Raw genomic sequence first — 128,680 nt, 5'->3', positions numbered from 1 at the left:
CAGGTGACTCTTCGGCTGGGGAAGTCTCTGGTCCACTGCAGCTTCAGCAGTGACTGCGTTTCCATGCATCAATAACCCTTTTCTAACCGGAATATTAGCAATAATAGCAATTCAAGCAATTCATATGTCTAAAGATCGATTTTTTTTCATCATTACAACTTTTGGTATTTTTTTGTTTATGCCCAAAAAATTCATGTTTTGTTGGACACCAAAATAACTGGTGCCATGTTTTTGCCTTTAAATATGTTTAAAGGTATGAAAACATTAAAGTTTTCAGCTATAATTGCATACCGGTAAATTGGCTCAGATTAGGACAGGAGGAGACGGCAGGGATGGTCTGGGACATGCAAGACTGGGTTTGCTCCATTCTACTTCTGCGTTCAAAGAATCTGGAGGATTTCTGTGTAAAAAGGTCAAAGGTCTTATGTGGTCCAGACATCTCTGAGCTTGTTGGCCTCCGTGGTAAAGGTGTGGTGCGTTCACAGTAGGCCTGTGTTGAAAAAAAAATGTTTTTCCAATTCTAAATCAATTCTCATATTACGGTAATTCCTAAAATTCGATTCATATGTCTAAAGATCGATTTTTTTTCATCATTACATAAAAACTTTTCGTATTTTTTTGTTTATGCCCAAAAAAGGAATGTTTTGTTGGACACAAGAATAACTGGTGCCATGTTTTTGCCTTTAAATATGTTTAAAGGTGTGAAAACATTAATGTTTTCAGTTATAATTGCATAAATTGTCTATATTTCATTACTTTATATACTGTCTTGGGGTTACATTTGCATTAAATGCTAAAAACCAAATTCTCAAAAATTATAAGCCGAAAATGGAAAAAATAAAAACGGAATGTGGGAAAAAATAAAACAGATTTCCTCCGTCTCTGTTTCCTCCCTGGATCTGTTTGGTAATTCTGACCCACAATGTTTCTGAAAGCAGTTCTATCAGCATTCTGGGAGCTGATTGGTCCTTACAGCATCATTAGCTGCAAATACTTGCTGTTGAATCTCAATATAATACTAGTATTTTTTTTTTTTTTGAATACTAGTATTCATATGTTGCATAAGTACAGTCATATCATTCATGCAACAGCTCAAAAAACAGCTTTAATAACACTAACCCAAATCAATATCGGATCGAATCAAATCTTGATAATTGAATGGATCCCCAGCCCTGATCAGAGCGGCTGCAGGAACAGCTGACCCGGCTGACCCGTTGGGTTCCAGCCAGGTCGTCAAAGCTGAGCAGAACCACACGATCAGAGTTACGACACCACAGAAAACCACATCCATCTCACGTTCAAGAACAACTTTAATAGTGAAAAGTAGAGCGGGGGCCGGGCTCCTCTGCTCCTCCGGGCCGTCTCTCCCCATCATCCTCCCCAAACCTTTACAATCGTTTCCAGGAGCGATGAGTGTCTGTGAGTCGGCCCCGCGTCCCGACGTACATGCAACGTCCTTCCGCTGCTCGGGCTCCAGACCTGTCAGGCACCCGGGCCCCGGCGGGCCAGGGCCAGGGCGAGGGCGGGCTCGCCCCACACGGGCCGGGGCTGAAGGCTGCCCGACGCTCGCCGGCGGGTGACACAGATCAGGAGAAGAGAGTCCGCGGGAATCTGACAGGAACCAACACGTGAAGACAGTTTTCATGTTTTACAGTTTTGTCCATGAAAACGGAGCGTTGCGTTGATGAGCTGAGGCAGCGCAGCCCTCTCAGTGTGTGGGGGCCACGGGGGCCCGGGCCCTCAGATCCAGCTGCTGCTGCTGCTGCTTCCAGGGTGGGGGCCAACGGGGGCCCGGGCCCTCAGATCCAGCTGCTGCTCTGCAGCTCCTGACGCAGCCAGGACGGCAGCGGCTGGCCCAGCCGGTTGAGCAGCCGCAGCAGCTCCATGTTGTGGTCGTGGTAGAAATCTGTCAGGAAGGCACGGGACTGAACACAAACACAAACACACAGGTTAAATCCGGCACCAGCACATTCCAACTAGTGCTGTCGGGCCATTAAAAACATTAATCCAATGAATTACAGGATTTATAATTAATTAATCGCATTTTAATCTCATATCTGCTAAAGGTCCCCTAATAAAGAATTTAAATTCTAGGACATTGCAAAAATTGCAGTGCATGACTAATCAATTGAATACACTAAGAAGAGAACATTTGAAATCCACATTTTTATTGGTGAAGTGTGTTTCATAAATGAAAGTCAAAAGAAAAAGCTCAAGCACATCAGCAAACCAATTAGGCCAGGTGCATTATTCAAAAATGCAATACAAATACAGTTAAATAAAATTCAGAAAATAAGGGTGGAATTTTTGTAGGTGTAGCCTACCTCAGAAGTCATCTCGGGGTACTTCCTGCCTTTGCTCTTCCCCAGACACCTGGCCCGGCCTCCGTCCAGCCGCTGACACCAGAAGCCTTTGCTCTCGTCGTACCTGCAGAGATAACGGGGGCAGTTTGAAAGAGGCAGACACCGTGTACGCCGGTGCTGTGGAGCGCTGCAACAGCCTGAGGACAAACAGGTCGTCTACGATGATGGGAGGAGAAACTAAATGGAGGGAGGTAACATTTATATCGTTTATACAAATATACAGGTCAGTTTATGAATATTTGTGCCGTCTTAAAAACTCTTTATAAATAAAGATTGATCCATTTTAAAAATGGAGTTTCCATGTGGGTTGACAAGGATGGATAAGCTTCAGCCTGCCCCCCCCACACTGCTCTGCACCCACGCTGCCCCCCCACACTGCTCTGCACCCACGTTGCCCCCCCACAGAGCAGGGTGGAGGGGGCCTGCTTTACAACTCTGAGCTTCTCCTCCCTCCTCTTTGCTCCCTCGCTGCTCCACTGGCTCTATCCACTACAAGCAGCTCAGTTTCTTCTCAATCTCCATTTATCTTTCCCGAGCTTCAATAGAGGGAATGTGCATGACATCACAGATGAGACTTCACAGCGGGTTACGCCACTGAGAGTCAGAAAGACTGAGTGTCAGAAAGACTGAGTGTCAGAAAGACTGAGTGTCAGAAAGACCGAGTGTCAGAAAGACTGAGTGTCAGTGTAAACTTTCAGTTTGAGCAACTGGAAAACATCTAAAATGGGAAAGAGCTGTTGTGCGATCGACTGTACTCATAGATTTAGCAAGAAATCAGAGTTATCGTTTTACAGACTGCTGAAGAATAAGCTTAAGAGAGACAAATGAATCGCTGCAATTCACAGAAACAACTGGATTCCAGGCACCGAAACGTGGATTTGTGGTTCCCATTTTGTATCAGGTAATGTTGGATTTTTGGGTAGCTAACGTTAAACGGTCAAATCATAAGGTTTGGTGTCCTCATCACTTTAATTTCTACAACAAATCCTGCCTTGAAGTCGGACCAAGCGTCAAGACTTTTGTAAGCCTTCAAGCTTTGCTTCCTGTATTTCCCCGGCGTAGAAATTAAGTTCATAAGGGCTGCTCGGTGGTGTAGTGGGTTAAGCACGCGCTTATATACTGAGATCACTGTGGTTGCAGTTTTGAATCCTGGCCCGTGCACCTTTGCTGCATGTCATCCCCATTCTCTCTCTCTACCCCCTTCCTGTCTTCAACTTGAATAAAGGGCCACTAGAGCCACAAAAAATCTTTAAAAAAAAAGAAATTAAGTACATATACAGGACTGTCTCAGAAAATTTGAATATTGTGATAAAATTCTTTATTTTCTGCAATGCAATAAAAAAATTTAAAAAAGACATACATTCTGGATTCATTACAAATCAACTGAAATATTGCAAGCCTTTTATTATTTTAATATTGCTGATCATGGCTTACAGTTTAAGAAAACTCAAATATCCTATCTCAAAAAATTAGAATATTCTGGGAATCTTAATCTTAATATTTTTTTATTTCTTAATAATCTCAATATTTCAGTTGATTTGTAATGAATCCAGAATGTTTTTTTTGATTGCATTGCACAAAATAAAGAACTTTATCACAATATTCAAATTTTCTGAGACAGTCCTGTAAATATCAGGAAACTGGATTTGTGGCCAAATATTAATGTCCATGGACCACTGGTTCTTGGGGTAACTGTACGGGTCACTGTCAAGTCCAACTGCCTTTAATTTAAGCTGATAATCAGCTGTTATCCCGTCTTCTCCACCAGTTACAGCTGTTTTCACCACTCAGTGCCAGTAAGGGGGCTGGTCCAGTGGGGACGTGACGTCAATGCAGACCCTCTATTCCAGCGTCAGTGTGTCTGTCTGATCAGTGCTGCGGCCTGTGGAGGCGGCGTGTGCGAGTGTGGCTGCTGAGCTGTCAGTGAGAGTGCTACGAACATTAGCGCCTGGGTGTAGTTGAAGATGGGGGTGACGCCCAGGAATTTCTGGATCCCCTCCATCACCAGCGTGGGGTTGAGGCGCAGCATGGCTCCGTCCACCATGTGCAGCTGCAGACATGCAGAGAAGAGGGAGAAACATGCATCAGCAGAGGACACCAGAACACCAGAACAACCTCCACCCGTCCACGGGGCAGCTGGGGGAGCAGCTCCTCGTGGAAGGAGAAGCACCGCACTCAGTCAGTCCTCTCCTCTAATTCTCTACGCTCCTTGTTCCGGGCCATTGTACGGGGGGGCGGGTGAAACCTGTCCCTCCACCCGTGCGCAGGTTGCGTGGCCAGCAGGCGGCGCTGTGAGCCCTGCTCCAAACGGAGGAGCAACCAAAGAAAAAGGAGAGGTCTGCAGGAGTTCAGGTGGGTGATAACAGCTTAACAACACACAACAACACGCGGGTGGAGACGTGCCGAGTAGATACTTTTCTGTGACTATTCTGCCGAGGTTCTAAGCTGCTGAGTCGGCTGTATCTGACATCATCACAGTACAGGACACTGATTGGTCGGGGGGTTGGAGTCAGACGTCTGAGTCAGGAGGAGGAAATCAGAGAAAGAGACTCTGACGGATTCTGGTTCATTTTATTCAACAGGCAATGACAGCAAAAGTCTGTTTCATGATCCAACTCTGAGGGTCAGATGTTCATAAACCTGGTGCTGAGGAGAGAATTAAAAAGGGATCTAGACGGTGATAAGGAACGACCAGATCTACCAGGAACTCTGTCTCTTCATAGCTGCTCACGGCCCCACGAGGAGCTGTCAGCGGAGGCGTGCGTTACCTGGCCGGGCTGGTAGAACTGCAGCCAGCGCTCCAGGTGGGTGGCGTACACCCCCGGGTGCAGGCAGCGCTTCTGCAGGGTGAGCACGCCCCGGGGGGCGGAGGGGCCCGCCGTCACCACCGCCTGGAAGCTGTTGTTGAGGGCTGCCGGGTCCTGGTGGGCTCGCTGGTGCTGAACACACAAACACACGCATCAAAACCAGGGCTGGGATCCATTCACATATCAAGAATCCATTCAATTCCCATTCTTAAGATTCAGAATCGATTATCAAGATTTAATTCAATCCGATTCGATTCAATTCCGATATTGATTTGGGTTAGTGTTAAAACTGTTTTTTCAGCTGTTGCATGAATTATATGACTGTAGTTATGCAACATATTAATACTAGTATTATATTGAGATTCAACAGCAAGTATTGCAGCTAATGATGCTGTAAGGACCAATCAGCTCCCAGAATGCTGATAGAACTGCTTTAGGAAACATCATGTGGGTCAGAATTACCAAACGGATCCAGGGAGGAAACAGAGACGGATGAAATCTGTTTTATTTTTTCCCACATTCCGTTTAAATTTTTTCCATTTTCGGTCTATTTTGGTTTATAATTTTTGAGAATTTGGTTTTTAGCATTTTATGTAAATGTAACCCCAAGACAGTATATAAAGTAATGAAATATAGACAATTCATGCACTTATAACTGAAAACTTTAATGTTTTCATACCTTTAAAGATATTTAAAGGCAAAAACATGGCACCAGTTATTATCGTGTCCAACAAAACATTCCTTTTAAAACATAAACAAAAAAAATACCAAAAGTTGTAATGTAATGATGAAAAAAAAAATTGGATCTTTAGATATACCAATCGATTTTTAGGAATTAATATGAGAATCGATTTGGAATGGGAAAATAGATTTTTCCAACACAGGCCTAATGAAAACATCCAGGCTGTCCCGGCAGAGCGGAGCGCGGCGACCACGGCGGTTCTCACCTGGTACCAGGAGTACGCCCTGTCGGCCGGGTTGATGAGCACGGCCAGGATCCGGGCTCGGGGGAGCAGGGCGGCCGCTCTTTTGGGAGCCACTTCCGTATCAAAGTAGTTGGCACTCTTTTCAAACATGAAGTCTGTGCTGACGTTGGAAGGGAACGGGAAGAAGTCCATGTACCTGAGGAGAACACGGGCCTGAGTGAACAGCACTCCCACGGATGGATATGCTTCTACAGTACAATAATCCCTGGTTTTTGGCGGGGGTTACGCTCCAAAAAGAACCCGTGATAGGTGACATTTTTTATTTTTTTTACAATTATACAAGGCTTCAAATTGCGGAAATCAGCACCGCTCCACCGCGACCCGAGTAATTGGATCTGAACGGGAGAAAATGAAAAATTATGAAAAAACTTCAATAAGTACAGTAGGAGAGATTGTGACTGGTGCGTATTTCCCTGCTCTTCTGAAGCTGCTGCATCCTGACTCGCTCTGTAGCGTCTTTTTCTCCTAAAGCCGCGGTGCAGGTGTGTTTTTTCCAGAGAAGAACATAGTTATGGGTCGTTGTTGTTGCTCTTTGTTCTTCTGGGTAAAAAGATTCTTCTAAACCAACATGTCACCATGGATTATATTTGAGACTGTAATGAACGATTCATCAAAGGCTCCCGTTCTTGAGCTGCTGCTGAAGCTCATTGGTCGTTCTCAGCTTGTTGCTAAGCGACCAACGTTATTGACACAGGAAGTGAAGAAGCGGGGAGACTGTTTAGCCAATCAGAATGCAGAACACGCTGCACAATGTAAATCTGTGAAGCAGCGAGACTTGAAAGGTGAACCGCGTTGTAGCCAGGGATTACTGTACACCGGTGGAGTAGGAATGGTTGGACATGTAAACACTAGGGGTGTAACAATATATCGTGCCACCAAATTTTTGCGTTACAAAAACGTCACGATATGTGTCGTGGAGGTGACAAACTGTATCGCGATATTGGGTTATTAATATTAATCTATTGTGTTGACTAGTAACGCGTAGTGTATTTGTGACGACCGCTCCTCGACCCTCGGACCAAAATCCTCCTCCGCTCAGAAGAAACTAGTACCGTTTTGGTCCCGATCACGGGACTCTTGCAGGGTTTTGAGCTCTGAACTTTTACTGATGTAAGGCTGGTGTAGAGTTAAGCCTTACCTTATTAAATTAAACCTTTTTGGGGTGGTGAGTAGGATAAACACGGGGACAACTTCTGCTGAGTTCCAGTGTACTTTAATGTCCCTCAACAGTGTAGGATTTTAGAACATCAACACAGCACCTAGTGCCGTACTGTGGCGTATCACTCCGCCCAATCTAAACCAGACTAATCACTACAGATAAACTGACTAGTGTCATTATAGTCCCTGATTTACATCACAATATAAAGAATAGGGGGGGGCGCTAGTGAGCCGGCGATGGAGTAGGTTGTGTTGAACCGAGCTCCTGTCTAACTTCCCTAAAATTACTGCTTTAATGCGCTTTTTTTGACGAACTTTATAAAGTTATTGCTCCATAACTTATTCAAGACATCCGGGAGACAGTCTGAGCTGTTTACGTTGCTTTAATGGCGAATAATCTCCGTATATACAAATACAGCGGCTCTACCACCACGAGGCCCGACGCGTCCGCGGGACATGCTGCAACAGGTCGCGGGAACAAATCTCCCACTCCGCAGGCAAAACCAGTAATGGACGCCGCGGAGCTGAAAGAGGACATTCTATCCTCATTGAGAGTGGATATCTCCGCTGTCATCAGGTCAGAACTGAAGAGCGCTCTCTCTGAGGACTTCGACTTCATCCGAAGCGAGCTAAAGGAAGTTAAGTCCGAGATTGCTAACAACACGGCGGCTATTCGCACTGAAGTGGATCATATGAAGGCTGCTATCAAAGACATGGAGGGGGGCTTATCGACCTGGTCGGGTGAAGTTACTGCTTTGCAAACATCAGTCGCTGAAATTAAAACAGAGCTGGCCAACTTAAAAGAGAGGAACGAGGACCTAGAAGGGAGGCTGAGGAGGTGTAACATCCGTATCGTGGGGGTCGCGGAGGACCCCGGCTCCAGCTCCACTACCTCCGTCTCCAAACTACTGAAGGAGGCTTTGCATCTGGAGAAAGATATCCTGGTTGACCGGTCACACAGAGGCCTCGCACCGAGAAAGCCTGGTGGGAAACCCCGGGTTATTGTCGCAAAACTGCATTATTATCAGGACTGTGTGGATGTACTGCGCCGCGCCCGAGAACGAGGACCGCTTCGGTACATGGGAGAGCCGATATCCATCTTTCCGGATTACACAGCGAGCGTCGCCAAAGCCCGTGCTGCGTTCAATGGCGTCAGGAATCTTCTTCGGGGTCGGCGAGATGTACGCTATGGAATATTGTTCCCGGCCCGCCTCCGCATTTCATACGGCGGGGATACCAAGGAATTCCTGGATCCAGAAAAGGCTATGGCGTATGTGAAGCGCGCTATCAGTCCAGCTGAAGCGCCGGAGCATTAACTTTGATCTAACCCTGTATTGATCATGATTCTTTTTTTCCTTTGGGAGGAGGTTTCCTCGTGGAGGATGCGATGACTGATTATATACATTCCCACCTACAGGACTGGTTATTTACTTTAAGTTACTTAATTTGTATTTTGTTTGCGTCATCAAGATATCACGCCCCGCCCCCCCCCCCCCCCCCCATCGAAGGTGTGTGTGTGTGTGTGTGTGTGTGTGTGTGTGTGTGTGTGTGTGTGTGTGTGTGTGTGTGGGTGGGTGGGTGGGTGGGTGGGTGGGGTTGGGTGTGTGGGTGGGCCAGTGTATGGACTTCTCATGCTAGAACAGTACCATGTACAGACCCGGTTTAAAGGGGAGGGCGGGGGGAGAGGGAGGAAGAAGGGGAAAAAAGGAAAATGTATATTTTATGTACCTGGAGAACACCCACAAATGCAAATTTGTAGATGACTGCCTAGATGTGAGGGTGTTTATTTTATTTTATTATTTATTAATTTTTTTTATTTCTTTTAATCTAAATTATTTTATTTAATTATTTATTTTTTAATTTTTTTTTTTTTTTTTTTTTTTTTTAATTTTATGTATGTGTATATGTATATATATATATATATATATATATATATATATATGTATGTATGTATATATATATATATATATATATATATTTTTTTTTTTTTTTTTTTTTTTTTAAATTGTCGGTTTATTAGTTTTTATCCCCCCTTTTTTTTTTTTTTTTTTTTTTTCCCCCAGTTTACTTATGCACAGTTCCTGCTAATTCCACTGTGAAGTTCTGTTTGCCGTCCACTTATGCACAAATCGTGTGTGCTCCACTGGCAATATCGGCTGTTTTATTAGCTCAAAGCGCCTTTGATTTCGGCTTTTTTTCTGTTTAAGAATGGGGGGTTTGGCAGGAGCCGGCCACTTGGACACCTAGTTGTTCCCCACTGCTCACACTTAATGTGTGGTTTTGACTACCTAGGGTGTTTTAGTCACCATGTTCATGTTGGTGACAGGGGTTGGGGGCCTACCAGACCTATATTATTTGTCTATTTTTTTGAATGTGCTACTAGTTTTGAATTAATTTATGTTGATGTTTTGGGGTACACTTACGGTTTATTTTCTGCTATGATTCCCAATGACAGATGCAAGTAAGTTAGGAGGGATAATGGGCTGCCTAGTTAACTTCGTGAACTGGAATGTCAAGTCCTTAAATCACCCTGTGAAACGCAGAAAGGTACTTACGCATCTTAACCATCTCAAAGCTGATGTTGCATTTCTTCAGGAGACACATCTCCGCACAGTTGACCAACCTAGATTGCAAGGTGGATGGATAGGGCAATCATATCATTCCAATTTTGGCTCCAAGGCGAGGGGGACAGCAATCCTTATTGGTAAGAATGTTCCATTTGTTATGTCTAGCGTTGAATCTGATCCTATGGGACGTTATGTTATCGTAGTCGGCCAAATGTATGGATTTCCTGTCATTTTAGCAAACATCTACGCCCCAAATTGGGACGACGACGCCTTTTTCACTAATATATTTTCCCGACTCCCTAATATGAATACACACCACCTCATCCTTGGTGGCGATGTAAACTGTGTGCTCTCTCCAAAATTAGATCGTAGCTCTTCTAAGGCCGCATATGAGTCGAAATCAGCACAATCTATCAAACTTTTTCTTCTGGAATTTGGCGTAATTGATGTTTGGCGTTTCCATAACCCTACATCTAGGGCCTACTCCTTTTTTTCCCCGGTTCATAAAACATTTTCACGAATAGATTATTTCTTTATCGACAAAAACCTTCTTCCAATGGTAGCTGCCTGTGAGTATCAGTCCATCGTCATCTCCGATCACGGTCCCTTGACTATGGGGTTACGCATCCCTGGTGCAGATTCTGTATATCGGCCGTTGAGATTTAACCCCCTGCTTCTCTCAGAAGAGACATTTGTGAAGTTCATTAGATCTGAAATTGAGTTTTTTCTTTCCAAAAATCAGACCCCAGGAATGCCGTCCTCAACGGTCTGGGAAGCACTAAAGGCATACTTAAGGGGGCAGGTTATTTCCTTCAGTGCAATGCGAAAGAAAGCTAATACCGAGCGCCTCAAACAGCTTACGGATAGCATTTTAAAACTAGATATAGCATACAGTCATTCACCTTCAGACGACATACTTAAACAACGTCTGACGCTTAAAATGGAATTTGACCTCCTTTCGACACGTCAAGCTGAAAATCTTATTCTAAAGTCGCGGCATCGTTTCTATGAACATGGTGAGAAGGCGGGGAAAATTCTAGCCCATCAGCTGCGCCAGAAGACTGCGACCCAGTGCATACCTATAATTAGAGATGAACAAGGTTTAAAGCACACAGATCATTTGAAAATAAATTCCTGCTTTCACCGCTATTACTCCTGCCTCTACACTTCAGAGCCACCAGACGATAAGTCTGCTCTAGACGACTTTTTTCACGGTCTAGATGTTCCCAGAGTAGATCCAGTGCTGGCGGCAGAATTAGAAGATGATATCTCCACTAAAGAGGTTCTGGAGGCTGTTAGTAGTATGCAAAGCGGTAAGTCTCCAGGGCCCGACGGCTACCCGACCGAATTTTTTAAAGCGTTTTCATCATTACTCGCCCCACTTCTTCTTTCTGTTTTTACAGAATCGCTCTCTTCGAATTCTCTCCCCTCAACTATGCGCGAGGCAACCATTTCGCTTATTTTAAAGAAGGATAAAAATCCTCTTCAATGCAGCTCGTACCGCCCAATATCTCTCCTTAATACGGATGTCAAGATTCTCGCAAAGCTTTTGGCCCGGCGATTCGAAACTTCTCTCCCCTCAATTATCTCAATAGACCAAACAGGCTTCATGAAGAACCGGTACTCATTTTTTAATATTAGACAGCTCTTGAATATTCTTTATGGTCCCACTTCACCCGATACGCCGGAGATCTTGCTATCACTCGACGCTGAGAAGGCGTTTGATCGGGTGGAGTGGGATTATCTCTTTCATGCACTCGAAAAATTTGGTTTTGGCCCGAAGTTTCAATCCTGGATTAAAGTTCTCTATTCCTCTCCGATGGCCGCGGTGCGTACGAACAACAACCTCTCTGCCTACTTTAATTTACAGAGAGGCACGAGACAAGGGTGTCCGTTGTCTCCGCTCCTGTTTGCGGTTGCTATCGAACCGCTAGCACTGGCTTTACGGCAAAATGTTAATATTAAGGGAATCAGCCGAGGAGGTCAGGAATGTAAAGTTTCGCTTTATGCTGATGACTTATTATTGTACATGTCGGATCCCTTGTCAAGCCTTCCTGGATTATTAGACACACTGAAGAGGTTTGGCGAAATATCTGGCTATAAAACAAATCTTCAAAAAAGCGAACTTATACCAATTAACGCAGCGGCCAAGAACGTGCCCTTTAATTCAACCCCTTTTAAAGTTAACATAAACAAATTCAAATATCTGGGTATCTGGGTTACGTGCAACCACAAAGACCTCTACAAAGCCAACTTTCTGCCCCTGATAGACTGTTTGAAACAAGATATTAAACGTTGGGATTTGCTGTCCCTCTCCTTGAGCGGGAGGATTAATACTATTAAAATGAATGTATTACCTAGGTTCCTTTATTTATTTCAATGCCTTCCTGTTTTCCTGACCAAATTCTTCTTTAGTTCTGTAGATAACCTCATATCATCGTTCATCTGGAACAAAAAACCCCCACGTATTAAAAAATCTGTTTTGCAGAGGCCCCGTCTCCAAGGCGGTATGGCACTCCCAAACCTTCTATACTACTACTGGGCAGCAAATATTAGGGCCCTGATGTATTGGATGAGCGGCACAGGAGATTCTGACGCCCCTAAATGGCTCGTTCTGGAAAACATGTCCTGTAGTCATGCCTCCTTATCAGCCCTACTGTGCTCCGAACTCCCACTAGAAAAGCCCATTTTTCACTTTACCGCTAACCCCATTGTTGCACAGTCAATAAGAATTTGGAATCAGTTCAGGAGATCATTCGCTCTCCGTAATCTATCCTTTTCTGCCCCGATAGTCAAAAATCACATGTTTATTCCCTCAATGTTAGATGGGGCCTTTGGTATATGGCATAAGAAGGGAATTAAATCATTGCGAGACCTATATATAGACAACAATTTTGCATCGTTTGTTCAGCTGGTAAACCGTTTTGGTCTCCCCTGGTCCCACTCCTTTAGATATTTCCAACTACGCAATTTTATAACTTCACATTCCGACTGTTTTCCTTCATATCCTCCCGATTCCTTGGTAGATACTATTTTCAAATTGAGGACAAATCTAAAACAGGCTATAGGTAAGATCTATCATCTTCTCAATCATCATAACATGGCAGCTTTGGATAACCTTAAGAGTAAATGGGAAGAGGATCTAAGTGAGGAAATTTCAGGTGCAGTTTGGCAGAAGATTATTAGGAGGATTTACTCATCATCCATTTGTCAACGGCATACTGTCGTACAATTTAAGATTGTACACCGACTCCATTGGTCAAAGGTTAGGCTGTCCAAAATTAGACCAGAGCTGGACCCTACATGCGATAGATGTAAGCAAGCCCCCGCTAGCCTGTTTCACATGTTCTGGACATGTCCAAGTTTATATACATTCTGGAAGTCTATTTTTGATACCTTTTCTAAGGTGCTTGAGGAGCCGATCCATCCATCCCCTTTCATTGCCATTTTTGGTGTTACACCAGATGATGTACATCTGGACAGCTATGGGCGCAACATGCTGGCTTTTTGCACTTTGTTGGCCAGGCGACTTGTACTTTTCAAGTGGATAGATCCTCTCCCCCCTACACATTCCCAGTGGATCAAGGAGGTAATGCAACATCTCAAGTTAGAGAAGATAAGATACTCTCTTCAAGGATCTCTCTCGAAGTTCGATGCAACTTGGCAGCCTTTCATGACATTTGTCAACAATATGGAATCAAGGACTGTAACCCCATAATAAGTATCATTATTTATCTAATTTTACATGTATCTGTATACTTTTGCACTGTCTAATTGTTTCTCATCTCAAGAAACACTTACTCTTGAGAGGTTTAGGTCTGGTGGGCCGGGGTGGGTAGTGGGTTTCGTGTTCTACTTGTTTTGTCTTTGTTATGTGTGATATGCAAAACCTTTAATAAAAAGACTTTGATTAAAAAAAAAAACAATATAAAGAATAGATTTATAAAATAATGAACCCTCAATTACCAAAATAACCTTCTTAACAAAAATAAATCTTCTCTTACACTTATAAGGTGAGCATGAATCAATCTTTTTTATCATGAAAATTGTATGTATTTATTTACTTTGATTTATTTATTTAATTTTAGTTACATTTCTGGAAAAGAAAAAAGTAAAATCATACATGAGAGAAACTATTTAGTACTATTTAGAAACTACTAGTTTGTGGCAAAATATTTGTACTTGTATGAAACTGAAGATGCATAATGCAAACCTGACATTTACTTTTAGTTCAGTTTGTGGAAAATGGTTGGCCTGGCTTTCTCTTTAAAACTTAAACAATAAAGCATTACAAACTGTAACAATAGGGCAAACGTACAGTATTGTTTTGTATTTTGTGTCTTTCAAATAAAGACCATTTTTTCCAGTCATATGTTCCTCATTCAAGGTTGTTAAAAAAATACTGCTATAATATCGTATCGTTATCGTGACCTCAATATCCTGTATCGTACCGTATCGTGAGATTAGTGTTACACCGTTACACCCCTAATGGATTGGTTTATTTCTAGGACAGAACCTGCTCATCAAGCCTGGTTACTGAGGAGTGTGTGCTGCTTCCATCTTTACCAGTCGATCCCATTCTCGTAGTTGGGTCCACTGAAGAACTGGATCTCCTCGAAGGTGGTGGGGCTGGGGAAGGAGCTGGTGACGGCCGGGTGGAGGCTCAGGAATGAGTGAAGTGCTGTGGTACCTGAGAGAGAGGAACGCACGGCTCAGGTTGGAGACAGAAGGACTGGAGATGGGACATGGATGAAGGTTCAGGCGGGAGGGAGCACCTGTTTTCTGTGGACCGATGATGAGGAACCTGGGCAGTCGGTCACACGTCTTCTCTTTAGACCAGATGTCTTTGTGCCTCTTGTCATGACAAGGGTTCTGGAAACACCAAACGTCTGATGAGTTATTTTCTTTCATTCTTTATTTCATTCATTAAAAGAAAAACCAAACAGTTCAATATAATTACAAAGAAATCGCTTTCCTTGAATGAAAGGGATCATTATTTTATCTGTCCCTTTTTCCTAAGAAATCAAATTTCAATTAATGTAATAATAAAAAAACAAAAACAAATTACAATAAATGTATAAAATAAGACAAAATAGCTTTTGTCAAACACAGATAGTCGTATTCTTTTTTTGATTCAAAGAAAAAAAAAATATGACAATGGTGCTAAAAAGAGAGAAAAAAAGAAAACCCACCTAACTTAACAATTATCATGATATTTCTTCATCAAACTGGCTTTTTTTATTCTTTTAAATGTAATGTTTGATTTGCATTCTTTGGTTTCTGTATCCAGATTGTTCCATAAACTGATACCTTTTACAGAAACACAACGTTCCATTAAACTTTAAAGTTTAACCATTAAAGTTGATACATTAAATGTTCAAAATTAATGTTTTTGGTTTATTCGGTTCCAAAAGAACAGAGATGAACCTCCATTAACCCAGATTCAAATGTTGTACTGAGGAGTTCCACTGCAACAGGACGTCACCACCCTCCTCGCCACTGATTGGTCGGGGGGCGGGGCCGTCACACGTTTGAATCAGGAAGTGGGAGTCAGCGCGAGAACGACTGGCGGCTCGCTGCGATTTTATTATACAGCGCAAACGTCTGTTTGGTGATCCAACTCTGAGGTGCAGATGTTCATAAACCTGGTGCTGACGAGAAAATTAAAAAAGGATCTAGACGGGTGATAAGGAACGATTAGATCCACAGGCGCTGTTTTCTTCTCAGCTGCTCCAGCTGATTTCTCATCAGCACCAACACGAACAAAGGGGTTGCGCAACCGAGTACGTCACAGCAGCTTCACCCCAACCCCCCCACTTCTCACCTGGCTGTGGAAAAACAAACGGGGACAAAACGGGTGGAGCCGGGACGAGGCGTGACGAGCCGTCCCGAGGTGAGTCGGGCTGAGTAGGTACTAGTGGAAAAGCACCATATGAGACACCAGGTTCGGCAATATTCATCTTTGTAGACAACTTGTTGGTGTCTCATTATTTTCCTCTCTAAAGCTTTGATTCCTACTCTTGTAGAATCCCTGAACTGCTTTGAAACGGCAGTATAACCGTCCTCCTTCAGATGAACGTCCACCATCTTCTGCACTAAGCCCTGCTTATGGAGTCGTGACATGAGTTTCAAATGCTGATGGACTGATCAGGGGAGGTTTGAAGGGGAACATCCGAATTTGGTCTCACCTGCCAGAGCGGGTGTCTCTCCTCGGGGAAGGTCTGGAAGTATTTCTCAGCCAGCTGGACAGGAGGAAGGGTCTGCAGCTGGAGGTTGGTCCAGCACTGGACAAACTTCACCAAGGACTCAAAGGTGTACAGACCCAGACGGTCGTTGCCGTAGTTGGACAAGTGAGTCATGAAGATGCTTATCTGGTTTGGAGGAGGAACAGAACACCTGGCTGGTTAGTTTGGCCTCAGGATGAGCGATACTTAGCTATTTGAAAGATCAATAATACAAGTTCCAGGTCACCATGTTAAGCCACAAGTCTGAAGATTACACCACCATTTAGTGGCTGGTGAGCACAACGAGCACAAAAATATATCCCAGACTTAAAGATCTTACACAAATCCAATTAATTAAGACGGTGTGGCTCAGGAAAGGTTCAGGAGCACAAAGGCCTTTCACCTCACTCAATACTTGTTTAAAACACAAACATGAGTCATTTTTCTGATGTGGGAAGAAAAAAATAAACAAGTTAGCTTCAAATTCAGTTTGAAACAACTAATCAAAACCCCCAAAAGTGAACGTATGTGTTTGTATGTGAGACATCCCCGGCTCAAAACGGTCGTGCGGTAATAACGCGGCGTTCATGCCGCTCAGGCAGGTTCACAAAGCCAAGTGTGTAACCACACACTGACGCAGCGCGGAGCCGCCTCCGGTTACTCCGGGCCACCGGGGGCGGCCAAAAAGGATTTTCTGCATCGACGTGACACGACTGCTGTTTGAAAAAGCCTCTGGTTTGATGAGAGCATTCAAAAATGCTGCAATTGTGCAGTTAAATAAAGGTGAAGTAGGTAAGAATGCCAAGAAACATTTTATTTTTTTTGTATAAACCGTTGAGCGTGTGTGTGTTTGGCTGCTGCACGATTGAATTTCTCCTCTGGGAGATCAATAAAGTCTTCTATTCTATTCTATTTTTTGTATTTGTTAAATTCATGTTTACATTTTGATAAGAAAAAAGTGTTCTGGCATCACTTTCTCTCCTTTCTTTTTCTTTGTGGTTTTTCTGCTCGTGGTAGTTATGTGCACTCATCTGATGTTATGTGACCGGCGCCGCAGGCCAGACCTGACACCGTCAGCGGAACAAATACAGCAGCAGGAACAAGGTAAAAACAAGACCCCGTTTACACGTGACAAAAACTGTGGTGTTTTCATGCGTTTTGGCCGTTCGTTTACACAAAAACGAAGCTCAAAGTCACCAAAAATGATAATTTCTGAAAACTCCGGCCAAAGTGGAGATTTGCAAAAACTCCGTCTTCACGTTTGCTTTTAAAACAGAGAGAAACGGAGATTTAGGCTTCAGAACGTCACATTATGCGTCAGAAACGTCACCATCGTCATGAGTGCAGTGTTTCTCAATCCTGGTCCTCGAGTACCACTGTCCTGCATGTTTTAGATGTTACCCTGCTTCAGCACACCGTGATACAAGTACCTGTGTCATCAACAGAGCTGTGCAGACCTTGATGATAAGCTAATGAGGACCTTTAATTGGAATCAGGTGTGTTGGTGCAGGGAAACATCTAAAACATGCAGGACAGGGGCCCACGAGGACCAGGATTGAGAAGCACTGTCATGAGTGAGACCTGTGTTTACAATTTGTTTGGCCACAGTAGTTACTCGTGTCATTTGTTGATGTTTTTTTCCAGGATTCTGATTGGCTAGCATGACTTTATCTTCTCGTTACACTGCCCCCTGTAGGTTTGGCTGCTCATAGCACCTTAACAGCGTATTTATGCGGGTTCGTGTAAATGATGGTATTTTTCTAAACGTAGAGGGGGAAATATCCGTTTTTGTAAATACCTGGCTGTGTGTAAACGTGGCCAAAGTCTGCGCTTTGGACAGCGACAGCCACAAAACGTACAACAGTTAATATCGGTGTAACATGTCGTCAACGGTAACAGTGGAGGAAACAGAAGGCACTGAAGAACGATGCTCGCTGTGTGGGGTTTTGCACCAGGATATGATTTACATACCAAACACCAACGTTTTAGATTCAGGGTTAAGTATTAGTGGACAGATAACAGGCTTTCTAGCCTGTGTTCATGCTCTGAAGTGGTTTTGGATGGACTGAAGAGTTGTTCAAGAGCAGAGTTTGGTGGATTTGTAGGTTAACATTTCAGCCGATGACCAAGTGTTGCGATGTGTGTGGGTGCTGGTTTGCTCACGGGGTTCAGGAGAACGGTGAGGAAGAGTTCTCCTCCTCTGATGCTCCGGTCCAGCTCCTTAGAGCCTCCGGGGTATTCGTTGTAGAAGATGGTGTGGGTGAACAGACCACAAGTCTGTCTGGGCAACACCTAGGCAAGGCAAGGCAAGGTCATTTGTATAGCACATTTGAAAACATTTCATATAAACTTTTTTTAAATGCATTAAAAAGTAAGAGAGAAAAATTAAAGACAGACATAAATTAAGAACAATAAATCAAGTGAGATGCAAGGAATAAAGGTTGAACCGTAAAGGTTACTGAAATTTCATTTAAGTTAAAGGGGACCTATTATGGCATCTAATACCCATTTTAAACAGGCCTTGAATGTCTTAAAAACAAGCTTTTGATTTTTTTTGCTAAATAAATGAGAAATTCAGCCTCTGATCCATGTCTTTATCTTCCCAGTCTCTAATCTCATTATCTATGCAGGATTCTGAGTGGGCGGGGAGGCTATGATGATTATGTAATAAACATCTATTGTATTAGACGCTATACAAATAAAATTGAATTGAATTGAATATGATAATGAGGTTTTTAAAAAACCCAAATATGAGCAAATTCCGGTTATTCAAAGGGGTTATTGGTGTTTACATGGCCGTGCGCAACCAGGTTATTGCTAATATTCCGGTTAGAAAAGGGTTATTGATGCATGTAAACGTAGTCACTGTTGTTTCTGACAATGATAGACAAATATGACAACACAAAAGGAGAGGATTCACCATTCAATGCATGGTTGTGTGTACTTCAGAATACTCATGTTTTAGGTGTGAACAACCCTGGTCCTAGTTTGATCTGCAACATTACAGCTGGCGCCAACACAAGCATCGTTTCTTGATAATTGCTCAGAAATATCCTACTATTTAAAACTGGAAGTGAACCAAACTGATATTCAGTCGAGACGCCTAGTACAAACATTTGACGTCCATGACCGTCCTGACTAAAGGTTTGAAAATGTAGCAGCTGTCGTCCTTTTGCGTAAGAATTTAAACCCAGGCTTCAGAACCACAGATTACACTGCTGGTGTGTACTGATTTAGACGAAGAGCAGTGTGAAATAAGTGAATAAACTGCAGCATCTCCTAAAAATACGCAGATAGCATACTGCTTACGGGAAAACGTCTGTACTGAGCCACCGACTTCCCATAATGCATCACGTAGGCCAGAGGAGGCGGTCATGAGGCCGGTTTGTGGCCCGGACACTAACACCTCCCCACACTCCTCAGCGGCAGCTGCACTCAAGTGCTCCAACTGGAAGGTTGCTGGTTTAATCCCCAGCCCAACACATGTCCAGGCGTTCCTGGGAGAGACGTTTCAATACCCCCCCCCCCACCGGTGTGCTGTCGTGCAGCTGTGGTGAAAGAAAGCGTATCATGAGCTCATGTATGGACAAAGCTGCACTGTTTCAGTAAAGGTGCGAATTATAAACACATTAGTAAGCGATTAGTTGAGCATCCAAGGGTTTTTTTTAAAAAGCAAAGAGTGCACCACTTCTCTGCATGTTGTGCATTTTTTCATAATGTAGACCATGAAAACCTTCAACCTTCTGTGAAATAACCTCCACAAAAGAGATTAAAGTGTTGTGCTGGCCGGCATTTGACCCACACTTCCTCCCAGCGACTCTAGACCATAGATAAAGACGCACGGCGGAGCAACGCATCACCTCTATGTGTCGGATAGTAACAAACGGAGTCTTTGATGATGTTGAGGACATACAGGACTGTCTCAGAAAATTAGAATATTGTGATTTTCTGTAATGCAATTACAGAAAGAAAAATGTCATACATTCTGGATTCATTACAAATCAACTGAAATAATGCAAGCCTTTTATTATTTTAATATTGCTGATCATGGCTTACTTACAGCTTAAGAAAACTCAAATATCCTATCTCAAAAAATTAGAATATTCTGGGAATCTTAATCTTAAACTGTAAACCATAATTATAACCATAATTTTTCATTGAATACTTTATTATTATTATCACATTTATTATTACTTCTTATTTTTTTTAGGCCTTCTCTGAAGGCGTAGAAGGCCCTGGAGTTTCCCCACTGGGATACGGTAACTAAATAATGAAAACGGCCATTTCCTGCTTCTTTCACAGCAACCTTCAATTCTGACCAGAAGAAAAAGTGTTCTAGGGAAGAAAGATTGACTCCCAGCAGCATCACCAAAATGCCAATGGTGATGCGGGACTGACCTGGATGCCGTTGTGGATGAAGCCGCGGCGGTAGCGCGCCGGCCGCAGGTGGGGGTATTCCTCGGTGCTGGTCACCTTGATGCCCCACACAGACTTCCACGCCTCGTACAGCTGGCTGTGGACGGGGTAGACGCCGGAGTGGTGCGGAGCCACCGCGTAGCCCATGTCTGTGGGGATGCCGTGCTCCTGGAAAGGTGGCAGGGGGTCAAAGGAGGAGGAGACCCACAAAGACACATTTTTAAAATCCATGCACACACTTTCACCCATTTGAAAATAATCACATCACAGCTACAAGATGTTTGAGCTCCCATTCCTATTTTCTGTAGTTGAGCTCGGCCGCCGGCCATAATGTCAAAATATGCAAAAGAAATCGTGTCCAAGCAATCCCCCAACCGTAGACATCACTTCAATCCTTCTCTCTCACCCATGTGCCTTAAATGCAACATATACATTGGTACCCTAACTTGTTGTTTTTGGTCATGTTGTAAACTGCAAGTGTATTGGTCTGATGTGCTATATGAAATAGAAAAGATATTGGGTTTAAAACTGGAGATGGACCCGTATCTCTCGTATTGGGCTTCCCAAGACATCAACATCAAAACATAATAGGAAGCTGTATTGTATTCTTACTTACGCAGCGAGGGAGAATATTTTATTGCAGTGTATCAATGAAAAACAGGGGTGATAGTAAAAAAAAATCCTGAGCCTGAACTTTTTTTCCCTGGGAGGTAAGCGAGCCCCTAAGCCAAGATATATGCCCCGATCAACACAATTGTCATTTTTTGTCCTCTTAAAGTGTAAGTCTGGTGTAAATTGACCCATGGTCCTGTTGTTCAAGCTCACCACATGCAGCCCATAGAAAACAGAATGAGACAATTGAACAACATAGGCCAGGGGTGTGATTCCCTGGGACAACATTTTGATAAATAGTTCATTAAATTGAATATTCTGATGACTTTTGTAGATTTTCCATATTTTTGTAGATATGCCTCCACGCTGCCAAACACACACAAACACAACCGCATGTGAAGCAGTAAATTGGCTTAGAATGGCCTATTTTACTGTCATGAGGAGGAAATATTGTACAAAAACATTAATGTCCACACTAGTATAAATAAAGGTTTGCATGGCCTCAAAAAATGATGCCGTTTACAATGAGGTGGCGGCCCTTATGATTCTAATGTAGGACTGAACGATTTTTGAAAATAATCTAATTGCGATTTTTTTCCTCAATATTACGATTGCGATTTAATGTGTGATTATTTTTTTTCAAGGTCCTGTTCTCATGTATTTTTCAACTACACAAGCAATAAATCAGTCTGTTTCAAGTAGATTTTCACTTGAAATAAGTAGAAAAATCTGCCAGTGGAACAAGATGTTTTTGCTTGTAATAAGAAGATAAATCTTGTCCCACGGGCAGATTTTCCTACTTATTTCAAGTGAAAATTTACTTGAAAACAGGTGAAAATTGTCAAATGTTATTTTTCTGGTGATGACTCTAAATGTTGAAATAGCAGTAAAACCACATTCATTGATGAAATGACATAAGGGATGGAAAGGGGGGATGGCAGTTTTACAGGGGGGATGATTTGGACCGTTTTTATTTCAGGGGGGATGATTTGGACCGTTTTTATTTCAGGGGGGATGATTTGGACCGTTTTTATTTCAGGGGGGGATGATTTGGACCGTTTTTATTTCAGGGGGGATGATTCTGACCGTTTTTATTTCAGGGGGGATGATTTGGACCGTTTTTATTTCAGGGGGGGATGATTTGGACCGTTTTTATTTCAGGGGGGATGATTCTGACCGTTTTTATTTCAGGGGGGATGATTTGGACCGTTTTTATTTCAGGGGGGGATGATTTGGACCGTTTTTATTTCAGGGGGGATGATTCTGACCGTTTTTATTTCAGGGGGGGATGATTTGGACCGTTTTTATTTCAGGGGGGGATGATTTGGACCGTTTTTATTTCAGGGGGGATGATTTGGACCGTTTTTATTTCAGGGGGGGTGATTTGGACCGTTTTTATTTCAGGGGGGGTGCCATCACATCACCCCTCATCCCCCCTCAACTCGAATACTGCTCACACGGAACTCAGAACTTCTTCATAAATAACTCAAAAATCCCAGAGAGAAAAAAAACACCAGCAGCTAAAAAACAAACCAATAAAGCTCTCAGAGTTAACAAAACGAACCAGCAATGAACTCGCAGCCGCTCTCTAACCTCCTGATGAGCTCACGGGCTGCAGGTGTGGTTTAAGGCTGATATATGGTTCCGCGTTACACCAACGCAGACCATACGCCGTGGGTTAAGCCGGAAATATACTCTACGCACGTAACCTGCGTAGCCTGCGTAGCCTGCTTTGTGTCTGTTCATGCTCCACTGCGTACGTCGCGTACCACCCGAGTAGAGCCTGTCATACCGATGGTGACCGATAGGGGGCAGTAAGCAGAGCAACAGTTGGAAAAGCTACTTATATTAAGTAGCAGAAGTAGTAGCAGCAGCAGCGGTAGCAGATTAGAAAAACGAACACTTTTACAGGACAATATTGGATGATGTAGGAGATTATAACATCGTGTGAATGTGTATGAGTGTGTATGAATGTTTGTGGTGGTCGGAGGGGCCGTTTGGCGCGATATGGCAGCCACGCTCCCGTCAGTCTGCAGGGCAGCTGCGGCTACAGACGGAGCTACCACCGGGGAGAATGTGTGTGAATGAATAATGATCTCTGTAAAGCTCTGGGTGCCTAGAAGGAAGCTAAAGAAAACCATAACATTATTATTATTATTATTACTCTTTTTTTAATGTGTATTACTTATTTATATTACTGTTTTACCCCCTTCCCTGTGTGTGTGTGTGTGTACTTCTGCTACGTGAGTTTCCCCGTTGAGGGAGTAATAAAGGACTATTTTATCTTATCTTATTATTATTGCTTATTATCAAAAGTGGATAGTCTTTCCAGACTAATTTATCCAGCATTCTCCTCACCCATCTCAACAAGAATGACGAAACAATAAATCCAGTTAATTTTAGGTTCATATGGAGAAGTAGATGTCAATATATAAGAAAGATTAACATGGTCAAAAAATGTATTGTTCCTAATATGATTCCAAGTCATTCAATAGTATTTTTATTGAAAAACAGAGTATTTAAAATAAAATAAGTCCCGTCAATTGACTCCTGGCTCCCGGCTCCGCTTCCTCCCGGCTCCGGGAGGCACCGAGGCTCGGCGCGTACCTCCGCCGGGGCTCGGTCGCCGGGGCTCGGTCGCCGGGGCTCGGTCGCCGGGGCTCGGCGGCCGGGGCTCGGCGGCCGGGGCTCGGCGGCCGGGGCTCGCCATCCGCGGTACTCCCGGGGACTCTAGTCCCGCAGCACCAGTGAGTATTTTGACCGGAGAGATTATAAAATACCGGACTTCGGCATATTTTACCGGACAACGGAAACCCTGGGGGGAAGTTAAATATTGCATAAATATATGCACGGGGAGCTTTCTCCAGGGGAGAGCAGCATAGTCGTGCCAGCTGGGATCAGACCGGGAACAGCGATACTAGCGGCCAGAGCGAGAACTGCAGGTCGCGTACGCGTTCAGTGTCTTTTTGAGAACGTGCACGTCGACGCGTCAAATGTACGCAGGATACGCAGGATACGCGAGACGTGACGTCACGCGTATCCTGCGTCTCGCGTACGCGTTCTGAACTGCAAGTATAAACGCGGCTTTACGCGTATGGTCGTACTACGGCGAAAGCTCTGCGTCGATTTAACGCGGAACCATAAATCAGGCTTCACAGCGCCCGGCTGGTACTCCTCGCAGCGCGCAGCTCCTCGCCGACTCCGCGCTCATATATTTAATAAATTTATAAAGCCCATATATTTATAAAGCCTCACTTGGCCGAGCCCTAACGCTGAGACCATGGTAGATTTAGGTTACACGCGGCACTGTTGACTTTTCCCTGCCGGCTCTGCTCACTTGCTAAACAGTCCCCTAACAAACAGTGTCCAGCAGCGCTACGTTCCGCCGCGCGGCGTTCCCAACGTTGTGTACATACTCACCGGTATTACGGTATATGAAAAATTCATATCATAAGAAAAATAGACGGCAAACCTGATTTTATTTTATTTTTTTCTCGCAAACACCTCGGTATGCCGGAAATCCGGCGTGACGCCGGAGCGCTATCACCCCTGGAAAAAGTACCAACGGTTAAAGGCTGGCAAAGAGTGGTGTTTGATCTGGTGCCATTAGAGAAACTTACATTTATATTACATTCAAAAACAGAGCAATTCTATAAAGTTTGGGAGCCCTACTTGAACTATGTAGAGCCTGATGTCTCTAATATCATGTTGCAGGAATTTTCTTGACTGGTCATACTGTACATTTTTACTGTAACCAGGTATTATCTATATGGATATGGTGTTTTGTTTTTTTTTTGTTCTGTTTGTTTGTTTCCCTGTTTTGCTTGTTATTTCTGTGGATCATATTATGTATCCATTCTTTACTTGTAAAAGTGAAAAATTAATAAAAACATTGTTTAAATCCAAAAGAGGGGGCACGCTGGTAGGGCCTGTGGTGAAAAGAAGCTGCTCACTCCTCAAGTAAGGAGGAGACTAGAGCTCATTGTGGGCCCCCCGGGGTTGGTAGAGGGAGCACTGCCCAGGACTGACTAAGGTAGGAGCACTGGGGGATATAAATGGGGGGGAAAAAATAAAATATGCAATAGAAGAAAAATACTTGTGAAAAGACAAAGGGATTTCTAACAACCGTGGCCAAAGCTCCCGGAGCTGTTCCATGTTCCACCTGTTCCTCACCTGAGCAAAGATCTTGTTGAGCCTCATCTGCTCGGCCAGGACGCTGACGTTGTGGAAGAGGTGAGGCTGCATGTGGCTCCACATGTGGGGGAACCACCAGAAGTCCATGCGGTGCTGCAGCAGCATGTCGTCTCCCTGGTCCTCCTCGTCCGTCCCTGAACACAGCCAGACCCGCAGAGAGGAATCCTAGTGAACATCAGGGACCCCTCCTGCACAGCTATGTTCATGCAGTGATGCTGGTGCAAATACAATACAAATACTACCCAACTGCTCCATACCTGTGTGGTAGAACTTTCCTGAAAACCCCAAGTTGAAGGTGAAGTTAGGAACCAGTCCTCGCAGCTTATTTTGAGTGTTAAGCAATGCCTGCAAAAGAACAACGTCCACACTTTATCAATGACAAGATATCGTTTTTTTATGTCATATCCATCTGATGAATGTTGAAATTCCAGTATGAGTGAGTTTTCACGTCTGTGAACTAGGAATGGGCGATATTTTACCGTTCACGATATACCGTCAAAAAAATTCCCCACGGTAAGAATTTGTAAATTCACGGTAAAAAGGATAAATTCCCGTTGATGACGTTTTTTGTGTAACAAACATGGCGGAAGGCGGATCTGAGAACGAGGAGCTCGTTGTTAAACGAGGCTCCAGCTCCGTTATCTGGAACTGGTTTGGATTTATAAAGAGAGACGAGGAGCAAACATTATCTATTATATGCAGAGTCTGTAAAAACAGAAGGAAATGGTTGTTACATTTTGATATAACGTTTGACTAAAAAAAAATTGCAATAGTATCTAATTTGTGGCATGTTCCAACCACAGGTTAATTTGCACATTTTATTTATATTAGAAGAGGTCATCACTGATTGGATTTTATTTTCAGTGAATTTTTATTTATTTGTCCTGTTTCTTTATTTATCAGGTTGTATTTTTTCTACTTTGTGTTTTTATAAGCTAGGAAAACTTGAAGGACTATGGGACTTTTGCTGTTTGCACTGTTATCCCACTGTTTAAGCCATGCAGTTTGAATAAATGTTGAATCTGTTCTTACATTTCAAACTTGTTTCATTTGAGTCATTACAGTTTTGCAGTACAGGTGTACTAATTTAATTGTTTTTTATTAATTCAATGTAATTGGTGTAGTTTAGTAGCATTTAGTATTCTTTTAGAGCAGTGATTTGGGGGCTCCAAAGACTGAATGTGGTGATAGACTAATAGTTACAAAGGTGGAGTTGAATTGCTTTTTTTTTTTTTTTTTTTTTTTTTTTTTTTTTTAATCGTCATTTTTATCGTTATCAGGATAAATGCCAGAAATGATCGTGATACATTTTTTAGTCCATACCGCCCATCCCTACTGTGAACCATCTGACGTCCTTTTGAAAAGCAGGATCCCAAGAAGCCAACACAATAAGTTACCCAGCACGGCCTCCCAGGCAGTGCCTGGAAACTCCTGCGAGTCCTGGTAGGGCGGCACTTTTAACATTAAGCTACCGCTGTGGAGTCAATATGGACCAGTAGTGGAACATATCAGAGCTGGGCCGGGGGGTGGGGCATATGACCGGGCCCTTTGCAGCCTCTCGTCTCAGGACCTCCCGTCTGGGACCTCAAGGTCATGAGACGAGAAAATACCCGTCTCATTAACATAGCCTACACATGCCCAACAACGGAGCTTACAAGCATTACCAAACGTAAGAGTAGAACATAGCCCATTAGAGATTGTGTAAGATAATTCTCAAATTTGTTCAAATAATACCATTATTCTGAATAATTATGTGTACTTGCAGCAGGGTAACATATAATTTAATGTCCGCCCCTATGACTCAGGTGTGTGAACCTGTTGTCTCTCGCTTGTCTCTTTGGGGTTTCTTGCTGGCAGTGTGTGTTTGTGATTGTTCTAACTGTAGCTACCTGTAAACCTGTACACCTGCTCCCTGACGATGATGCAGTTTTGGGCGGCCTGGACCCGGGGATGAATCTCTGCTAACAACGTCAGCTTCATCTCCCACAGGAGGACGATTAGGGCCAACAACATATGTGTCTAGCTCGGGTAATTTGGCTTTTTCTTGCTCCCTTTTTTCTTTTTCTTTGCGTTTTATCGCTCCACTTTTGTGTTTCTAACTCCCGCTCATGTTTAGGCTGCAGGATTACTGCTCTGTTGACAAGTGATTGTATGACGTTGATGGACGGCTGTTGATGACCAACGATTTTACCCAGAATACATTTGGAGATTCACTTGCAATTTTTGTTTTAATGTTAACTATGAGTGTGAAAATCTCAGCACAACATATTATACAATGTTTTATACCTAATAAGAACCAAGTGGTGCTCGGGATGCAGAGCTGCAGGTTCCAGAGGAGGCTCGGACATTGATAACCCAAGTGGTGCTTACCAAGCACTTAAAGGTATTGTGACATGAAAAACACATTTTTCTTGATTTTTTGTGTTTTGTTGGGTGTCTTGACATCAATTACACCCAAAAAACAACAAACTTTTAACATTCAGTGTATTGTGTGCTTTCTGGGATTTTCCGCATAACTGTGCAAAAACGGCGCACCTGGTTTGGTGGCGGATCGTTACGTAACGATCCGCTAAATCACCGCCCCCTCCACCCAGCTCCCTGCCTCCTCTCCTCTCCAGCGCACCATAAAGGCTGATTTATGGTTCCGCGTTACACCGACGCAGAACCTACGGCGTAGGGTTACGCGGCGACGCGCACCGTACGCTGAACCCTGCGTCGATTTAACGCGGAACCATAAATCAGGCTTAACACGGAGCAGTTTAGAGCCTCTTCTGTTCTAATCACCGGAGGAGAACTGCTAAGAAGACCCGCGGCCACTGACTGGACTTAAGATAAGGAGACACTGCTGCTTGCATGCCTTTATTTTTATGATTGTTTGCTGTGGACTGTCTGCTTCGCCGTGCTGCTTTTCCGTGCATGCTTCGCCTGTCGCTCCCGGCTTAATGCCGCGTTCCATTTACCTCGGAAATCGGAACTGGGAACTGGGAACTCGGGGGTGGTGAAGATTCTCCCACTTTACCAGTAGGAGATCCCACTTCGAGGGGCGTTCCAGTTGAAAATTCCGACTGGGAACTGGGAAATTCCGACTTCCGAGGACAAATGGAACGCGGCATAACTCTCCGACGCCACTGTGAGCGTATTGCTCGCGGGGAGCTGCGGTCCCGGTCCTCTGGTCCCGGTTGGACTTCATCCCCGGGCTGTGGTCGCCCTGTCTGGGCTGTGTGTCGGTGTTTGTGGTCGGTGTGCGCGCGTGTGTGTGGAGATGGCAGAAGTGTGTAGCGGTTGGTTGGAGGAGGTTTGGAGGAGGAGCGGAGCAATGATTGACAGGAAAGGGGAAAAAGGACCCGTTTTTCACGGCGCAAAAAAACACTGTAATAAAAAGCCAGGAATGGAGTACTAGAATGAAGTTTTTCTTGTTACACTCTTTTAGACACATTTGAGGGATGTTGGCCAAGACTTTTAATAGTGTTAAAAGCATGTTAAAAATGATGTCACAATACCTTTAAGGAGCGCTCACGTGGAAAAAAGAACAAGTGAATGGAGAATTCCCCAAAGAAAGCCAGAAAACCGGGGTAAAGACGGATAAAACTGTAGAACTCATTGTCCTGCATTACCAGCCCCCGCTGCTGGATAAAAATGTTGGATTTCACGGTGTAATCGACCATCTGGAGGCCCGGTACAGTTTCCCAGCTCTCTCCCAACGCTGCGAGGCTGACGGGCTGCTTTAACTTCTGACAACTGGACCTCCAGGGTGTTCAAAGTTTCATCCCTGCATTTCTTTAGCTAATAAATCATCATTTATGTGATGTTAATTTAACACAATGTTATTTCAAAAAGATCAGATGAAGCAACACTGGTACAGAACCAGAACCTGGCTGATACTCAAATCTGGTACCGCAACATGCAAGCTTGTGGTGTCACATCAGGAGGTGATCCCCACTTGAAAGACTTTTCCTCCCCACATAAAACGGGAATGTGGTTTTATAATGACAAGAAAAAGAAACGGACCAACGTATTTATTTAACAAGTTCCCAGTGTGGATGAAACTGGAAAGCTGGTTGGTCGACCCATCTGCAAACTTTAAATACGGTGAAACCAGTGCAACACGGGTGTTCCGGAGCTGCAGCGTCTGCTTTCAGGCCTGATGGATCAGAAATGTTAAAGCCGTGGAGTAAAACAGGTTCAGTTGGCCATCCTGACATATTCAGGTCGTACTATTGTGTGTCAAGTATCTTCAAATCCTGTTAAGACATTACATAGACTGTATTATTCTAGAGAAAAGCTGCAGTTTCTATCCCGACGTTTCACCCATTTGCAACAGATGCAAGTCTGCGACTGGTAATTTAGTACATTCTTTTTGGTTATGCAGTAAACTTCATACATACTGGAGAGCTTCCCTAGGGCTTATGGGAGATGTTGGGAGCCGGATCCACTTGTAGCCATTCTCTACCCTTGTGTTTTGCCAACAAATATCAGAAAAAGACTGTTCTGTTTGGAACTGCGATTGCAAAAAAGCTTATCCTCCGGACTTGGAGGGCAAACACTACACTCACGTATGATTTATGGCTGAGAGAAATGGCAGGTATGTTTCACCTGGAGAGACTTTGTAACCAAGACAGGGAAGACGTGTTTAAGAAAATGTGGGACCCTGTATTGCAATGGTTTCAAAGAAAAGACTAATGTATCAATGGGAACCTCCTTGCTGTGTTTACTACTCATTTTACTTTTTACTTTGTGCAGTTTTCCTTAATTATAATTAGTTTATTGTAGTGATTGTGACTTTTACAATTTTCTTACGAGATGTGCTGAATCTGTTCAAGTTTTGTTTGTTTTGAGGGTGGGGGAGGGTTTTTATTTATCTTTTCTTTTTTCATTTGTCTGTTCTGTATCTGAAATTCTGAAAAGCAATAAACATATATATATATTTTTTTTAAAAAGGTATCTTCAAATCCTGCTTGTAGGATCGACAGCTCCAAGTTAAGCCTATTAAATATCCTCAGATGAACAACATTATTTATTTACCAAAATGAAGTCAAAAGGGAAAACCTCAGTGGAAAAGTCTGCCTGTTACTGTCTACATTGTATTAATTGCACAGTGTATTTTAATTTAATTGTTATGCAGGAAAGGGATATTTGTTTTATTTTATTCAAGAAGCATTTTTATTCTATATATGCAGGCAGTTTACTTTTTTTTCATTTGTTTTACACATTTTGATATTGTGCAGACCTCTGTTAATAAAAGGTACCTGTGTGACATTTGGCTCGTGGCTTTGTATTAAAACTTTTAAGGGTTTGCCTCAGAAAAAAATGATGCTAACAGAGATGCTATGCTATAATGCTTTAGGGGAAACCCCAATTATGTCAAAGAAAAAATATCGATATATATCGAGTATCGCCATTCAGCTAGAAAATATCGAGATATGACTTTTGGTCCATATTGCCCAGCCCTAAAGTCCAGGCTTCACACCCGGCACCGTCACCACGGCAGCAGAGGGGCGATGATCTATTGAGGGGGCCGTGAACGTCCGGCCTGAAAGCCTCGTGTAAACAGGATCCCCAGTACACCAGCCAGTCTGCATCGGCGTGCGTTGCGGAGTAACTTCCAGACCTCAACCCGCTTAAACCGCTGCGGCACAAACGTGAGACGTGCGTATGGGTGAGTACCACAAAACCTCTAGAACGTTGCTTCAATTCACAAAGAAAGTGAAGCCAAGTTCCTCTGCGACCGCGAGAGCTGCAGGCAGAACCATCTCTGCTGCTGCCAGAGCGGGACTCCCAAGCTCCTCGTCATCTGTCCTCCATTTTTGCTCTTGGCTTCATTCTTGTGAAGTAAATAAATAATAAACACTGTTTGATCTTGTTGTTCCTCTGGAGGTTGCTATTACCAAGACCCTGCACATTTAATGTGTTTTTCCCCCACAAATACACAAACAAAAAAGGATGGCGGTCATGAAGTAGAAGGGCTCCACATTCGTTCCTCGGTGACGCTGAATGACGGACAGCTGCAACACTGATGCTGCGTATAAATCTGTCCCAGGGTAAAAGTGCCATAACTGGCAGGTTCAAAGACAGACAACGTCAGGGGTCACAGACCGGATGGTTTCCAGAAGGCCGGTATCGTGCCGGGGAGAGCTTTCAGGTTCTGGGTTTTTCCATCTTTCTGGTGACATCTGTTCCATCATTTCCTCTCCACCAACGCGCCTTTCGGTTCAAACTCAACCGTTTATAAATGCCGTCCGGGTGACGCACTCACAGCGATGACGTCACAGGATCTCTAGTCCATATGAAATATATTTTCATGACTGATATTTCTGTTGCCACGCCCTCAGCCTCCTCCCCCGTCGTAGCCAAGACTCTGCACATGTACGCCCTACAGTGAGGTGATTTATGGCCCTTTTCCACTAGTACCACCTCAGCTCGCTTCTACCCGCCACGCCCCCGTCTTGCACTTTTCCACTACGGGCCGAGGTGGGTGGAGCCGTGCCAAGCAGATACTTTTTCTGTATCTTTTCTGCCGAGGTTCTAAGCGTGCTGAGCCGGCACTATATCTGACGTCATCACATTACAGGCCACTGATTGGTCAGGGGGCCGTCAGACGTTTGAATCAGGAAGCGGGAGTCAGCGCGACTCGCAGCGATTTTATTATACAGCGCAAACGTCTGTTTGGTGATCCAACTCTGAAGTGCAGATGTTCATAAACCTGTTGGCTGACGAGAGAATTAAAAAAGGGATGTAGACGGAGATAAGGAACGATCAGATCTACCAGGAGCTCTGTTTTACTCTCAGCCGCTCGCGGCTCCAGCTGATTTATCATCAGCGCCGACACGAACAAAGGAGTTGCGCAATCGAGTACGTCACAGCAGCTTCACCCCAACCTGCCCACTTCTGACCTGGCTGTGGAAAAACAAACGAGGACAAAGCGGGTGGAGCCGGGACGAGGCGTGACGAGCCGTCCCGAGGGCGAGTCGGGCTGAGTAGGTACTAGTGGAAAAGCGCCATTAGTGTTGCTAAGCTACTGTATTGATGCAGATCCACGGATCATACAACCCCCATCTCTAATAAACACTTTTTAAACAGTTGCCGATACAAACAATAGCTCCTAATGTTGGGCGACATCATTAAGAAAAGACGTAACTTAGCGACAACATAAACAACAGCATGGATTCATGTTCTCGTGTCACTGTTATGGAGTCAAACTCTGTTTTTAACAAAACTGTAACTGCCAACATTTATGAACCTGCAGAAAAAGTTACTTGCTGAAGAGTTTTCAACCCTTTCATTGCACGTGCTCAGTGATGCACACGCTGGTGTAATGTGGATGAGATCTGTTCTGAAGGAACCCCCCTACTGGTCTGCAGCGAGTGTGAACCCACCTCCACGTCGGACACCTTCATGCGGGTCCCCTCCTTCCCAACAAAGATGTCGTCCACGTCCACCAGGATGTGCCGGTCCAGGGACAGACACAGCCTCTTCCCGGTCAGGTAGGCGATGGCGTCCACAAATATCAGCTTATGAAGCCAAAAGTTCAGATTATTTCCAAAGAGAACTCTTTGAATTCCATCGTGTAGTCCCAGGTCCTGGACCACGGTGGCGTGGAGGGCCCGCAGGGGGCTGGGTCCGAACTGCAGCAGGGCCTCCGAGGACTTGGTGCTGGCCAGGAGCACCGGCTCGTACGTAGAGTGGTTGGACTGGAAGACGGTCCAATCGTCCCCCGGCAGCAGGCCCTGCTCCACCTGGTTGGGCTTGGTGATGTAGAGCAGGGGGGCGTTGGGGTTGATGCGGTAGTCCCTGAGGCCCAGGTGCGAGTGGAGGAACAGGGGGAAGCCTTTGAGCTGGGCGCTGAGGAGAGAGTTCTCGTTGGCCTTGAAGAAGCCGATGACGCCCACTCCGTACTCGGCGCAGTACTTGTCCAGCAAGTCCCGGTTCCACACGTCCAGGTTGACGTACTTCAGCACGTTCTCGTAGATGATGAGCGCGTAGCGGCCGCGGTTGTTCTCCGTCAGCGTGGGCATGTCGCCCTTGCCGGGAGCGATCTCCGTGCGGTAGCGGAAGCGGCTGGACTCCAGGATGGCGATGATCTCCTGCCCCAGCTGGGAGTAGATGCTCTCCACGAACACCAGCACCACCGGCTCCGTCCGGGAGTTGTCCACCGCCTTCACCTGGCGAGCTCTTCCCTGATACAGGGGATGGAAAAGAGGGGCCCTGTGGCCCCCCGGCCCCCCGCCGTCGGCCCCGGTGCTCAGTCCCACCGGCGCCCCCCCACCCCCGCCACAGTCACTCAGAGGTAGAGGCGGGGGCTCCTTGATTTTGGGGCTGTTGGAGACGTAGTAGGCGAGGAAGGCCATGGACACCAAGCAGAAGACGATGAGTGCCAGGATGAGGCGGTGCAGCTCCAGCTGCCGGACGCCCCGCAGCAGCTTCCAGACGCCGGAGCCGGCCCCCGCCATGATGCCGCGGGCGGGAGGCGGGGCCGCGGAGACGTGGGTGGGAGGGAGGAGAAGGCGGGAGAGGGAGAGCGAGCAGCAGGTACTGTCACTGAGCCGTGCTGGTGAACAGCCATTTACATCAGGTCACCATGGCCCACATCCTCGCCGCTCTGCTCCCAGTCTCTCAGCTGACCGATAGGAAGAGGGATGGGGCTCCACAGCACCCCCGGGTCCCTGCTGCGCCGTCACCTCTCCGGTTCAGGCAGCTCCACGCGTCTCGGAACACATGTCTGTGTCCATAGACGTCCAGGTGCTCCAGCAGACGGAGGGTCAATGCGACTGGTCTCCTGGTCGGGGCGCGCCGTCGGCTTGTCCGGCCATCACACCTCCACCAAACTTCAAAAGGTAAAGAAAAGAAGAGGGGAGTGGGTCAAGTGACCAAACACAAGAGAAACACCAATTGCTGTGATCAGTAGCCGTTCTGTATAATTACGACACAACTTCAACGACAGGACTGTCTCAGAAAATTTGAATATTGTGATTTTCTGTAATGCAATTACAAAAACAAAAATGCCATACATTCTGGATTCATTACAAATCAACTGAAATATTGCAAGCCTTTTATTATTTTAATATTGCTGATCATGGCTTACAGCTTAAAAAACTCAAATATCCTATCTAAAAAAATTAGAATATTCTGGGAATCTTAATCTTAAACTATAAACCATAATCAGCAATATTAAAATAATAAAAGGCTTGCAATATTTCAGTTGATTTGTAATGAATCCAGAATGTATGACATTTTTGTTTTTTTTATTGCATTACAGAAAATAAAGAACTTTATAACAATATTCTAATTTTCTGAGACAGTCCTGTATAATTATGACACAACTTCAACAACTAATGACACCAACAGGAAATATTTGGACCTCATGCAGTCGTGTGCAAATGTTGGTACCTACACTTTTTAATTTGTTTTAAAAAAACACAGTAATTATCTGATTGTTGAGGTTCTTTTGATTAAGAAAATACAACTGAAGACTAGTGTTGTTTTTGTCAGCCGGTTTCAATTCTAGTTTTAGTCTAGTCTTTGGGTCCAGCTATCATGTTAGTTTTTATTAGTTTTAGTCACGTTCATTCTCCTATTAGTCGTGTCAAGTTTCAGTCGACTAAAAGTCTGAGCATTTTAGTCTTATTTCAGTCAGAATTGTCCAGGACCATTTTAGTCTTGTTTTAGTCAAAGATTGTATTTAGCCAAACCCATTTTACAATTCAAACAAGGTTATCTTCTTATTATATTATTGTTACCTTATAGACTCAAGAATACAAGCATTCCAGATACAGAAGACTCTAATTTGAGTTTACAACATATTTATTTTTCTGCATTTCTCTCCATCTTTTCCTTTTTCCGCGACACATTGGGTTTTCTTTTCCACGTCTATGTAGGAAAGTGTATCCAAAGATGGTTCTTCTTCTCCTCCCAGCCCCAGAGCAGATCCCCACATTTCTCTATGCAACTTTGTTTTTAATTGACGTGAACCTAGATCTCTGCGTTAACGGCATCAGCCTCTAACTCTGCAGCTGCATCTTCTGGATCTGATTCCCCGCTGCAGCGACTGGGATTGAGGACTAACGTCATCCAGCAGAACTAAACCAGAGAAACTACTGAAAACATGGAGATTAAGGATCTTTGGTAGAACATTTCGTCTCGTTTTGTTTTGGTCAATGAAAATTAAGACACATTTTTATTTTTCTTATTTTTATTTTGTAATCTACATTTTAGTCTGGTTTTTATTCCTCTACGATATTGCATTATATGTTCAGTTAAGTTAATCGATTTTCAGTTTAGCATTTTTGTTGCGTCTCGTCTTCCTCAGGTGATAAAGGTTTTAGTCATAATTTTCGTTGACGAAAGCAACTTTACTGAAGACAAAATAAAACATTTGACTTTTTACCACCATGTCACTTTTTAAATTTGACAAAAAACAGCTCGGAAAAGTGGCTGAGGCTGATGATGAGTTCCCCCATGATTCAACAGTTCATACTATAATCAGTAACTTGAAGAAGTCATTGCGTTTAAGCCTTTCTCAACCTCTCATATGGTTGTGGAGGAATGTTGGTCCATTCTTCTTTAGTTTTGAAGGTTTGGGGTATTCACAGCTCTCCTCACGTTTAGCATTTCCATCGGACTGAAGTCTGGACTTTGACGAGCTCCTTCCTAACCGTGATGCCATCATCTTTCTGCCTACTGGGGTCGATTCCCTGCTGTACTTCAGATCACTGGTCTGTAGCCATGAGCCCATTCAGCCCAGCTTTAACCCCCACCCTGGAGTTCATAGCCGACTCAATGACTGCAAGCTGTCCGGGTCCTGTGGATCCCAAACACCCACATCATCAATCCTGCAACACCAGTGTTGAAATGTGAATACGAGGCGTCTCTGCTGCAGCGCTGCGTTTGGTTTCCTCCAAACATGGTGGTGGTGACGGAGGCCCAACAACTCGACCAGGGCTGGGGATCCATTCAAATGTCAGGAATCGATTCAATTCTTAAGATTCAGAATCGATTATCAAGATTTGACTAGCTCTGATTCGATTCCGATATTGATTTGGGTTAGTTTTATTAAAACTGTTTCTTGAGCTGTTGCATGGACTACATGACTGTGTAGTTATGCAACATATGAATACTAGTATTATATTGAGATTCAACAGCAAGTATTGCAGCTAATGATGCTGTAAGGACCAATCAGCTCCCAGAATGCTGATAGAACTGCTTTAGGAAACATTGTGTGGGTCAGAATTACCAAACAGATCCAGGGCAGCAAACGTATGAAAGTGGTTTTATTTTTTCCCACATTCCATTTTTATTTTTTCCATTTTCGGCCTATTTCGGTTTTTAATTTTTGAGAATTTGGTTTTAGCATTTTATGCAAATGTAACCCCAAGACAGTATATAAAGTAATGAAATATAGACAATTTATGCAATTATAACTGAAAACTTTAATGTTTTCATACCTTTAAACATATTTAAAGGCAAAAACATGGCACCAGTTATTTTCGTGTCCAACAAAACATTCCTTTTTTGGGCATAAACAAAAAAAATACCAAAAGTTGTAATGATGGGGAAAAATAAAACTTTTTTTTGTTTTTAAATCAATCTTTAGACATACGAATAGATTTTTAGGAATTGATATGAGAATCGATTTAGAATCGGAAAATCTATTTCTTCAACACAGGCCTAATCTGGACTCAGAAGCAGTTGTGTGAACCTCAGATATGCGCCCATGTGTTGTCCTTACAACCGACCAAACCAAATACTTGTTCAGTCCCAAACTACCTAAATTACTTGGAAATAGTATTCTGACCCGTTACTGATCTATGTGCTGTAGAACAAAAGTTATTACTCCAAACCTCGACTGACTTGATGTTAAACTACAAAGACTGCGTTTTCCATTCATTTTCGTGGGTAGTGTAGAAGCAGAGAGGGGGTACTTAGTATTGCCCACACGTTTTTTTAAAGTCTTTTTGGCTTCATTTTTGTTCAATACACATAATTGAAAACAAATTAAATGTCCGTCTGAGGTTGCCTAATACCGAGACCCACCATGATCAGAGGATTTTTATGACGTTTTAACGCGAGAAAAACAGAAGTGTGAGGACCAACTTCAGCACATGACAGCATGCAGTCAGTGACGCTTCAACCAAACCAGAAAGAAGCGGCCTCTCTTCCTGGAGAGCTGAAATTACTCGAGTAAATCTTCCTATAACAGCCATCGGTAATTCTCACCTTAACAGCATTGCAGTTGTAGAGGATGTTCTGATCCAAATCTGCAGGATGGAGAAAAACAGAGAGTAAGAAGGGAAAAGAGACCAACGAGGGCAACAGCCAGCCTTCCCGCATTACACAGCTTATTATTTACACATGAAGACTCAAACAAGCCTGAAATGAAGACAGCTGAGGGCCATTTCCTCACAAAACACTGGGACCGGATTCTGGAGCTCGGTTCTCTCGTCTGAAGAACAACACATGAACACCTGTCCAACAACTGCTCTGCTCCACATTTCTGTTGGAGTTGGAGAAACATGCTATTGATTACTTCTAATCCCGCTACAAGCTTGAGGAGCATTCTTATGGTTGCAGCATCTTCTTATAATTATTTAAGTCATATGATCCATTTCATCAAAAAAAGAGTTGCCTCCTCTGACACAGATGGTTATCGGTGATGTTATCTCATCCCAAAAACACGTCCTCGGTTCCTCTTTGGTACCGCGATCAGACCGGGAGGAGCTGGTTTGTTCTTCGTGTGCGAACAAACTTGCCTCCAGGACTGAGCTGAGTGACAACAGCATGTAGCACGGCCGCCTCTGCGCTCACAAACAAGACACAGATGTGCAGCATCGGTCCTGGCATGAGCAGGCGCTCCCAAGGAATGCACACAGCAATACTCGGACTAACTGGATTCTGACCCAGCGCTGAAGAAAACCATGGGAACACAACTTACTGATCACCGTGAAGTGAATCAGTCCACATTCAGGAGAAAAGCAGATTAATCTGTGTAGAGTTTTCTCTTTTTTAAAGTTCAAAACATTGCGCTGCAAATCTTTAAAAACCTATATTTCGGGTCGCTCGTGGCGCAGTTGGTTAAACAAGCGGCTCAAATACTGAGGCTACAGTCCTGCAGCGGTTGCAGGTTCCAATCCCTTTGCTGCATGTCAACCCCATCATCTCTCTACCCCCTTCCTGTCTGCAACGCCAATAATCATTCAATAGGGCCACTAGAGCCCTTTAAAAAAACAACCTATATTTCACACATCAGATGTTTACAGTGAAACAGTTTACCATCTGATGGCAGCAACATCCAAATAGTTAAGACACTGGCAACAAAAAGGCATCTACAACCATGTACAACTAATGAGGTCCAGTCACCAGCCGGGGACGTGACGGGACAACGGGAGGAGAGATGGGCAGATGTTTACAGATGTTTACCAGTCCCAGCAACAGGTTCAGCAGAATGAAGCTCAAAGCCTGAGTGAGTGTGTGAATAGTGTGTGGACGAGGCTGAACACCAGTGCTGGATCTGCAGGTTATCACTCAGCACCGGCTTACAAACAGACTGGAAAAAAACCCTGCATGCCCTTAGAAACACAGGTGACCCTGTGATTCCCAGCGCAGGCCGAGCTCCGTCACGCGGACGACAAACGGGACCAGAACACCGTCTTCTCGGGACCAGAACACAGACTACGTTTACATGCAGTCAATAACTCTTTTCTAACCGGAATATTAGCAATAACCCGGTTGCTCACGGCCATGTAAACAACAATAACCCCTTTGAATAACCCGAATTTGCTCATATTCCGGTTTTTAAAAACCTGAATATGAGCCCTGGGTTACTCCTTTTCTATTTGGTCATGTTTAGCTTAACAGGATTTCCCCATCAGAAGGAACAGGAATTAGTTTTCTGCGCATGTTCTTTTCACAAGGAATCCTGGTCTTTTGAGTCCAGGAAGTTCTTATAAACACGGAGAAACACAAGACCAGGAGGAGACTAATCACTTCATAAATGTAATGAGGGATATGAACATTTCTGCATTTGTAGACGGTAGAAAGTACAGGGATAGCGTCATTTACAAAAAGTTGCGTGAAGCAGCATTTGTACCAACGCCAGACCAGATCAAGCTCCGCTGGAAGACGCTGAAAAAGGCGAACTACAGGGACAAGAAACAAAACCACTTCTACTGGGCTGTTCATTATCCGCCGTGCTGTTGTTGTTGTTGTGGATTTGGATACAGGAAGAAGAAGCAGAAATGAGGGGAATGACGAGCGTCATCACGTTCTCCGTGCGTCGCTGGTTTGATCCAGATATCCAAATGATTAATCACCATGTAAACAGGGATAACCCTGTTTGCTCACGCATGGAAACAGATTATTCCCAATGTTTCAGTAACCGGAATATTGACCTTAACCCCAAATTTGAATGCATGTAAACGTAGTCACCGTCTTCTCTGGACCAACGCTCATTCAGTACGGACCGAGACAGAGTGGGACGACGGGGGGTCAGACGGGTCTAAATCCTGCCTGGATCTCCGGACCGGGGTCCCCGAGACAGAAGAGGAGCAGGACGGGGCTGGTGCTCAGCGCTGGGTCCAGAAGCCTGGGTCCAGAAGCCGGGTCCCTGCTGCCCCACCCCCGGTCTGGTGGCCCGTTTCAGCAGGACCACACCCCCCCCCCCCCCCCCCACACCCCGGTGACACAAAACCCCCTGCTGTGGGAGAAGGGTCTTCCTGCTCAGCTGAGCTGCCTGCAGTCCGGGTCAGAACACAGGTTCTTGCATCAGTAAGAGGCAGAACGTTGAGCTCAACGTTACCCCACACAGAACGGGCCTGAAACCCAGCAGCTGCTGGGCTCCAGAACCACGGGGGCCGCTGTTTCTCCCTCCAGCTGTGGCGGCGTGGTGGTGCGTGGACCCGGTTCTGCTCAGACCGGCCAGCCACCTCTCCCTCCCAGAGGCTCTGCCTGGAACCGGATCTCTGGTCCCATCAAGTCCGGACTTGTTGAGGCGATTAGCTGGAAATGTTCCTCCAGGTGTTTCTTTTGCTCTGCGCTCTCTCGTTGCTCGTAGCCCAACTTTCTGCTGCCGTCACGTTTCAAATCAGCTGAAACTTCAGGAAACGCTTCAATATCTGAAAATTGGAACGTTTTGTTTTTCCTATTCTGATGAAATTAGTTTTTGAGCTTTTTAAATCATTGTGTTCTGTTTTCATTTAGATTTTTACAGATTCCCAACTTCCTTATTTTCTTCTATAGTTGTACCGCTTCATTAACGTTGTGTCCTGTCAGAGTTCTGAAACCGCCCATGATCCTGGACCAGGATCCTCATCCAGGATCCTGGACCTGTGTTGAAAAAAAAAATCGATTTTCCAATTCTAAATCGATTCTCATATTCATTCCTAAAAATCGATTCGTATGTCTAAAGATCGATTTTTTTCATTATTACATTTTCGCCCGGTGAAGTTTAATCCCAGTAGTCGCCTCATTTAATTCACACATGCAATTTCTTTCTTTTTTTTGCACTTTAAATGGATATTGAAAGGCATATTTGAGTTATTTATTTCTTAGTTATTTATTTCATACAAATAACTTTTGGTATTTTTTTGTTTTTGCCCAAAAAATGAATGTTTTGTTGGACACAAGAATAACTACTGCCAAGTTTTTGCCTTTAAATATGTTTAAAAGTATGAAAACATTAAAGTTTTCAGTTATCATTGCTATATAGACTGTCTTGGGGTTAAATTTGCACAAAATGCTAAAAGCCAAATTCTCAAAAATAAAAACCTAAAAACACAGAAAATGGAAAAAATTCAAACGGAATGTGTTAAAAAATCAAACCGATTTCATCCGTCTCTGTTTCCTCCCTGGATCTGTTTGATAATTCTGCCCCACGATGTTTCCTAAAGCAGTTCTATCAGCATTCTGGGAGGTGATTGGTCCTTACAGCATCATTAGCTGCAATACTTGCTGTTGAATCTCAATATAATACTAGTATTAATATGTTGCATAACTACAGTCATATAATTCATGCAACAGCTCAAAAAACTGTTTTAATAACACTAACCCAAATCAATGTCGGAATCGAATCAAATCTTGATAATCGATTCTGAATCTTAAGAATCGGAATCGAATCAATTCTTGACATTTGAATGGATCCCCAGCCCTAGTTGTGGTCCATGATCCTCATCCAGTATCCTGGTCCAGGTGACCCCCCCCTGCCCCATTCAGACCGTACATGTTGATTTATGGTACCGCGTCACACCAACGCAGAGCCTACGGCGTAGGGTACGCGTCGATTTAACGCAGAACCATGAATCAGGTTTAACCAGGGTAAACACGGACCCCCACACTGCTGTTAGCCCCCGTCCCGCCGGAGCTCCGCGGCTCTCCTGAACCGCACCGGGACCGGGACCGAGCCCCCTCCCGTGCGCGGGCTCTGCCCCCCCGCGAGAATGAGCGGGTCCCGGTTCTGAACGGGCTGGTATTCCGACAGCTAGCCGGAGCCGCTAACGCCTGCCCCGTCAGCCGGAGCAGACACGTGACCGCCGCAGCGCAGCCGGGCCCGCGGGACTCACCGGGGCTGGCCCGGGGGACCGGGGCCGTGGCCGGCACCAGGGACCGGGACGCGGGGCTCCAAAGCTGGACTCACCACGGAACTTGGGGAAACCACGACTCAGGCCGCCATCTTGGTTGTGATGGAGCCCCGCCCCTCGTCTCCTTCAGGCCGCCCGTCTCCGCGGGGCCTGGCCCCGCCCAGAGCAGCTCTGGCCCCGCCCAGAGCAGCTCTGGCCCCGCCCGCTCCCGCCCAGGCCCCGCCCCTCGTCTCCTTCAGGCCGCCCGTCTCCGTGGGGCCTGGCCCCGCCCATAGCAGTTCTGGCCCCGCCCATGCCCCGCCTACGCCCCGCTCCCGGGAGACGCAAGGAGGATTCGACCAGGATTGGCAGAACACCGGTGTTCTCCTGTGTGGGATAAATAAAGTTCTTATTTTTGCCATCTGAGAAAATTAAATATATTATATTTGGTGCCTAACTGTTTCCCAAGTATATTAATGCGTGTGTGAATGAATAAATGAGACGTAAAACGTAAATTTATTTGTAGAAAGATGCTTTATGAAAATAAGTCCATTTACTTGTATTAGTTTGCAGCCCAGTCTTGCCACATCCAATATGGCGGCGACGTCAGTAGGCGATGCAATGATCTGATTGGCTCTCCAGAAACCCTTTGAAACCCGTGCCAAAGATCGCTGATTGGCTGTTAGTTTTGGCACGTCAAACCAGTGCCATAACTCGTAGTTGTAAAAAAAAGTTTGTAGCTTTTGAAAAAAAGTTTGTAGCTTTCGTAAAAAAAATATTTTTACAAGTACAAATATTTTTGCAAGTACAAATATTTTTTGCACACGCACAAAATATTTCTACAAGTACAAAGTTTATTTACAGATACAAAATACTTATGGCATTCATTTGAGCCCATAACGCTGCCGGAAAAAAACGAGAAAGTCTCGATCTGAACTGTTGATTTAGTTGCAGTTATAAAGTAATCCAGTAGGGGGCTCTGTGACGTCTAGAACTGCGGTTCAGATCTGCTGCTCAGATCTGCTGCCTCCGGGTCTGCAGCCATACCCTTCTCGTGTTCTCTGCTCCCTGCCGAGAAATGCTACTTTGTGGTTTTGCGCATGCGCACTGTCGATTTTCAGTTTGATTGCCACGCTAAATCGATAATATGGGATGTTGAGTATTTGATCCTTCAAAATACACTACCCATGACATGAATTGCATTACACTTTGTTAACATTATACAATAAAGAGAAAAAAACAACAATTCTATCACTTTATTTGATATTCATTCAGTCATTCGCCTTTATTTAACCAAGAACACATTCTTATTTACAATAAAGGCCTGGAAAGCAACAAGGACCACTTGGGGGGAAAGGAAATGGTTTAGGGAGTAAAACACAGTAAAATTGTAGCTCTACAAAAGGTAAAAAAAACCATTAGGTAGCATTTTTTGGCAAAGGAGCAAAAATTGGCAGAACACCGCGTCATTTGTTTGTTTATTTGAATCCACCGTTAGATACAGCAAATATGCAGTAGCTATTCTTCCAGGGGTCCTAATATTACATTTTCAAACAATATTTTCATCTTAGACACATATTACAGACAATATACGTCCATAACATTCATACTAACAATCCTTATACAGCAGCTCTATTATTTACTTCTTGGTTGAAGAAAAATAAATCAATACTTAAATAAAAATACAAGAAAAAAAAGTGGAGAGACAAAACAAAACTCTCCTTACCTTTTGGGATTTCAGATAAATCAACTCAATTCACCAGAGAGAAGCACTTAACATAATTGTCTTCAAAGTATCCCATATGTAAACAAATACATTTTCAATTTCTTGTTAAAGCAACAAATTATTATTTGAAATTAAAAAGCTTGGTAATAAATTCCATGCCACCATTGCTCTGTAGTGAACTGTTCCTTGTATTACATTTGTTCTGCATGAAGGCAGCAGAAATCGACCCTCTGATGCCTGTCGGGTACAGTACTGATGTTCATCAGAAAAGAATGTTCATTTATTATAGAGTACTTCTGGGATTTTATTTGTAATAATATTTTTTATGAAGGATACAAGTGAGTAATGTAACTCACTTTTAACATTTAACCAGATAAGTTGATTATGCATTGACGTGCCACTCGTTCTATATGGACAATTCAGAGCTTTACGAGCTGCTTTATTTTGGCCTACTTGTCTCTTGTCCTCGTCTCCTCCTTCGTCTGCCTTCAGACCTGACATTTTCCCTCCACCAGTGTTTATGCAAGTTCATACTTCTCATGAACTAGTACAAAGTTCAGTTCACATAGTTTAAAAATGAATAGTTCACGTTCATAGTTCACCATTTTCATTTTGAACTAGTTCAAATTCAGTTCATTTCAATATTTTTAGGTAAGAAGTACGAATGAAACGCCACCCTATCCTAAAACTGTTCACTGAATACAATCATGTTTTGTTCTAGTGGCTTTTCAACTTCACTCAGAGGCTGCAAATCTCCAACAATGTAGTCCATTATCAGTTTGTCTACCTGTTGCAGGTAAATCAACCCTGAAGGAGCAGCAGTGGGACTGAGGTCGTTTGGGGCTGTTGGGTCTTCTTGGCCTTTCCTGGTGACTTTTTTTGATTGACTTGATATTTTATCCCACTGGACTAATGCTTTAACTCTACATGACGTTTCAAATGTGAAGTTGCCGAGGCAGACGCTCAGACTTGTTTTCTCAGCGCAGGTGGACATAATTTGCACAGAAAGGTTAGATTTTTACCGTCAGACTCTTTGGGAGACGATGTGTAAAATTCCCGCAGATAATGATAACGATGATAATAATGACTCTCTCCATCCCTCCACCCATCGACTCTCTCCATCCCTCCACCCATCGACTCTCTCCATCCCTCCACCCATCGACTCTCTCCATCCCTCCACCCATCGACTTTCTCCATCCCTCCACCCATCGACTCTCTCCATCCCTCCACCCATCGATTATCTCCATCCCTCCACCCATCGACTCTCTCCATCCCTCCACCCAACGACTCTCTCCATCCCTCCACCCATCGACTTTCTCCATCCCTCCACCCATCGACTCTCTCCATCCCTCCACCCATCGATTATCTCCATCCCTCCACCCATCGATTATCTCCATCCCTCCACCCATCCATTATCTCCATCCCTCCACCCATGGGCTCTCTCACAGGGCAAACTGAAATCAATGCCATCTAATCAATATGTTGAAGGATGTCTCACAGGATTAGCTCACACTGACATCGCAAATAAACTTTTCAGAATTTCAACATCAGGAAAACACAAAAAACTGTGGTTGTTTCCCCCCCTCAAATCTTATTTAAATAAAACACAGAAGTGGTTTCAAGTCTAATTACAGTCACATCCTGGCAGATGCATCTCTGACCGGTCTAGAGACTTGGAGAGTGTCCAATAGTCCTCTGCTCATGCATAATTCAACACAATCAAGTCCCAGAAGTGACGCACTCAGAGCACACAAATACACACAAAGGCTTTTTCTGCATAGGAAGAGCTGGACCAATGCTGGTGGGGTGGTGCAGAGGTGGTGGTGCAGAGGTGGTGGTGCATAGGTGGTGCAGAGGCTTCTACAGTTCCTCTTTACAAGTGGTGGAAAGAGCGGGCCATGGGACACGCAGTAAGCCTCTCAGCTTGGTGGACCTGGTTTATGCTAATCTATGATCTGAAGCCCCAACCTGCTCTGAAGAGGACATGGTCGTGTACATGGTTGTGTAGCTACATGGTCGTGTAGTCGTGTAGCTACATGGTCGTGTACCTGGTCGTGTACATGGTCGTGTACATGGTCGTCTACATGGTCGTGTACATGGTCGTGTACATGGTCGTGTAGCTACATGGTCGTGTACATGGTCGTGAAACATGGTCGTGTAGCTACATGGTCGTGTACATGGTCGTGTACATGGTCGTGTAGCTACATGGTCGTGTACATGGTCGTGTAGCTACATGGTCGTGTACATGGTCGTGTACATGGTCGTGTACATGGTCTTGTACACGGTCGTGTACATGGTCGTGTAGCTACATGGTCGTGTACATGGTCGTGTACATGGTCGTGTAGCTACATGGTCTTGTACATGGTCGTGTACATGGTCGTGTAGCTACATGGTCGTGTACATGGTCGTGTACATGGTCGTGTAGCTACATGGTCGTGTACATGGTCGTGTACATGGTCATGTAGCTACATGGTCGTGTACATGGTCGTGTACATGGTCGTGTACATGGTCATGTAGCTACATGGTCGTGTACATGGTCGTGTACATGGTCGTGTAGCTACATGGTCGTGTACATGGTCGTGTACATGGTCGTGTAGCTACATGGTCGTGTACATGGTCGTGTACATGGTCGTCTACATGGTCGTGTACATGGTCGTGTACATGGTCGTGTAGCTACATGGTCGTGTACATGGTCGTGTACATGGTCATGTAGCTACATGGTCGTGTACATGGTCGTGTAGCTACATGGTCGTGTACATGGTCGTGTACATGGTCGTGTACATGGTCTTGTACACGGTCGTGTACATGGTCGTGTAGCTACATGGTCGTGTACATGGTCGTGTACATGGTCGTGTAGCTACATGGTCGTCTACATGGTCGTGTACATGGTCGTGTACATGGTCGTGTAGCTACATGGTCGTGTACATGGTCGTGTACATGGTCATGTAGCTACATGGTCGTGTACATGGTCGTGTACATGGTCGTGTAGCTACATGGTCGTGTACATGGTCGTGTACATGGTCATGTAGCTACATGGTCGTGTACATGGTCGTGTACATGGTCGTGTACATGGTCATGTAGCTACATGGTCGTGTACATGGTCGTGTACATGGTCGTGTAGCTACATGGTCGTGTACATGGTCGTGTACATGGTCATGTACATGGTCGTGTAGCTACATGGTCGTGTACATGGTCGTGTACATGCTCATGTACATGGTCGTGTAGCTACATGGTCGTGTACATGGTCGTGTACATGGTCGTGTAGCTACATGGTCGTGTACATGGTTGTGTAGTCGTGTAGCTACATGGTCTTGTACACGGTCGTATACATGGTCGTGTACAAACCGGATTTGGTTGAAGTTGGGAAATTGCATAAAATGTAAATAAAAACAAAATTTGAAAATCCTTCTCAACCTATATTCAATTGAATACACTACAAAGATCTATGATCTGAAGCCCCAACCTGCTCTGAAGAGGACATGGTCGTGTACATGGTCGTGTAGCTACATGGTCGTGTAGTCGTGTAGCTACATGGTCGTGTACATGGTCGTGTACATGGTCGTGTACATGGTCGTCTACATGGTCGTGTACATGGTCGTGTACATGGTCGTGTAGCTACATGGTCGTGTACATGGTCGTGAAACATGGTCGTGTAGCTACATGGTCGTGTACATGGTCGTGTACATGGTCGTGTAGCTACATGGTCGTGTACATGGTCGTGTAGCTACATGGTCGTGTACATGGTCGTGTACATGGTCGTGTACATGGTCTTGTACACGGTCGTGTACATGGTCGTGTAGCTACATGGTCGTGTACATGGTCGTGTACATGGTCGTGTAGCTACATGGTCTTGTACATGGTCGTGTACATGGTCGTGTAGCTACATGGTCGTGTACATGGTCGTGTACATGGTCGTGTAGCTACATGGTCGTGTACATGGTCGTGTACATGGTCATGTAGCTACATGGTCGTGTACATGGTCGTGTACATGGTCGTGTACATGGTCATGTAGCTACATGGTCGTGTACATGGTCGTGTACATGGTCGTGTAGCTACATGGTCACGTACATGGTCGTGTACATGGTCGTGTAGCTACATGGTCGTGTACATGGTCGTGTACATGGTCGTCTACATGGTCGTGTACATGGTCGTGTACATGGTCGTGTAGCTACATGGTCGTGTACATGGTCGTGTACATGGTCATGTAGCTACATGGTCGTGTACATGGTCGTGTAGCTACATGGTCGTGTACATGGTCGTGTACATGGTCGTGTACATGGTCTTGTACACGGTCGTGTACATGGTCGTGTAGCTACATGGTCGTGTACATGGTCGTGTACATGGTCGTGTAGCTACATGGTCGTCTACATGGTCGTGTACATGGTCGTGTACATGGTCGTGTAGCTACATGGTCGTGTACATGGTCGTGTACATGGTCATGTAGCTACATGGTCGTGTACATGGTCGTGTACATGGTCGTGTAGCTACATGGTCGTGTACATGGTCGTGTACATGGTCATGTAGCTACATGGTCGTGTACATGGTCGTGTAGCTACATGGTCGTGTACATGGTCGTGTACATGGTCGTGTACATGGTCTTGTACACGGTCGTGTACATGGTCGTGTAGCTACATGGTCGTGTACATGGTCGTGTACATGGTCGTGTAGCTACATGGTCGTCTACATGGTCGTGTACATGGTCGTGTACATGGTCGTGTAGCTACATGGTCGTGTACATGGTCGTGTACATGGTCATGTAGCTACATGGTCGTGTACATGGTCGTGTACATGGTCGTGTAGCTACATGGTCGTGTACATGGTCGTGTACATGGTCATGTAGCTACATGGTCGTGTACATGGTCGTGTACATGGTCGTGTACATGGTCATGTAGCTACATGGTCGTGTACATGGTCGTGTACATGGTCGTGTAGCTACATGGTCGTGTACATGGTCGTGTACATGGTCATGTACATGGTCGTGTAGCTACATGGTCGTGTACATGGTCGTGTACATGCTCATGTACATGGTCGTGTAGCTACATGGTCGTGTACATGGTCGTGTACATGGTCGTGTACATGGTCGTGTAGCTACATGGTCGTGTACATGGTTGTGTAGTCGTGTAGCTACATGGTCTTGTACACGGTCGTATACATGGTCGTGTACAAACCGGATTTGGTTGAAGTTGGGAAATTGCATAAAATGTAAATAAAAACAAAATTTGAAAATCCTTCTCAACCTATATTCAATTGAATACACTACAAAGATCTATGATCTGAAGCCCCAACCTGCTCTGAAGAGGACATGGTCGTGTACATGGTCGTGTAGCTACATGGTCGTGTAGTCGTGTAGCTACATGGTCGTGTACATGGTCGTGTACATGGTCGTGTACATGGTCGTCTACATGGTCGTGTACATGGTCGTGTACATGGTCGTGTAGCTACATGGTCGTGTACATGGTCGTGAAACATGGTCGTGTAGCTACATGGTCGTGTACATGGTCGTGTACATGGTCGTGTAGCTACATGGTCGTGTACATGGTCGTGTAGCTACATGGTCGTGTACATGGTCGTGTACATGGTCGTGTACATGGTCTTGTACACGGCCGTGTACATGGTCGTGTAGCTACATGGTCTTGTACATGGTCGTGTACATGGTCGTGTAGCTACATGGTCGTGTACATGGTCGTGTACATGGTCGTGTAGCTACATGGTCGTGTACATGGTCGTGTACATGGTCATGTAGCTACATGGTCGTGTACATGGTCGTGTACATGGTCGTGTACATGGTCATGTAGCTACATGGTCGTGTACATGGTCGTGTACATGGTCGTGTAGCTACATGGTCATGTACATGGTCGTGTACATGGTCGTGTAGCTACATGGTCGTGTACATGGTCGTGTACATGGTCGTCTACATGGTCGTGTACATGGTCGTGTACATGGTCGTGTAGCTACATGGTCGTGTACATGGTCGTGTACATGGTCATGTAGCTACATGGTCGTGTACATGGTCGTGTAGCTACATGGTCGTGTACATGGTCGTGTACATGGTCGTGTACATGGTCTTGTACACGGTCGTGTACATGGTCGTGTAGCTACATGGTCGTGTACATGGTCGTGTACATGGTCGTGTAGCTACATGGTCGTCTACATGGTCGTGTACATGGTCGTGTACATGGTCGTGTAGCTACATGGTCGTGTACATGGTCGTGTACATGGTCATGTAGCTACATGGTCGTGTACATGGTCGTGTACATGGTCGTGTAGCTACATGGTCGTGTACATGGTCGTGTACATGGTCATGTAGCTACATGGTCGTGTACATGGTCGTGTACATGGTCGTGTACATGGTCATGTAGCTACATGGTCGTGTACATGGTCGTGTATATGGTCGTGTAGCTACATGGTCGTGTACATGGTCGTGTACATGGTCGTGTACATGGTCGTGTAGCTACATGGTCGTGTACATGGTCGTGTACATGGTCATGTACATGGTCGTGTAGCTACATGGTCGTGTACATGGTCGTGTACATGCTCATGTACATGGTCGTGTAGCTACATGGTCGTGTACATGGTCGTGTACATGGTCGTGTAGCTACATGGTCGTGTACATGGTTGTGTAGTCGTGTAGCTACATGGTCTTGTACACGGTCGTATACATGGTCGTGTACAAACCGGATTTGGTTGAAGTTGGGAAATTGCATAAAATGTAAATAAAAACAAAATTTGAAAATCCTTCTCAACCTATATTCAATTGAATACACTACAAAGACAACATATTCAATGTTCAAATTTATAAACTTAATTGTTTTTTGCCAAATAATAATTAACTTAGAATTTCATGGCTGCAACACGTCCAGTAGAAGTTGGGAAAGGTGGCAAAAAATCCTGAGAAAACTGAGAAAAGCTCATCAAACACCTATTTGGAACATCCACATGTGATCAGGCTAATTGGGAACAGATGGGTACCATGATTGGGTATAAAAGGAGCCTCCCCAAACATGCTCAGTCATTCACAAGCAAGGATGGGGTGAAGGTCACCACTTTGTCCACAACTGTGTGAGAAAAGAGTTGAACAGATTAAGAACAACATTTCTCTAAGCAAAATTGCAAGGAATTTAGGGATTTCAACATCTATGGTTGATAATCAGGGGTGCACACAAGCCGGGACTCCAGGGCTAGTCTACTGCATGTTTTAGATGTTTCCCTGTCTTCAACACACCTGATTCTAATCACTGGTCGTCATCAACATGTCATCAAGGTTTACACAACTCTGTTGGTGACACAGCCTTGTCTATCAGGGTTGTGTTGAGGCAGGGAAACATTTAAAACATGTAGTAGACTAGCCCTGGAGTCCCGGCTGCACCCCTGTCCATAATATCATCAAAAGGTTCAGAGAATCTGGTGAAATCACTGCACGTAAGCGCCACGGCCGGAAACCAAGACTGAATGACCGTGACCTTCGACCCCTCAGACGGCACTGCCTTAAAAACCCACATGAGTGTGTAAAGGATATCACCAAATGGGCTCAGGAAAACTTCAGAGAACCACTGTCAGTAAATACAGTTTGTCACTACATCAGTAAGTGCGGGTTAAAACTCTACCATGCAAAGCAAAAGCCGTTTATGAACAACATCCAGAATAGCCGGGTTATCTGGGCCCAGCTCATGTAAAATGGACTGATGCACAATGGAAAAGTGTTTTGTGGTCTGATCAGTCCACTTTTCAAATAGTTTCTGGAAACACTGGACGTCGTGTCCTCCGGACCAAAGAGGAGGCGGAACCATCCGGACTGTTATCAACGCAGAGTTCAACAGCATCTGTGATGGTTTGGGGGGGCATTAGTTCCCATGGCAACGGTGACTTACAATTCTGTGAAGGAACATAATTGCTGAAAAGTACATACAGATTTTGGAGCAACATATGCTGCCATCCAAGCCACGTCTTTTTCATGGACGCTGCTGCTTATTTCAAGACAATCCCAAGCCACATTCTGCACGTGTTACAACAGCGTGGTTGGAAGTAAAAAGGTCCAGGTTCTCTGCTGGCCCGCTTGCAGTCCAGACCTGTCTCCCATTGAAAATGTGTGGTCATTATGAAGCGTAAAATAGGACAGAGAAGACCCCGGACTGTTGAACAACTGAAGCGCTTCATCAAGCAAGAATGGGAAAGAATTCCACATGAGAAGCTCAGAGAATTAGTCTCCTCTCTTCCAAAACGTGTTATTAAAAGGAAAGGTGATGTAACGAAGTGGTAAACATGCCCTTTCCCAACTTCTACTGCACGTGATGCAGCCATGAAATTCTAAGTTAATTATTATTTGAAAAATAAAATAAAGTTTGTGAGTTTGAACATTGAATATGTTGTCTTTGTAGTGTATTCAATTTCCCAACTTCAACCGAATCCGGTTTGTATATACAGTGGGGGAAGTATTGACTTGGTTGATACAAACACAGTAATCTATAAAGGAACGTAGTATGAGACGGATCAGCAACACAAACCCTGCACAAGGAAAGCTTCACGAAACAATTAAGGAAGTAGAGCAAAACAAAGTAGAGCTAAAAGCAACAAATATCACGAGGCCTTCCCTCCTGTTCCAACGGGCCCTCGTTTAATCAGGACAGAACCAATTCAGGATCTGTTCCAGCTGTAGAACCACTTCCCTCTACAGGTGAGCAGAAAGCACCACCACCAACACCAGCACCACCCTCTGCAGTGTTTGGATTTGATTTGATTTTTATTTTGTACATGTAAAAGACAACAATTAAACAAGAAGATAAGAAAACAAAAAAAAAACAAAGAATTTCATCCTTAATATCTTAATGTTCATGTGCTAAAAGGAGTAGGAAGAAGTGTAAATCTATTTAATTCTACCCCCATTCACTAATCATTTATTAAAAAGTATTTATAATAACTAAGTATACTATAATTATACTCACACACTGTAATCACACACACACACACACATACATACATACATACATACATACATACATACATACATACATACATACATACATACATACATACATACATACATACATACATACATACACATAGTTGAATATTTCTATATATTTGTACACACATGCCCATATAAATATCTATATATACTTATTTTCACCATACTATCTCTATATTAACTCCATCTGCTCTATATCTATATATATCTACATACATACATATACACACACATACACCTGCATACATACACATAATTAGCTGCCCATTTCTGTACATAAATATAACTAAATCTACCCGTTCACCAATAGTGTTATATCAGGCCCCTAAAGGCGCTAAACCCCTTCCTCTTTGTACCTTGTAAAAATCATGTTTTTATTTGTTTTTAAACTGGTTAATGTTTGGACATTGTTTTAATTCTGAATCCATTCTGTTCCATAGTTTAACTCCACTGACTGATATAGAAAATCTTTTCATTGTTGTTCGTGTTCTGCGAGTCCTAACATTTAGAGTAGCCCTTAAATTATACCTCCCCTCTCTGTCACAAAACATTTCCTGTAAGTGAGATGGTAATCAGTTGTTCCTAGCTTTATACAGCAATTGTGCTGTTTGGAATTCCACTATGTCAAAAATTGTGATTTTTTTTGTCCCCAGGAAGCCTGAAAAGCAGCAACCAGACATGAGTTCCTCCCGTGCGGCTGGACCGGTCCAGTACGGGACTGTCAAAGCTCCAGGTCAAGTTGGAAACATCTTTTATGCAAATAATTACCATGTTTTCTGGGACTGCCCTGTCTTGAAGAATTGCTGGAAAGAGATACACAAAGCCCTACAGTGAAATATTCCTTGAAGGTAAGACCATGTTTTTTGGACACAGACCTCAGGACTGGCCAAAAAGAGATAAACATTTAATGAATATCCTGCTAGTGGCCGGTAAAAAGACCATTACAAGGAAATGGTTATCACAGGAGAGCCCAGCTTTAAAGGTATGGGAGGAAATTACAATGGACATTTATAAAATGGAGAAGATAACAACATTTATTAATCATAAATTGGAGAAATTCGCCTCATACTGGGAAAAATGGCTCAACTACGTCACGCTCCATAGGCCTGATTTTATTTTCTCAAGTCAATGACTGTGTTTTGTTGAAAAGATCACTCCCTACTTGTACATAGTAGTTTAAAAAAAACCCAACATTATTAAAAACAAACTTTATTTATTCTGACAATTAGGACAGACAACAGATGTATGTATGTGTGTTTTTGTATGTATATAATGCTGTACTGGATGTGAATGTCTAATACAGGTCTGCTTTGGTGTGAATATGTGAAAAGTGGTGTAAGTGAGCCTGATCGTCCTTGTACAGTGTAATTAACCCACACTGAGAAACATTTCTGATGTTTATTTGAAACCAAATCTGACCATTTACATTAGACAGAGTTGATTCATACTCGCATGTTATAAGCCATTATTACCACAATCAGTGGAAACAAATAATACCTGAACTAGCTATTTTGTCTCCAGTCTTCAACATTTTCTGATTCAGCATTAAAAGTGGAGTAAAAGTATATTATTGCTGAAATAATAGCATACCTGGAAGATTATTTGCAGTACAGTTGAAACTGTATACTTTGGTACTTTTAACAGTGGATCTAAAAAGTTACTTTCAGTGTATTTCAAAGTGTTATTTCAAAAACTGAAAGTAGAATTAGTAGGATTACTCTTCAGAGGAGGAGGATATATATATATATATATATATATATATATATATATATATATATATACCGGTATATATATACACACACACAAGACTGTCAGAAAATTTGAATATTGTGATAAAGTTCTTTATTTTCTGTAATGCAATTAAAAAAACAAAAATGTCATACATTCTGGATTCATTACAAATCAACTGAAATATTGCAAGCCTTTTATTATTTTAATTTTGCTGATCATGGTTTACAGCTTAAGAAAACTCAAATATCCTATCTCCAAAAATTAGAATATTCTGGGAATCTTAATCTTAAACTGTAAGCCATAATCAGCAATATTAAAATAATAAAAGGCTTGCAATATTTCAGTTGATTTGTAATGAATCCAGAATGTATGAGGTTTTTGTTTTTTTAATTGCATTACAGAAAATAAAGAACTTTATCACAATATTCTAATTTTCTATATATATATTATATATATATATATATATATATATATATATATACATATATATATATATATATATATATATATATATATATATATATATATATATATATATATATATATATATATATATATACATACACATAAATATACAAATATACAGACAGACACACACACACACACACACACACACACACACACACACACACACACACACACACACACACACACACACACACACACACACACACACACACACACACATATATATTTAGCAATTATTGATATTTATATATATCTATATATATATGTATGAGTGTGTTTTTCATACACTTTCATACACACAGTCTCCCTATTGAACACACACGACTGACTTGTATGTCCTGCATGTTTTTATAATATATATTTATCATCTGAGTTGTCATTTTTTTTGTTTTAATAGTGTTTTATTTTGTTTTCCTTAATATTCTGTCACTTTTGTTTTCTTTTGTTTAGCCTTTTGTTCATGTCCCATAATTCTAAAAGTTAATAATTCTATAAAGTGTTCTATATTGACACAGTGAACTGTGACATCACAGTGAACTGTGACATCACAGAGAACTATGACATCAGAGGAGATCACAGTATAAATTCCGTGACCAATCAGAGCCTCTTCACAACTCAAAAGCCTTTGTTGAATCAACACTGTATATCACACCACCTGAGACAACAACGTTTTGAGTTGCTTTCAAAAGCCCTGAAAAAACTAAAAGCGAAATGAGTGACTTTGAACCATCTTCTGCTCTCCTGTGGAGCGACATGGTAGAAGACGCTTTGGAAACAGGGCTATTGGGAGATGACTACGATTTAACAATGACTTATCATTGTAGCGGTAGTGAAGACCTAGATTTAACAATGACTTATCATTGTAGCGGTAGTGAAGACCTAGATTTAACAATGACATATCTTTGTAGCGGTAGTGAAGTAAAGGATGAAGAGCCATCCATTGATCAAAGAGCTCCAACTGAAAACATCTCTGCACCAAGGCAAGAGTCCAACCTGCAACTCAACGTCCTTGATGAGTTTCCTGACCCAGAGGAGTACATCCAAGTCAGGTACAGAGAATTATATCTGGAACAACCTCAAGCTTCACTGCCAGAAGGCTCTGAGGAACAATCAACACAGATCAAGCGCAAAAAGAAAAAGAAGAAGAGAACATCAGAACTCCCAGCGAACCTCAATTGTGAGGTTATGGAAGAACGCCCTCGACTGCAGGAGAGTAATCCAAAAGAAGACTTGATTCCTCCAGTTGAGTCCACTGCAATCGTGTCAGTGTCAGAACCAGAAGTGATCTCTGAACTGGTGGAGATCAACAAAACAGAGTCAGTCTCCAAAGTAAAAGAGATCTCTGCACCAAGGCAAGAGTCCAACCTGCAACTCGACGTCCTTGATGAGTTTCCTGACCCAGAGGAGTACATCCAAGTCAGGTACAGAGAATTATATGTTGAACAACCACAAGCTTCACTGCCAGAAGGCTCTGAGGAACAATCAACACAGATCAAGCGCAAAAAGAAAAAGAAGAAGAGAACCTCAGAACTCCCAGCTCCCAGCTCAGAAAATAATCAGATGGATGACCAGGAATTGCTGGACTCTGCAGACTCTGCAGTCTCTGCAGACTCTGCAGACTCTGTAACTCCTCGCTCAGAGGGTTTACAGTTAGAAATTGACTCCAAGGCCTGTGGTCCCTCTGTGACTCCTCACACAGAGAATGTACTGTCAGAAAAGAGTGCCCAAGACTGTTGTCCAACTATGACTACCCACTCTGGAAATATAAAGAATGAAGATACACAATCCCAAACTGATGCAACGCTGTCCTCTGACATTGAAAGGGAGAGGAAACACTTTCAGGCCCGTGTTCCTCACAAGAATCACCATGAAGGAGATGTGAGGAGGGAGTGCATGCCCTCGCAATCATCTGAAACCCCCGAGTTAGAGAACACCCAAAGGGATTTGAGTACCCAGGAATCTGCAAGTGGCCCAAAACAACAAGCTAAAAACAAGCAGATGGACAACATGACTGAACAATTATACGACATGAGGAACACGCTGTGGCAGAAGAACCTTTTGCTTACAGAAGAAAAAGAGAGGAGAATTGCTGCAGAAGATAACTGTGAAAGGTGCTGGGAAAAGCTGTCAGAGGTGGAACTGACTTTAGAGGATGAATGCCGGCACAGAGTCGCTTTTGAAGACAAGGTTCGCCAATGCAAAGACACAATTGAGCATTTGCAGGCTTCCAAAGCACTTGAACAAGAGTCTGAGTCCAGACACGCAGACACCCATAAGCTGGCCCTCGCTAAGCTGGAAAACCTAAAAAAACAGCTCAAAGAAAAGGCCAGTGCTAATCTGGAATTGGTCAATAAACTTAAAGCACAGGAAGCGATGACAGAAGGTCTTGAGTGGAAGGTGGCAGAGCTCGGTGTGAAGCTCAAGTCTGCCTTAGTGAGTGAAAAAATCAAGCCTGATGGAAGTACACGTGCACCGGAGTCTTCTGCAAAACACAAAGTTCAAAAACAGAGAAGTGCTTCAAAGACAACACTTTCCACTCAAACCGAGGATTTTGCAACTGAAAACATCTCTGCACCAAAGCAAGAATCCAACCTGCAACTCGATGTCCTTGATGAGTTTCCTGACCCAGAGGAGTACGTCCAAGTCAGGTACAGAGAATTATATCTTGAACAACCACAAGCTTCACTGCCAGAAGGCTCTGAGGAACAATCAACACAGATCAAGCGCAAAAAGAAAAAGAAGAAGAGAACATCAGAACTCCCAGCAAACCTCAATTGTGAGGTTATGGAAGAACGCCCTGGACTGCAGGAGAGTAATCCAAAAGAAGACTTGATTACTCCAGTTGAGTCCACTGCAATCGTGTCAGTGTCAGAACCAGAAGTGATCTCTGAACTGGTGGAGATCAAAGTAAAAGAGGTCTCTGAGAAACAACTAGAAAAGAGCAAACATCAGGAGAAGAAGATATCAGAGCTCTCAGAGAATATCAACCAATGTGAAGTCCTGGAAGAAGTTTCTCAATCCGAGGAAGTAATTTCCAGAAAACAAAAAAAAAAACTAAAAAAACAAAATAGAAAGAAACATTAGTCTCACCACCAAATGGGATTTCTGAGCCAGTAAAGATCAACAAAACAGAATCATTATCCAAACAACAACAAAACAAGAACACTGGCAACGCAATCTCAGATCATTACCAATGTGAGGACGTTGAAGAATATAATCAACTTCAGGAGATCATCAAAAAGAACCTCATTACTCCAGATGAGGGGGCTCTACAACTGGAGATCCCAAACCTGGAAGATGTCATCACTTCAAGTGACTCCGTAATATCACAAAGATTAGTAAAATCCTCTCGCAGAGTGATGCAGAAAAACTAGTTAATGCGTTTGTATCTTCTAGACTAGATTACTGTAATGTGTTGTTAGCAGGATGTCCAAGTAATTTGCTGAATAGGCTCCAGCTGATCCAAAATGCAGCAGCACGAGTGCTGACAGGAATCAGCAGGAGAGACCACGTCTCTCCAGTGTTAGCGTCGCTCCATTGGCTACCTGTAAAATTCAGAATCCAGAATTCAGAATTCCCTTCCTCTCTTCTCCTTCTCCATTTTTAATTATCATACGTATCTCATAGACATCAATTCTGTCCATCGTTCCTGTAGTTTCTTGTGCTGGCCCCCTTTTTTCTCTTTTGTGCATGTTTGCAGGCCGGAGCTTCGGGAGCTGCGTGCTGGCCTGCGGTCCCCCCCCCCCCCCACCCCCGGTCATCCCGCTGCTGCTTGCTGCTGCTGCTGCAGCGAAAATTCCTCACTCCAGCAAGTAAACGCCGATACAGGATCAGGATAATATCAATAAGACACAAGTTGGAATTGTGAACTATATACTATATTTGTAATCTGTATTTTTTTTTGTATGCACTGAAATGATTTCATGTCTTAATAAACACTTTAATCTTTACATTAACTTTCTTCCATCTATTTTCAGTCCAACTTGGTGACTATGTGTTTGTTGGTTGGGGTGGGTGGCGGGGAGTTCATGAGGAAATGCCAATGTTGTATTTTAATAAATTGATGAGGTGTTTTCTTATGTTCAAAGTAAACACATAATGCATAATAATAATAATAATTAAAATCTATACTTTTAATACTGTTGATTGATGGGACCAGTTGCACTAACATTGTAAATAATTATTCAATCCCATGATGTACACAGTATCTGGTTAGATGTTAAAACTGGAACTCAAGACGAGCAACAATGTGGTTGTGCATATCTAAAACAGGAGTTATTCATATTACATTTTTGTAGATATTTAGAATGTTCATTATGTTCTTCAGTGAATAAGACACGGGTTTATGGCATTTACATTTACAAGTCATGTATGTTGTTTGGTGCCTCAGTTTTTTGGGAAATCAGGCTGTTTTTTGTTTTGATATTTTTATTAGGGGGTAAGGCACAGTTGAACAGGAATAAACAAAAAAAAAGATATACAGTCTACCTCCTTTTTTTTTTGGGATTAAGAACAGAACAAAAAATCCACACAAAACAATGACAAATACACGAAAACTATTATATTCTTATATATAAGTAATATTTAAGTATTTAAGCTAAACAGTATGAATTAAAAAAATAGATGAATAAAAAGGGGGGAAAAAAAAAAAAAAAAAAAAAAGAAAAGTAAATAAAAAGATAAATAAAAAGGAGGAAGAAAGAAAGGAATGAGAGAAGAGAGGGAGGGGGGGGGGGATCCGTCAATCAGGAGGCAGGGACTGGAGAGAGTGGAAGAATGTAAGAAAGGGAAGCCACTTATTATAAAATTTGTTGCAACTACCCTTCAGTGAATATTTAATCTTTTCCAGCTTCAGAAAAAACATGGTGTCGTTGAGCCACTGGGTACTAGAAGGAGCCTTAGTCGACTTCCAGTGGAGAAGAAGGTGGCGTCTTGCCAGTAAGGAAGTAAAAGCCAAAATGTCTATTTGGTTTGAAGTAAACCGGCCATGGTCCTCTGGGAGCCCGAATATGGCAACATGGGGGGAGACTTTTATATTCACCGAGAGTATTTTTGACATGGTGTCAAAATAATTCGACCAAAAGCGAGAAAGTAGTGGGCAAGAGTAAAACATATGGGTTAAATTGCAGGACGAGGCATGACATTTGTTGCATTCGTCAGTGACACTGGGATAGATCTGTGAGAGTCGAGCTTTAGAAAAGTGGACTCTAAACAGTACTTTAAACTGTATAAGTGTAAGACGAGCGCAGGATGAACTTGTGTAAATTTTTTTAAGAGCAGCGTCCCACCAGTCATCCTCCAAATTTAGATCCAGTTCATCTTCCCAGACAGCCCTAACTTTAATAACTGGAGAGAGATCGAAAGACAGAAGGTCATCGTAAACCTTAGAGATCAGTGATTTTTGAAGTGGATCATGGTTTAAAAGCACCTCCCACTGTAGAGTCGGCGGAGAGGATGGAAAAACTGGAAACAAAGCTTTAGCGCAGTGTCTAATCTGAAAGTATCGAAAGAGATGAGAAGGCGGGAGATTAAATTCACCTGAGAGATCTGCAAAGCTGCGAAAGATACCATCCTTGTAAAGATCTCCAAAACTTTTCAGGCCCTTATTATGCCATATGAGAAAGGTTGAATCTGTAAGCGGAGGTCGAAATAAATGATTGTTCAGTAATGGAGCTAAAGTAGATGCTGACTTAAATTTGAAGTGTTTCCTAAATTGATACCAAATTTTAAGTGTGGAGTGAACCACTTGATTATTTGTAAAGACAGAGAGGTTGGATGGAATAGATGAGGTAAGTAGAGCAGGTAAAGAGGATGAAATGCATGACTGTGCCTCCAATTTACACCATGGCATATTCACCGATTTGAACCAAAATGAAATTTTTTGAATATGTGCTGCCCAATAATACAGTTGGAAATTGGGAAGTGCCAGTCCGCCATTGAATTTACATCTCTGAAGTGTGGATTTGCGGATTCTAGGAGCCTTCCCACACCATAAGAAGTCAGAAATAGTTTGATCAATTATTTTAAAAAAGTGTTTTGGTAAGAAAAGTGGAAGACAATGGAACAGAAATAGAAATTTGGGCAAAATATTCATTTTAACTGCGTTAATTCTTCCAATTAATGAAAGAGGTAAGCTTTTCCATCTATGGAGGTCAGATTTAATTGTAGACATTAAAGGTGAGAGATTAGCAGAAAAAAGAGAGCTTAACGTTCTGGTTACGTTGATCCCAAGATACCTAAAGCCGGAAGGACTAATCTTAAAAGGGATATCTGACTGTACGAGCTGTGTTGCTGAGTCATTAATGGGATAGCATTCACTTTTAGATACGTTCACTTTATAGCCTGAGAAAGACCCGAATCTCTGGAAAGCAGATAAAATTGAAGGAATGGAGAGGACAGGATCCGAGACATATAACAGTAAGTCATCAGCGTAAAGTGACAGCTTATATTCTGTTCCCAATCGGGAGATCCCAGTAAAAGTGGGGGAGGACCTCAGAAAGATTGACAGGGGCTCTATAGCTAGTGCGAATAATAGGGGAGAGAGGGGACACCCCTGTCTGGTGCCACGGGCTAGAGTAAAAAAATTGGACTGAATGCCATTAGTGGAAACGCTTGCTTGTGGAGACGTGTAAAGGAGACGAATCAAAGAAATGAACCCATTCCCCAGCCCAAACTTCTTCAGTACAGTAAATAAATAGTCCCATTCAATCCTATCAAATGCCTTTTCAGCATCGACCGAGATTACGACTTCAGGTGTTGTGGTGACAGTTTTAGAGTGAATAATATTTAAAAGTGTCCGCACATTAAAGAATAACTGTCGCCCCTTAACAAATCCTGTCTGTTCATTTGAGACAATAATTGGCACAATGTTCTCCAAGCGATAAGCCAAGGCTTTAGCAAGGATCTTAGCATCTACATTTATTAACGAAAGAGGTCTGTATGAGCCGCAGAGAGTTGGATCCTTATCTTTTTTTAAGAGGAGACTTATGGAGGCTTGCCTTAAAGTGGGAGGGAGAGTGCCATGTTCCAGTGATTCCTTATAAACAGCATGCAATAAAGGGGACAATTTATCCTGAAATTTCTTAAAAAATTCCACTGGAAATCCATCAGGGCCAGGAGCTTTGTTATTTTGCATACTTCTCACAGCGAGATTAATTTCTTCTACCGTTAATGGCGAGTCAAGATTTTTAGCAGCATCGGAGCCTATAACAGGAAAGTTGAGGCTATATAAGAATGAATTCAATTCAGTGGAGCCAGATGGAGATTCAGACGTATATAAAGAGGAATAAAATGAGTGAAAGACAGAATTAATGGCGGTGGGATCCTGATGCAATGAGCCTGATGAATCTTTTATCTGAAGGATCATACGTGAGGCTGCCTGGCGACGTAGCTGATGAGCCATGAGCCGACTTGCCTTGTCTCCATGTTCATAATATACGGAGCGTGATCGTAAGAGAAGTCGCTCTGCGTCATTAGTGGTAAGGAGATCAAATTCAGTCTGTAAATCGACACGTTGCTTAAGAAAACTGGGAGAGGGGCAAGTAGCAAGTTGTTGGTCCAATTTTGTGATCTTAATAGAGAGTTCTTGTAATTTGGCTTTCCGGGACTTATTCAAGTGAGCAGAGAAGGAGATAATTTGTCCCCGCAAATATGCTTTTAATGATTCCCACAGCAGTGAAGATGAAATTGGTTCCATATCATTTTGATTTATAGAGATGTAATCATCAATTTTAGTTGTAATAAAATTGGTGAACTTATCATCTGAGAGAAGTAATGTATTGAACCTCCAAGATGTTGAGTAGCGTGGCTGTGAAGAGAACTGAATATCCAAAGAAAGAGGAGCGTGGTCGGAGATCACAATAGGATGATAATCAACAGACAGTACTTTGGGAATTAGTTTAGCATCAATAAAATAATAATCAATCCGAGAGAAAGATTGATGCATCTGAGAAAAGAAGGAATATTTTTTGGTACAAGGGTTATAAAATCTCCAAGGATCGGTGCAACCGTTCTTGGACACAAAATCTGAAAGAGACCTCGACATTGAAGAAGGAGTCAGATTTCGTGGGCTGGAGCGGTCTAGTTTGGGGTCAATTACGCAGTTCATATCCCCGCCAATTATAAGAAGACTGTCGTTCAATGAGGGGAGACATTCAAAAAGCTTGTTCATAAAGTGTGGGTTGTCAAAATTGGGGGCATATATATTAACTAATAATATGGGAATATGAAATAGCGTACCCGCCACAATTAAGTATCTGCCGTTTTTGTCTGAAATCACCTTAGATGCTGAAAACTGCATTGACTTACCAATTAATATAGCAACCCCCCTGGCCTTAGAGTTGAAATCAGAGTGAAACACCTCAGAAACCCAGGGACATTTAAGTCTGACCTGGTCTTTGGTGCGCATGTGGGTTTCCTGAAGGAACACTAAGTCAGCTTTAAGACGTCTCAGGTGAGCAAATATTCTCGATCTCTTAATTGGACTCCCCATGCCTTTAATATTCCAGCTCAACAACCTCACAGAAGTACCAGTATTAGTGGCCATATGTTAAATTCCTAAAGATAGAGATGTACCGAATGCGGATCCCCAAGGAAGGAAAGGAAAGAAAGGGATGGAGGGAGGAAAGAAAGAAAGAAAGAAAGAAAGAAAGAAAGAAAGAAAGAAAGAAAGAAAGAAAGAAAGAAAGAAAGAAAGAAAGAAAGAGGAAAGAAGAAGAAAAAAAAAAAAAAAAAAAAAGGGGAGAAAAAAAAAAAATAAATAAATAAAAAAAGGGGGAAAATTGAAAACAACAACAAACTTAACCTACTGAACCCCCCACCCCCCACCCCCCAATTGCACTTACAACGACCCCATCCCCAAACGATGGAGAACCCAGTGCAAACTCCAGAAGGAGTCAGATCCCTGAAAAGAACACTTACGGCTTTAAGCATAACTAACAAGATAATAACTAACAAGCTTCGTGTTGAGCTCCTGCAAGCCCAGCAACATTAACAGAGAGGTACAACCAATCACGACCAAGTTAAACTGAAAACCACATACCGTGTATATATGGGAGAGAAAAAAAAAAAAAAAAAAAAAAAAACCGACACTGATGAACTGAAAAAAGTTCAACTAGACTTTGAGCGACGTGATGAAAGCGCTGGCCTCCTCTGCCGACCTGAACTCCCTTTCTGCGCCGTTGTGAGTGATGCGGAGGCGGGCGGGGTACAGCAGACCGTAGCGGATCCCCGGGATCTCGCGGAGCCGGCGGCGGACGTCATTAAAGGCGGCTCGGGCACGGGCCGTCTTCTGGGTGTGGTCGGGAAAGACAGAAAAAGTCAACTCTCCACACGTAATCCGTTGCTGAGCCCTGGCTCGGCGCAATATATCCACACAGTCTGTATGATAGTGCAGACGGGCGATGATGGGACGAGGGCGCTCTCCGGGCTTCGGCTTCGGCTGGAGGGTGCGGTGCGCCCGGTCCAGGAGAGGCTCCTTCTCCAGGCTGAAAGCCTCCTTGAGCAGAGAGGGAATATCCGTAACAGCAGAAGAGGTGGAAAAATCTTCAGGAATTCCCACGATCCGTATGTTATTGCGCCGGGATCTCGCCTCCAGATCCTCGCATTTACCATCCAGCCTCATCAGTTCAGCTGACAGATGCTCCACTTTAGCCTGTAAGGTTGTGATGTCATCGGTGCAGGATGAAAGAGATGTTTCCATTTCAACCACGGTGTTCTTCAGAGCGCGCACATCAGACTGGATGTTTGTAATGCTTTTTGATAATTCCGACTTCACCGCTTGCAGCTCAGTCTTGATGCTCGACAGGTTTTCATTTAAAGCAGCCTGAAGCTCCGCTTTAAAAACAGCCGCCATCTCAACGCGGAGTGATGCGAGCAGCTCGGCCTTAAAGTCGTGTGAAGGAGCGGCGCCGGCGGCCTCGGCCAGGCTGGACGGGGGGTCACCACGAGGCGGGGATGCTGCGTGCGGAGAGGGCCGCGGCGGTGGTGCGGATGGTTTGAGTTTTGGAGGCATTTTGGTCGGCAAAAATACGGGGCCAAAGTAGAATAATGAAGGTCGGGAAAAATAAACCGAAGGAAGATGAAAAAGCTGTACCAAAAATAGATATTTTTAAAGGTTGTTGCAGGAGCTCAAAAAAACACGTCCTAGTCCATTAGTCGCTACACCGGAAGTCGGAAATCAGGCTGTTTTTAATGTGAATTCCACTGTTACATTATGTGAATGTGATTTAGTTAATTCATACAAATTACAATTCTAGGACAAACTTTCATTCGATTTGAATCACATTTGCAGGACGACTTTGAAAAGAACACTGCATTGTTGTTATACACAAAGCTCTCCCCTGCAAACATGTTTGGTTTTGGTACTTTTTAATTAAAATACATTGAAGATCATATATTGCGGTTTGGATACCATGGAATTATCCTTGAAACAATAACACAAAGTCCATATAAAGCTACACAAATGCTAGTCATAAAAGTGACTAAGCTGTAATCATCATTTAACCTTTGAAACCTAAACATGTTATGTAAACTTGGATGTTAGTATGATGCTCAGATTAAGCATTGAACTGCACAGTTGCAGGATACTGCTCATCCTGGCCAAACCTCCAAGGACCATAGGAACAAATAAAGAGGTGTGAATGAACACACACGTACATTGAAAAAAGAAAGAAAATAAATAAATTCAGTTGCTTTTAATTATGAGTAATTATGAGTGCCGGATAATTTAAGCTGTACATTAAAATAAAAGTCTTAAATTTCTTGTGTTTTCCATTCAGCAGTATAAGATATAATATACTGTGCTGTATCACTAAGAAAAATGGATATGTGACCGAGAAAAGGCATGGAATGTAATTCCAGAAAAATGTCAACTGATGGAGCTGTAAAAGATGTGCATGGAGTGTTTTACTGGACAAACATTATGATTGGCCCTGGTGTGTCTTTATGCGTAAATGGAACATTAACTCTCACGATTCTGCTAGTTCAGAGCCTTAAAAAGCCAGCATTAACATCATATTCTGCAGTTTTATGTCAAATAAAAGGCATCCAGATTGAGAGTATGATTAAAATTGGTGAGTAACATGTTTTCATAGCATGATCATACATGGGTAAGTGGCACAGCAATAATTCTATAATTATACAACTTCCTTGAGTTGTCCGATAAAGAAAATCCTTGTTTTTACTTAACAGACTTCTTAATGTAGTCAACTTTTTTACCAACCATCCGGGAATTGCAAAACAATTGGCCTCTAGTCACAGATATGTCAAATGTTCCCTACTTTTTTTGAGGAGTAAAATTGACTAGAAGCAGTTTAATTAACCATCATTTATAAACAATAACCAGCTCCAGAAATGTAAAGACACATATATAAAAGTTTATGAAACAACAGGTTGAGCGTTTTTGTGGCAAAGAGTGGCACAAAGCTTAGTGAGTGAGTTGGAGTCCAAGTTCACTTGACTTCTGCTTGGTGCCAGTTTAAGAACTCTCATTTTCATTTTCAGCCACTCTTTAGGTTTAAGCATTACAATTACTTTAAGTTTGGGAATCAAATCTACAAGGTTCTGTAACATACTGTATGTGCCGCATTACAAACTGCCTTGAGGTTGACAGTCTGTTTATGCATTCACAAGAGATTTTGCTCAAATTATGAGAGGTAATAATAACAGATTACTTTTATATTGCACTCTTCTGGACACTAAAAGTGCTCACACAATGGTTCCATTATTCATTCACTCTTCTACTTGGAGGTGGTAAACTACATGGGGCAGACTGACAGAAACGTGGCAGCCAATCGGCGCCTGACGGCCTCTCCAACCACCACCAAACATTCAGACACCAGCGATGCCTCACCGGAGGGAAGGAGGTGAAGGTGACAAGGGACAGATGACTTTCCAATACTGACTTTACAGAAATAATCCATGCACTGTTTAGTTGATGAAATGTCATATGTTCTTAATGAAATGTTTGTTACACGTTGGACGTAACATCACTGAGATACTGTACAGCAGTTTGCTTTTCATCATACTTGTACAGCTATGTTCTGGTTTTCAATTGCAAATCTTTTGAATTTGGCATTAAAGCTTTGTGCTGCTTTCTCCAGAGGAATGAATGCTGTGTGGTATGAAATCCTGCGTGGGGACAGTTGGGGAAGTTGGATAATTCTCCCTTGATCTAGATCTGGGATGTCACAGAATCCTGCAAATCTCAATGTTTCACTGAATGACATATTTTCAGACTCAGGCTGCCTGAACTTAGTTGATGGGATTGTGTTATGTTAGAAATTTTGATTTGGTAGTCTTAACACCAAAATATATGCTCTCAAGCTGCTTTTAATGTTGACGTAAAGCACTTTGAATTACCTTGTGTTGAATTGTGCTATACAGGACTGTCTCAGAAAATTAGAATATTGTGATTTTCTGTAATGCAATTACAAAAACAAAAATTTCATTCTGGATTCATTACAAATCAACTGAAATATTGCAAGCCTTTTATTATTTTAATATTGCTGATCATAGCTTACAGCTTAAGAAAACTCAAATATCCTATCTCAAAAAAATTTTATATTCTGGGAATCTTAATCTTAAACTGTAAACCATAATCAGCAATATTAAAATAATAAAAGGCTTGCAATATTTCAGTTGATTTGTAATGAATCCAGAATGTATGACATTTTTTTTTTTTTTTTTTTTTTTTTTTTAAAATTGCATTACAGAAAATAAAGAACTTTATCACAATATTCTAATTTTCTGAGACAGTCCTGTATTTCTTGCCTCAAGTGTTCTCCTCTTCCTCTTGCAGGTCGTGTCTCCTCCGAGGTGTTAGTCTGGCACCAGGACCGGTACCATCAGACCGGATCAATAAGAGGCAGCGCTGACCTTTCCATGACCTCGGCTCCGGTAGCTCCGGTCACTTGTTCTGACCCGGATCCCCCGCTGCAGCGGGTCCCACCCCCATAAAGACCAGAGCCGGCTGCACGACACTGTTTTAATCATCTTTATTAAGTAAACTACACTTTTAGTATTGCTTGTCTCTTTTTTTATTCTTTTCACTCTAAATTAGAATCTTTTGTAATAAGTACATATAGAACCTCCGATCAAGCTACACGCCGGAGGAATACAAAAATATCACAGAACATTTTCTACAAAGTCGCCTTCGCCTGTGAGGTCCAGAACCAGCGGGGCCGGCTCCGAACCGCAGCAGCTGCCTGAACAGTCTGAGAGTAACAGCACCATGGTGTCGGCGCTGAGCGGGTCCTGGCCGGGTCCTGGCCGGGAACCACGCACTTCACACGCTCAGCATCAGTCAGCCCTCGTCTGCTCACGTGACCCGCCAGCCAGCCAGCCCCGGCCGGCGCCAGCAGCCCGCCGAGGGTCCGGGTGGGTTCTGAGGGCCCGGCCGCCACGGGGGCTCTGGCAGAGCCGGGGGTTTGATTCCTGCTGGCGCTGCCGACGGCCCGACTCCTCCTGGAGAGACACCTCTGGTCACAGGTAGCAGGATGTGGCTTTAGTTGGGATCTTTGTTTTACATGTAGTTCTGGTGCTGAGACATCAGAAACTAATTTAACACGTCAATAAATCTTTGTTACTTTTATGTCGACCAAATAAACCTCATTTAATTCTGTGAGAAACAGGAAGACCAAACTTTGTGACGTTCTAACTGGGAAAAGTAAAATTTGAGTGGTTGTTCCCGATACGCTGAAAGACTGGATCAGATGTAGCTGCTGTCGGAGCCCCCGTGGTGGGCCGGGTTCTGGGCCGGGTTCTGGGTTCTGGGCCGAGCCGGGCTCTGGGTTCTGGGCCGAGCCGTGCTCTGGGCTCTGGGCTTGGTCTGGAGCTGCGTTCACTCCTCAGGCAGGCTGAAAGGAAAACATGGATCCCACGTCCTCTCCTCTGCAGACACGCCATCGTATGTACAAAGTTTAAAAAAAGAACTCAACGTTACACTCAGTCATGTGTCAGGTTCGTGTCCTGCAGGTCTTTGTCCCCCACTGCAAGGATTCAGGTCCACAGTGAGGCTCCGGGGGGCCCCGGGGGCCCGGCAGCTCCACTCTGGACTGGAATGTTGCAGCGTGAACCAGACACTCAGTGGTTCAACTGAAAACAACTCAAACTAGAAAACACTGGGACAGAGAGGATGGGGGGGGGGCGGGCCCCGGCAGTCTGCTGATTCTGGGACGACCACAACACGGACATGAAGCACACTAAAGGGAGAGTGTGGAGTCCACACGGCGGGCGGGCGGCGCCCCCAGTGTGGCGGCGTCAGGCTGGGCGACGCGGCGGCGGCAGCGGCGGAGTCTGGGGCCCGGCGGCGGCGGCGCGGCAGGAGTCTGGGGCCCGGCAGGAGTCTGGGGCCCGGCTCTCTCAGGGGGAGAAGGTGGTCATCTCCAGGGAGATGCGCTGCCACAGCTCCTTGGTCTGCTTGCCTCTCTTCAGGTTCTGCAGCACGTCGTTGAACTGCATCACCCCCACGGGCGTCAGGCAGAAGGCCCCGCGGGCGCTGCGGATGATGTTGACGAAGTCGTCGTAGTCAGCAGGCGTCAGGTGGATGAGCCGGTGGTGGATGTACTGCAGAGAGACAGGACATGTTACAACCCGGCCTCAAACAACTGGACCTCAGACCTCAGAGACGGGCTCTGCAGCGCGGAATCGATTCTCATATTAATTCCTAAAAATCGATTCGTATGTCTAAAGATCGATTTTTTTCATCATTACATTCTCGCCTGGTGAAATTTAATCCCAGTAGTCACGTCATTTAATTCACACCTGCGCTGTTTCTTTCTTTATTTTGCACTTTAAATGGATATTGAAAGGCATATTTGAGTTATTTATTTCTTAGTTATTTATTTCATACAAATAACTTTTGGTATTTTTTTTGTTTATGCCCAAAAAAGGAATGTTTGTTGGACACGAGAATAATTACTGTCATGTTTTTGCCTTTAACTATGTTTAAAGGTATGAAAACATTAATGTTTTCGGTTATAGTTGCATAAATTTGTCTATATTTCATTGCTTTATATACTTTCTTGGGGTTACATTTGCATAAAATGCTAAAAACCAAATTCTCAAAAATGAAAAACCCGAAAAAAACGGAAAATGGAAAAAATAAAAATGGAATGTGGGAATAAATAAAAAATAAATTTCATCCGTCTCTGTTTGCTGCCCTGGATCTGTTTGGTAATTCTGCCACACGATGTTTCCTAAAGCAGTTCTATCAGCATTCTGGGAGCTGATTGGTCCTTACAGCATCATTAGCTGCAATACTTGCTGTTGAATCTCTATATAATACTAGTATTAATATGTTGCAGAACTACAGTCATATCATTCATGATATGGAACACAAGCCACAGATCCAGCAGCACATCTATCATCTCCTCCAGGTTCTACATCTTTAGTGTTGTTGTCTTCTACTTTAGATCACACAATCAAATACGTCACAGCAGCTTCTCTCCAACCTCCTACTTCTGCTCCAGGTGGTGAATTGTAGTGGAAAAGAAACCAGGCCGAGTGGAGCCGAGCTGAGCTGAGTAGGTGCTAGTAGGTTCTAGTGTAAAAGTGCCACTAGTGTGTGTTCCCCCTGGACACAGCAGATGACAGACAAACACAGAGAGCTCAGAGACGGGGGTGGGGTGGTTACCTGCAGGTAGGCCTGCTGGCAGCGCTGCACCAGCTGGTGGAAGGCGGGGGTCCGCAGGTGGGCGTGGATGTGGGCGGGGTTCAGCCTCTGCAGAGCCTCCATGATGATCTCCTGCAGGACGAAGGGACTCAGCACGCCTTTAGCTGCTCCCACACAGAACTGGTACACGTAGTTGACCCCTGGAGAGGAGAGGGGACAGGAGCAGCGGTCAGGGACAGCCGTCAGGGACAGGACGTCTAGCTCAGGTCTCACCCCCCACTGCCCCGGTGATTAACTATGAGATGTCACTGTGTTTCTGTGTGTGAGTCCATGCTCTCTGTTTGTGTCTCTGCAAAAACAGAAATATGTCATAGGCGCTACTCTACATTTTCATGACATTATATAGACACAGGACTGTCTCAGAAAATTAGAATATTGTGATAAAGTTCTTTATTTTCTGTAATGCAATTAAAAAAACAAAAATGTCATACATTCTGGATTCATTACAAATCAACTGAAATATTGCAAGCCTTTTATTATTTTGATATTGCTGATTATGGCTTACAGTTTAAGATTAAGATTCCCAGAATATTCAAATTTTTTGAGATAGGATATTTGAGTTTTCTTAAGCTGTAAACCATGATCAGCAATATTAAAATAATAAAAGGCTTGCAATATTTCAGTTGATTTGTAATGAATCCAGAATGTATGAAATTTTTGTTTTTGTAATTGCATTACAGAAAATCACAATATTCTAATTTTCTGAGACAGTCCTGTATATGGACGTATATTATGGATATATGTTATGTAGGTATCTATATGGATATATTGAGTTGTATTATACGTACAGTATTTGTGTATCTATATCTCTTAATATATATTGATTTATAGTTTTATGTAGATATGTCGATATATAGATCTATAGTAATTTTTATGTATATAATTGGAGGTAAATATATGAACCAGTGTATATAGCATATCTACTCTTATATAGTTATTCAAGTATATTGTTATACCATTGCTGTCTATTGTTCTCTATTATATTTTAGTATTATAGTAGAGTAATGATAATGTAATACTATGCATTATAATTACTTCTATTATTACATACATACATAGTAGCACAACTAAATGCTGGGCGTTTGTTTTGTTTTCTTTTGTTTGCCTTGATTTGTTTTGATTTTGACTATATTTATATATAAACATATAATTGAGTATTATATCACTGTATAGAACAGTTATTAAAGTAGTTATGTGTGTTTTATATGAAAGCTTATTGCTTATCTTGTTATATGTAAGAATGTATGTAAGATTCAGGTCTGCCCAAGTGTATTCTGTTTTTTTTTTTTTACTTTTTTGTACTCTGTTTAACATGCATGTTCGAAATAAAATCTTCAAATGGAATGAAATCATTATTGTAGCATAATTGATTGAGTAGTGCCGTGTGTAGCGGGGTTGTGGGCTGCTGCCTCACCCAGCCGTGCTGCCAGTCCCAGCAGCCACTTGACGTCCTCGGTGTACGGGGGGCTCCTGGAGAAGTTGTTGGGGTGGTCGTTGTGGGCCCTCCTGCCCAGCATCTCCAGGGCCAGCATGCCTGCACCAAACAGATACATGTTCATGTTCAGCCCCAGCAGCCCCGGCAGCTCCTCACAGAGCTCGGATCACATGACCAGTGTTGTTTCTGTCAGCCGGTTTCAGTTCTAGTTTTAGTCTAGTCTTTGGGTCAAGCTATCATTTTAGTTTTTATTAGTTTTAGTCACGTTCATTCTCCTTTTAGTCGTGTCAAGTTTCAGTCGACTAAAAGTCTGAGCATTTTAGTCTTATTTCAGTCAGAATTGTCCATTTTGATCTAGTTTTAGTCAAAGATTGTATTTAGCCAAACCCATTTACAATTCAAACAAGGTTATCTTATTATTATATTATTGTTACCTTATAGATTCAAGAATACATTCATTCCAGATACAGAAGACTCAACATATTTATTTTTCTGCATTTCTCTCCATCTTTTCCTTTTTCCGCGACACATTGGGTTTTCTTTTCCACGTCTATGTAGGAAAGTGTATCCAAAGATGGATCTTCTCCTTCTTCTCCAACCCCAGAGCAGATCCCCGTGTTTCTCTCTGTAACTTTGTTTTTAATGGACGTGAACCTAGAGCTCTGCGTTAACGGCATCAGCCTCTAACTCTCAGCTACATCTTTTGGATCCGATTCCCCGCCACAGCGACTGGGATTGAGGACTAACGTCACCCAGCAGAACTAAACCAGAGGAAACATTTTTGAAGATTTTATTTTGTAATCTACATTTTAGTCTCGCAGCTCAAGAACGGGACCTTTGATGAATCGTTCATTACAGTCTCAGATATAATCCATGGTGGCATGTCGGTTTATAACAATCTTTTTGCGCAAGAAAAAAGAGCGACAACGACGACCCATAACTATGTTCTTCTCTGGAAAAAACACCCCTGCACCGCGGCTTTAGGAGAAAAAGACACTACAGAGCAAGTCAGGATGCAGCAGCATCAGAAGAGCAGTGAAATACGCGCCAGTCACAATTTGTCCTACTGTACTTATTGTAGTTTTTTTCATAATCATTTTGCATTTTCTCCTGTTCAAATCCAATTAATCGCGGTGGGGCTGATCTCTGCAATTGAAGCCTTGTATAATAATTGTAAAAAAAATAAAAAAAAAAGTTGCTACTTCGCAGATTTCACTTATCACGGGTTCTTTTTGGAACGTAACCCCTGCCAAAAACCAGGGATTACTGTATATATTTATAGAAATTTGTCCCCAGCCTGAATAGAGCGTATTGCAATTTTTTATTATAAATTTATCTGATTTATCTGTGAAGTTTTTTTAATAGTTCTATTTCCTGGCTTCTAATTCCTCTATTCTCTTCATGTCCTCTTTTTTCTTTTTAGACGAATATGCTATAATTTTCCCCCTAATGTACGCTTTGGATGCTTCCCATTCCATCGCTTTTGAGGTTGCACTGCCAGCATTAATTTTAAAAAAAGATTTCAAGAAACGGTTGTAGGTTTCATCCTGTAATAATGAAGTATTCATTCTCCACCTTTTTTCTCAGTGTCAGTATTTATGTCAATGTTAAACTCAACTGCTGCATGGTCGGAGAGAGCCATGGCATTCATTTTACAATTTGTTTTATTATAGTGCTTGATATGGATTACTGTATATATTTAATGATCGTTATCGTCACGTGACCAGCATTTTCGTCTCGTCTCATTTTCCTCAGGTGATAAAGGTTTGTTGACAACGATATTTAGTCCTAAATTTGGTTGACAACAGCAGCTTCCCCCATGATTCTCACCGACTCTGTAGGCAGAGTGCAGGTAGTGCAGGCCCTGCTGGCTGATGGGCTGGCTGTGCTGCTCGTCCTCGATGGGGAAGGCCGTGCTGACCAGGGGGGCGGGCTGGGAGGACACGGCGGGCAGAGACGCCCCCTGGATGGTCTGGATGGGACCGGTGTGGACGCTGCCCACTGGAAAACAGAGCGGCCCCGCGGGACGGTTACCACACAGCAGCACGCACCCTGGGACCGTCCGGCCCCCGGGAACCGCGCTCACGGGCCCCTGACCTGCCACGGTGGTGCTGAGGGGGAGGCCCGTCTCGGCGTGGTAGGGATGGACGGCAATCTGAGTCATCGACGGCACGGGGACGCCGGGGAAGGTGACCGCTGTGGCGGCCAGCGGCGGCTGGGGGCCGGCGGCCACCGAGAACGGGTACTGGGCCCCGATGAAGGCGGGGTGCATTCCCTGTGGAACACACACACAGTCAGTCCTCTGAAACACATTTATTGATTATTCATCAGCAGTGTAACGCTTAAACTAGGGCTGCAGCTATCAAATATTTTAGTAATCGAGTATTCTACTGAAAATTCCATCGATTAATCGAGTAATAGGATAAAACATATTTTTGTTTAGTCTAAACTAATTTTAGACTAAATTATATAATACAGTAGGTTCATGGCTGTGCATTTAAAAACCCTGAACTTACACCAGTTGACCAGATTCACTGCCTTCAGGATCTTACCAAGATGTTTTCTTATTTCTAACTTAAAAATGCCATTACACCTGATAACACACATCACGTAAAGGTTAGGTGTTTTTCCCACATGTTTTAATTGAACCTTCATTTGTGTCAAATTTTAAGTTCTAGTTAAGTTTTAAGTTAAAGTATAAGATTTTGAGTTTTGGCAGTGTTCAAAATAAAATTGAGACCTGCTGTATTGGAGCACATTAAGTTCCAGTGCTGCTTGTTTTATCCATGAATGACTACAGAGCTAAAATTGAAAACTACCCTTTATTTTCTGTAATGCAATTAAAAAAACAAAAATGTCATACATTTTGGATTCATTACAAATCAACTGAAATATTGCAAGCCTTTTATTATTTTAATATTGCTGATTTTAGTTTACAGTTTAAGATTAAGATTCCCAGAACATTCTAATTTTTTGAGATAGGATATTTGAGTTTTCTTAAGCTGTAAGCCATGATCAGCAATATTAAAATAATAAAAGGCTTGCAATATTTCAGTTGATTTGTAATGAATCCAGAATGTATGACATTTTTGTTTTTTTTAAATTGCATTACAGAAAATAAAGGACTTTATCACAATATTCTAATTTTCTGAGACAGTCCTGTATGTTTGTATACATTGCAAAACTGAAAATAAAATAGTCCCAAAAAATGTGTACATTTTGAGGAAGGCAGCTCCACAGTTCCACGGTTCTGACCTGTGGATATGAAGCCCCGGTGACGGGGAAGACGGTGGGCCGGGGCACGTGCTGCAGGGGGTGTCCCATGTACTGGGGGGTGCAGACGGTGGGCAGGTGAGCCTGGATGGTGGTGTAGGGGTGCAGCCCCTGGGTGTGGGGGTGGGCCATGGCCTGGCCCGGCATGGGGTGCGGCTGGTAGATGGTGGAGCCCACCGAGATGACGGGGACGACGGCGGCCGCCGTGACCGAGGCGGTGACCGCCGCCACCCCCGCGGACTCCGGGTTGATCCCGCCCTCGATGACGATGCAGCTGGACTCCGGGGGCCTCCGGCCCGAGCCGCCGTTGGCCCCGCAGCGTCCCGAGGTCTCGCGCTGCTGGGCCGAGCCCCCGCCCACCGACTGCTCGTACAGCCAGTACCACTGGTGGGCCACCTCGAACAGAACCTCCGGGTACACCCCGCCGCCTTTGGCCGCCTCCTCCACCGCCATGCAGGCCTTCTCCAGCATGACGTTGTCCTGCAGGTGACAGACCAGGACAGCGGGTGAGGAGGGTGAGGGGTGACGTTTCTGATGAGTGAAGACAGTACCAGGGATTAGTTATCGTCATTACTCCAAACAGGATCATGTACGTCTAGTATTGAATGAATGAATGAATCTTTATTTGGGCTTGTACACACTTTTTTACAAAACAAGATGAAAAGGTAAAATAAACATTTCTTTAGCCGAAAAGGTGTAGCTGAAGCCGTAGCTTATAGTACCGACCCTTTTTATCTTATGATCAGCTTAAATATGAGACATTAGCATTAGTCCGTGGAAACAAACAATGCATAAAGAAGACAAAAATAGAGAAAAATAAAAAAATAATAAAAATGTATAAAAATAAATAAGACAAAATATAAAATTGACGTTTCACATTCTAGAATGTTTTTGATAATATACTTTATAATTATAGTGTTTTATATTTATTTGCAATATTTTCTGGCAGCACGGTGGATGGCAGCACGGTGGCTTAGTGGTTAGCACTGTTGCCTCACAGCAAGAAGGTTCCCGGTTCGACTCCCAGGCCCGGCAGGGGCCTTTCTGTGTGGAGTTTGCATGTTCTCCCCGTGCTTGCGTGGGTTTTCTCCGGGTACTCCGGCTTCCTCCCACAGTCCAAAAACATGCATACTAGGTTAATTGGTGATTCTAAATTGCCCGTAGGTGTGAGTGTGAGTGAGCATGGTTTGTGTGTCTATTTGTGGCCCTGTGATGGACTGGTGACCTGTCCAGGGTGTAACCCCTGCCTCTCACCTGAAATGAGCTGGGATAGGCTCCAGCAGACCCCCGTGACCCCGCAAGGGATAAAGCGGGTAAGATAATGAATGAATGAATGAATGAATGCAATATTTTCTTTAAACATTTCCTTAAACTTGAAGATAGAACTGCACATTTTTAGGTCGTTATTACAACTATTCCATATTTCTCTTGCCTTAATTGATGTCCATCTCTTTTTAATATTTGTTCTTGCTGTCGTCATCTCAAACATGAGTTTCCCCCTCAGGTCATAGCAGGTTTCTTTTATTTGGAACAAATCCTGAATGCAGTTTGGTAGCAGTTTCTGCTGGGCTTTAAAGGCAAATAAAACAGTTTTCTGCTCTGCTATATCATGGAATTTTAGAGTATTATATGTAATAAAGAGATTATTTGTTGGTTTATAAGTCATATAATAGTCAGATCTATTAATTATATTAATATTAATTATATATAATAGCCAGATCTATTAATTATCCTTAAAGCTCTTTTCTGTAATAGGAAAATAGGGTTTGTATAGGTGTTACCCCATACCTACAAGTCATGGTATGGTATCAAGTCATGTATGAGTGAGTTATACATCAATAACTGTGCTCTTTGACAGAAAAAATAATTAGTTTTACTTAATATTGCTAGGGGTTTAGACATTTTTGATTTTACACTATTTATATGTTTATCATCAATTATTACACCCAGGAACTTAGTAGGATTTACTAGTAAGATAACAGCCCAGTTATTACAATTATATCTCTGTTCATCAAAAAGCAACTTCCTCTCTGTCCCGAGCTTTGTATTTCTGGTTGTTTTGCTGCAAGCTGTGCTTTGAACGATAGCAGGAAGAAGATGGTGCTATTTTGTCTTCTAGAAGCTAAACATAAAATTGCACTGTCATGGAAATCTGTTCAGGGACCAAGTAGGCAGAGTTGGGTTGAGGGTTTTACTGCAATGCCTTGCTTTAGAGAAACTTACATATGCTGTTAAAGGGAAATATAACATATTTGAGAAGATTTAGGGCTCTTTTATGCAATTTCTGGAAGGGGAGGATTTTATTGCAGCTTTGTAGTCTACTGTTGTATTATATATTTTTTTCATTCATATATATATATATATATATATATATATATATATATATATATATATATATATATATATATATATATATATATATATATATATATATATAATTTCTAATAAGGTCACTGATCACATTTTGGATGGTGGAAGTACACAACGTGTTTCCATCTGTGTATGTATATGTTGGTCACTCATTAACTTTATCCTTTTCTTTTCTTACCACAACAGTAAAATTTACCACTTAAATCTCTACATTTGGAATATCTTCAAGTGCCTATTTGTATGTATTAATGTGCCTTGTTCTGTTTTGTGTCTTTGTACTGTAATTGAAAAGGTCAATAAAAATATTTTTCAAAGAAAAGCAGCCCACATGCTCTCCTCTGCTGGAGCTCTGCTCTTACAGATGTTTGTCTGAAGGGTGCACGATGCTAGCACATGCACCACGGCAGTAACTATCACGCACCTGGACGACACGCTGCCATATAAACAACCACAGGTGCAGGAAATGTTGTGCCTGGGAATACTTCACAACATGTAAGCAGAGAAACGTCCGCTGTGTACGGAAACTGTGGACTGATAGGGTTCAATAAAGATACTCCAGCCAGTGGGAGCCGGACCACAGGTGTCCACTACCAGGGAACAGGGACCGAGCCCTGACAACCCTGACACGGCCAGCCAGCTGACGGCCCAGAGACATGAATATCACCCTGACAGGGCGGCCTCCGTTAGCCGTTACCATGGCTAACGCCATGCTGACTACAACTCCTGATGGAACCGTGTCCACGCCCAGCCAGCTGATGATACCAGCACAGCAGTCATCGAAACAGGCTCTACCACAACACAAAACACACGCCATAAGCAGCTCTCTGCCATGCAGAAGAAGGCTGGAGGCTAAGATGGAGACTAAGAGATGGAAGTTAAGATCGAGGATAAGATTGAGGCCAAGATCCAGGTTAAGATCCAGTCTGAGATCGAGGCCAAGGAGGAGAGCGACCCAACCATGTGAACGTCAGAGAGGTCAGAGAACTGAGCCGTTGGAAACCCCCAACACGTTACACCCCGAGTGGAAAAGCGCAAAACCGAGGCGAGTCAAGTCGAGCCGGGCTGATTAGGTACTAGTGGAAAAGCGCCATTAGATTGGCAACTAAACCGCTGCAGATTTTTGTCCCGCCAAACCTTTTTGATGGTAGAGTAAGTCAAGCCTCTGCGCAGCTGATCCACTCATTTCAGGGTTGCAACCACAAAAAAAAGAAAGACTGATCGGAATACCTGAGAAAAATGGTCAACCTCTCGTCAGAGAGAGATTTGATCTCTTGATTACAGATTCCGGGTTTTGATTCACAATACTTTTGGCATTGGATGAATACTCCAGATTGGCGAGGAGGGACGGTGTAGAACAACCCACTCTGCCCCCACCTTGACTGGTCTGGACTAGGGATTTCATTTGTGGATTCACATTTCACATGTCTCCCCTGATGGGGAAGTTGAGAGACGACCACAGCAGTCTCCTAGAACAGGAACCTCCATCACAACTAAAGACACCCCGGACAGATTGGGAGGGCACCCCATAAACGCCAAGCAGCACAAAGGAAGCAGCTGGTACAAGATTGGAACCACCCAGAGTGGTTAACCTGAGGCCCACCGGCCCACCGGCCCAGACCACGAAGAAGCCCTTCATCCAACTAGCAACCAACAACTTGTCACAGCTGTGTTGTAAAACTGTCTTGTCAGTGACTACGTTTCCATGCATCAATAACCCTTTAACCGGAATATCAGCAATAACCTGAATATGACCCCTGGGTTACTCCTTTTCTAACCTGAATATTTGGTCATGTAAACGCCTAACGGGATTTCCCCATCAAAAGGAACATGAATTTGTTTTCTGCACATGCTCTGTTCACAAGGAATCCTGGTCTTTTGATTCCAGGAAGTTCTTATAAACACGGAGAAACACAAGACCAGGAGGAGACTAATCACTTCATAAATGTAATGAAGGATATGAACATTTCTGCATTTGTAGACGGTAGAAAGTACCGGGATAGAGATTTAAAAGAAGGTGAGTCAAAAGTTGCGCGAAGCAGGATTTGTAGGAACGCCAGACCAGATCAAGCTCCGCTGGAAGACGCTGGAAAAGGAGAACTACAGGTCTGAGAAACAAATTGTACCAGCGGTCCAACCCATCTACCTTCCCCCAATTCGACATAATGGATGAGATTTTTGATTGTTGTTGTTTTGGATTTGGATACAGAAGAAGAAGCGGAAATGACGGGAATTGCATCATGACGTTCTCTGTGCGTCGCTGGTTTGATCCAGATATCCCAAATGATTAATTACCATGTACAGGACTGTATCAGAAAATTAGAATATTGTGATTTTCTGTAATGCAGTTAAAAAAACAAAAATATCATACATTCTGGATTCATTACTTAAGAAAACTCAAATATCCTATCTCAAAAAATTTGAATATTTTTGGGAATCTTAATCTTAAACTGTAAGCCATAATCAGCAATATTAAAATAATAAAAGGCTTGCAATATTTCAGTTGATTTGTAATGAATGCAGAATGTATGACATTTTTGTTTTTTTTAATTGCATTAAAGAAAAAAAAGAACTTTATCACAATATTCTAATTTTCTGAGACAGTCCTGTATACAGGGCTAGCCCTGTTTGCTCACGCATGGAAACAGATTATTCCGAATGTTTCAGCACTGAAACCTCAGCGCCTACGATTGAAGAAAATAACTACTTTGAGAAGGCCCAGCTGGCGGAGCAGCTGCTCCTCTATCACAGCCAGCAGCAGCTGCTGCTCCGGGTCTGCACTTGTTTGGGACACTACTGACAACACTGGGTAGCACCAGGGTGTTCCTGGGCTGGCTGTGCTCCCGGCCTGCCCACGTACCTGCTCTTTGCACTGCACCAGGGCTCTCTGGATCTCATTGGGATTGAGGGCGTGAGCGTGGGGCAAGCAGCTGAGGGCCAGCTCTGCTGCCGCCCGCACCATGTTGGGGTCCCTGGCCCGGGACGCCCGGTCCGCCAGAGACGCCACCTCTGGGGGGGTGAGGTGGCCGTCCCAGCACTCCACCAGGATGTTCAGGGCCGCGCTGCCGATCTCCATGGCCTGGCCTGGAGGAGGAACAACGGGGGCAGACACAAGGAAAGGGAGTCAAGTAACTGTTAAACAGAGGCCTGTGTTGAAAAAAAAATACAAATTTTCAGATTCTAAATCGATTCTCATATTAATCCCTAAAAATCGATTCGTATGTCTAAAGATCGATTTTTTTTTTCTTCCCATCATTACATTACGACTTTTGGTATTTTTTTGTTTATGACCAAAAAAGGAATGTTTTGTTGGACAATAACTGGTGACATGTTTTTGCCTTTAAATATGTTTAAAGGTATGAAAACATTAAAGTTTTCAGTTATAATTGCATAAATTGTCTGTTTCATTACTTTATATGCTGTCTTGGGGTTACATTTGTATAAAATGCTAAAAACCAAATTCTCAAAAATTAAAAAATGGAAATAGACGGAAATAGAAAAAATAAAAACGGAATGTGGGAAAAAAAATCAAACTGATTTCATCCGTCTCTGTTTCCTCCCTGGATCTGTTTGGTGATTCTGCCCCACCATGTTTCTGAAAGCAGTTCTATCAGCATTCTGGGAGGTGATTGGTCCTTACAGCATCATTAGCTGCAATACTTGCTGTTGAATCTCAATATAATACTAGTATTAATATGTTGCAGAACTACAGTCATATAATTCATGCAACAGCTCAAACAACAGTTTTAGTTACACTAACCCAAATCAATATCTGAATCAAATCGGATCAAATGGTAATAATTGATTCTAAATCTTAAGAATGGGAATCGATTCTTGACATTTGTATGGATCCCCAGCCCTGGTAAAACATCAAGAGACCATATTTAAACACGTGTCCCATCAGGGTTTGAGCTCGTCTCCCCTCACCTGTGATCCAGGACACGTGAGACGAGTACGTCCTGGACAGCCAGTTGGGAGAGACGAAGTTGTGGAGTCCCAGAGCGTACAGGCCGATCTCGAAGGCACAGAGGTGCAGGTTTCTGTGGGGCCCCTGGTGCCCGCCGCTGGCCGACGGCTGCGTGAAGATGGAGGTGGAGGAATTCCCCCCGGCCTTGATGAGCACCGTCTTGGCCAGCTCAAAGTAGAAGTGTGCCGCCGCCTCCGACGGCTGATTGGGCACGTGAGGGGCGTGGCACTCCGGCCGTCGTCCTTTGTACCTGAAGCACAAAGAGGAGGAAACCGGTCATTACAATTCAGAACTGGCTAAAAATGAAGAAAGAACAATATTGCATTCAGACACAACACTTAATGATATGTATGTTAGGTTATGTTACGTTTGGTGTGAGCTGAACCTGCTGGTGTCGGTGCTCTTGGCCCTGGCCCCGCCGCCGGCCCTGCGGGAGCCGCTGGAGGACGAGGAGCCCAGCGAGTCTGACGATGAGCTGCTGATGCTGTCGCTGTCCTGGCCCCTCCCCCAGGACGCGGCCCCCCAGCCGCCCCGGAGCGGCCGGCGGCTGAGCGTGGGAGAGCTGTCGGAGGTGGTCTCCGGGGCGCTGCTGTCGATGCTCGCCATGCCTGCCGGACAACGTGCACTTCCATCAGACCATGGAGCCATGTGGCTGCAGACTTGTTTCTAATGGCACTTTTCCACTAGTACCTACTCAGCCCAACTCGCCTCGCCTTTGTGCTTTTCCACCAGGGGTCTAAACGTGCCGAGTAGATACTTTTCTGTAACTATTCTGCCGAGGTTCTAAGCTGCTGAGTCGGCTGTATCTGACATCATCACACTACAGGCCACTGATTGGTCGGGGGGTTGGAGTCAGACGTCTGAGTCAGGAGGAGGAAATCAGAGAAAGAGCGACTCGCGGCTTGTTCATTTTATTCAACAGGCAATGGCGGGGTATTTCTTATCTAGGCAAAATTAATAGGCTATTCTAATTGAAATGAAATTGCCATTTTATGGATATTTTTTGTTTGTGTGTTTATTGTGTTTTTCTTTATTTATTGTGTTTCTTTTTCTTTCTTTTCTTTCAAAATTTTGTATTGAGGGGGAGGATTTTTTTATAAGCCCTTCTGGCTTCTTTTCCTCTCCTGCATAATTATTTGTCCTTGTATTGTTAATACAATTACTGTTTTATTATTGTGCATATGAATAAAATAAAAATGGCAGCAGAAGTCTGTTTCTAATCCAACTCTGAGGTGCAGATGTTCATAAACCTGGTGCTGAGGAGAGAATTAAAAAGGGATCTAGACGGAGATAAGGAACGACCAGATCTACCAGGAGCTCTGTCTCTTCATAGCTGCTCACGGCTCCAGCTGACTTTTCAGCAGCAACGAGACAAACTAAAAAACTAAATAAAAAAAGCGTTGTTGCTTGAAGCTTCTCTCACTCTCATTTTTTAACTTGGTATCAAACACAAGCCACAGACCCAGCAGCACATCTATCATCTCCTCCAGGTTCTACATCTTTAGTGTTGTTGTCTTCTTCGTTTAATTCACACGATCAAATACGTCACAGCAGTTTCACTCCAACCTCCTACTTCTCATCTGGGTATTGAAAATAAACGAGGGCAAGGCGAGTGGAGTCGGGCTGAGTAGGTACTAGTGTAAAAGTGCCATAAGTCCAACGGTAAGGCTTAGTGTACCTGTGTGTTTCTTCTTCTGCCGGACGGGGGAGCCCCAGCAGCGCTGGCTGTAGCCACAGCGCGCCCCCAGGGCCAGGCGACTGGGCACCGTGGCCTCCAGCTTGAAGGGAGCAGCTTCATTCTGCTGTTCACCAGACACCTGAGGCCCCTCTGAACCTGCATGTGGAACAGAGGTGAAAAGAGTCAGGTTCAATCCTGCTAAATGGGCCAACTACGCCACCTGCTGGTGCAGTATGTGCCTGCATTGCGTACTATAGAGTAGCGAAGGATTGTGGGTAATCCTCCCAGTAACGGAGGATTCTGACGAGGTAACGAGTCTATGAATGTCCGGAGACAAAACTACAGTATTATTAACTAACTGAAAAGTACATAAAAGTTAAGCTATGATGCAATGATCTGGAATAGTATACCCACAACTAGGGCTGGGGATCGATTCAAATGTCAAGAATTGATTCGATTCCAATTCTTAAGATTCAGAATCGATTATCACGATTTTATTCGATCCGATTCCGATGTCGATTTGGGTTACTGTTATTAAAACTGTTTTTTGAGCTGTTGCATGAATTATACGTGTAATTATGCAATATATTAATACTAGTATGATATTGAGATTCAACAGCAAGTATTGCAGCTAATGATGCTGTAAGGACCAATCAGCTCCCAGAATGCTGATAGAACTGAAACATCATGTGGCAGAATTACCAAAAAGATCCAGGGAGGAAACAGAGGAACTATGAAATTGGTTTTATTTTTTCCCATTTTTGAGAATTTGTTTTTTTTTTAGCATTTTATGCAAATGTAACCCCAAGACAGTATATAAAGCAAAGAAATATAGACAATTTATGCAATTATAACTGAAAACTTTAATGTTTTCATACCTTTAAACATATTTAAAGGCAAAAACATTGTCACTAGTCACTAGTTATGCTCCACCAAATTCTCAAAAATTAAAAACCGAAATAGACCAAAAATGGAAAAAATTTAAACGGAATGTGGGAAAAATTTAAACCGATTTCATACGTCTCTGTTTGCTGCCCTGGATCTATTTGATCATTCTGACCCACGATGTTTCTGAAACTACACAGTCATATAATTCATGCAACATCTCAAAAAACAGTTTTAATAACACTAACCCAAATCAATATCGGAATCAAATCGAATCAAATCTTGACATTTGAATCGATCCCCAGCCCTAGAAAATATCAGTGTTTCAAAACATAAACCACTTCAATGTCAATGTGTCAATGCGACACAAGAGAAAACACCAGGTGAACATTCTTGTAAAGGCTCCAGCTGCATGTTCCCAGCACTGGAACCTGTGACTGTACGACCACAGGAGGGAGGCGGGTTCTCACCGTGCTCCCTGGTCTCAGCGTGACTCTCCCCGCCTCCGCTGCTTTCTACCGGGTTCAGTTCCGCCTGAGGAGCGATCTCCTCCCCCGCCAGGGCCACGGCAGAGGAGGAGCTGGACGAGGAGGCGGCCTGCGCGTTGGTGGCTGAAGACGGCGGGCCGTGCTTGGAGCCGACCCCCGAGGCGGCCACCCCACCGTGGCTGGCGGCCGTGTGTTTGGACGGGCTGCGCTGGCTGCCGGCTGCTGGTTTGCTGGAGTAGAAGGAGCTCAGAGTCTGGGGCTTGTGGGTCTGACTCTCCCGGTCTAGCAGCTTATCCAGAATCTGGAGGATCACAACAAATATACAATCAGTGTGTTTACATGGGAAGTTTAATTCCTCTTTAATTCAGAATTAAAATTAAATCTGATTTAAAATTAATAAAAATGACCATGTACACACCTAATTCTGAATGAAAATGGCTATTCCGAATTAAACTTAATTACGAAGTAAGTGGCTGGTTTATTACGATTTTAAATCCGAATAGAATAATTCCGCGATCATGTATACAGAACTGTCACAGAAAATTAAAATATTGTGATTTTCTGTAATGCAATTACAAAAACAAAAATGTCATACATTCTGGATTCATTACAAATCAACTGAAATATTGCAAGCCTTTTATTATTTTAATATTGATGATCATGGCTTACAGCTTAAGAAAACTCAAATATCCTATCTCAAAAAATTAGAATATTCTGGGAATCTTAATCTTAAACTGTAAACCATGATCAGCAATATTAAAATAATAAAAGGCTTGCAATATTTCAGTTGATTTGTAATGAATCCAGAATGTATGACATTTTTGTTTTTTTAATTGCATTACAGAAAATAAAGAACTTTATCACAATATTCTAATTTTCTGTGCTGCTCGTTCCCTCGCCCGTCTGTCTCCATGACGATTATATGCGCTGGGCTGGTTTTCCAAACAAAGTTTCAAGATGCAGCACGCAGTAAACGCTGGTCAAGAGCAGAGACCATTTATTTAATAAATAGCTTGGAGGACCTGGAAATAATTAAAAGAACAGATGGAAACAGGAAACATAAAAATGGTGAGCTTTTCAAAGTTGTAGCGGCTAAGTTTGTTTTTCTTCCGGTAGACGTAACTTCCGGTCCGCCCCCCCTATCCAATCAGAACCTTCCCAACCCCCAGACCTGGATAAAGCCGATCAAACGTGTTCTCCATCCATCCATCCATCCATCCATCCATCCATCCATCCATCCATCCATCCATCATCTATACCCGCTTTATCCTTTGCAGGGTCACGGGGGTCTGCTGGAGCCTATCCCAGCTCATTTCAGGTGAGAGGCAGGAGTTACACCCTCGACAGGTCACCAGTCCATCGCAGGGCCACATATACGTGTTCACCATGTAAACCTCAATTCAGAATTACTATTTCCATGTAAACTCAAAGGAAAATAGTTTAATTCTAAATGATTAAATTCGGAAGAATTAATTCCTAATTAAAAAACATCATGTAACCGTGGTCAGCGTGAACTGAAAGCCCGTGTGAACCGTTAGCCCTGACGAAGCGGGCCGAGCTGTACCTTCTTGAGTTTACTCTGGTCGTCCTTGTACGTGATCATCAGAGCCAGAGCCAGGTCGCCCTTCACCCGCCGAGTTCCCTCACAGAGCAGAGGATGCTCTGCCTCGCTCACCGTGGTCTTCATGCCTGCAGACATCCAGCAACAGCAACACAGGGCGTGTGTGAGCGGCAGACAGCAGTACGGACAAACACACGCTGAGGGATAAACGGGGGACGGCCAGGAAATGGATGACGGACGTACCCAGTGCAGCGACGGCAGCCTCGAAGCCCAGCTCCTCGTCTCCCGGCATCTCGTTGTTTCGGTTGCGGCTGGGTGGACGGGAACCCGTTGGGGACACCACTACAGCAGGAACACAGAGGCAACATGAAGGGTTACTCATTCCACAGGTCGTCATTCAGAATGGCCTGATGTAACGGATGCTGGAGCTACTTCAGCGGACATCAGGCAGTCATCCCTCGATTTTAAGGTTCTTCTACTAGTTTTTAAGTCTCTTAATGGTCTTGGGCCTTCTTATTTGTCTGCACTACTTTTACCCTATCAACCCTCGTGGACCCTGAGGTCCTCCGGCCTTTTAACCATACCAAGAATCAGAACCAGGGGAGGCGGCATTCAGTTATTATAGCCCCCGATTGTGGAACAGCCTCCTGGAGAACCTCAGGAGAACCTCAGGGGACTGAGAGACTGTTGATGTTTTTAAAAAGAGGCTCAAGACCCATCTCTTTAATCAGGCTTTTAACTGACTCATTTAACTCTTTTAAATGTTTTATGTTCACTCCTATTTTTATTGGATCTTAATACTCTGTTTTATATTAATCTTTAGTTTATCCCGTTTTATCATATTTTATTTTCATCGTCTTATCTCAATGTTATATTTAAATGTTTTAGTCGTTATTTATGGTCTATTTTATACATTCTATTGTCTTATTCTCTTAGTTTTTAATGTCTTGCTTTCTAGACATACTTTTAGGATTTTATGTTATGTCATACTTTTTAAACTCTTTTAGTGTATCTTATCCTGCTTTTACGTCTCGCTGCTTCACGGATTTAAACATATTTAAAAGGCAAAAACATGGCACCAGTTATTCTCGTGTCCAACAAAACATTCCTTTTTTGGGCATAAACAAAAAAATACCAAAAGTTGAAAATGTAATGATAAAAAAATAAATAAATAAATCGAAAAAAATCGATCTTTAGACATACGAATCCATTTTTAGGAATTAATATTAGAATTGATTTAGAATCGGTAAATCGATTTCTTCAAAACAGGCCTAATCAGAAGTCTGAACTTGCAGTAAAGGTAGTGCTGCCGGGCCCCGCGGGTCCATTGAACGGTGTTTTTAGAATATACACAAGTCTCGGAACTCTCCGTATCTCGTCCTGCCAGACTTCTCTTCCAAGCAATGAAGAAAAGAAAGTCTCAAATTTGAAGATGATGGACAAAAACATCTTTGTCAAACTATTGCGATTGCCGTTACTGTTGTTGAGAAAAAAAGTCAGACGATGAAGCAGCAGGTGATGGTTCAGAGGCAACGCCCTCATGTCCTGTATAATGATTAAGTGGAGTCACAGTACAACCACATCCTATCAATGAGACCAAAAACGGCTGCAAACCAGATTTTGACTTTAGACTGTCCGGCCACATCACATCCAGCACTACCAGAGACGTGGAAATGCACATAAAGCGTTTCCATGACACTTTTGTGATAAAGTGGATTATGGAATTGCCTGAAAAAGCACCTCGTAAAAGAGTAAAAAGGTTTTTACGATATTTGGGAGCCTTTTCAAATTAGGGCGGTTTCCATTACAGGATTTCTTTTCCGATATTTGCATTTTGTGTAAATCTCTGGGTGATGGAACCACGATTAATGTAAGATTACTTAAATATAGCCATGATTTTTCATCTGAAAATGTTAACCCTTTGCAGTCGAGGACCGCGTCAGGTCTGTAGCCCATGGACATCAGTAAATTGTTCTCCCTGGAGAAGCTTCTCCAGACCTTCAGCGCAGCCGCCTGCAGTTGCTGCTTGTTCGGGGGTCCTCCCCCCTAGAGGGCTGCATTGGGATCGGGACCCAACGCAAATCTGGCGGGAGCGGGCGGTTTGAACTTTGCTGCGGTCGGCTAAAAAAACACTGCGGGATCGGGATGTAGCCTAGTGACAAGATGGAAATTAATGACGTGGAAAAGAACCTCAAACAAGGTCTTTACAAAACAAAGACAAAGCAAGTCAGATATTTGGAGAAACCGTGTTTAGTGTCTGTGGAGCATCTTGGAAGAGACGAGGGATTGGAACCTCAGTCGGTCAGCAACATTCTCTTCCTCCACAGAAATGTAATGGCCAAGCGATTCATTTGTTTAATTAATTTGTTTCATTCTTTAACTTTGTTTATTTTATGTTATTTATTAGTATTATTTGAGCCACTCACAGCCTCGTTGTTATAACCTCAATCACATAATTGATGCGTGTGTGAAAGGTGAAATAGCTTGTGTGATGATGACAATGATGGATTTGCATCTAACTTTCAGTCAGGTGCCTATAAAGTGTCAATTATCCATCAAGCTCCACAATTATCATGTTAACATTAAATCAGATAGATTTGTCCAGGACATTTCTCTTGCAGGACGGGAGAAGACACTAGATCAATGCATCTATTATTGTGCAGCATGAATTCATGAATTTTGCGGCTATGGGCGGTAATGGTCAGAAATTCAGCGGGATGAAGAAAACAGTCTGGGCTCTACTTCCGCCCTCACCTTTGTCTTCAGGAGCTGGAAAGCTGCTCTGTTGGATTAAAATCAGGCTTTGCTATCTCAGCATGTTTTGGGTCATTATTTACCTGCACTGTGAACACAAACCTACCTTTGTAGCATCTGCGTGAATGTGAGCAGAGCGCAAACTGAAGCCGGCCGATATGGTCTAAAAGTAAAAATAAAATCTACGAGCTGGGAAAGGGTCCAGAGCAACCCCCGCATTTACCTATTACTGTCTATTCTGAAGTACATAATAATACTGCAGTGGGACTGTATCTGCTGGAGGAATCCATGACATCATATTTTCAGTGGGTGAATCACTGCTGCATCTGGACCGTCCGTCCAGCTGCTCATCTCCTTATCATTGATGCAGCAGGAAAACCATGCGGCCAGAGCCGCTTACGTGTTTCAAGGGTGACTCTCACTCACTTAACGTGCTGGAAAAACATGAGTTTTTCGACTGGGGAAACAGCACACAGGGCTGTGTCCTGGATCTGACCCTCTAGGGAGTGACACCACAGCGGCGCAGAAACTTGTACCACACAATAGTGTTGCAGATTCAATCCATTCTCTTTTCTTAACACCATTAACTATTCATTCAAATTAACATTGAAATGTCCAGTTGTCCCTCCCAGCCAGCGTGAATGACCCCCCGTCCGTCAGAGCAGCAGGGCTTACCCGGGGTACACAGCACGTCGAAGATGAAGCTGGCCAGCATGAGCGGCAGCACGGGCCTGTAGTCACACAGGTTTCCGTCCCGGAGCTGCTCAGCTCGCTCCCTGATGGTCGACATCTCCACCAGCCCCAGAGGAATCTTCTTCAGCAGAGCCACCACCTCAGACTCCTGGTACGCCAGCTTCACCTGCAGGCACGATCACAGAGCTCAGTCACACCTGCTTGTGTTAGTGATGTGCAGCGTATGGCGATTTTCCACTAGAACCTACTCAGCCCGACTCCACTTGGTTTGGTTCTTTTCCACTAGGGGTCTAACGTGCAGAGTAGATACTTTTCTGTAACTATTCTGCCGAGGTTCTAAGCTGCTGAGTCGGCTGTATCTGACATCATCACACTACAGACCACCGATTGGTCGGGGGGTTGGAGTCAGACGTCTGAGTCAGGATGTGACATCATTTCAAGAGCGACTCGTGGCTTCTTGTTCATTTTTTTCGAAGATCAATGGCGTTGTTTTAAATTTATATCAAATAAATGCCACATAACAAGCATCAGATATATCAACTCATCCATGTTCTCCGTCTTTGGCGCTTTTACTTCTTCGTTTGTGTCGCACAAATCGAGTATATCACAGCAGCTTCCTCCAACCTCCTACTTCTGATCTGGGTATTGAAAAGAAACAAGGGCAAGGCGAGTGGAGTCGGGCTGAGTAGGTGCTAGAGGAAAAGCGCCATTAGGTTTGTATTTCTGGGCCAGTCATCAACCGTGACTGCAGATCAGTTCTTTTCTGTGTTTCTCTTCAGTTGACTTGTGGCGCTTTTCCACTAGCACCTACTCAGCCCGACTCCACTCGCCTTTGCGCTTCTCCACTAGGGGTCGAGTTGATACTTTTTCTGTATCTATTCTGCCGAGGTTCTAAGCGGCTGAGTCGGCTGTATCTGACATCATCACACTACAGGACACTGATTGGTCGGGGGGTTGGAGTCAGACGTCTGAGTCAGGAGGAGGAAATCAGAGAAAGAGACTCTGACGGATTCTTGTTCATTTTATTCAACCAGCAACGGCAGCAAAAGTCTGTTTCATGATCCAACTCTGAGGTGCAGATGTTCATAAACCTGGTGCTGAGGAGAGAATTAAAAAGATCTAGACGGAGATAAGGAATGACCAGATCTACCAGGAGCTCTGTCTCTTCATACCTGCTCACGGCTCCAGCTGACTTTTCAGCAGCGCAGAGACAAACTAAAAAAAATTAAAAAGCGTTGCTGCTTGAATTGCTTCAAGCAGCAAGCTGCTTCAATTGCTTCTCTCACTCTAATTTTTTAACTTGATATCAAACTCAAGCCACAGACCCAGCAGCACATTTATCATCTCCTCCAGGTTGTACATCTTTAGTGTTGTTGTCTTCTTCATTTAGATCACACAATCAAATACGTCACAGCAGCTTCACTCCAACCTCCTACTTCTCATCTGGGTATTGGAAAGAAACGAGGGCAAGGCGAGTGGAGTCGGGCTGAGTAGGTACTAGTGTAAAAGTTCCATTGGTGACACTGATGATTTAATGTGACGGAGGGCGACAGACCTCGAGAGCTTTGGTAGATGCCGGTGGTCTCTGCAGCTCCAGGGAGAACATCCCGGTGCTGAAGGCCAGGTTGTGGAGCTCCAGCCGCTCGCTGAGGACAGTGAGGAGGAAGGCGGCCTTGGACAGTGTGTTGGTGGCCACCTGCGTCTGACGGCTGGTCGACACCTTGCTCTTCTTCCCCTGCATCCAAACACGCCAGAGCAAATGTTGGGACCGGCGTTTCCAGCCCTCCAGGGGTGGATGTTGTGAGCGTACCCACCTTGGTCTGTGGCTGCTCCACCTTCAGGTCTGGAGGGTTGGCCAGCAGGTCCGTGGCCAGCTCCACGGCCAGCCGGCACGCCTCGTTGCTGTAGCCGTGGGCGTGCAGGGCCTCGGCACACGCAAACAGCACCTGCACACACACGCTGCTTAGTGACTGCAGGACAACAATTATCTAGAAACACAGCTTAGCTGGCATGTACGGAAGAGTATTAGGGCCATGCAGGAGAAAACATATTTTTTTATTGTGCACTTCGAGAAAAAAGTTGAAATGTTGAGAAAAAAGTCGAAATGTCGAGATTAATGTTGAAATACAATTTCAAGAATAAAGTCAAAATTTTGTGAATAAAGTCGAAATTTTGCCTTTTTTCTCAAGATTTCAACATTATTCTTGACATTTCGACTTTTTTCTCGACATTTCGACTTTTTTCTCAACATTTCGACATTATTCTCGAAATTTTTACTTTTTTTTCAACATTTCGACTTTTTTCTCGAAATTGTACTTCAGCATTATTCTCCACATTTAGACTCTTTTCTCAACATTTAGACTTTTTTCTCGACATTTCAACATTGATCTCGACATTTCGACTTTTTTCTCAACATTTCAACTTTTTCCCCGACATTTCGACTTTTTTCTCGACATTATTCTCAACATTTCAACATTATTCTCGACATTTTGACTTTTTTCTCTCGGCATTTCGACTTTTTTCTCGACATTTCAACATTAATCTCGACATTTCGACTTTTTTCTCGACATTTCAACTTTTTTCTCGACATTTCAACTTTTTTCTCACATTTCAACTTTTTTCTCACCATTTCAACTTTTTTCTCGACATTCCAACATTATTCTCCACATTTCGACATTATTCTTGACATTTCGACTTTTTTCTCGACATTTCGACTTTTTTCTCAGCATTTCAACATTATTCTCAACATTTCGACATTATTCTTGACATTTAGACTCTTTTCTCAATATTTAGACTTTTTTCTCGACATTTCAACATTGATCTCGACATTTTGACTTTTTTCTCAACATTTCAACTTTTTTCCCGACATTTCGACTTTTTTCTCGACATTATTCTCAACATTTCAACATTATTCTCGACATTTTGACTTTTTTCTCTCGGCATTTCGACTTTTTTCTCGACATTTCAACATTAATCTCGACATTTCGACTTTTTTCTCGACATTTCAACTTTTTTCTCACATTTCAACTTTTTTCTCACCATTTCAACTTTTTTCTCGACATTCCAACATTATTCTCCACATTTCGACATTATTCTCGACATTTTGACTTTTTTCTCGAAATTCGACTTTTCGAATTGAAAATGATAAATTGAATTTTGAAGTGAAATGCTTCTGCTGCAACACGACCTCCAAACCGCCTGCTACTGACTGGCATCAGTTTAACTTTTAACATGCATTTGCATTATCAGATGTCTGGAACAGGAGCTCCTGGCCCAGAGCTCTGATTTCACAATAAGCAGCACTCGTGTGGATTTCCTGGACATTAGTCAGAAGAAGACAGTCTAGCAGTTCTACCGTCTTGACCGGAGCCTCGTCTTCATTTGTAAGATCTAAGATCCTTAGATGATCCAAAAGTAATCCAACATGCACATCAGTCTAAAGCCAAAAACACCACGTTTCCATCCACTTCTGCGGGATTAACATTAAAATGGTACGTTTTACATCCCCCTAGTCTGGCACGTTATGACACTAAAAAATATATAAAATAAATAAATAAAAATGTTGTTTTAAATGGAAGTCTACTCAGGTTCTTCAACATTCTGCTTTTTACAAGATCAACAAATCCAAACAACAGATCTTTTGATGCCGTTTTCCTCTCTGACTGTGATAAATCCGTTCTTGTGTTCTAGAAAGTCATTATTTCATTAGTAACTAGAGCCAGACCATAATCACCAACTCTGTTGCATTGATGGGCTGCAGATCTATTTTGGTTTGGAATCTATCAGCTTGCAGAAGACTAAATACACGTTTCCTGGGACTGTGTGAGCCTTGAGCTGCTCATCAGGTCCACTCCCTGCATTCCTGACAGACACATGAAGGATGGGAAGATAGTCATAAGAATTCAAACTTGTTCCTTGATACTTGATAAATAGAAGATAGTGAAGAGAAAACCGGCTCCACATGCTTCTGAAAGCCTTGGTTATGGCGGTGCTCTGATCTAGATTATATCTCACATCCAGTTTCCAGCTGGTATTCCCTTCTTGTGTTTAGGCTTGCTGGATAAAAACAATCCCTGGCCTTCCCTCCCTACCTTACAAACACCAGGAAACTGGACCACATTACAACTGCAACATTGCAAGGTGAGGCAGCGTTCAGTTATTCTGCTCCTCACCGGTGGAACAACCTTCCTGTAGACCTGAGGTCTGCTCCAACTGTAGATCCTTTAAATCAGGCCTAAAAATATTACTGTTTACTGAATTAAATACTTAACTGCTGTACTCTACTGCTCTTACTTTTTAACAACTTGTGCTTCTTTTCTTATCATTTTATTTGTTATTTACTGTTTAATTGTGCACTGTTTACTGAAGCGTACTATTAAATTAAATACTTATGATTTTTGAAAACCGCGCAAAGCTACAGTAGTGATGGATAAGCCCTGAATGCAGGCATTGTGACGTAGAATTATCAAATTGGTTTGATTCACCGCACGAATCAGCACACTTTTTGTAATATTGTATTTGACCCGGTCTTTGTACGTTTTGACCGTATAGAAACGTAATTCTCGTCAGTTGTGTGAAATAAGACCTGGAAACAGGCATTGTGGCATAGAATTGTCTAATTGGTTTGTTTCACCGTACGAATTGTTACAGATTACTTTTGTAATACTGTATTTGACCCGGTCTTTGTACATTTTGACCGTTTAGAAACCTAATTCTTGCCTTTTTAAGAATGAGATGTACCTGCTGTACTCTGCCCTTACTTTGTAACAACTTGTGCTTTTTATTGTTTTACCTATTTTCTTTTCATTTTATTTGTTATTTACTGTTTAATTGTGTCTTGCTGCTTTTAATGTTGATGTGAAGCACTTTGAATTACCTTGTGTTGAATTGTGCTGTACAAATAAACTTGCCTTGTCTTTCCCCCACTCCATAAGACTTTTAAATAAACAGAACCCGTTCCCCGTCTACCCTCGACAACGACCGTCTACAGTCCTGCACGCAGCGTTGTAGTTTTTAGCCTAGTGTTCTTATATTTTAGTGTTTAGAGTTTTTAGTGTTGTAATTGTTTTTATTGCTTGTTTTGAGCTAGTGGCAACGAAATTTCGTTCCACTTGTACAGGACTGTCTCAGAAAATTAGAATATTGTGATGCAATTAAAAAAAACAAAAATGTCATACATTCTGGATTCATTATAAATCAACTGAAATATTGCAAGCCTTTTATTATTTTAATATTGATGATTATGGTTTACAGTTTAAGATTAAGATTCCCAGAATATTCAATTTTTTTGAGATAGGATATTTGAGTTTTCTTAAGCTGTAAGCCATGATCAGCAATATTAAAATCATAAAAAGCTTGCAATATTTCAGTTGATTTGTAATGAATCCAGAATGTATGACATTTTTGTTTTTTTAAATTGCATTACAGAAAATCACAATATTCTAATTTTCTGAGACAGTCCTGTACTTGGGCTTTGGTATGACAATAAAGTGAACCTTGAACGTTGACCCTTACCTCCATGCGCCCCTCCTGCTCCAGCGGTTTGATCCCTGCAAAGATGTCGGGCTCTTCCTCCTGGTGGTTGTCCACCAGCTGCCTCTCGGCTCCCTCCTCCGAGGCGGCGCTCAGGTAGTACGCCTGATAGTCGTCCTCCCCCACGGCCTCTCCCTCGGACGCGGCTCCTTCCGCCCCCTGGGGAGCAGGTTCTCCCGCGGCCGCCGCCCCGGCTGTGGCTGCTGCTGCTGCTTCAGCAGAAGCTGCGTCCCTGCGGCCCCGCTGCGCTTTACCAGAGGTTTGAGGTTTGGCCGTGGCCGTGGAGGCGGAGGGCTGGTGGCTGCCGGCCGAGTCCACGTCTTCGTCTTTGCTCTGGGCAGGTTCCCCGTCAGCGTCGGTCTCCTTGGCTGCAGGGTTGGATATGTCTATAGCAGCCCCCAGGTTTTCTTTGGGAGGGAAGCACGACGGGCCGGGGGGCTCGGCGGCGGCCAGCGCGGTGGAGGCGTGGCTAGCGCGCTTGGTTTCAAACATCTTGCTCCCTCCGTTGCTGCTGCTGAACTTGGGCGACTCTCTGAGCAGGGGACTGGGAGAGGGCAGCATCTCCGGCGGGGGGGGCAGGAACTCGAAGGTGTTGCTGGCCTCGGCCCCCAGGGCCAGACTGCAGCCGTCGTCCAGGCTGAGCTCGGCCAGGTCCGGCTCCAGAGAGCTGTCCTCGCTGCTGGTTCTCCTCTTAGCGCTGGCGTGCTTCCCGCCCCCCAGCCCTCCGCTGCCCCCGGGGCCTCCTGAAGACGAGCCCTTCCCGCTCCCCGGGGCCAGTTTCAGCTTCCCCCCCGAGGAGGAACCTGTCCCTTTGTACATGCACTTCCCTCCGCCGTCCTCCAGGGCCAGAGAGACGCCTCCCCCCAGACGGACCAGCATCCCTCCCCCTCCGCTCAGCGACAGACCCTTCCTCTTAGTCAGAATGGTCTCCTTCGGACGCACCGCCACCTCCTGTTGGGACAAGTGGCCGTTTCCTTTCGCTTGGTGGTCCCCCCCAGCTCCACCGTCGGTTCTACCGCCCGCTCCGGGCTCGGACGCGTCGCCGCCCGCTCCGGCAGCAGCTCGGACTCCTCTGGGGAGCTGCAGTGCCCTGGGCCAGCAGAAGGGGACGCTCTTCTTGTCTGCGCTGCAGTACGTGATGCCCTCCAGTGGGTAGGCCACTTCCCAGTTGAAATAGCAGGACTCCACGGCGGGCTTGAAGCCCTGAAAAAGTTTGTCCAGGGACTTGCGATGTTGTCCCCGTTTCACGATCTCTATGACTTTGAGATGCCACTGTTTCAGCTGGCCCGCCAGATCCAGGCGCCTGGAAGAGACACAAGCAGTCTGGTTCAAACTAGCTCACACAACTGCCGTACCGGCTTCTAAATAGAGATGCACCGATCGATTGGCAACCGATCGGTATCGGCTCGATAATGGCCCTATCGGTTTTAATCGAGATTGGAAAATAATAGTTCAAAGCAGCCGATCAGATCATTACAACTTTTGGTATTATTTGTTTATGCCCAAAAAAGGAATGTTTTGTTGGACAGGGGAATAACTGGTGCCATGTTTTTGCCTTTAAATATGATTAAAGGTATGGAAACATTAAAGTTTTCAGTTATAATTGCATAAATTGTCTATATTTCATTACTTTATATACTGTCTTGGGGTTACATTTGCATTAAATGCTAAAAACCAAATTCTCAAAAATTAAAAACCGAAATAGACCGAAAATGGAAAAAACTAAAATGGAATGTGGGAAAAAATAAAACCTATTTCATCCGTCTCTGTTTCCTCCCTGGATCTGTTTGGTAATTCTGACCCACGATGTTTCTGAAAGCAGTTCTATCAGCATTCTGGGAGCTGATTGGCCCTTACAGCATCATTAGCTGCAATACTTGCTGTTGAATCTCAATATAATACTAGTAGTAATATGTTGCATAACTACACAGTCATATAATTCATGCAACAGCTGAAAAAACAGTTTTAATAACACTAATCCAAATTGATATCAGAATCGAATCGAATCTTGATAATCGATTCTAAATCTTAAGAATCGGAATCGATTCTTGACATCTGAATGGATCCCCAGCCCTAGTGCTAATAATCAAGGCGTCTGCTCAGTAATTCTGTCTTTACCCAGGTCATCCATCATTAGATTGTTTCCCAGCAGCTCTGTAAGTCCATGAATGGTGTGTATCCTGGGCTCAGTGCTCTGACCTGTAAGGGCTCATGGTGGGGTCCAGCACCGCCAGCCTCCACAGGACAACCATCTCGTCACACATGCTGGCGCAGGCGTGAGCCGCCACCTCCGACTGGCCGTTGCTGCGGCCGGTGTGGCCGCTGGCGCTGCTGTGGGAGGCCGATGTCCGGACGCTGTACCACCAGCTGATGATCTAAACACACAAACAGTTAGGTGAGGACCAGCTGGATCAACTCTGGACAGATCTGCAATGATGGCTCAAAGCACTACATTTAATGTATTGTTCACTAATACTACCTTATATACGGTATTATGTGGGAGTTTGGGGCTCGACGTGTAAGACAACAGTAAATGCTATAGTCCTCTTACAAAAACGAGCCATACGTATTATTAATAGGGTGGGAAACTATGAACATACAAATCCATTGTTTATAAAATATAAAAATGTTGTGAAATTTTATGATTTGGTTCATTATAAAATAATGCAAATAATGTTTAAAGCTAGATTGAAGTTACTCCCTGTCTGTGTACAACGGTTTTTCTCAATACATGAGTCAAAATATAATTTACGTGATGTTTGTAAATTTGTTGTACAAAAAGCTAGAAAAGAGACTAAAAGGAGATGTACAGGACTGTCTCAGAAAATTAGAATATTGTGATAAAGTCCTTTATTTTCTGTAATGCAAAAATGTCATACATTCTGGATTCATTACAAATCAACTGAAATATTACAAGCTTTTTATTATTTTAATATTGCTGATTATGGTTTACAGTTTAAGATTAAGATTCCCAGAATATTCTAATTTTTTGAGATAGGATATTTGAGTTTTCTTAAGCTGTAAGCCATGATCAGCAATATTAAAATAATAAAAGGCTTGCAATATTTCAGTTGATTTGTAATGAATCCAGAATGTATGATATTTCTGTTTGTTTAATTGCATTACAGAAAATATCTTTATCTTTATCTTTATCTTTATCTTTATCACAATATTCTAATTTTCTGAGATAGGCCTGTATATCTGTTGTGGGAGTTAAACTATGGAATGACGCTAACCTAGATTTATGAATGTGCAGCTCATTTTTGGTTTACAAAAAACAGATTTGTAGAGCAATCTTACAAATGTTAATGTTTATTTGTTTTTGTTTGTTGCTGTTCTATGATACTTATATATAAAAAAATGTCTTTACTATTATATATGTAAACCTTATTGGTCCTCCTTTTCTGGGTTAGTTTAGCTATTGTTTTTTTGTTTGTATGTAGGACAGGCATTAATATAAGCACCATGCTTCTGCCTGTGCCTTTTCAGTCACTATTTTCGATAATGTTTGTGTTTAATGTTTGTAGTGTGATGTGACTGAATAAAGAATTTCAATCAATCAAAAATCAAAGAAATAGTGTCTGGTGCTTCTCCTCTGGGGTCATGGCGGGTCTTACCTGCTCGTAGTTAAGGCACTGTTCAGTGAGGATCTCCAGCAGTGGGGCAGCGTTGCTGTCTCGTCTCTTGAACATCTCCCTGACGATGGACAGAAGGTTCCAGATTCCCTCCGGCTCTCGGCCCCTCAGGGGCCGGAGCAGACACGCCCACTCAGCCGCCGCCGGGGGCTCCGTGGACGACAGGTACATGGAGTTCACGTCACTGGCAACACCAAACACTCATCTTAACACATGCACCGCAGTCACAACACAACGGCTCGGACATTTCTCTATTATTTTCTGTCAAAAAGAACACTTTAAATATTTTCAAAGGATATTTTCCTATCCAAACTTTGTCATTTCAGACACCAACAATGTCACTCTCCCGGGATAAAAGACGACACTAGTTCTATTTATGTGTCAGGGGACTGGTCTGTCTGATATCCCAAACTTCAATTTGGCTATCCGGGAAATCTGTAAAAGATTCTTACAGGGTGAAACTCCCATCACCGACGTCTACACTGAAACTGATACATGCAAATATTTTTACCACCCATTTCAATATCATACTCAATTCAATTCTCCTCATGGTCCCAAGCACTGGAACAGAGTTGTGTAAATCGGCCTTTTCCTTTTATGCATCGCAACTTGGAATGAGCTACAACACATACTCATTTGAAATATTTACCCTCTCTTAACATGTTCAAACATATGTTAAAATCAGTTTTCACAGACCAATGTCATTGTTTTTTAATCAAGTGCCATTATTTGTCATGAATTCTTTTTAGCTTTCTGATCCTTGTATGTTTTATGTTTGTTTGTTTCTTGTTTTGATATGTTTTTATTTTTTGTAAAGTTACTTGTCCTTGTATGTATTTTCTTTTATATGAAACTGAATGTATTTTTCTGCTGCCATCTTGACCAGGACTCCCTGGCAGAAGAGATATTGTATCTCAATGTGACTTTCCTGGATAAATAAAGGATAAATAAAAAATACATATATGACTCAAGCTCCATTTAGGGCGTCTGCTGCCTTCACAGGAAGACGGCTGGAACCAGAGCCAGCAGCAGTGTGACCTCGGATGGATGGGTGATGGATGGATGCCTCCACTCGGTTTGGTACTTTTCCACTAGACGTCTAACGTGCCAAGTAGATACTTTTTCTGTATCTACTCTGCTGAGGTTTTAAGCGGCTGAGTCGGCTGCATCTGATGTCATCACACTACACACCACTGAGATCCAACTATGAGGTGCAGATGTTCACCTCATAGTTAAGGCTTTTCTCCCACTAGGGGAGTTTTTACCTGCCATTGTTTATGTAATAATTGCTCAGGGGTTCATGTTCTGGGTCTCTGGAAAGCGCCTAGAGACAACTTTTGTTGTATTAGACGCTATACCAATAAAATTGAATTGTATTGAATTGAATAAACCTGGTGGCTGAGGAGAGAATTAAAAAGGGATCTAGATGGAAGTAGTTGTTGAGCTGAGCTGAGATGAGTAGGTGCTGGTGTAAAAGTGCCACATGTGGAGGCCGTCAGAGCTCATCATCCTGCTGTGTACGTACACGTCAGGGAGGTGTTTACCTGAAGACGACAGGCGAAGGCCCGCAGAACTTGTGCAGGGTCTTCTTGATGTTGTCGCTGAGGGTGGACTCGTCCAAATACCAGGTGCTCTGGTCAGACGCTGAAGGGCCTGCTGTCGGGTCTGCAGATGCACAAACAGGCAAGATTTAGACAAACTCCAGCTCACACATACCAGGGCGGCACGCCTCGCTCTCCGCTGCTCTGCTAGGAGCAGTGTTGAGGGGATGCATGCCGCATTGTCCTGGAGAAAAGTGGACCAAAGGCTGGCGTGTAGCCTGGTTACATTTTTGTTCAACATCTGGAATATTGGTGAACCTTTCAATTTGTCATCACATCTAAAACCCATCAATACTCAACATGGCTCTGCAACCAGATCAGCTTCTGGTGTATCACTTTACTCTTCCTCTACCAAGAACCAAAGCACTAAAGAGGCTACGATGTATAGAGGGAATGTGCATGACGTCACAGAGGCGACTTCACAGCGGGTTACGCCCACTGAGTGTCAGAAAGACTGAGGTTCAGAAAGACTGAGTGTCAGAAAGACTGAGTGTCAGAAAGACTGAGTGACAGCGTAAACTTTCAGTTTGAGCAACTGGAAAACGTCTAAAATGGGAAAGAGCTGTTGTGCGATCGACTGTACTCATAGATTTAGCAAGAAATCTGAGTTATCGTTTTACAGACTGCATGAAAAATAAGCTTAAGAGAGACAAATGGATCTCTGCAATTCACAGAAACAACTGGATTCCAGACACCGAAACGTGGATTTGTGGTTCCCATTTTGTATCAGGTAATGTTGGATTTTTGGGTAGCTAACGTTAAACGGGCAAATCATAAAGTTCGGTGTCCTCATCACTTTAATTTCACCAACAAATCCTGCCTTGAAGTCGGACCAAGCGTTCAACCTTCAAGCTTTGTTTTGTGTATTTCCCCGGCGTAGAAATTAAGTACATATAAATATCAGAAACTGGATTCGTGGCCAAATATTAATGTCCATGGACCACTGGTTCTTGGTAACTGTACCAAATATTAATGTCCATGGACCACTGGTTCTTGGTAACTGTACCAAATATTAATGTCCATGGACCGCTGGTTCTTGGGGTAACTGTATGGGTCACTGTCAAGTCCAACTGCCTTTAATTTAAGCCGATAATCAGCTGTTATCCCGTCTTCTCCACTTGTGGCAACTGTTTTTGCAACTTTATTCACGAAATTTCGACTTTATTCTCGACATTTCGACTTTTTTCTCGAAGTGCATAATGAAAAAAAAGTCTTCCTCCTCTTTTTTTCTCCTGCCTGGCCCTAATACTCTAAGCTGAGCTCTTCTCTGCGTAGTCCTGCGTTACCAGCGGTAGGTGAAACAACTGCAGAGAGCAGGACTTTGTTGGAACTTGTTTGCAGAAACAGTATTTTGCTCACCTGGAGCTCCACACACAGTGTTGATGGCAGTAGACTGAGAGGACAGCAGCTCGTCCAGTAGCCGCTGGGCTGTGGGCAGGATCTGGAAACACACACTTAATCAGCACTAATCCCCCGGATCTGACCAATCAAAGACACGTCATCTGTCTGAAGAGGATGCTCCAGGACAGCTTGGATTTAGTTTACAAATTTCTCATTGACTATGTTCTAGGTACAATGAGTCCCTAACAAGACAGAAATGTGAATCTGTGTCTCCTGTTTTCTTTTTGAAGCCGGTGTGGAAGTGCAGACCTTTGAATGACCAATGGGCGCTGGCTACAACAGTGACCCTCATGATACAACACATTTACAGCAGAAATAAACATATTTACAGCCTAGTAAAAAAAAAAGTCTTCATGTCCATAGCAGCCACAAGTGGGATTTTTTTTTTTTTTTAACCTAGTGGGATTTTAATGTAGCTATTTTGACTGTGTGGTTGTTAATTAAGAGATACTAGTGAAAGGTCTTCATAAAAGGTTCTTATTTTGAAGACATGGTTTGCTAAGCTGTTTGTTGTACTAGCAGACGGTCCTAGTTGGCTCTAGGTCGGCCTGGAGGGGTCCAGGACTGGAGGGGTTCAGGACTGGAGGGGTCCAGGCCTGGAGGGGTCCAGGACTGGAGGGGTCCAGGCCTGGAGGGGTCCAGGACTGGAGGGGTCCAGGACTGGAGGGGTCCAGGACTGGAGGGGTCCAGGACTGGAGGGGTTCAGGACTGGAGGGGTCCAGGACTGGAGGGGTTCAGGACGGAGGTTCGTCAGCTACAGCTGCAGTTGTGCACTGCAAAAACTCAAAATCTTACCAGGATTATTTGTCCTATTTCTAGTTAAAATGTCTCATTTTTAGTTAAAAATCTCATTACACTTAAAACAAGAGTCATTACCAGAAAAATAACTTGTTATTTGACAATTTTCACCTGTTTCAAACAAATTTTAACTTGAAATAAGTAGAAAAATCTGCCAGTGGGACAAGATTTATCTTCTACAAGCAAAAAAATCTTGTTCCACTGGCAGATTTTTCTACTTATTTTAAGTGAAAATCTACTTAAAACAGGTGAAAATTGTTGTTTTTTTTCCTGTAATGAGATTTTTTTGACTGAAAATGAGAAATTCTAACTAGAAATAAGACAAATATTCTAGTTAAGATTTGGAGTTTTTGCAGTGTGGCAGGAGCCAGGGCTGCAGCTGGAGCTGCGGCAGGAGTCGGCAGGTCACGTTTCAGATGTTCTTGCAGCAGCAACATTTCTAATGAGTGACGCATTTCATCAGAACCAATGTAAAGTAATGGGGTTTAGATTACCGTGTGCTTTACTAAGCTAAAACAGTAAGCTTCTGGTAACCAAGACGAGCCAATCAGCTGCCAGGCTTGTTCTTTCCACCTATTTTTGGACTAACTGATGCTGGGTGGAATCAGCTCCAGCTGATGGCAAACACCACAGCTCACACAGTCTTCAAAAAGCAGCGGGTGATATCACAGAAGGGTTTGTGCAGTGCTCCTCACACAGCCTTGGCTTTGGATGTGCAGCGATGCTTCAGCTCAGTTGTGTTAGCAGATGAGCTCTGCTGGAGAGCAACAGGACCACAGGGCTGACTGCACACCCCTGGAATACTGACAATGTTGTATCATGCTTGTTAGTGGACCAGGATGAGGATGTTACCTGCTGAGGCAGCTCACTAATGAGGTACTGGGCAAACTTCTGGAGCTGGTCCCTCTGCAGCCTGGACAAAGACTCGGAGACTGGAGCCCTCAGACAAACTGCTGATGCCTGCATGGACCAACACAAACACACACACACAAAAACAGGACTTTATGTCAACGCCCATGCAACTAATTCAAACCAAGAGGCACTTCCTAAATCAGAGATGAAGATGAACATTCCTAACCTCTGGAGCCAACCAGACCAATAAAAAGGCTCATCTTCACCTAGTTCATTTCATCGAACAAGATTTTTGCAGTTTAGAAAGTTGGAAACCGTCCACAGGAATTAGCAGGACCTGAATTGGGGACCACTGACACAGCCCGTTTCCATTAAGTGGTGCTCCGCTGTGCAGCGACCGTTTTACTGCTCGTATGCTTTTCAAGGTTTTCTGAAAAATCTGCAGTTTCATATTTGAGTCATGTCGAAGTTGAGCCTTCCCTCAATTTAAATATGACCAAAGGTTAATAAAAATAACACAAGCATGTGGTGCCATGTAGAAATGTGGATTGATTAAGTAATGATGTGTTCAAAATGTCTCTGATTGGCAAAAGAAGTGCGGTTGTCAGGTGTTATTGCTGCACATCAACAAATCTCTAGGAATTCAACCTATAAGAAAAACACTTGATGAGAGTAATACTAGATGTTGGAGACAGTGCGGGATTTAGGGAGCTAAACATTGGCAGTGATACAACCCTTTTGGAAAGAGCTTCACAGGACACTGAAACGTATATTTAATGCTGATCTGACTTATGAGTTCTCTATACTTTATTTAGGAAGGACTGATTTCCCGATAGGACGGTCAGATGAATATCTATTTGGGATTTTGATAACTGCTGCTAAAAAAGCACTCACGAGACATCGGTTGCTCCCTGAGGCCACAATACAGGAGTGGATAAACTTAGTTAATGATATACAGGACTGTCTCAGAAATTTAGAATATTGTGATACAGTTCTTTATTTTCTGTAATGCAATTAAAAAAACAAAAATGTCACACATTCTGGATTCATTACAAATCAACTGAAATATTGCAAGCCTTTTATTATTTTAATATTGCTGATTATGGTTTACAGTTTAAGATTCCCAGAATATTCTAATTTTTTGAGATAGGATATTTGAGTTTTCTTAAGCTGTAAGCCATGATCAGCAATATTAAAATAATAAAAGGCTTGTAATATTTCAGTTGGTTTGTAATGAATCCAGAATAAATGACATTTTTGCATTACAGAAAATAAAGGACTTTATCACAATATTCTAATATTCTGAGACAGTCCTGTATATCATGGAAAAGATGACATTTTGCCTCCGTCTCCAGAAAGATTTGTTTGTAAAATTGTGGACGAACTGGGTTGTATATGTGAAGCTTTTGCGCCCAGAATTTGTAGAGGTATTGAATGGATAAAACTTGTTTTGTTTTTCTCCTCCTTCTCCCTCACATTCTTCAATGATCTGAAGACAGACACTAATACTATCATATCATTATCCTTTTATTATCTCATTCTCCACACAACTGAGAATCATGTTATTTTTCTTCTGTATGGAGGTTTTATGTTTATAGTCTGTCTTTCCCAGATTGTATAGAGTTCTTTGTAGTTTTTGTTTTTCTTTCTTTTCCTTTTCTTATTTCTTAATATGTTTACTTAAAAGGAAAAAACTGGATGGCAGATAAGAATATTACTGCTTTTACTACCTTTTTGTACTGCCATATCTAAATAAAGAATTAAAAAAGAAAGAAAACACTTGAGTCAAATGTGTTTGTTTTCAGGAAGAGTCCCTCCTCGTTATTTTTTATCTTAAAATAGGTTACCTAGCTATGCTGTTTTCCAGGGCTAATCTAGAGGGACCACAGCGTTAACATGAGATTACTGAAGATTAGCACAATATGGGCACTTTAACCATTTCAGGATATTGACATTTTTTTAGCCAAATATATTATCAGTACACAGCACTGCATTAGTGCCGTGTACAGATAATATATCAGTATCTGGGTCAGGGGAGGCCCAGTTCCCAGCAGTCTGCTGAAGCACCATAACCAGCAAGGCCTTAAAGTTTACATCCAAGTCTGTTTATGACCAAAGAAAGTCATTATTGGAACGTTTCCAGAGCAGAATATTCCCAAAATATCCCATTTCCATCGAAAGTCTGGGAAATGTGCTGTTATAGAGGGAATGCACATGACGTCACAGATGCGACTTCACAGCGGGTTACGCCCACTGAGTGACAGAAAGACTGAGTGTCAGACAGACTGAGTGTCGGAAAGACTGAGTGTCGGAAAGACTGAGTGTCAGAAAGACTGAGTGTCGGAAAGACTGAGTGTCGGAAAGACTGAGTGTCGGAAAGACTGAGTGTCAGAAAGACCGAGTGTCGGAAAGACCGAGTGTCGGAAAGACCGAGTGTCGGAAAGACTGAGTGGCAGAAAGACTGAGTGGCAGCGTAAACTTTCAGTTTGAGCAACTGGAAAACATCTAAAATGGGAAAGAGCTGTTGTGCGATCGACTGTACTCATAGATTTAGCAAGAAATCGGAGTTATCGTTTTACAGACTGCCAAAATATAAGCTTAAGAGAGACAAATGGATCGCTGCAATTCACAGAAACAACTGGATTCCACGCACCGAAATGTGGATTTGTGGTTCCCATTTTGTATCAGGTAATGTTGGATTTTTGGGTAGCTAACGTTAAACGGTCAAATCATAAAGTTCAGTGTCCTCATCACTTTAATTTCTACACCAAATCCTGCCTTGAAGTCGGACCAAGCATCAAGACTTTTGTAAGGCCCCGTTTACACGGAGCAAAAACTGAGGCTTTTCATGCGTTTTGGCCGTTCGTTTACACGAAAACGGAGCTCAAAGTCACCAAAAACCATAATTTCTGAAAACTCCGGCCAAAGTGGAGATTTTCAAAAACTCAGTTTTCACGTTTGCGTCTAAACAGAGGAAAACGGATATTTAGGCTTCAGAACGTCACATTATGCGACAGAAACGTCACCAGCGTCATGTGTGCGACCTGTGTTTACAATTAGTTTGGCCACCGTCAATATTTTCTTGTATTTTACCTGTTTTATATTCTAAAGTCACACTTAAAAGTAACTCCACTTCTCTGTCACTCCAAACCAAAGACTCTCGTTCCGTCTTGGAAGTAAAGCCTGAATTATGGTCCTGCGTTAAATCGACGCAGAGCCTACGGCGTAGGGTACGCGGCGATGCGCACCGTACGTTGTGCGTCGCCGCGTACCCTACGCCGTAGGCTCTGCGTTGGTGTGACGCGGAACCATAAATCAGCCTTAACTGGAAGTTACACGTGTCATTTGTTGATGTTTTTTCCAGGATTCTGATTGGCTGGCATGACGTTAACAGCGTATTTATGCGGATTCGTGTAAACGAAGAGATTTTGAAAACGATCTCGTGTAAATGATGGAATTTTTCAAAACATAGAGGGGGAAATATCCGTTTTTGTAAATACCCGGCTATGTGTAAACGGGGCATAAGCCTTCAAGCTTTGCTTCGTGTATTTCCCCGGCGTAGAAATTAAGTACATATAAATATCAGGAAACTGGATTTGTGGACAAATATTAATGTCCATGGACCACTGGTTCTTGGTAACTGTACCAAATATTAATGTCCATGGACCACTGGTTCTTGGTAACTGTACCAAATATTAATGTCCATGGACCACTGGTTCTTGGTAACTGTACCAAATATTAATGTCCATGGACCACTGGTTCTTGGTAACTGTACCAAATATTAATGTCCATGGACCACTGGTTCTTGGTAACTGTACCAAATATTAATGTCCATGGACCACTGGTTCTTGGTAACTGTACCAAATATTAATGTCCATGGACCACTGGTTCTTGGTAACTGTACCAAATATTAATGTCCATGGACCACTGGTTCTTGGGGTATTTTTGCCACTCAGTGTGAGTAAGGGGGCTGGTCCAGTGACGCCAATGCAAACCCTCTATCTATACCTTTTGAGTGCCATCACCAACCCAACGGATAGAAGGATCAAATGTTCAAGCTCACATTGTGGATTCTGAAGAGGCAGAGTGCCACCACATGGGCGCACCATTTGGCGCCTGCGCCACAGGTACAGCTGCAGGAAGTGATGCGGCAGCGGTCGAACATGACCGCCACATTGTAGGCTCCTTTAGACTGACCAGACTGACTGGAAACCACGGTGGCGCTGAGATGGAAGCCTGGGGGGAGAGATAACCACAGACACAGAGCAGGGCGGGGTTCAGAAAAACAAGCTCACTTTCTTTGTTTTTTCACACACTATCAGAGTATATCTCACTGCCAAGGGCTGATACCGAGGAACTGACGGGTGTCAGCTGGGTGCCGTATACTTGACATCATTACAGGCAACAGAGGTACAAACTCTTTTCTACGGTCAAACCTTCTTGGACTCACCAATCTGAAGGGGGTCTTTGACAGCACGGATCCTGTAGAGCTGCTCTCCACGTTGGAATTCATCTGGGCTCCCATTAGCCAGGCAGGAATACAACCTGCAGCATTGGGAAAGAACACAGTGTTCGTGGTTAGCAGGGCTGGGGATCCATTCAAATGTCAAGAATCGATTCAATTCCAATTCTTAAGATTCAGAACCCATTATCAAGATTTGGTTTGATTCCGACGTTGATTTGGGTTAGTGTTATTAAAACTGTTTTTTCAGCTGTTGCATGAATGATATGACTGTAGTTCTGCAACATATTAATATTAGTATTATATTGAGATTCAACAGCAAGTATTGGCAGCTAATGATGCTGTAAGGACCAATCACCTCCCAGAATGCTGATAGAACTGCTTTAGGAAACATTGTGTGGCAGAATTACCAAACAGATCCAGGGAGGAAACAGAGACGGATGAAATCGGTTTTATTTATTCCATTTTCAGTGTTTTTCGGGTTTTACATTTTTGAGAATTTGGTTTTTAGCATTTTATGCAAATGTAACCCCAAGACAGTATATAAAGTAATTAAATATAGACAATTTATGCAATTATAACTGAAAACTTTGATGGTTTTTTTATACCTTTAAACAGATTTAAAGGCAAAAACATTGTGTCCAACAAAACATCCTTTTTTGGGCATAAACAAAAAAATACCAAAAGTTGTAATGTACGGAGCCCCTAAATGGACACAGATTATTTTATATATATATATATATATATATATATATATATATATATATATATATATATATATATATATATATATATATATATATATATATATAAAATGAGTTTTACGCGCGCGAGTAAAACCTTTAAGTGAGCACATAAAGTTGTTTTCGTGAGAACGTAAAACGTTTATGCACTCACTAAAAAGTTTCATGCGCTCTCGCAAAATTTATAAGTGAGCGCCTAAAACTTGTTCTACGTGAGCTCGTAAAGATAAGTACATGGGAGTTTTGCTGGAACAGGAACCCTCCAGTTGTGCCCTGCTCTGTTTATGAATGGAAATGACATTACAGGATTTAGCTGAGCTATATTTTAACCTGGGACTCCATTATAAGGACATTACCACTTTGCTTGCAAGTAAACAACTTTACGTGCTCACTTAAAGGTTTCACGCGCGCGCGTAAAACTCATTATATATAAAAAAAATAAATAAATCTGTGTCCCTTTAGGGGCTCCGTAGTAATGTAATGATGAGAAAAAAAAATGAATATGAGAATTGATTTAGAATCGGAAAATTGATTTTTTCAACACAGGCCTAGTGGTTAGAATACAAATTCCAGAGGAGCAGCAGCAAGAAACCATAGCAGAAGTGTAAAAAAGGTCAAAAGAATAGACAGAAGACAAACATGAGGGGAAAATAAACAAGTAAGACTGCATTCACACCGTGTCCTCTTGACCTCTGCAAGTCCCGCCGCCTACGTTACTGTTAACTCAGAAAAGCTTTCAATGCTGTTTACAACTTTACTGGGGGGATTCCTGTGTGAAAACCTTGTCTCAGGACATTTCAGACCAATGTTTAGATACAAAGCTGCCTCTTTTCATGTGAAGCATGCAAACGGACCTTGAACAGATCTATCTATTTTTAGATTTTGTACAGGTGGTATTGAGGTTAAGCTGGAGAGGAGAGTTTGTAGATTCCCGGTCAAAGCAGGAGAAGCATCATCTTCTCACGATGGACGTCATGGTGATCACAGAAGACATTAACCCTCCGGGACACCTAGGCGCATTTTACGCGCTTTTCACTTTTCATTTTTGGATAATTTTGGCTGAGTTCATCCATATGGCATGAATTTTGGTGAGATTGTGTATTTTTATATGATCTTTATATTTCCAGCTCAGTTCCTACAGTAAGTCTAAAATACACTCTGGAAAATACAATTGTTACACTCTGACCCCTTAGCGCAAAAAACGCGCCATTGAAACCCATTCAAACTTCAATTTTTGATCTCGCTTCCATTAAAGCATAATAAATGCATTTTATTATATCTAGGTGTCAATCTGGTCTTTTGCCTTGGAATTGATCATATTTACTACTCTGAACCAGATTACCTCATTTTTACCATATTTGGCATATGGAGAAAAAACATGCTATTTCCACTGGATGGCACCGTCACAATTCACCCCTCCCCCTCCCTTAATGTGTGTGTGTGTGTGTGTATGTGTGCATGTACAGTTAGTATATGTGTGTGTGTGTATGTGTGTGTGTTTGTGTGTGTGTGTGTGTTTGTGTGTGTGTGGTGTGTGTGTGTGTGTGTGACCTTATGACATTATGAGCAAAGGCTTTCAAGTGCCACTGTTTTCATTCATTCACATCGTTTTTGTGCAGAAGTTTAAAGCCCCTCTAAGATTATTTTGTATAAATGCACACCACACACACCTACACAAGAGGTCCATAAACACAAATAAATCCAAACATGGGGCATTTTGAATCACATGAAAGGTGCAGCCATAGAGAGAATCATGCTTTTTGTTGAGTCGTTTACACAGCTGCGACTGCAGCCAAAGTTTATAAAAATGCAACCTGTGGAACTAGTCATTTCTTATTTGGCAAGATGGAGAGAGCCTATTGAGTGCACAACGCTTTGGACATAGCGATGGAGTCTGATTCTGATCGCGGGCAATAGGAATCTGACACAGAGAACACAGATACTACAGACGAGGAACCGGTGTCTGAATCGTCTTCTGAGAGCTTTGATGTGTCCTCTGACAGTGAGGAAGATGAGACTTCCAGAAGTGGGGAAATTCAGTGGCAGTTAAATTTGCTTTCATCCTTTGGACCACCGTGGATCCCTCATGGCAACGGGGAAAAAGTTAGCGGAGGAGGCTGTTCATTGAGGAGCTGGGGAAGACTCTTGTAGCTCCACAAATGACAAGGAGACGCCACCTCCCCGCACACCAGCTGCTGCGGCCTTGGTGTTGGTGCTGAACTCAAAGGAGACCCAGGTCCAAGCTCAAGTGCAAGCCCATCCCCACACACCACCCAGAGGAGGAGGCAGTGTGTTTTGAGCACCAGCAACAAACTCCTACGTCTACTCCACCTGCAGAAAGTGCGACAGTCCCATCTGCATGGAGCACTACCAAATTGTTTGCAGCTCCTGCCTCACCTGAACTGACTCACACACACACTCACACACACACACACACACACACACGCACACACACGCACACGCGCACACGCGCACACGCGCACACACACACACACACACACACACACACACGCACGCACGCACGCACACACACACACACACACACACACACACACACACACACACACACACACACACACGCGCACACGCACACACACACACAGTCTCTTTCTCTCTGTCACAATTTTGTTGCTGTTATTGAATGTTATTGAATGTTATTTAGTCAGTTTTGATGTTCCTGGCTCACTGTTCCTGGTTCATTGTTCATTGTTTCACTTCTGGGTAAAAAAGTATGTGTTATAGCTACCTTTTGAAATGCATAAAAAATAATAATGCATGAAGATCAATGTTGCTGCTCTGTGTTCCCTGTGTTGTTCATCTAAAAACATGGCATCATGACAAAAACCTGGCATTTAAAGGGTTAAATCTTTAAAAAATAATGAATATTTGATATTAATACTTAGGTCAGATATTGGTGAAACAAATTAGCTCAATAAAAGTGGAATATAATATTAATGTATAATATGTTTTATAGCTACCTTATGAAAAGCGCGTTTTTTGCGCTAAGGGGTCAAAGTGTGAGTATTTGACACTGCACAAAAAATAATAATGCATGAAAATCAATATTGCTACTCATCATTGACATATCCCAGGCTGTAATAACCCAAAACAAAAAAATCTACTTTGCATGTAGTATATTGAAAATAATTCAATTTTTCTGTTTTTTTCATCTAAAAACATGGTGGCATCGTGACAAAAACCTGGCATTTAAAGGGTTAAATCTTTAAAAAATCATGAATATTTGATATCAATACTTAGGTCAGATATTGGTGAAAGAAATTAGCTCAATCAAAGTGGAATATAATATTAATGTATAATATGTTTTATAGCTACCTTATGAAAAGCGCGTTTTCTGCGCAAAGGGGTCAGAGTGTAACTATTTGACACTGCACAAAAAATAATAATGCATGAAAATCAATGTTGCTACTCATCATTGACATATCCCAGGCTGTAATAACCCAAAACAAAAAAATCTACTTTGCATGTAGTATATTGAAAATAATTCAATTTTTCTGTTTTTTTCATCTAAAAACATGGTGGCATCGTGACAAAAACCTGGCATTTAAAGGGTTAAATCTTTAAAAAATCATGAATATTTGATATCAATACTTAGGTCAGATATTGGTGAAAGAAATTAGCTCAATTAAAGTAGAATATAATATTAATGTATAATATGTTTTATAGCTACCTTATGAAAAGCGCGTTTTCTGCGCGAAGGGGTCAGAGTGTAACTATTTGACACTGCACAAAAAATAATAATGCATGAAAATCAATGTTGCTACTCATCATTGACATATCCCAGGCTGTAATAACCCAAAACAAAAAAATCTACTTTGCATGTAGTATATTGAAAATAATTCAATTTTTCTGTTTTTTTCATCTAAAAACATGGTGGCATCGTGACAAAAACCTGGCATTTAAAGGGTTAAATCTTTAAAAAATCATGAATATTTGATATCAATACTTAGGTCAGATATTGGTGAAAGAAATTAGCTCAATCAAAGTGGAATATAATATTAATGTATAATATGTTTTATAGCTACCTTATGAAAAGCGCGTTTTCTGCGCAAAGGGGTCAGAGTGTAACTATTTGACACTGCACAAAAAATAATAATGCATGAAAATCAATGTTGCTACTCATCATTGACATATCCCAGGCTGTAATAACCCAAAACAAAAAAATCTACTTTGCATGTAGTATATTGAAAATAATTCAATTTTTCTGTTTTTTTCATCTAAAAACATGGTGGCATCGTGACAAAAACCTGGCATTTAAAGGGTTAAATCTTTAAAATATCATTAATATTTGATATCAACACTTAGGTCAGATATTGGTGAAAGAAATTAGCTCAATCAAAGTGGAATATAATATTAATGTATAATATGTTTTATAGCTACCTTATGAAAAGCGCGTTTTCTGCGCGAAGGGGTCAGAGTGTAACTATTTGACACTGCACACAAAATAATAATGCATGAAAATCAATGTTGCTACTCATCATTGACATATCCCAGGCTGTAATAACCCAAAACAAAAAAATCTACTTTGCATGTAGTATATTGAAAATAATTCAATTTTTCAGTTTTTTTCATCTAAAAACATGGTGGCATCGTGACAAAAACCTGGCATTTAAAGGGTTAAATCTTTAAAATATCATTAATATTTGATATCAACACTTAGGTCAGATATTGGTGAAAGAAATTAGCTCAATTAAAGTGGAATATAATATTAATGTATAATATGTTTTATAGCTACCTTATGAAAAGCGCGTTTTCTGCGCGAAGGGGTCAGAGTGTAACAATTATTAAAGGTGTCCCGGAGGGTTAAGACAACATCCAGGAGCAACTCTGTTCATGCTCTGCCGGGTACCATTTAAGCTATTTACTTGGAAGGGTTTTAAAAAGACATAACTTTAGATCTACTGCGTTACAGAACTTCCCATCTCGTGCTACACAGCTAGTACAGCTACTTACTTAGCGACTTGTTGTGAACTACCTGATGTATCCAAGGCAGGCAAGGTATCAGGTACTGTTGCTATATGGTGACTGGAATTACATAACCTGATGTAACATTAGTAAAGTTAAAAGCATGGTAGCTTTGATTTATCCAAGAACAAATGTAGACATCTGGGTCATCTTGACATTAAATTGGAGGCTTAATCCAAAGCAGATATTTAGCTCTGTTAAGTTCAGATTTGGGAATTGTCCATCCTCTCAGGATACCTGGACTCAGTCTAACATACGGTGGCCGAGACCCGCCATTGCTGAAAATTAAAGAAATGCTGCAAATAAAAACAAACAGCGCTGCAAATAAAAAACGCTGCTGCAAATGAAAGAAATGCTGCTGCAAATAAAAGAAATGCTGCAAATATAAAGAAACGCTGCTGCAAATAAAAGAAATGCTGCAAATATAAAGAAATGCCTCTGCAAATAAAAAAAAAAAAACACGCAAATAAAAAAGGCACAACGGAAGTGAATTACCGGGGACTATTTTTGCTGATGCACCGGTGTTTTTTACATGAAAGGAGAAGAAGAAGACGAAGAGGGCGTAAGTGAAAAGGAAGAAATAAGAAGAGCGAGGAATAAGAAGAACAACGAATGAGAAAATAAGTGAAAAGGTTAGTGTTCAACGTCGCTACGTGTAATTTTTAATGTGCAACACCGGTGCATCGGCAAAAATAGTCCCCGGTAATTCACTTCCGTTGTGGCTTTTTTATTTGCTAAGCGTTTATTTTATTTGCAGCTGCGTTTGTTTCTGTTTGCAGCGTTACTTTTATTTTCAGCAATGGCGGGTCTCGGCCACCATAATAACAAGTACCTCTAACGCATAGTTTTAACTTTTCCTATAAATGTAGACGTACCGCTAGCAAATCTAAACTTGCTTTTCAGGTATGTCCAGCTACCACTTGCTGGAGCTCATCAACTATGGCCACAAGTCATGGCGAGCCAGTCAAATTAGTTTATCCTTGCAGTGAGAGTCTCTGCGGGTTTAAAACGTAATCGGGATGTAAACACTGCAGCTGAGGAACAGAGCTCGTTTGAATTGGCTTTGACCGTTACAGATTCAGAAGCCGGCACTCAACCCATCCTGTGCAAGGTGGATGTATTTGGTGTTTCGCTACAGCAAAGGTTTCATTTATTCTCTTCGCAACACACTCTCCCATTGACTCATTTCTGCCACTTTGTCCAGCCCCTTAATATTTCTAGATGTGGGTCTGATCCATCAGGCTTCATAAACACCATAAAACTGATAAAAGTACAAGATCTTTGAGCATTTTTCTATGGAGCCGAAAGCTACAGACGTAGTTCTGGTTCCTGTGCAACTGATACTCAACAGCCTTTGGTTCATCTGCATTTGAGGGTCAGGTTATATCCATAAGTCACTTCCGATATACAGGACTGTCTCAGAAAATTAGAATATTGTGATAAAGTTCTTTATTTTCTGTAATGCAATTAAAAAACAAAAATGTCATACATTCTGGATTCATTACAAATCAACTGAAATATTGCAAGCCTTTTTATTATTTTAATATTGCTGATTATGGCTTACAGTTTAAGATTAAGATTCCCAGAATATTCTAATTTTTTGAGATAGGATATTTGCGTTTTCTTAAGCTGTAAGCCATGATCAGCAATATTAAAATAATAAAAGGCTTGCAATATTTCAGTTGATTTGTAATGAATCCAGAATGTATTAAATTTTTGCATTACATAAAATAAAGGACTTTATCTCAATATCTAAAATTTTCTGAGACAGTCCTGTAATTGTGGTTCGGTAAAGATTTGATGCGACACACATTCACATTACTACAACCCATAAAGCATGGAAGCAATTTGGACATTTCGCTCCGGAGGATGAACAAACACTCGGCCGTACACTCAGTCACAGATTGATGAGCATATCAACTATTTACAGATGTCAGAAATGTGATGTAATTGTAAATGTTTAATTCCCCCCCCCCCCCCCCATACAGCCTGTTGTAACCTCTCAAAAAATCAGACCCATCAAACGCACACTAGTCTGAAATTTATCACCAAGTGCTCGTTGCAGAGCGCTTGTAAATTTCTCCCAACTTTGGCCACAGAAACTGAAGCACAACACTCCCAAGGAAAGTAGGTTTGTCCAGTTTTCTTATCATTACATTTATTCTGGAAAGAGATTTTTGGGTTCATCACAAGGGGGTAAAAGCATGAACATCCAAATCAAACTCAGAAATACTTTTTTTCCCTTTTAGACCAGCTACTTTCATCATAATCATCTATCACATCTCGGGGGAAACTATCCTACACATATCCTGATCCCAACGCTGATCTAATAAGGCATTATAATAAGCAGCAAATTTATTTGTGCAACACATTTCAACCATAAGAACACAATGTCTAGTACAAAGTAAAAGTAAAACACAAGCAATGTTATAGTGTGTATAGTCAGGGTTTCCTTTAAGATAACTACTTAAACATAATTTATGACAGCAAAGAATGCTACAGCTTCATTCTCACCACAATTCAAAGTTAGTACAAGCAATAAAAAAAAGACAATTTACGTGCATTGCCATTGATTAACCTTATATGGCTGCCCATTTTTCACAATTCAATAGCAGTTTAGAAACACTTCTGTCTCCAGGCTCCTCAGTGCTGATTTTCCCTGGATGATCACCAGGATGTAGAATTTGGAAGATTTGTGGTATTTGACTGCATTCAGCTACAGTTTTTTTGTCTAAACATTTAAGCTGTTCAGGTTTTGTTTTTCAGTTCAGAAGCATACTGGTGCGCCAAACAGAACATTGTGTAGCTGATTTCGTCATTCGCCAACCAGCCGCTTACTGATCATTGTTAGAGGTTTTCCACTTTTCAGTAAAGAGAAATCGAGCTTTGTAATGCCATGTTGTTTTTATATGAAGAGATGAGCCAAACATCACAGGTCCTGGAGTTTTGATTTGTAGTCTATCCCACTAAAGAAGCTGTTCCTGAGCAGCTACGGTAACCTATGGTGTCTAACATCGAATGTGAGGGGGGAACAGATTCAGAACGCCATCGTCGTTGTGAGGGTCAAACCTTGCTTGGTTATAATCTTTTCCATTATTTGTTTTATGTACCAAACACAGTGCACTTCACAAAATAACCCAAATTTGGCAGGTGCCAGGTTTTAATTCCCAACCCGGATCCCAACTTCTCTCAGAAGTTTAACTTAATGCTCTTTAAGAGTTTTTCCATTCAATGTGGACGTGCAGAGCGACAAGGGCATGTACAAATAGCATTTGTCACTTGGAAATAAGTAACGAGGCAGGGGAAGAAAAGTAGAGATGCACCGATCGGTATCGGCCCAATAATGCCCCCATCGGTTTTGATCAGAGATCGGAAAATAATAGTTCAAATCAGGCCGATCAGATGACGTTTACGACAACAAACTGCCGCCCGCGCTGCGTTCCCAAACCTCAGACCCAGGTGTCCTGAGTGGGCGTGGCCGTCTCTACAAAGCATCAACACTGAAAATGGCGTCGCCGGTACGGGAGTTTTACAATGTCCGAATAGGACAACCAATTTGCAGTTTGCAAGGTGCAAATGAGATACCCCAAGGAGGAATGTTATGAAAGAATTTCAACACAACAAAGCTGATAAGACATTTGAAGGTTTTTCACACGAAGGAGGATATTGAGTTTTCAAAGTTGGCTGCTGCTAAGGCAAAGAAAGAAAAGGAGCAACGCCACTAACTCTGCTGAACGTAACAGAGACCTATAAACGACAGCAAGAAAATAAAAAACTACATCATAAGGTAATGGATTCATAAGCTTTGCTCATCAGCCACTTTCTGTTGTAGAAGACATCAGGTTTAAACGTGTCGTTAGCAGGTTGGATCCCGGTACGAGCTGCTGGGTCGTTAATATTTCACTGATGAATGTCCGTCAGAGTTATATCAGACTATTTACAGTCACATCCAAAGCCTCATGCAGGAATACAGTCGTGTCAGTCGCTTCACCAGTCATGTGGAGTTCTAGTGTGAAGAGTTTTGCTTCACTCACAAGAGTTTCCTCACACGCGGCGGATGTTATCGCTAAAGCATTCATAAAGCTTAATAATTCATAATTTTTATTTTAAGATTTAATTCCTCTTTCCACAAGAAAACTAAAGTTTATAGTTTACAACTTGTATCAACCTTACGAGAGTGACATGTCTACTGTCGTCTGTGTTGCTGCACATATTGTACATAATTATTACCACAGGAAAGCTGAAGCTAGTACAATACATGAGTCTGAGTCGTCTCTAAGAGTCTATAGAGGGTGAAATATTGCATATTGCCTCAGCCTGCAATAAAACAGTGGTCAATTCATGATACTTTCTCATCTGCCAATTTTTATACCCAATAATACAATGTCAGTGTTGTATACATGAGACAACACTATTGACGAATGTATGGATTTCACGCTGTGATCAGTGATCGGCAATGTCGGGATCGGCAGATACTGATTTTAGAGATCGGTGATCGGCCCTCAAAATCCTGATGGGTGCACCTCTAAAGAAGAGTGGTTGAATGTTCTCACCTGATGTCCTCCTCGTTCTCAGGGAAGCTCCAGAAGGCGATGCGGAGCTGGAGCTGCTCCGGGACAGGAGGGTAGACCTTCTCCACCACCTCAAACGGGATGTGGAATGCTACCTGTTTGGCAGAAAGCTCTACCAGTGGAATCACCTGCCCATCTAGGGACAACACAGAACAGAGGAAGGTCAGCGTAGTCACATGGAGGAGATGATCTCAGCAACCGTCTGTTGTGGTGCGTCCACTGAGCTGCTCTCATATTATTTGAGTAGGGGCTTTTTAAACCGCTTAGATGAAACATAACAGTGAGACACTATGCTGAAAATGATTGCCTGATAGTTACCTCTACTAAGACTCAAATGGACTTTTTAAAATCCACCCACCCTAATTCACTTTCTCCTTCATGCCACTGATCTGATTAAAATGCAAACATATTTCTTCCCAGCCCAGTCTTATCTGCTCAGTTTTTGTACTATTAATTTGCATTCATTGATTACACTGTATTTGTGAGGAAATTTCATTATAGCTGACATTTTAGGAAACATTTCTGTTGCCATGTGCCAAATGCAAAGAAATGCAGCTTCATAGACTTTAGTCCTGCAATGAAGGTGATTGTCTTGTTGGCAGAGGTGGTGTCTTTATTGTAGGAGGGATATAATAATGGGTAAGAAATTCCTCTGCAAAGCTAGACATGCTTGTAATTCAAAATCAGTGGAAGGAATGAATGACAATCCCAGGTTTTCTTTTCAGAACTTTAGCCAGGCTGACTAAGAGTCGTGTTGCAGTTGCAGCGTTGTTGAGCTATGTATTCCTTTAACTCTCAGTAGTCATGACTTCATGAACTTTTTCCACAAATAGAGTGGTTTCCATTAGAAAGAAAATGTATCCCATCCTTCTCACTCCTGCCTCTGACACGTCACTGAAATGAGCAGCTTTGGAAACAATTGTAGACACGGATTTGTGTCTGAACCGTTTCTGTCTCCGTTAGTTCTTTGAGCTGGCAAACAACAGCAGCTTCATCAACATGTCTCTGGGTGTCCATCCCAACTACACTGTATAAGAAGGTTTTTCACTTAATTAACATTTCCATATTGGATTTTCATTGACAGGCTATGTACCGCAGACTTTTAAGGATGTAATTAAAGTAATTAAACCTCTACTTAGAAAGCTGGTCTTGATTCAGGACTCTGCACTCATTATAGACCCGTGTCTAATCTAATTTGAAAATCCTAGGGAAAAAAAGAAATCTAACTATGTTAGCATTTGCATAGAAACATTCTGGAGAGTTTCAGCGAGGATTTAAATCACATCAAAGAGGGACACTAAATGGTGAAAGCTACAATGGTGTCAGGCCATTGTGTACTTGTCCTGTTAGATCTTCATTTGACACGATCCATCACAATCTTTTAATAGTGGTCAGCCATATTGAACAGAAACTAAATATAATTGTAAAACTAAGGAAGATCTGGTCCCAGAGTCATGCGTAAAAACAAGAACCTGAATGAATTGACGACTCTTTTGTTGAGACCTGTTAATAAGTAGCTACAACAGCTTGTTAAAATGTTCAAGTACTGTGTTTGTCCCATCGTTAATAGATGGGGTCGTTGATATGTGGTCCAGAAGAAGTATGGTATCACTGTCTGATCTGTACATTGACGGCAGCTTTGCCTCCTTTGAACAGTTGGTACAAAAATATAATTTTTCCAAATCACATCTTTATCGATATCTGCAACTTTGGAATTTTGTACTCTCAAACTTTATATGCTCTCCCTTGCGTCCTCCAACTGGCCTATTGGATTCAATTTTAGATTGTAAACTAGTCAGAAAACGAACTATTAGCACAATATACGAATTACTATATTCTCATAACTTTGGCCTTTGGACCTCCTCAAAAATAAATGGGAGACAGATTTAAATGAGCAAATTACAGACGACACTTGGCACAAAATAATACAAGGAATCTTTTCATCTTCCATCTGTCTTAGCTGTCATTCAGTTTAAAATTGTACATCGTCTGCACTGGTCTAAAGTAAAGCTCTCTAAGATCAGTGCTGATATCGACCCCACCTGTGATAGGTGCAGGCGAGATCCAGCCACTCTCCTAACGTGTTCTGGACGTGTCCAAAGCTTTGCGCTTTCTGGCAGCCCATCTTTGAGACCTTTTCTAAGATCTTTGCATAAAGGCTTGCACCGTCTCCATTCATTGCACTTTTTGGTGTAACTCAGATAGACTCCCAGCTAGAGATGTGGGAAAGAATAATGGTGGCTTTCTGCTCTCTCGTAGCTAGAAATGGAAAGACCCAGCACCTCCAACATACAGTCGTTGGGTTTGGGAAATCAGCGACTACGTTTACATGCAGTCAAAATTTGGGTTATTGCTAATATTCCGGTTACTGAAACATTCGGAATATTCCGTTTACATGGTAATTAATCATTCGGGATATCTCGATCAAAACCGCAACGCAATTACCGTCATTTCCGCTTCTTCTTCCTGTATCCAAATTCAAAACAAATGCTGCTTCGCGCAACTTTTCTCTCACCTTCTTGTAAATCTTCTATCCCGGTACTTTCTACCGTCTACAAATGCAGAAATGTTCATATCCTTCATTACATTTATGAAGTGATTAGTCTCCTCCTGGTCTTGGTTTCTCCGTGTTTATAAGAACTTCCTGGACTCAAAAGACCAAGATTCCTTGTGAACAGAGCATGTGCAGAAAACAAATTCCTGTTCCGTTTGATCGGAATATTCCGTTTGGCGTTTACATGACCAAATATTCAGGTTTTAAAAGGATTAACCCAGGGGTCATATTGGGGTTTTAAAAGGGTTATTGATGCATGGAAACACAGTCATTGTACCATATCAAGTTGGAGAAGATCAGATACACAATAAGGGGGTCTACTAGAAAATGTTATAACATATGGCAGCCTTTCTTAATGTTTGTTGAAGATATGGAAGAAGACAATATAGTAATCTAAACCTCTTACTGTCCTCAGTCATCTTTACTATTGTATCTCTTTTTTGTTGTTTGTTGGGGGGGGGGGGGCGATGGGATTTTTGATTTCTTCTTGTGTGTTCTGTTGAACTTATGTTAAATTATAAACTATAACTTGTAAAACTAAATAAAAATACCTTGATCAAAAAAAAATGTTCAAGTACTGTTTTAAGCTGCATACCTATGCATATTCACAATTTCGCAGGCATTTGTTGAGGAAATTATAATGACAAAGTAAACCATTTTTATCCAGAAGGAAACTGGCATTGATCACATCTATTGTGTGGATGTTTTTAACGAATCCTGAATAGGATTTTCTGTTAGTTAGCAGTTTGTTGGTGTTTTATTATGCACTTGTTAATTGAAGCTGTTGAATGAAAACCGTCAGAGAGCTGTGAATTTTGTATTTATTTATTTGCCAGGGGTTTTCCTTGACAAACTAATTCTTCTGATTCATGCTGTGTTTGAGTTGTTAGGCCAGTAGACACTTATATCTAATTACACATATATCTAACAGGTGGTTAGTGTATCATGTGGTGATACACAAGCACACCAATGTGATACACACTAGCACAACCAAAAGTGTATTGGTTGTGCATGTCCTCAGACATTAAAAGCTAAATGCATGCATGCTCCAACACACAAGTGACCTGCAGGCCAGTACACTGCAGCATGTCTCCAGTCCACACGTCCAACACTCATCTGCATAATTCCTCTGCTATTATTACCAGATGCAGACTAAGCTGGAGTTTACCAACTCACAGCAAGCAGAAAAATATGTTTTAGGAATGTATATTAATATATATATATATATATATATATATATATATATATATATATATATATAAATCAAATGGACATGAGGAGGATTACACAGGATGTAATGTTACATTTGACCCCCTACAAGATGCAAAAATGTTCACTCTCCTTTAAATGTGTCAGGTGGTCACTATTAAGGTGATCAGAAGACATTTCCATACCATTTACTGTTCACTAGTATTAGTATGCAGTATGTCACATACAAGGAATGTGTTATCTGTGTACTGGTAAATGTACATAAACTGTCAAACTACAGCATAGTGTACAACTGTCAATGGAGCAAAACAACAGGGGAAAGAAACACTTAAAGGAGAGTATGAGATTATGGGGTTACTGTTTGATGTTCTGTGTAAAGATCCTCTACTCTTTACTTTAAAAAAACTATCAGAATGTATAAATGGTTTGACTACCTTCATAATTGGGCTGAATGCAATTTTTTCCTTTCAATATTCAAATAAAGCTCTAAATGACAGAGTTATTGTATATGTATATTTAAGTATTCTTGTGTAAAATGATTTTTGAAGGTCTTTAATCGCAGATTTTTTGCATCTTTTACTACAGAAATATTTTTAATTGAATATTTCTTTGAAGACAACAGATATTACATTTTAGTAAAGGTTTGCTTCATTGAAAAGTTGGTTGCACTAAGTGAACGAAGCCCTGACCTTCATATTGTGATTATTTGTCACATCCTACAGCATTCTTGGACAAGATCCCCTTGTGAAAAGCAGAAGTTAACAATATTGTGATCACTGCAGTGGCCCATTGCATTGTGGGATACAGTATAGAAGGTAGACTGGTCAGCTGCAGGTTCAGTTTCCAGACATTTGTAACCGATTACCTTATGTGCCATATAACTTGGCTGCAAAACAACGTTATCCTTTTACTGGCAACCACATCAGAAGTTACTGCTAATCAAATTGGATGGGACATTTTCACCCAAAAGGGTGGGGGCAGTGTGCAACAGCTAAGGATCTGGATGTCTTGCTCTCATCTGTTGAACCACAGGAGTACTTAATATTGCCCACATGTTTTGTTGTTTTTTTTCCCTTGTTTTGGCTTAATTCTTGTTAAATAATGGCACAGTATAAAATGTGAAATGTTAAGGTTCGTCTGAGGTTGTATTTGCCTAAAATAGTGTTTTTACACACAAAAACACAAGATCTACACGTGGTTATTAAGTATGCAGGACTGCAACCTGGTGTCCTGCTGAGATGGATGAGGAAGAGGTCCGACTCCTCAAAATAAACCACTTGCAGTTTAAATATGTGCAGTTGGATGCTAATGTTTACGCCGTAGACTCAGATGACAGCAGATGACTTGAGGACTTGCTTTTACATTTTAGATATAGATCAACTGGCCGAAGTAAAACTAATATTCAATGTATAAGTAATTTAAAGCCGATTAATCAACACTTTGGTACCAATTGAAGTTGTCATTCGGGAGAAGCTCTCCGAATCTTCAAGTCCGTGTGTTTTGCAGGATAAACCAGTGGCGCCACGAGGAGTGGCCCTGGGGCCCACTTATAACTTATAACCCCTTTGAATAACCAGAATTTGCTCATATTTGGGTTTTCAAAAACCCGAATATGACCCCTGGGTTACTCCTTTTCTAACCTGAATATTGGGTCATGTAAACGCCAAACGTTCTTGTTGCAAGGAATCCTGGTCTTTTGAGTCCAGGAAGTTCTTATAAACACGGAGAAACCAAGACCAGGAGGAGACTAATCACTTCATAAATGTAATGAAGGATATGAACATTTCTGCATTTGTAGACGGTAGAAAGTACCGGGATAGAAGATTTACAAGAAGGTGAGAGAAAAGTTGCGCAAAGCAGCATTTGTTTTGAATTTGGATACAGGAAGAAGAAGCCGAAATGACGGGAATTTGCTGCGTCGCTGGTTTGATCCAGATATCTCAAATAATTAATTACCATGTATACAGGGATAACCCTGTTTAATCACGCATGGAAACAGATTATTCCGAATGTTTCAGTAACTGGAATATTGACCGTAACCCGAATTTTGACTGCACGTAAAACGTAGTCAGTTATGAGTTTCATCCCAAATCTTTTGGGTCAAATGCATATCAGTAGGCGTTTCTCTAAGTATTTCTGAGCCTATTAATAATTATATATACACAGGACTGTCTCAGAAAATTAGAATATTGTGATAAAGTTCTTTATTTTCTGTAATGCAATTAAAAAAAAAAAAATGTCATACATTCTGGATTCATTACAAATCAACTGAAATATTGCAAGCCTTTTATTATTTTAATATTGCTGATTATGGCTTACAGTTTAAGATTAAGATTCCCAGAATATTCTAATTTTTTTAGATAGGATATTTGGGTTTTCTTAAGCTGTAAGCCATGATCAGCAATATTAAAATAATAAAAGGCTTGCAATATTTCAGTTGATTTGTAATGAATCCAGAATGTATGACATTTTTGTTTTTGTAATTGCATTACAGAAAATCACAATATTCAAATTTTCTGAGACAGTCTTGTACATATATATGTATTAATACAATAAATATATGATATATTAAAAATGCATATACATATATATGCCTTAGCTTTTTAACAACATGGTATTAACGATTAATATATATGTGGACAAGTTAGAAAGTAAAAAAAAAACAAAGGTATTTCTGACCCTGTATACTACAACAGTATAATAAAGTCCTGTAATAATGGCTTTTAGTTTTGGTTCCACCCCAAGAATTGAAGTGGCCCCATCTACCCCCCCTAGGAAACAGTTTTGGAGCCTACTCTGGGATAAACATTTAAAAAGTTTCAGGCTTTTACAGGTCGAAAGTGCAGCCCAGTGTCCAGTCTGTCCCCGGTTAAGGCTGATTTATGGTTCCGCGTTACACCAACGCGTAGCCTACGGCGTAGGGTACGCGGCGACGCACAACGTACGGCGACTCACACCGTACGGTGTGCGTCGCTTTAACGCAGAACCATAAATCAGTCTTCAGAGATGACTGGAACTGCTGTCACCGGAGCAGCGGGGGAGACCCGGGCCGTGAACGCACCACGGCCCGGTGTCCCAAAGTACCGGCGTGTGACCGGGCCGAACCTTTAATCTTGACAGTGGGGGAGTTTGGTCCGGCGGACTGCTTCCTCCATCCCCTCCAGTTCTGACACAGACTCTCGGCCTCGGAGATGAAGGAGCACAGCGAGTCTTCCTCGAACCGGTCCGAGTCTTCGAAAGAGAACCTCTCCCCGTCCTCCCACTCGGCGAACATCAGTTCCATCACATCCACGTCCGAGCCGGTCCGTGCTGGTCCCGGCCCCGGGGCCTGGGGGGTGTTGGGGGAGGGGATGAGACCAGCTGAGAGGCTTAATCCCGGGCCTGGCGGGGCATGGCCCAGCTGCTACACAACCACGGAGCGGAGCAGAGCTCAGGTCCGCTCCCACACAACCACCCACACGGGCCGGCGGGCCGGGGCCCGGGGCGGGGTCGACGGGGTCGCGGGGGGTCGAGGCTTCAGCAGCCCGCTGGCGGGGGTTCCCTGGTTCCCTGGTTCGGCCCGACTCTCCTCAGCCCCTCAGCCCTGGCGGCACCAGATCCCGCAGCATGTTCGGCTCGGTCCCCGCTCGGTCCCCACCGGCGGCCCGTTGGGGGACGTGAAACGAGCGTCCCCCCTCCCTGCGGCTCGTGAACAGCAGAACTAGCGGCAGCAACAGAGAGAGGGAGCAGAATCCTACACGACCGCCGGCCAGCGGGGCGGGCACCGAGGCGGGACACGGCAACCGAGCTGCGCGGGGTGTCCGGCTCGGTTTCGCCTCTGTTCTGTGCAGCTTAGCCGTTAGCAGCGAGCTAACGAGCAGCTAGCGTCGGTGGGCCGTTTGTTTACACGCACGGGGGCCGCGGGGACGCGCCGCGCGCCGCCGCGCCGCTGTATGTCGCCTGTCACTGGCGCCTCGGCCAACCCGCGTCCGGTGTTCTGACGAGTTCTGCTCCCCGTCGAGAAATGCTACTTTGTGGTTCTGCGCATGCGCGCAGCCGATTTTCAAAGTTTTTATTGCTATGACCATCAGTTCTTGCACGATGAAGAATCATTTGATCACATGTTTTTATTGTGTCCTGTCTCACACATTTTTTTGGCGTGAAATTAGAAATTGGCTATCTTTAAAAATGAATGACATTCCAAAATTAGAAATCGTTAACATTATTTTAAATCAGTGTCCTTCTTGGTTAATGTCATTCATTCTCTTACTGGCTAAATATCACATACATTGTTGTAAGTGGAGTAAAATGAAGCCCTCTTTCCAATTTTTTATAAATGATTTCAAAAGTTTTTTTGTTTCTATAAAAAACATTAAGTCAAATAACTGCAAAAAAATTATCAACCAATATATCACAGTATCTTTTATTTTAAGTCTCTTTCTGAAATGTCGATGCTATTTGCTTTAAAATCAAATGCCTTACTGTTCCTTTGTTTTAACTTTACTTGTCTATCTTAATTTTTGTTTATATGTCTCTTGTTCATGATACCTCCCAAATGTTCTATTTTCTTATATTATATTTCCTCTACTAGCAGTTTGTATAAAATGTGTTTTACTTTTATAAAAATTGTGTTCAATAAAAAAAATAAAAAATTCTTGCACAATGTAAAATTGATAATATGCAAGGTTCCTACGGGTGCTTGAAATCTTTGAAAGTGCTTAAATTTTAATGTTGTGTTTTCAATGCCTGAAAAGTGCTTGAATTTTAGTTTTAATTGCTTGAAAGTGCTTGAAAGTGCTTGAAATTATAACTCTGTGTCTCACAAAATTGGGATCAGACTGTATAGTTTAGTTATTACAAGGAGAAATAAAATCAGTAAGATGAAACATATATGTTTACAGCACGACACAATGTACATAGTTGTGATAAAAAGCGGAAAAAATAATTATGAGTAGATATTTTCCCCCAGCGATAAGGTCAGGGGTGGACTGGCCATCGGGCATACCGGGCATTTGCCCGGTGGGCCGATGGTGATTTTGGGCCGGGCCGGCCCAAAGAAAAAAAAAAAAAATTTTTTTTTTTTTTTTTTTTTTTTTGCCCGGCCCGGCCCAAAATCACCATCGGCCGGCCCGATTTTGGGCCGGCCGATTTTTTTTTTTTTTTTGGCCCGGGCAGGCCCATCGGCCCATTTGATTTTGTTTTTTACCTGACAACAACTGGTACCACTGGCCGATTGGTTATGGGCTGAAGTCAGGGCCGCCCCAAGGGGCCTCGCGCCCCAAGGGGCCTCGCGCCCCAAGGGGCCTCGCGCCCCAAGGGGCCTCGCGCCCCAAGGGGCCTCGCGCCCCAAGGGGCCTCGCGCCCCAAGGGGCATCACGCCCCAAGGGGCCTCGCGCTATGGGCGTTTTTTTTTTTTTTTTTTTTTTCAATTTTTTTTTTTTCGTTTTTTTTTCGTTTTTTCCCTTATAAATATCAACAGTCACGTTCCATTACAGACCTAAATGTGTACTAGTCTGTGCATATCAATAAATATATGTGCAATGATGCGCGTGTCTGTGTTCAGTACAACTGCGTCAGACCAAGCGCAGACACAAGCTGCTCTGATCCAGACGGGTGGAGTTGGAACAAACTGTCACACAATGTCGAGAGAACGAGACAGAATCAGGGGATGAAAAAAGAAAAAAAACTAAAGAAAATGGAAGAGTTTAATGCCTCTCTGAAAGGCTCGTTTGATAAATTTGTTACAAAAATCACCGATCCAACCGGGTCTCAAGCAGCCGTGGGGCCCCGCGTCGAGGCAAGAGATGATGATGAGGCAGGGGAAGGTATCCAGTATTTTGCTAGAGTTAAAATTGTGCATATAGACACCCGATCCGACCCGAAAAACCCCAAAAACTTTGCGCGCGCTCGCTACGCTCACGCGCGAGCCCCCCCCCCCGGCCATTCCGCTCAGGGCCTCGCAAGTCTCCCAGGCAGCTCTGGCTGGAGTAGTCACAACATTAGAGCGCGTGGCTTATTATTGATATTATTATTTATACTATTTGAAGAATGATGAGTTCATATTCAATATCTTATATATTCTATAAAACTAAATTAGCAACTCCAAATTTAAGTTGCTTTTTTGACAGGGACAGTGGTGTTTGGATTCCTGATTGTCACTAAATTTTAATAATGCTGTGATTAATAGTGGGTGGGTGAAATAATACATTAATCTTTTTGGAGAAATGTTTACCTACTACAGTGATGCCATCGCAGCAAAGACTTTGTGTACATATATTGGAAGAACCCACTGTTTAGGCAATTCATGGTCATTAGTTAGTAAAAACAGAGGCAGCGCTGCATTCCCCCTGTTTAAAATGGTCAAATATGATATCAGCCTGAAAATCACAGGACTTATCTGTGGTGGTGAAAGAAGTCAGCAGTATGAATTTGAAAGATGTGTGAGCATCCCTTCATGGTAAACAGAGGGGGAACGCATTCTGACAGCAGTATTTCACGCTGTCAGAATGCGTTCCCCCTGTTTAAAATGGGTTAATATATCATTGTAGATATCTGAAATGTTCTTTTTGACTAGGAAGAATTGAATTACAGATATCTGCAACACATATCCAGTCTAGCTATTAAATGTTAAAACGGCTTGCCATACAAGTTTGCTGGTCTACTCAGAAACAGTACTAAGTACATCTATAACGGGACTGGGGGGGGATGGTGTAGGTTTAGGTTTATTAGACAAGAACATACACACCAACAAGACAGTGTACAAGCGGTGTCACAAGAACGTTTGTTTTCATTCATAGGCTTCATTTTCTTTCCATCAATAGCTGGTGG

The 128,680-nt window shown here is 42.6% G+C and overlaps 2 protein-coding genes across 8 annotated transcripts; both read right to left on the bottom strand.

The window, feature by feature from the left end:
• Window positions 1-1,272: 1,272 nt before the first annotated feature.
• ndst2a (N-deacetylase/N-sulfotransferase (heparan glucosaminyl) 2a) lies at window positions 1,273-42,023 on the bottom strand. 2 transcript variants are annotated; one of them, XM_061745030.1, is made up of 15 exons: window positions 41,949-42,023; window positions 37,538-37,578; window positions 32,701-34,149; window positions 25,585-25,672; window positions 25,307-25,461; window positions 20,504-20,689; window positions 18,269-18,397; window positions 16,070-16,252; window positions 14,657-14,753; window positions 14,448-14,571; window positions 6,118-6,292; window positions 5,132-5,302; window positions 4,304-4,413; window positions 2,325-2,427; window positions 1,273-1,925 (listed from the first exon to the last, which is right to left on the bottom strand). In XM_061745030.1, the coding sequence occupies exons 3-15, from the start codon at window positions 33,772-33,774 to the stop codon at window positions 1,800-1,802; spliced, it is 2,721 nt and encodes a 906-aa protein (XP_061601014.1). In that variant the 5' UTR covers window positions 33,775-34,149; window positions 37,538-37,578; window positions 41,949-42,023; the 3' UTR covers window positions 1,273-1,799. The 2 variants fall into 2 exon arrangements, with proteins under 2 accessions (XP_061601014.1, XP_061601013.1); XM_061745029.1 differs by having other exon boundaries at window positions 41,875-42,002.
• A 25,715-nt stretch (window positions 42,024-67,738) lies between these two features.
• Window positions 67,739-125,843, bottom strand: zswim8 (zinc finger, SWIM-type containing 8). 6 transcript variants are annotated; one of them, XM_061745727.1, is made up of 26 exons: window positions 124,979-125,843; window positions 118,093-118,246; window positions 107,802-107,896; window positions 107,415-107,587; window positions 103,352-103,459; window positions 101,660-101,741; window positions 100,244-100,364; window positions 98,682-98,883; window positions 97,264-97,439; window positions 95,047-96,367; window positions 91,347-91,478; window positions 91,088-91,267; window positions 89,515-89,698; window positions 86,329-86,427; window positions 86,089-86,213; window positions 84,507-84,825; window positions 83,152-83,307; window positions 81,859-82,081; window positions 81,434-81,723; window positions 80,367-80,590; window positions 75,122-75,619; window positions 73,964-74,141; window positions 73,697-73,867; window positions 71,846-71,965; window positions 70,393-70,571; window positions 67,739-69,323 (listed from the first exon to the last, which is right to left on the bottom strand). In XM_061745727.1, the coding sequence occupies exons 1-26, from the start codon at window positions 125,154-125,156 to the stop codon at window positions 69,120-69,122; spliced, it is 5,892 nt and encodes a 1,963-aa protein (XP_061601711.1). In that variant the 5' UTR covers window positions 125,157-125,843; the 3' UTR covers window positions 67,739-69,119. The 6 variants fall into 6 exon arrangements, with proteins under 6 accessions (XP_061601711.1, XP_061601710.1, XP_061601706.1 ...); XM_061745726.1 differs by having other exon boundaries at window positions 75,122-75,670; window positions 81,841-82,081; window positions 124,979-125,842; XM_061745722.1 differs by having other exon boundaries at window positions 73,697-74,141; window positions 75,122-75,670; window positions 81,841-82,081.
• Window positions 125,844-128,680: the final 2,837 nt, after the last annotated feature.

The sequence above is a fragment of the Cololabis saira genome, chromosome 17, assembly GCF_033807715.1.
Source record: "Cololabis saira isolate AMF1-May2022 chromosome 17, fColSai1.1, whole genome shotgun sequence".
Classification (NCBI taxonomy): Eukaryota; Metazoa; Chordata; class Actinopteri; order Beloniformes; family Belonidae; genus Cololabis; species Cololabis saira.
This window is presented reverse-complemented; position numbering and strand designations above follow the sequence as displayed.

Excerpts from the sequence above, each read along its gene's own strand:
- ndst2a (XM_061745030.1), bottom strand. The coding sequence starts at position 33,774 with ATGGCGGGGGCCGGCTCCGGCGTCTGGAAGCTGCTGCGGGGCGTCCGG. Across the intron at positions 25,462-25,584 it reads AGGAAAGTTCTACCACACAG|GGACGGACGAGGAGGACCAG; the intron begins GTATGGAGCAGT and ends GGCTGTGTTCAG. Across the intron at positions 6,293-14,447 it reads TACGAGAATGGGATCGACTG|GTACATGGACTTCTTCCCGT; the intron begins GTAAAGATGGAA and ends TGTTCTCCTCAG.
- zswim8 (XM_061745722.1), bottom strand. The coding sequence starts at position 125,156 with ATGGAACTGATGTTCGCCGAGTGGGAGGACGGGGAGAGGTTCTCTTTC. Across the intron at positions 74,142-75,121 it reads CCGGGGCTTCATATCCACAG|GGAATGCACCCCGCCTTCAT; the intron begins GTCAGAACCGTG and ends TGTGTTCCACAG. Across the intron at positions 69,324-70,392 it reads GCCAGCAGGCCTACCTGCAG|TACATCCACCACCGGCTCAT; the intron begins GTAACCACCCCA and ends GTCTCTCTGCAG.